Source organism: Rattus norvegicus, chromosome 19 (genome assembly GCF_021556685.1).
Source record: "Rattus norvegicus strain SHRSP/BbbUtx chromosome 19, alternate assembly SHRSP_T2T, whole genome shotgun sequence".
NCBI classification, from domain to species: Eukaryota; Metazoa; Chordata; class Mammalia; order Rodentia; family Muridae; genus Rattus; species Rattus norvegicus.
Window position 1 is genome coordinate 60,275,001 of NC_141552.1, and position 111,990 is coordinate 60,386,990.

The 111,990-nt window shown below is 48.6% G+C and overlaps 2 protein-coding genes and 1 pseudogene across 5 annotated transcripts in view; all 3 read left to right on the forward strand.

The window, feature by feature from the left end:
- Positions 1-24,031, forward strand: part of Bco1 (beta-carotene oxygenase 1) — a 42,703-nt gene extending 18,672 nt beyond the window's left edge. The window contains exons 1-8 of one of the 3 annotated variants that reach the window (XM_087593765.1): positions 1-193; positions 287-434; positions 3,377-3,600; positions 6,674-6,931; positions 17,965-18,070; positions 19,753-19,847; positions 21,145-21,256; positions 23,387-24,031. The exon at positions 1-193 is cut by the window's left edge and continues 265 nt beyond it. In XM_087593765.1, the coding sequence (XP_087449891.1) occupies positions 107-193; positions 287-434; positions 3,377-3,600; positions 6,674-6,931; positions 17,965-18,070; positions 19,753-19,847; positions 21,145-21,256; positions 23,387-23,673 (1,317 nt within the window). In that variant the 5' untranslated portion in view covers positions 1-106 and the 3' untranslated portion in view covers positions 23,674-24,031. 3 annotated transcript variants of the gene reach the window in all.
- Positions 15,446-15,951, forward strand: LOC147999482 (small ribosomal subunit protein eS24 pseudogene; annotated as a pseudogene).
- Positions 24,032-45,659: 21,628 nt separating the features above from the next.
- Gan (gigaxonin) lies at positions 45,660-103,001 on the forward strand. 2 transcript variants are annotated; one of them, XM_087594681.1, is made up of 12 exons: positions 45,660-45,747; positions 45,850-45,983; positions 70,727-70,841; positions 73,966-74,316; positions 77,249-77,466; positions 77,677-77,798; positions 80,365-80,477; positions 81,282-81,431; positions 82,892-83,028; positions 83,675-83,803; positions 90,848-90,957; positions 91,040-96,243. In XM_087594681.1, the coding sequence occupies exons 3-12, from the start codon at positions 70,806-70,808 to the stop codon at positions 91,219-91,221; spliced, it is 1,548 nt and encodes a 515-aa protein (XP_087450807.1). In that variant the 5' UTR covers positions 45,660-45,747; positions 45,850-45,983; positions 70,727-70,805; the 3' UTR covers positions 91,222-96,243.
- The last annotated feature ends 8,989 nt before the right edge of the window (positions 103,002-111,990 follow it).

The following is a 111,990-nucleotide window of genomic DNA, read 5'->3' on the forward strand; positions in this document are numbered from 1 at the left end:
GCTGAGACTGGCCGGAAGGTGGCGATCTACATACCCCCACCATTGCTTAACATCCTTCTTCCATGGGGCATCCTGTCTCTATGCAGAGGATCCTGACAAGCCCAGGATGCAGGATGGGAACCACAGGCACAAAAACAAAATGAAACAAAACATGTGGCTCATTAGCTCCCCACAACGGACTTCTGCCACCAAAGTAATACAGACTCATATCTGGTCACGAGAGTAGACATCTCTTTAAAGGTAAATTAGGATCTTTACGAAACGGAGTGGCTGTTGTATTTTACAGGTTGATTACCGGAAGTATGTGGCTGTAAACCTGGCTACCTCACACCCTCATTACGACGAGGCTGGAAATGTCCTTAACATGGGTACCTCCATCGCGGACAAAGGAAGGACAAAATACGTGATGTTTAAGATCCCCGCCACAGCACCAGGTAAGTCACGCTAACAAAGCAAGGACGGCTGGGTGACCCTGACTGAAGTCAGATTTGTGTTCGTGACACACTTCATGGATTATTCAGGTTATTATTCACGGTTTTTGTCATTTAGTCAAAGGCAAAGGTTCTTTGGGGGAAGAACTCAGTTTTCTCCTTTAAACATAAAAGGGACGTTTCTGAGATTATTTTGGATAAAAGAAATCCTGTCTCTATTTTAACGTCCTGACTTTTAGGCTCCAATTCATGAATTCATTTTTTAATCTATCCACCCACCCATCCATTCACCTATTGATCCCTCAGTCTACACATTCAACTACTCACTTTCCCGCTTCAATCACCCATCCATCCAACTATCCATTTACCCATCCGTCTATTCATCCACCCATCCATCTACGCATTGATCTACTTGCCTATCACTCAACTGTCTACTCATCCATTCACCTACCCCTATCCATCCATCCATCCACAAACACAACCATCTATTTACCTATACACCGATCCATACCACCATCCATCCATCCACTCACCTACATAGTCAATCATCCATCCATCCATCCATCCATCCATCCATCCATCCATCCATCCATCTATCCATCCATCCATCTGTCTGTCCATCCATCCAGTTAGCCTATCCTAACCTTTTCCCTTCGCTACTAGTTTAGTCATTTTTAAAAGTCTCCCGACAAACTTTTTATATGCCAAGATTGTGCCACCCCCTCTATCCCGCAGCCGGGCTCCCAGGGCTGTTGGGGTGCTCAGCCCTGCTGGGATCCACTCCAAATTCCACACCCTGTTCCCAGAGGCTTCTGGACCTCCTCCTCTTAGGGCCGGGTCCTGGAGCAAAGCCCAGGCCAGTGATTGCGTGTTCCCGAGGGGGAAGAGGGTGAGGTTCCCAACCTGTGTTTGTCTGGGACCCTTCTGGTTGCCACACCCAGCAGATGAAGCCTTCAAGGGTGTATGACCTGACCTTCTGGCCTAAGAAACAGGTTTCTGTGACCCCAATAGCACCTGCCTGCTCCCCACCCTGACCAGCTGTAGAAAACCACCCAGCTGTGACAGAAGCTGGGAGTGCAGCGCCCCCAGGTCAAAAGGTGCCATGAATATTATTAAGTGAAACTCAATTTACCCGAGCTGATGAAAGATGTGTGGTCCAGTCCAGCACCTTAGAGCTCAGACTGGGGTCTTGCAGGCATTTTTTTTTTTATTTGCCACCTCATATCACAGGGGACTGTGAGGTGACCTGGTGTTGGTCACATGGCTTACAGGAGCCCTGACATCATGCAAGAGTCGGGGGCAGGACATTCTTGCCCTGCCTGCCAGACCTGGCTCTGTGTTTCTCTTCGTTTGCGGAGAAAACTAGCCCACAGCCCCACAGCGTCCCCTCCCACCCGCCAGCTGTTTACAGTGTGCACAGGTGGCCACAGAGAGGTGGGGACATTGACAGGGAACTCATTATAAACCAGCCCCAGGACTGGGTGGGGAGGCCTTTTGCCCAGGGCTGATTCATGCTTACAAAGGACTCAGAAAACAGACACACACACACACACGCACACACACACACACACACACACACACACACACATACAAGCTATGACCTTCAGTGCCAGCAGTTCAGTGCCAGCAGGGGCCCGTGAACTGTGGTTAGAACAGAGGGTGGGTACGGACCTCCCGCCCCTCCCCCACACCCTATTGCTTGCTTTTCTGGGTATTCCCCGCCCCCACCCCCACCCACAATGACACAGGAAGAAGTCAGTTATGACTTGGATCATTGTGATAGACCGTTCACCTCATTTGCCCAACTGCAAAACGGGCATCCTACAGCGTCATAGGACATGTCAGGGCCCCTCATCGTTGGGTGGAAGCATGGCCCTGTCAGTAGAGGGCTAGACTTCTTTTTTTTTTTTTTTTTTCTTTTTTTTCAGAGCTGGGGACCGAACCCAGGGCCTTGCGCTTGCTAGGCAAGCGTTTTACCACTGAGCTAAATCCCCAACCCCGAGGGCTAGACTTCTAAGCGTGAGGATTTGAGTTGGATGCCAGAGCCCGTGTAGAAATCCAGATGTGGTAGTGCATAGCTGTAATCCTGGTCCTGCAGAGACAGAAACTTGTGAAGTGAATTCCTGGGGCTCGCTTTTTTTATGGGCTCCAGGTCCTACCGAGAACCCCTGTCCAAAAAGGCAATGGCAGCTCAGGTTGTCCTCTGTGCCTCTGTTGGTGTTTGTGCACAGTTACCTCACCCCTGAGACACAGGGCGGTCTGTCTGTCATCACAAAGGACAGTCTTCTGCTGGGCATTCTACAATAGGTAGTCTTTAGAACAATGGGTCGAAACCTTGTGGAAAATATTGTATATGCTGGCTCCCTGCGAAACACAAGGGCTGTGGGAAGGGTTCCCCTGGGAACCTTGGTAGAAATGCAATCTGGGGCCCTGTTCCAGGAACATATTAACCTCTGCACTTGATCACTGTCCCCTCGTGATTCATGAGGATGTACATCCATGGCTCTGTAGCAGGGATCAGCAACTCTTTTTTTTCTGTTGAAAGACAATGCCGGTAACTAAACTATCTAAGGCCCTGTGGACCAACTCTCTGGTGTCTGTCACAGAGGCTCACCTGGGCTACTGTCCCTGGAAACAGTAATAGTCTAGACCTCATAGAAAGCAGTGGATGTGTCCAACTCTACACAGATTGTATTTGTGAAGGCAGCTGGAGGCTCAGTGTAGTCCCCTAGCTAGAGTGGAAACCATTGGCCCCTCAATGCCTCCCTGGATGAGCCTGGCTTTTCAGGCCAGAAATCCAGAATTCACCACAGCCAGTGGACTCTAGTGGGGAGTCTCTCAGTCTCTGGGCCTGTGGGTTCTTCATTGATGGTTCTCTTGAGAACACTGTGTGGGTGTGGGTGATGGTGCCATTCTGCTAGATTCCCAGGCTTGCCCCTCTGCAGGCAGCAAGAAGAAAGGGAAGAACCCCTTGAAGCACTCGGAAGTTTTCTGCTCCATCCCGTCCCGCTCGCTGCTCTCCCCCAGTTACTACCACAGCTTTGGAGTCACGGAGAACTATGTGGTGTTTCTGGAGCAGCCTTTTAAGCTGGATATCCTCAAGATGGCCACCGCATACATGAGGGGTGTGAGCTGGGCTTCCTGTATGACATTCTGCAAGGAGGACAAGGTGAGAACTTCCTCTCTGTCTACCCCACCCCAGGGAGCACTGAAAGAGAGGCTACCCTGAGGGATGCTCATGGGACATTAACTGCATTTAGTCCCTTTGCAGGCAGCTGCCCCCCGTCCATAGAGTTCCGATGCTGGGATGGGTCTTTAGACTGGTCCTGAGACCACTAATTCCAAATGCAGATTGTCCAGGGAAAAGCATGAGATCTTGGGCAGACAGAATCCCCCTAAACTATCCACAGGTGCACAGCCACTATGGGATCAAGACCTCGTCCAGAGCTGGGACCTACATAGCCTCTACCATCCATCGGGAAGATTCCTATAGCATCTCAACTCCCATTGTACAGTCTCGGGGGGCTAAGTGAACCCTGGATACCAGTGAGCTTACATATCAGGATGACACTGGTTCCACAGATGTGGAGTGACAACATCTCCTTCAGTCAGAGGCACATGCGCGTTCTAAGCACACGCAGATGAGCATGCACATGTATGTACAGGCATGGGTGGATGTTCAACACATGTGTATGTACTTGTGTGTGTTTTATTTGCTGTTGCTGCTTCTGACAAACCTCCAGCGATTCTCAGCGTTACCTATTCAGAGAACACACCAGTATAGAGAGCCACACATAGAATCAATCTCTCTCTCTCTCTCTCTCTCTCTCTCTCTCTCTCTCTCTCTCTCTCTCTCTCTTTTTAATAAATTGGGTGCGGTGGTGCCAGCCATGAGCCTGTAGGGGAGGGGAATGGGGAGAGAAGGGACAGAGGGGGAAGAGGGTAAGAGAGTAAGAGGGTAAGAGAGTGAGGAGGGGGCAAGCAGCCCCTTTTATAGTGAGCCAGGCATACCTGGCTGTTGCTAGGTAACTGTGGGGCGGAGCTTAGACTAAATGCCAACACTATTTGCAGGAAATCCCAGGCTGGCCTTTTCCAGCTCCCAACCCTAATTCATTTTTCTTGAGAGTGCCCTTCAGACTTGATGCGTTCCAGATTTTATTTTTCTCGTGGGTTCCACCCCGCTCACATTACAGTCCTTGAAAGGAGCCACTCCATGTCACTCTGTCACTATGGTTCCCAAAGAAGTGCCCAATATCAGGAGGGAAGCCAGCTCAAGTTGAATACCCTCTGCATCTATCTTCAGAGACACTAGGGCTCTCCTAACTGCCAGGAGCTTAGAGACCAGTAAGCCTGGAATCTGTAACTGTGGGGCAGCCCTGGGCCAGAGGGTCCCAGGCTCCAGAAGTCAACTGGGAGTAAACTCATAAAAATCCAAAAAAGTGTCCAGCCTGGGGCTGGGGTCACTGCAAAGAAGCTGTCTAAATCAATCACTCCTGCGCTTACCTGTCCCTGCTGACATGCCCCACCCCCATGACATCACAGCTCTCCTCAGTGGCCTCTGGGGGAGGGGAGAAAGCAACCAGACCAAAGAAGCCACCTCCTCCTTCAGGAAGGTAGTTAAGTCAGAACTGCAAAAAAGAGATAACAGAGGAGAGGGGAGGGGGAAGGAGAGAGGGAGGGAAGGGGTGGTGGAGGGGAAGGTAGGAGAGGAGAGGGGAGGGGAGGGGAGGGGAGAGGAGAGGAGAGGAGAGGAGAGGAGAGGAGAGGAGAGGAGAGGAGAGGAGAGGAGAGAAAAGGGAGGGAGGAAGAGGAGAAAGGGAAGAGATGGGAGAGAAGAGAATGGAGAGAGAGAGAGAGAGAGAGAGAGGATCAAACACCCCACCCAGGATGGTTTTAGTCTGGTCACACACAGCCAAGCCTCTTGGGGCAGATGCAGCTCCCCAGTCAGTCCTGGGCCCACTCCCCTGCAGCCCCGAGGACAGCATGGGTGGCTGTAGCTGGCAGCACTGGGGAGAGACTCCGCACTGCAGTGCATGGGAAAGAGGACCACGGGGCTCCAACCTCAGCTGGAGCCCGGCACTACTTTCTACCGGTGTGACTGTTCCCAGGGTGCTTATCTGGAACCACAGCAATGCTCTCTGGGCGCCCTCCCCAAAGATTGCCCAGCAACCTTGGTGGCAAAGCTGCCCTCCTGTGGCCTTCTGTATGTCACGGAAATGCTCTATTCACTGAAGGCTTTGCCTGCCTACCTGTCAGTTTGACGGCATTTTGTTTTGTTTTCATTTTTTGCTCATTTGCCTGTGTATATATGCGTGTGTTTGCGTGTGTGTGTGTGTGTGTGCGTGCGCGCGCGCGTGCATGCACCCACGTGTGCACATGCATATGTGCTCAAGAACAAGCAAAGAGACCAGAGATCAACCTCCCATGTTGTAGCTTAAGACATTGCTGCACACCTTGATTTTTGGAACAGTGCCTCTACCTGGCCTGTGATTTGCTAACTCAGCTCGATTATTCAGCCAGAAAACACCGCAGGTCCTCCTGTCTCTGCCCCAGCCCTAAGCACTGGGGATTAGAGCCACCACTCCCGGCTTCTTCACGTGGATGCCAGGGATCAAGGTCAGGTTCTCAAGCCTGTACAGTAAACGGTTTATTGATCGAGCCTTCTCCACAGCCCCTTGTCTTAAACTTTTATTAGGAAATACTTATTTTTTAAAAAAGATTTTATTTATTTACTTATTTATGTGAATACACTGTAGTTGTGTTCGGCACCAGAAGAGGGCATCAGATCTCATTACAGATGGTTATAAGTCACCAACCATGTGGTTGCTGGGATTTGAACTCAGGACCTCTGGAAGAGCAGTCAGTGCTCTTAACCACTGAGCCATCTCTCCAGCCCCAGGAAATATTTATTTTAAAGGTGGCAGACTCGTGATATTTTCATCCAAACATATCATGTACTTTATGTTCATCCCCCTGCCTTCTACTTCCGTTCACATACCCACATACGCAAAATATAGGATTTTGAAGGAAATAAACTTCATCTGTTGGTGAACGCCTTGTAGTCTGGCCATTGTGAATAGCACTACCTGACAGTTTGGGGTGGGTGCAGAGCTCAGAATGGGAGAAAGGAACATCCATATGGCCAGGAGCTAGGGCAGGCCTGATGTTGCGATGTCACCATACCAGATGTGTCTGCGGGTGAGCTGACCGCTTCATGGGCTGATGTGGGCGTCTTCTTCCAGACTTACATTCATATCATCGACCAGAAGACCAGAAAGCCTGTGCCAACCAAATTCTACACAGACCCCATGGTGGTCTTCCACCATGTTAATGCCTATGAGGAGGACGGCTGTGTGCTGTTTGATGTCATCGCCTATGAGGACAACAGTCTCTATCAGCTCTTCTACCTGGCCAACCTGAACAAGGACTTCGAGGAGAAGTCCAGGCTGACCTCAGTGCCTACCCTCAGGAGGTTTGCTGTGCCCCTCCACGTGGACAAGGTATTGCGCTCAGGGGATCCTCCGTGCTCAGGGGATCATGGATCTGGGCAGAAGTCTTTCTTGATGCTTGTTGACACAGAATTCCACAATGCACGGGGTTTCCTTTTTGGTTTTGATTTTCTTTGCTTCGCTTCGCTTTGCTTTGCTAGCAAGGATGGAACCCAGGGCCTCACACTAATTTACCACTGAGCAACACTGAGTCCCGGCCCTGAACTATACTTTGATAAAAGTTTTTCATTGTTCTTCTAAAAGCAGCTACGTTCTGTAGAAACTTTCAGAAAAATAATTAAGTGAGAAAGAGAGAAACAAACAAACAAATAAATTTGTTTTGTTTTGTTTTAAACCTGGCTTGGAGTGGTAACATAGGCTGTGTTGCCGGTACTGAGGAGGTTTAGGCTAGCTTGCGCTACTTAGCCACACCTTGTCTCAATCAAGCAGATGATCCCTGTTAAACCCACCATGCAAGATGAACACTGTGTTTGCATTTACTCCAGTCTCTCTGGATATACAATACATACATACATACATACATACATACACCATACATACACACATACATACACACACACATACTTACACATACATGCATGCATACATACATACACTATACATACATATATATACACATGCATACGTACACCATACATACATGCATACACACATACATACACCATACATACTTACACATACATGCATACATACACTATATATACATATATATATACACATACATGCATAACCATACATACATACATAGACACATACATACACCATACATACTTACACATACATGCATACATACACTATATATACATATATACATACACATACATGCATAACCATACATACATACATAGACGCATACATACACCATACATACTTACACATACATGCATGCATGCATACATACATACACTATACATACATATATACATACACATACATACACCATACATACACATACATACATACATATACTGTGCATACATATATATACCTACATATACCACATATACATACATACATAAATACAAACATGCACACATGTACATGTATATTTTAATCGCAGTTTTATTGAGATATAATCCACACACTATAGACTTAATCCATTCTAAAGTGTTCAATTCATTGCACTTTGTGTAGTCAGGGTTGAGCATCCCTCCCCATCCTCGTTTTGGACATTTTTTACCAGCCTTAGAGAAATCCTGTACTCTTTACCCCTTAGCCGTCAACTCCCAGAAACTCTCCCCTTGTCCCAGGCAACCACAGATCTCCTCCAGCCTTAACAGCATTATGTCGGCGGAGTCTTGCAGCCTGGCACTCTGGCTTCTCCTCAGGAGTGTTTTCTCCATCGTGAATATTGCGGTGTGCATCATTCTCTTGCATGGCCACGGGTGTGCATACTCTCTTGCCTTCTGCCTCGTGTACCAATTACATACCCAGGCATCGCTCCGTGCTCTCATTTTAAATATTCAGCTAATGGTCCAAGGGCGGGGACCAACACCACCAGCTTGCAAGATGTCCCTGCTGTTGAATTATTGTTCTTAACACTGTGCACAACCCCTGGGGCCAGGAGTCCTCCTCAGTCAGGGCGCTGCTGTCATGGCTCTGAACAGGGGGAAGCTTCTGGCTCCAGAACTCACTGACTTCATGAGATAATTAATTTAAATGGAACCAAATTGAACTCAATTAAGATGTGGCGGGCGGCTCCGGTTTACTGAAGGAGATCTGGATGCCAGGGGCTTTTGCTGTGCATTTCTCGTCTTTGTTTATTTAATGACCGAAACAACTTCTGGGGAAAGTTGGGAGGCTCATTTTACAGTTGGAAACAAAACAAAACAAAAACAAAAACCAAGAGGAAAAGGAATGCGCCCCAGGCCACCACAAGGCTGGAACCCTGGGCCAGCCACTAAAGGTATATCTGTTAAGTGCAGGGACACAGGAATTCAGTTGTTCACCCTGCAGGCCTTACACCTGGGAAACAGACCTCTGCAGTGGGCAGAGGGGACCCCTCATTTCTAGATTCTGCAGTACAGGGGTTCAGTCTAACCCTGTCCAGGGAGCAGGAGAGTCAGGGTTTGTACCCAGGTTTGTGTGTGTCCAAGTTTGGGGATCTCTTCTCTCTGTAACATTCTCTATGCGTCTCTGCCATGGCTTTTCCCACATGGCATGTCACCTTGATCTCGCGTCCTTAACGTTGTTGTTGTTGTGAGTCATATGAAAGGGGATGTGACCCTCACCAGGGAAAGCAGCACCCCTGTTGTAACATGGAGGCGAGTGCAGTGAGACCTGAGAACTCCAGCAGACGCGTACCGCTCCAGCGAGGGCTACCTCTTCCCATGGTCTGACTTTGCAAAATGAATTTAGTGTTAGGAATTGTCCTAGTTAGGGTTATTATCCCTGTGATGAGACATCATGACCAAAAGTAACTTGGGGAGGATAGGGTCTATTCAGCATGTGTATCCACATCATAGACCATCATTGAAACCAGTCGGGACAGGAACTCAAACAGGGCAGGAACCTGGAGGCAGGAACTGGTGCAGAGGCTGTGGAGGTGATGCTTACTGGTCCCTCATCATAGCCTCCTTCCTTCCTTCCTTCCTTCCTTCCTTCCTTCCTTCCTTCCTTCCTTCCTTCCCTCCTTCCTTCCTTCCTTCCTTCCTCCCTCCCTCCCTCCCTCCCTTCCTACCTTTCTTTCTTTTTTAAGATTTATTTATTCATGAATTTATGTATATATATGTATGTAAGTGCTGTGTCTGTACATGTACCTGCTTGCCAGAAGAGGACGTCAGATCCCATTACAGATGGTTGTGAGCCACCATGTGGTTGCTGGGAACTGAACTCAGGACCTCTGGAAGATGAGCCAGTGCTCTTAACCGCTGAGCCATCTCTCCAGCCTCCTAGTCAGCTTTCTTATAGAACTCAGACCACCATCCCAGGGGTGTCACCACCCTCAATGATCTGGGCCCTCCTCCATCAACCACTAATTAAGAAAAAGCCTTACAGCCAGATCTTCTGGAGGCATGTTCTCAACGGAGGTTCCCTTCTTTCAGATGACTCTGGTTTGTATCAAGTTGCTATCAGACTACCCAGAACAGGAGTATAAGTCAGGGGTAGAAAGAAGGCTTAGTACATTGAGACTCTGGGTTTAATCCCTAATGTGACCTTGAAGAAAGAAAGGAATCAACCAGTTGGGCATGTTGGCATATGCCTACAATCCCAGCACTCAGGAATCTAAGGCAGGAGATCTGCAAGTAACGGCCAGGTCGGTAGGATGCCTGGTGAGACCTTAACTGTTGTTGTTGTTGTTGTTGTGATTGTTTGAAAAAAGGAAGGAAGAAAGAGGCTAGAAAGATAGCTCAGGTAGGAAGGAAGGAAGGAAGGAAGGAAGGAAGGAAGGAAGGAAGGAAGGAAGGGAGGGAGGGAGGGAGGGGCTGGAAAGATAGCTCAGCAGTTGAGAGCATTGGCTGCTCTTCCAAAGGACCCAAGTTCAATTCCCAGCACCCACAAGGCAGCTCACAACTGTATAGAACTCCAGTTCCAGGGGATCTGGTACCGTCACACAGACACACATGCAGGCAAAACACCAATGCACATAAAATAAAAGTAAATAAAGCTTTTTTAAAAAAAGGAAGAAATGAAGGAAGGAAAGGAAGAAGCAGGCGAGCTGGTCTCACTGTTCTGGTTTACAAGGCCAACTACCCAGGAGGCTGGAGTAGGAGACCTGAATATTTTAACGCCAACCTGGCAACTTAGTGACACCCTGCCTCAAGATAAAAATAAGATCTAAAAACCAGGACAGGACTACAGGATAGTTCAATGGTATCATGTTTGCCTAGCAAACATGAAGCCCTAGGTTCAATTGATTCAGTTTTACTAAAAATACTAGGATGTGGGGGGACTTATAGGACTTAAGGCATTAGCTTCCTGCCCTCATGAGGGCGACTAAGTGATAACCGGCACCCCATAAAATCACCCCCAGCCCTGGCCTCTGCACCCCTTATACTGGGACAGCCCCACAATTCAGCACTGAGGTTTTTCTTCTGGTCTAGGAAGAACAGGGTGTCACAGAGCACACAAGGCATGAGTCACAAGGCTGAACTCAGCCCAGGGCTGATGCAGGAAGAGGGACAGGCTCCCTCCCTACCCCCACTTAAGGTTTGACGCCCTTTGATCGCATGGGGGAAGGGTTACTTCCTCAGAAGCAAGCTTGAATGGGCTGTCTGTGTGCCTTTAAAGGCCGCCTTGTAACCACCAGGTGCTTTGAAATCAGCAAGGGCGAGCAAACCCTTGGATGGGCGGCTCTGGCCACGCTGGCTAATTGTTGTTTATTGTCCCTTAAAGATGGCTTCTTCGCTTTCAAGTCACTCAGCTGCCTGGACATACAAATGGGAAACTTGGATAGGTGGACACACACACACACACACACACACACACACACACACACACACACACACCCTGCTCCAAGAGCCCAGTTCTGTCCTAGCCGGGAAAGTCCTCCCTTCTTAAATGCCCTCTACTTGGGGGCATTTGACCATCAATGACCCCTCTACCTGCCCCTGTGACCCATCCTGGAGTCCTGCCTAATGTCCCCAGTTGCATTTGGAGTCATCTCCCGCACTCCCTGGACACAGAGCATCCCGAGGGATTGCGGTGCATGCTGACAGGCTCTCTGGGCTTAGAAAGGTCTTCATTTTCTGGTCTCTGTGTTTACCACTCCCTCCCCTGTCAGAGGTGTGTGTACACTGTGGCACCCTCTAGGGTGACACCCACCTCTGGTACAACAAGCTTATTTGGTCCCCTCTTGCGGCTGAAACACAGACTCCTCAAAGGCAGGTATTGTTATTAAAATCTCGTTGTTAATTAAATATTACCCCGTGCTGGTCCAGATGGAGCACAGCAAACCAACATGGTTCCACATGGAGAGATTTAATGGGAGAACGAGACAAGGGGAAGGGGTGAGAGAAAGAAGAGAAAGAGAAGGAGGGCAGAGGAAGTCTGCCCTTTATTTGGAATGTGACGTAACTATTCCCAGATGGAGGTGGGAACTGAACCAAAGGAATACTGGGAATGTATGGCCATTGCCATGGCAACAGTGACCAACCGTGGTTGCTGTTGGAGGAAAAGGCAATTCCTGATACCAACAGCAGGGACACTGTCTTGCAGTGAGCCATCATTGTATTTAAAAACTCTTCAATGTGGGGAATGAATGCATACACGAATGAATGAATGAATGAATGAATGAATGAATGAATGAGTGAATGAATGAGTGAATGAATGAGTGAGTGAATGAATGAGTGAGTGAATGAATGAGTGAGTGAGCGAGTGAATGAATGAGTGAATGAATGAGTGAATGAATGAATGAATGAGTGAATGAATGAATGAGTGAATGAATGAATGAATGGAAAACATGAAGCTAAGTCTCTAAGAGGTCACAACTCTCCTGTTAGCATCATACCATGTCCTGGGGAGCACTGCTTTACAGCCAGCGCAGATGGTGGGAGATTATTCTCAAAGGTCTAGGCCCTCATGATTACCTGTGTTGCTCAGACCAGCTGGGGTCAAAGGAAGGCAGCATGGAAGGGCCCCTAACACCCGTGCTGTTTATGGAGTGCTGCGGGCACCTGAGGTGGGGCTATGTAGGGGTGGAGGAGTGGCAGGGAGGAACCTAGGCATGTCCAGACAGTGGGGCAGCCGCCCTGCCCTCGTCCTGAAGGGCGCCATGGCATGTTAGAGGTAGGTTTGTGAGAATTCACTGTCATGGATCACAGACTGTCACAGGAGGAGGCATGCTAGACCGAGACGAGGTAGCTTTGGACTCTAGACCAGCAGATTTGGGGTTCGTCAACAAAGGCAAAGATGAACACATGCTGAGGGAAAGCAGTATCTATGGACGCGGGCTGAGTGCTGGGCTCCGTGTTAAATGGCTTTTCTGCTCTGAGACTTTGGCAACAGGATGCCCTTCTCCGAGACTGTCACTTTAGAGGCTTCTATTTATCCCTTCTGTCTCCAGCATGGCTCCTTCTCCCTGAGAGGAGAAATTTGAAGGGCCAAAGGGTCATGTCTGCCAAGAAAAGTATCTCTCCATCACACCTACCCATGCTTTGGAGAACTGGTCTACCTCCCTGTTTGAGAGGCTGCCTCTGTTCCACTAAGAATGAAATGCATTGCTAGTGTGTCTGTGTGGTATCTGGGGCTGGCTGGGACTTAGGGTGCTGGGTGGGGCATCTGCATAGCTCCAGGTAAAGCCTGGAGTGAGAAATGTTCACTGACCATTTCATCTGGCTGAGAACTAAGGGGTCCCAGACTTTTCAACCCATATCCCTTCCAGGACACCCTTTGAGACAGAACCTGCTGTGCTGCTGGAATGTTCTCCCAGTCCGTCCCAGTAGCTGCCAACCGAGAGTGTGGTGGTGGAGCATGGGAGATGTGGCTTCATTAGGGCCAAGGAAATTTCCATCTCACTTGATCCTTTTTTAAAGTCTCGGTGTCCACACTCGGTTCCTCTCTGCTCTCTGAAGCTCCCTTTGCTACGCAGACCGAGGGATGGAGCCAACTACAGAAACACAGTAGACTTTCTCTTCTCTCCAGAAAGAAAAGAGGAGCTGCTACCATTAAAATAGGCTGGTTTTGGCCCTAGCGATTTGACAGAGCAGTTCCAGAGGATAAAAGCCCATGCGTCTGGGTAGGAGAGTGATTTGGTCGACTTAATTAGCCTGCTGCACTTGGGCATAGGGCCCGTGGGCCTCAACTGGGGCTATTGCTCCAGGCCGTGCAACTTTTAAGAACTGTTAACTCTTTTGCCAGTTCACACTGCAACCCTCCCCTCCGAGTTACTCTTTATCCCAGAGTCTCCAGTTGAGAGGGAAAGTAGCTCGCCCAACATCAAAGACTTACCACTGGGATTAGGTCAGGATTTGAATTTGTGTCTGTGAACAATGATGCCTCTGGCCTGGGACCAGATCCTTACACAATCATAACTTTCCAAGATCAGGCAGAAACCACTGTGCTTCACCCAGCACCCCATTTACAGATAGGGAGACCCACCCAGTGGGGTCAAGGGTCTTTTCAAGCTCACATAGCAAGTTCAGAATTCTGGTTCCACGCAGAAGCTGGGTTTTCCTTGGCAGCAGATGGGCAGATATCTGAGCTCTCTTCTTAAGCCCCGGAAGTTCCCTCTGGCACCAGGACTGCAAGGCTCGCCTGTGGCATCTTTTATCCCCCCCCCCCCCCCCCCCCCGATTTCTTGCTGATTTCTTTTCAATGCTGAGCAGGGCTTGGCTGCTAAAAGCAGCCGAGTCATGTTAGGTTATTGCTGTGTGTGGAAAATTAAAAGTTTATCCCTTAACCAGTCTGACCAGTTTCAGGCTGGAGCTAAAAGAGTGTCTGTAGACCAACTCCCTGTGGATCAAGGCTGGACCTGCCTTGGGCGGGGAAGGGGCGTTACCCAGTGAGGTTCGGGCACAAGATGAGCTCCTATAGTGAGCCCAGCACAGGGCTACTTGGTTCACAGACTTGCTTCCATTGGGCTCGCCAGCCAAACTGCAAAGCAGATACATTCTTGGTCCCTGACCACTGAAACTGGAGAAAAGCTTATTAAATCATGAATTCACTTCCTGGTTGCCACATGTCTTGCACCCAGAGAAATGGTCTCTGACATCCTGGAGAAACTGACCACAAAGAAGGAAAAAGAAGCTTCCCAAATGAAATAATTACAGCCCAGGACTGCTGCCTCATGGGCTCAGCAGATTCGGACCGAGTGGTTTAGGAAGGAGATGTTTGAGCTAAAACCTACAGGATGGGAAAGGACCCCTCGCTCTGCCCTCTGTCCAAACGTTCTTGCTTCTGGGAGAATCTCAGTATGAAGCCATGGGCCCAGGTTCTGCTTCTCTTGTGTGACTTTTTTTTTTTTTTAAAGATGTATTTATTTATTATGTATGAGTACACTGTCGCTGTCTTCAGACACACCAGAAGAGGGCATCAGATCTCATTACAGATGGTTGTGAGCCACCATGTGGTTGCTGGGATTTGAACTCAGGACCTCTGGAAGAGCAGTCAGTGCTCTTAACCACTGAGCCATCTCTCCAGACCCTCTTGTGTGACTTTTGATGTGTCACTTTCCATCTCTGGAAATCAGCTTCCTCTTCTAACGATCAGAGGATCGAACTAGATGAATAATCTCTAAGAAGCCCTTCAATTCAGCTACCGTGAAGTGGTCGCTTGCCCTCTTTCTCAGCTTTCTCAGCAGACAAGATGCTCTCATTAAGATAGGTTGTTGTAGGGCGGGGGTCGTAGCAGGTTGGAGAGGTGGCTCGGTCTATAAAGTGCTGGCTATTCAGCTACAAGGACCCATCTCCAGCATCCATGTGAAATAAAAGCATGGCATCGAGTACCTGTAATCTCAGCGGCAGAGAGGTGAACCCCAAGTACAGTAAGAGACCCTGTCTCAACAAATGTAAAATAAAATAAAACAGTGGAGTCCTCTCTTTTTCCTTAACTGTTCAAGGACCCACCATCATGGATGACACAGTACCAGTCTAACTGTTCTCCCAGGAAGTTCGTGACTAACAGTTTGCTTCAGAGGAAACACACAGTCAGTGATGATCTTCACCGCCCGGGGAAAAGCAACAGTACCAAAGACAGGCATACAGGAAGAGCTAGCCACAAAGTCCAAGATGGCGCCAGATGGCATCTTTGTATTTGAATTCAGAACCCACTTGGTGGCAGGACAGCTGGCTTTGAGTCATCCTTGAGTCTTTGGCTTATGCAAGGGAAAGTGAGGCTAAACACAGACTTGCAAGACTTGGTCTTTACTAGAGGAAGACTTCCAGGAAACAATGAAAGGAATGCAGGAACTGGATGAGGAAGATGGGGGGCTGGGGAGAGCCAAGGCCAATGCAGGTGCTGGCGAAAAGCAAAACGGAGTAGAAATTCTGAGTGATTCCTTCTGCTGGGATGGTGCAGATTTCCAAGAAGACAGACTAAGAACTTGCATTAAAAAAAAAAAGGGCAGTAACTGAGGAAAACATCAAAGGCCAACCTCTGGTAAACATACACACACCAGACACATACACATGTGCCAAGAGAAGAAGCCAACTGTTTTTAATGTTAAAAATTATTTTTAGGGGTTGGGGATTTAGCTCAGTGGTAGAGCACTTGCCTAGCAAGCGCAAGGCCCTGGGTTCGATCCCCAGCTCCGAAAAAAAGAACAAAAAAAAAATTGGATGGAGGAAATGTGAAATTATATGAAATTATATGAGGAAATTATTATAATAATTAATAATATACAATTATCCCCTCTTTTGGCTTCACGTTCCACCCATGCAGTGACTTAGAATCAAGAGAGCTCCAAAAGTGTTCAGTGAAAGACTCACCTCTAAAGAAATGTGATTTTGTTTTGGGTTTTTTTTTTTGTTGTTGTTGTTGTTGTTGTTCTTGTTTTTTTGTTTTGTTTTTCTGAGACCGGGATTCTCTGTGTAGCCTTGTCTGTGCTGGAACTCCTCAGAGATCTGCCTGCCTCTGCCTCTGCCTCTGGGAGCATTGGAATTAAACATACAGCCATTGCCTAGCTAAAGAAACCAGTCTTAGGTGTAAAATTGCATGCTGTTCTGATTAGCAGTCCAAGAACTCAGACTTCCTCGGAACTGGACTTCCTCAGAACTGGACCGGTCGTTTTGTACAATGTATCCATTCTATATACGCTGCTCACCTCTTAGTCATTCTGCAGTTGGCTCAAGTATCAGATCGATGAGCTGCTGTGGCTTGCAACACTTACACAAAGTATTCAGTGTTATCTGAGTTTCAGGACATCACCAAGGGCTTGGAATGAATCCTCTGAGAGTCAGTGCTATAGCATAGACCTGCTGTGTAGCTGCAAAGATGTCATCATCAAGCAAAGTGTTTGTCAAGGTCCTCCTGCAAACCATTTGGCAGGTGATGTCATTTAATCCTTGCAATCTGCCAAAGACGTGCATACTATTATCTTCCTTATACAAAGAAGGAAACTGAACCACAGAGAAGCTAACTTCTTGCCCCAAGTCCCATGCTTAAGTATGTGGTAAATAGGGAAGTTTCCACTATCTGCTATGTTGTTCGTGTCTGTACGATTTCTCACATTCTTGTCCCCGTGTACTGTATGAGCAAATGTGGTTGAGCTCAGACCACACGTACAATTTGTTCTGAGGCTTCCTCTCACTATTACATCCTAAGCACGCGTGTTATGATAGACTCTACAAGCGTCCGTTGAATGATGAGAACAGCTGATTACAAGGGATCACCCAGCATTTAAAAGGGGACACCTTACTCTTTGAAGCATTCAGAGCCTAGATAGGTCCTGACTGTACCTCCCACCCGCTGTGTGGCCTTGGGACAATCTGTTCCTATTGCCAATCCTCATTACTGTTTAAGGGATGGCTGTGGATTTTTTTGTTTGTTTGTTTGTTTGTTTGTTTGTTTTTTTCCGGAGCTGAGGACCGAACCCAGGGCCTTGCACTTGCTAGGCAAGCGCTCTACCACTGAGCTAAATCCCCAACCCCAGCATGGCTGTGTTTTTAAATGTATTTATTGAATGTGTACATGTGCTATGTATTTTCGTCTGTTCACTTCTATGTGCAGTGCCTCTTGGAGGCCAGGAGAGGCATTAGATTCCCTGGGATTAGAATTAACAGACTTTTGTGAGCTACCTTGTGGTGCTAGGATTCGAACCCAGAACCTCTGGAAAGCTGGGCCATCTCTCCAGCCTCCGGCCTCATTATTTCCAACTGACAATAACAGCAATGAAATAGCTGCTTCCTGTGGTTACTGAGAGGCCAAGCAAAGTGATACGCTTTGAAACTCTGTTCAAATGGCTATGGTAAAGCAAGGGTTTGTGGGAATAACCTTTTCTTTTTTTTTTTTTTTTCGGAGCTGGGGACCGAACCCAGGGCCTTGCGCTTCCTAGGCAAGCGCTCTAACCACTGAGCTAAATCCCCAACCCCTGGAAATAACCTTTTCTTTTTGTTGTTGTTGTTTTTCTTTTAATTTATTCTTTTCAGGATGCAGAAGTGGGCTCGAATTTAGTCAAGGTGTCATCTACAACAGCAACTGCCCTGAAGGAGAAGGACGACCATGTCTACTGCCAGCCTGAGGTCCTCTACGAAGGTAAGGTACATCTTTTCTCACGAGTGTCATAAAGCCCATCTCAGTGATATTTCCCTTCCATGAAGGGACAGGAATAGGCAGAGAAGATTCTTGGAACCCCAGGAAAAAGAATTTGGGAAACTTTTAAAATAGCTTTCAGGGTTGGGGATTTAGCTCAGCGGTAGAGCGCTTGCCTAGCAAGCGCAAGGCCCCGGGTTCGGTCCCCAGCTCCGAAAAAAAAAATAGCTTTCAACATTTCTGGTCCTTGGATAGATGACATGCACAATTGATGTATGCGAATGGCTGTGATATATTAAACAGACATCATAGTCTCCTTTGTCTTCCTCTGCACTGTCACAATTCCTACAACGTGGACGTTCTTGGTCCACTGGCCTTAGAGATGCTGATCTATAATACAGAATGTCAAACCACAAGACAGGAGCCACACCCATGGGGCCATGTTCCTCAGCCTTGATGACACGCGGGGCAGGTCTTTGTGGTTGAGCAGTGCTGTAACTGGAGAATGCTCAGAAACATCCCTGGATTCCAAATAGCCCTCACCCTACACCAGAGCCAGCCAAAAGCTCTCCGGGAGGTGCTCCTGTCCCACAAGGCTGAGTTTCTGTGCCCAGTGGACCATAGGGTGTGACACAAAGCCCTTTGTAGACAAATCTGTATTTCATACTCCTATGCGTACAGTGAAGCTAGGTGTAGTGGGGCATGCCTGTCATGCCAGCATCAGGGGGCTGAGGCAGGAGGATTGCTGTGAGTACTAGGTTAGCCTGAGTCACATAGTGTCTCAAACAAACAAGCAAACAAACAAAAGTTGTATGCCTGTAATCTCAACTCTTGGGAGATGAGGGTGGGGAAGGGAACCTAAGGTTATTCTTTAACTACAAAGTAGCCAGCAAAGGCTTTAAGGGATCTTATCTTGAAACAAACAAACAAACAAACAAACAAAAAAACAAGAACACTGACTAGGCAAAGGGTAATAGAAGTAATGAATGCTGCAGGATGGAGGGTCAGAGGGCAGGCAGTGCTGACCCCACCCAGCATTGCTTCTAAACTTTCTCTTTGGGACACAATGGACACACTCTGTGACCGTCCTATTTGCACTTACCTTACCATATGGACACTTCCCATGATATGAAAATCCTTTTTATAAAGACTATAGTAGGATTCCCTGAATTTATTTTATTCACTTAAAGAAGAGTCTCATTCTGTAGCCCAGGCTGGCTTTGAACTTCCGGCGATACTGTTGCCTCAGTGTCCCCTAGTGCCTGCTCCATCCCAAGCATCACATTTATTTTATATTGTGCGTTAACACTCATCCCCGTGGCTTATGGAGCCTTTTTTCATACCCAGGTGTGCTCACATACACTCAAACACCACGTTTTAGCCTCTTAAAAACTGCAGTAGCCTCTGATTTAAATCTGTAATTCTCTGATTTCTATCGTAGATAATTACAGGCACTTAAGCATTTAAAGCCCTCTGGTCTACGGCACTCACTCCTGAACCTTCCGGCAGGGACAGCATCATTATCAGAGGTCCCTCCCTACCTGTGACCACCTTTGATGTCATCTGGGTCTGAATCAAGGCTAGGGTGGTACTTGGGAACCGTTCCTATGGAATGAGGCCATTTGGCACGAAAAGGGAAGCTCCCCGAACCAATGATGGGATTTCACTAGTGTTCTCCTCTTCAGGCCTAGAGCTCCCTCGGATAAATTATGCTCACAACGGGAAGCCATATCGCTACATCTTTGCTGCTGAAGTACAATGGAGTCCAGTCCCAACCAAGGTACAGATTCCTGTATCCTGGGTATCTCTATGCAGGCAGACTGGCCTTCTCCAGACCCAACTTAATGTCTGCAAAGCAGACTCCTCAGGGCTTAACACTGGGGTAGGGGATACAGGAGAGAAGTCTGGGGGGATAGTCCTGAAGTAAGAGTTCTGCTCCCATTTGTACGTAGGGAGCCCTGACAATGTGACACTGTGCTGGGCTCTGAGGAAGAAGCGATCAGCGGGGAATGCTGTCCCAAGCAGCTGCCTCACCTTCTCCAGCAAGCAGATGTCACAGGAACTTGCAGAATTAGTTTTGTTTTCTAAATAGCTAACTGTCCATATTAACATAGTCCAGTGCTGTCCAAAGCGCTGGCCAGACACTGTTTTTCTTTGAGACCAACATTTGTATTGACATTTGAAAATGTGGAGCTGACGAGATGACTCAGGCGGTGAGGGATGTGCTGTCAAGCTTGGCTACCTGAGTTTGATACCGGGAACCCACACGGTAGAGGGAGAAAACCAATTCCTGCCCTCTGGCTGCCACATGCATGCTGTGGTATGGCGCAGTGTTGCAATGATGCATGCCCCACCCACCCCACCCCCCTCTAAAGATGCAGAGAGGAAAAAAATAAGACAATAAATTTCAAATTATTTAAATTTCTAAATGGAAAAGATTGAAAGCAAAAAAATTAAGGTGAACACACACACACACACACACACACACACAGAAAGAGAGAGAGACAGAGACGGAGATAGACACAGAGAGAAGCCCCAAGCCACGCCCATGAATTCTATACTTTACAGGAACAAGCCCATGAGAGCCCATGGGAATTTCCCTCTTTTATTTGTTGTTTTGCTTTGTTTTTTTGTTTGGGAAGCTGGGACTCAAATCACAACCTCCGGTGTTCTGGGCTCTGGGTTCTGGGTGTTCTACCATCCAGCTCTAGTCTTAGTCCAGAGCTTTTAATTTTAAAGTAACAAAAGAGTTGTATCATGTTTTAATTAGTGGCATTAAACACCTTAATTATATAATGTAAAACATTGTGAGATAGTGCCAAATACCAGAAAGTTTCAGGACTCTGGCGTCCTAGCCTTCGGTAAGCCAGGAGATCTGTGTTGATTTTGGGGGAGGAAGTTTGACTCTTCCCTTCTTGGGGCTCTGCTGCCTGGGTCAGATGTCACTTGGGGGTGACGTCACAAGTGTAGGTGTGAGGGCTGACTCTCCCCTCAGAGGCCTCCATGCCCTTCTTCTTCTAGGGAGTCATGGTGCTTGCAGACACAGGATCTCATCTTTCTCTTCTCTGTGTATATAGATACTAAAATATGACGTTCTCACCAAGTCCTCCTTAAAGTGGTCCGAGGAGAGCTGCTGGCCTGCAGAGCCTCTGTTTGTCCCCACACCGGGTGCGAAGGATGAGGATGATGGTAAGAGAGGGAGAAGGGAGCCCATGTGACCACACTTACGATTACCCATCGAACAGAGGCGCCACCCAGGGGCATCCCACAGTGGGTTGCCTGATGAGAAGTCTAGGTATGTCTGTGGCAAAACCACCACATTAAAAGCTTCCCGAGACCACACTCACTTCTGATGTTGAGTGCAAGGTCAAGGGCTCCTACCACCAGGTTCTGTAATCCACTAGGACCTCCCCCAGAGCTCCCCACCATCCTTTCCCAGTGTATTTGCCTGTAGAGTTAACTTCTGACAACCAAGCATTTCCAGACATGAAAGTTCACCTGAGCCTCTGTACCCAGAGATTTTATCGTGGCTCGCTCACATGACATTATAGCTACCCTAAGCAGATGACCTTTAAAGTTCAGCCCCTTGCAGGCCAAGCAGAGACCTTGTAGTCTAAGGTCCCATCATAAATCAAACCGTCAGCTGAGCATGGCATGGATGCCTGAGATCTCAACATTTGGGAGGCAGACAGAAGACAAGCAGGGGTCTATGATCATTCTCAGACAACACAGAGAATTTGAACTACTAAGACCTGGTCTCAAAAGGACAACAGGAACAAGATAGGTGTAGGTTTCCACTTAGTCAAATTGTCTTAACCCCCTTTGCTTCAAAAATACCCTGCCCACAGCCCTGAGGATACCAGGGAAGGTAATAAGCTATGGGTAAGGACACCGCCCAGCCAAGCCAGGGATGGGTCTGCCCACACCTGCAGGGGAGGGCAGGCTGTCCCACTGAGACTGCCAGTTTCTTCCCTCAGGTGGGAGGGGGTGGTTTTCCACCTGGCCTTGACTTCCTTCTGATTGTGGCCTGGCACACAGGCAGGGGGATCCCATGTCACTGTCATCTCTAAGGCAAGGGACTGTTCGCATCCACTCCTACTGAGGCCAGCCCCTGGCTTGGCGGGGCAGCTGCTTCTCACGCCTTCTCCCCATGGGTGTGGAGTGACATTGTCCTCATTTCATCCAGGGGAGGCTCAGGGTGAGACGAGTTGACCAAAGTCACGAGCTCCCTATGCAGAGGTTGGCTTTGAATCCAGGCCAATCTGACATCACTTGTGCTCAAACTACAACAACCCAGGTCCTTTGGGCAGAATCTTGGGCACTTATGAAAAGTTTCCTTACCCTGCTGTACTTGAAAGTGAGCACAGGGGGCTGGGGATTTAGCTCAGTGGTAGAGCGCTTGCCTAGGAAGCGCAAGGCCCTGGGTTCGGTTCCCAGCTCCGAAAAAAAGAACCAAAAAAAAAAAAAAAAAAAAAAAAAAAAAAAAAAAAAAAAAAAGAAAATGAGCACAGAGAACGGAGAATGTCCCCATTTACAGGCAAAAATTAGGGGTCACCAACATAACCAGGAGATAGATTGGATTCATTCCATGTCACTGCAAGCCAGACATGCATGGCAACACATGGCTTCGAATCCTAGCATCTGGGAGTTGGAGGTAGGTAGATATGAGTAGCCTGGGCTACGTTGCAAGACCTGTCTCAAAACAAAACAAATATGTCAATGCTTTTGCAATTCAGGAAGTCCCTGCTTCACGGAGTCACACGACTTAGCCCATGTGTCCTCCCTGAAGTGGCTGGGTCTCTCCATCCTCGGAGGTTTCGGGCAGTAGGAAAAGGAACCTTTCTTCAAAACACTTGAAAATGAGCCACGCGCTCCCAGAATCCACCCTGCAGATCATTCCAGGACCCATGAGGTTGGGGGTTGGTGGGAATTATCTTCACTGCAGATATGAAGAGAGAAGGTTCATGGAGGCAAAGCGACTCTCCCAGGAGTAGGTTTTCTGATTCGAGGTCTGGATTTCTCTTCTGCCAACACAGAATGGCAGGTGTCGTCTTCCCTCCTGTTTGCATCAAGGATGAGTTAAAAGATGACAGGGAGAAATGTCCTCTCCAGGTAGAAGCTATGCTTTGAACAGTGTTAGGCATCTCTTAGGACTGAGAACAGAGCTCACGGGGAAAGCAGCCATCTAGCGCACATGAAGGCCCTGGATTACACTCTCAGCATTGCAAATGGGAATAAACTGGTTTTTCTGTTGTTGTTTTGTTTTTGTTTTTGTCTTTGTTTTTTTTTTTTTTTTTTTTTTTTTTTGTCTTCTTGTAGGAGTCATCTTATCAGCCATCATCTCTACAGATCCCCAAAAGCTGCCCTTTTTACTTATTCTGGATGCGAAAAGTTTTACGGAATTGGCTCGTGCCTCTGTTGATGTGGACATGCACCTGGACCTGCATGGTTTATTTATTCCGGATGCAGGCTGGAATGCAGTGAAGCAGACTCCAGCCGAAACGCAAGAGGATGAAAATTCAGATCATCCCACAGGTCTGACAGCACCAGGATTGGGCCATGGTGAAAATGACTTCACGCCAGGTCATGGCGGCAAAAGCCTTTAATCCTAGCACTCGAGGCAGAGGCAAGCAGATCTCTGAGTTCAAGGCCAGCCTGGTCTACAACACAAGTTCCAGGACAGCCAGGGATACACAGAGAAATCCTATCTTGAAAACAAAGCAAAACAAAAACAAAAGAAAGAAAGACTTCACTGGCAGGACCTCCGGATAGTAACTGTAGTTGTTGACACTGTCAAATGTGGACCGCATTTAGGATACCTAAAGAAACAAACTTTTGGGCCTGTCTGTGAGAGAGCTTCTTTATTGTGTTAACTGGGCAAGGAAGATCCAACCTGAATGTGGTAGCACCTATCCCCTGAACAGAGGTCAGGACTGAATAAAAAGGAAAAAGCCTGAAGCAGGACTTTTGCTACTTTGTGGGTTCTTTTACTTCTACCCTTTTCCATCCCTCTTCTTCCAACCTTTCAACCCCCTAATATTAGAAAGAAGAAATGATAGAGGGGAAAGGACTGATTAGAGGCATTAAGAATATCTAATTTCTTTTTTTTTCTCTTCTTACATGACTATATGACAAACAACAACCATCAGCAGTCAACAACCAACAACCAACAACAACCACCACAATCAACAACCACCACAACCAACAACAACCACCACAATCAATAACAACAATCAACAGCCAACAACTACCACAACCAACACCAACAAACAAACAACAGCAACAACCACAACCAACAACAACAACCACAAACAACAACAACAACCAACCAACAACCACCACAACCAACAACAACCAACCAATAACAACCACCACAACCAACAACCAACAGCAACCACTATATCCAATAACCAACAACCAACAACAACCAACACAACCAACAACAACCACTATATCCAATAACCAACAACCAGCAACAACCATCACAACCAACAACAACCACAACCAACAACAAACAGCCACCAACAAACAACAAACAGCCACCACAATCAACAACAAGCAACAACTAACAATAGTAAACAACAATAAATAACAACAAACAACAATCAATTACACCCAACAACAACCACTACATCCAACAACCACTACAACCAACAACAACCACCACAACCAAAAACAACAATCAACAACAACAATCAACAAATGTAAACAACAATAAAAAACAACAACAAACAATGAACAATAACTCACCTCTGGGACCCTACATCCTCTGCAAAGTCCCCAGAATTCCAAACATTACACACGCACAGAAATGATCTGCAGCTGGCAAAACCAAGCCCCTGCTAGAGCATGAGGCAAACCATAGTCACCTACTTTAAGGCAGCCCCATAGCTCCACACCTTGGATTAAAAATAAAACATATTCCCATAATATTTCTGTATTAAAAAAAAACAACAAAATTCTCACTGCAAAAGCCACTTGAGCACCAGGACTCATTACTCTCAGCTTCAGACTGTGCATGAATCAGCTGTCTCATGTTCCTGACGCCGTGCCTTCCCACCGTGATAGACTGTACCCTGGTCCTGTGAGTCAACATAAGCCCATCCTCCCTTAAGTAGCTTTTGTTAGTTATCATGTCCCAGGAATGGGAAGTGTAAGTAAGCGGGCACCTTTCTGTTGTTGGAGATGGTTATCCTCCTGTTACTCTTTGTGTAAAGCTGCAATAAACCACAGAGACAGCTCCAGCTCCATTTTATTAGAATCCTTGTTGGAAGAGCAAGTATTTACCAGTCACTTCTACTCTATTTAAGAAAGCCCTTTCTTTTCTTAGAAAGGCCCTGAGGAACCGGGAAGATGCATCGGTGGGTGAGAGAACCTGAGTTCAGGCACTTGCCTCCCCCGTCCCCCATAGCTACCCACGTAAAAGCTGGGCATGGCATTGTATGTCTAGATCCTAGGTTCTCAGGAGACAGAGGCAGGAGCTTGAGGGCCAAAGAGTCAAACCAAATAGGCATTCTCAGCAGTGAGGGACCGTGTCTCAGGAAATAAGGGGGAGCATGATGAAGGGAAATACCCAGTGTCCTCTTCTAGTCTACACATACATATGCACATGTGCTCAAGTGCGCACACAGACAGGTAAATACATTGAAAAAGACCTTGACTATAAAACAAGAATTATATTAATCACACTATCACTGTTCTTGGAACAAGCAGCCACGAACGTGAGGAAAGGTGGTGGGATCATCCTGGCTTTTCCATCCACTCCCTTCTTTCTAATGGACCGAATCATGGGCGTGGCCTTCTGGCTTTCCCAGGCATGCCCGTTCATAAGTCATGTGACCAGAAGGGCACGGTGCTCTGTGGTCATTCCATGCAAGAGAGAACAGAATATAAAAGAGAAAAAAAAAAACTTGAAAGTCTGTTGAGAGCTTATTTGATTTTCATGTGGCTGCCTCTACCAGTTCTTCGGAGCCTGTAAAGTATGGCTGCAGTCTCACCCTCCTGGGCCGGTAAGAAGTCCAATCGTATGATCAGTGGCTGCAGGGTTTCTAATGGAACCCCTCTCTGCAGGAGGGGGTCACTGAACTGGCATTGGCTTGATGAGCCACGGCAGAAGGGTCAGCGTTCAGGGTGGAAGACCAAGCCCAGGCTGGCCTGAAAACCAACCTGAGCCACATCAGTGTCTGAAGGGAAAGGGGTGGGGGGTGTCCTGAGCTATTTGCACTTCAAGGTGGAGCAGATATGTGGAGTGTAGCAGAAGGAGAGCCCCAAGCAAGACAATGGCTAATATGTAGGAGCTTGGAAACAAGCCACATGGCTTCCCACCTGATTGCTGCCAGCCCCGTGGTCATCGGAGCCTCGCCGTTAGAGTCTAGTGGGTACCCGAAGCACAGGTCAAATCCCCACAGGTAAAACTCATACATGTGTATGTGTGTGCATGAGTGTATGAGTAGTTCTGGTGTTATCACCTGCATAAAACCGGTACTTTCCTTTGTTCCCCATCATAGTCAAGTACTGTGTGGTCCATCACAAGGATCCTCACGAGACTGTCCCTCCAACCTCCTGTCCCTACGCCCCGGCAACCGCCACCTGTAGGATTTTGTCATTTCAGAAACGTTATCTAAAAACCAGTATCATGGCCCACACCTGTAGTCCTAGCATTTGGGAAGCTGAGGCAGGAGAATTGCCATGAGTTTGAGGCCATCCTAGGCTAAAGAAGGAGACTTTATTTGAAAGAGTGACAGGTGGGAGAAGAGGAAGAAGAGGAAGAAGAGGAGGAGGCAGAGGGGGAAGAGGCAGAGGGGGAAGAGGAAGAGGGGGAGGAGGAAGAGGGGGAGGAGGAAGAGGGGGAGGAAGAAGAGGGGGAGGAGGAAGAAGGGGAGGAGGAAGAGGGGGAGGAGGAAGAGGGGGAGAAGGAAGAGGGGGAAGAAAGGGGGAGGGGGAAGGAGAGGGGAAGGGAAGGTCCTATAAATGAATTCTGCTGTGTTAACTCTTTTGAGGTTGGCCCTGTGGAGACTCCTCAGGCTGCAGCATTAAGTTTGCTGCTCTGTTCCTAACACCTCAAAACCACCTGGTGTGATGTAGATACTCAACAAGTGTTTGTTAAATGAATGCATGAGCAGTGAGTCAATAATTCCTCTAGCAAACATTCAACTCCACAGCACCCTAAGAGACAAGACATTTCCCTAAAGAGAGGCTGGGAGCTGGGAAGACAGACCACACACACACACACACACACACACACACACACACACACACACACAGAACCTGGGTCAACACACAGTTATCCACTGACTTCCCTTTCCTGAAAGTCCCTGATCTATGCTGCTACTCACGGCCACCGTACACATCCTGGTCTCACCAGCCCCTTCTGTTTTCCTCACCCTGTCCATCTCACCCTTAGTTTATAGTTGTCATGGATGGGACAGGGGGTGGCATGAAGACCACTGGAGCCCTTCCCTACCATCTATGTCCCTTGGGAATCTCAGCCCTTCAGGCTGGATGGTTGGAAATGTCAGCTTACAGCAGCCTAAAGAAGATGCGATCAGAGCCTGAGTTTGGGTGGCAGGAGGGCAAGGGAGGTGACAGATGTGACAGTGCTCACCCACTCTTGCTCCTGCTTTAAATGTTTGAGGGTAGAGTGGAATGTAAGGCAGTTGCATCCCCACCCCCATGCTCTCAGATTGCCAAACAGAGGCCAGACCTAATCTCAGAAAAGGGCCCAGTTCTGCAGGGAGGAAACAACCAATGTTGGTTTGTTGACCTTATTTAAGATGACAGCTGGAATACCATACTGGTGAGGGAGGCTGGCACACCAGGTCCTGTTCTCTCCATTTCAAACAAAACTCCAAAGCTTGATGACAGGATATCTGATTTGTCTGGGTCCAGGGTTCTATAATCCTGTTACATTTCGTACATGCACAGGCCAGGCCACTTAGCCGAGAGCTCCCTCCCTGAGTCTTCTTTCTCCAAAGGACCACAAAATGACCCCTTTTCTCCTCCGGGACTTCCTGGTTATGAAGTGTGTGGGTGGGCAAGATGAACAAACAGGAAGTTTGGGGAGAGAAGTATCTCTGAGTTTGTTTACTGCTTTCATCCAGAGCTACCTTCTGGAGCGTTCTAAGTCCTGAGTGTCAGGTGCAGGAAAGGCTCACGGGTGTTTGTTGTGTCTACCACATGTCTTGAGAAGCATCCTTCAAAGGCTGAGTCCCAAGCCAAGATGCAGGGTATTCTCTTGGCCAGAGGATCTAAGTGAGGTGTGCGGCACGGAATCCAGGCAGGCTAGACATGTGCAAGGTTCCCTCTTCCTGGTGATTGGATGAAGCATCCAGGATGGGTGGGACTTCCGGAGACGGCGGCTCCTGCAGGTGGAGACTGCGGCTTGGGACTAGGATAGAAGTTAAAGTGGAAGAGCTTGAAGGGGCTCAAGACCCCATATGAACAACAATACCAACCAACCAGAGCTTCCAGGGACTAAGCCACTCCCCAAAGACTATACATGGACTGACCCTGGGCTGCAAACTCAAAGGTAGCAATGAATAGCCTAGTAAGAGCACCAGTGGAAGGGGAAGCCCTTGGTCCTGCCAAGACTGAACCCCCAGTGAACGTGATTGTTGGGGGGAGGGTGGTATGGGGGGAGGATGGGGAGGAGAAGCCCATATAGAAGGGGAAGGGGAGGGGTTAGGGGGATGTTGGCCCCGAAAACCGGGAAGGGGAATAACAATCAAAATGTAAATAAGAAACACACAAGTTGGAGGGAGAGGGGGAGGGGAGGGGGAGGGGAGGGGAGGAAGAGGAGGAGGAGGAGGTTGTTAAAGTGGATGCCTGAATGAATCAGGTAAAGAACAAAGTTCCCAAGAAAGAGCCATAGGAAGGGGAGGAGGTAGATAAAGGAGTGTGTGTGTGAGTTCTCTGATTATAAATTCCTGTGTGTTCACTGTAGAAATCCTAGCTAGATTAAAATAAGATGAGAGAGACAACCAGAATCCCAAGACCCAACGAAAACCAGTGAAAGCATTCTGGTGTGTTTTCTATAGCTTTTGTTTGGGTGCAGGCTAGCGATCTATTTATTAGCAACACGTCAGCTTGAAAACCTTCCATTGTTTTGCACTTAACAGGTTGCTACCTTCTTTTCATGGGTTCATGTTACTCTTCTCTGGGACGTGGCAGCTTGGGTAGCATGTCCCATCCTATGCTTTAAGTCATTTCAAATTTCTCCCTGTTGTAACTGATGGGTCAGTTTGCTTGAAATTCTAGAGTTCTTCCCTTGCCTGATATGCAAATGATTGACATTGTTTCCCTTTTTTAAAAAAATTGTCTGCACAAGATTAATCCGGTCAGCTTTACCGTTTGGATCATGAGGGGGATCCTGAGTCCCCACCCCTAGCTGAGGAGCTATTGACAGGTGATGGCTGCTATAGGAGGGAGAGTGGTTTTCTTTCAGGGTGTGGCCCTTGGTCCGTGACTATGCTCCTCCCATGGATGGCCCTACACCCAGAAGTATATGAGCAGCACAGATTGGATTCTGTGCCTTATAAAAGGAGGGAGTTGGGTGTGGATGGGAGAAAGAGGGTGGGTCTGGAAGCAGCTAAAGGTAAAGTTTCATACACATGGACTGGTATGTTGATTTTTTTTTTTTAATTGACACAGAGTTTCGTTTAGCTCAGGCTGGTCTTGAACTCATAGCCTGGGATGACCTTGAACTCCTTTTTTTTTTTTTTTTTGGTTCTTTTTTTTCGGAGCTGGGGACCGAACCCAGGGCCTTGCGCTTCCTAGGCAAGCGCTCTACCACTGAGCTAAATCCCCAACCCCGACCTTGAACTCTTGATCCTCCTGCTTCCACGCTCCAAGTGCTGAAGTTACAGGTACATGACACCACAATGTATGTGGTACTGGCAATAGAATCCATGAATTCTAGCAATCACCTTCCCAACTGAGCTACGTCTCCCTGCCCGGTATGTTGATTTTTTTTTTAAATATGTATGTATGTATGTATGTATGTATGTATGTATGTATGTATGTATGTATTTAATGAGCGTACACTGTCGCCATCTTCAGACACACCAGAAGAGGTCATCGGATACCATTACAGATGGTTGTGAGCCACCATGTGGTTGCTGGGAATTGAACCCAGAACTTCAAGAAGAGCAACTGGTGCTCTTCCTGTTGGGCCATCTCTCTAGTCCTGATTTGTTGATTTTTAAAAATTGTATTATATTCATTTTGTGTGTGTGTGTGTGTGTGTGTGTGTGTGTGTGTGTGTGTGTGTGTGTTGATCAGAGGATGGCTTGTGAGAGTTCTCTCCTTCCACCACATGTGGGCCTTGGGGATTTGAACTCACGTTGTCAGGCTTGCTGTCAAGCACCTTTGTTGCTGAGCCATCTCTGCAGACCTACTTTTATTTCTGTGGCTGGCTTCTCAGTTTTTAAGGTTTGTCTATGTTTTTGCATGAGTCACCATCCCGGGGCTGTTGTGACAGAATATTACTTACTGTATGACTGTATCACCCTTCGCTTCTCTGTGTATCTGTTGGTAAACATTTGGGTGGTTTCCTCATTAAGCGAGCATGAACAAGTCTACATTGTGGACATTCATGCAGAAGTGTTGTTGACAACTGTGTATCTTAGTTGATGTTCTACTACTGTGAAGAGACAACAGGATCAACAACTCTTAACTGGGGCTGGCTTACAGTTTCAGAGGTTTAGTCCATTATCGTCATGGCAGCCCATGGTGCTTGGGAGGTAGCTGAGAATTCTACATCTGCGTCAGCAGGCAGCAAGAAAAGAGAGACACTGGGCTGGGCTTGAGCATTTGAAACCCCAAAGCCCACCCCCCAGTGACACACTTCCTCCAGCAAGGCCACACCTTCCAATCCCCGTCAATGAGTGTCACTCGCAATGACCAACAACTCAGATCTATGGGCTTATGGGGGCCGTTCCTATTCAAACCACCACATTATTTACTTTCTTTATTTTAATGTCCAGGGTTTGCAACACAAGGGCTGGAGCTCCCTCCTGGACTGTTTTAGAGGAGAGACCAATCCAGGTACTTATCGTCTACCCTGGATTCTGGGGAGATTCATCCAAGTTGGCTATGGTCATCTAATCAGGAGGAATCATGTTCTTCCTTTGCTTGAGCTTTACTAAGACACATAGTACAAAGAAAAGAGAAAGAAAAGAGAGAGGAAAGAGAAAAAACAGTCTAGCAGCGCTTCAAAATGTTAACATGTGGAGTTTCCATGTGACCCACTAACTCCACAGTTGGTACATACTCAAGTCGGTTTAGACTCAAACTCAGCACAGTTCTTTGCTTTGTACTTTCCCTTGTTCACCAGGGCTGTGCATTTATCCTTGGGAACCAGAATCTTAGTGGTTTATACTTCTTTTTAAGATCATCCAGCAAGCCAGCCTGGACCACATTGGCCTTGTAGTAAGCCCAGTCAATCGCTGGGGATTTCCCAGACAGAGTAACCAACCTGATGTGGAAGGGCTAGCCTCAGGACTTTAGGGGGGTTACAATTGTCTTTTTGAGGGTTGGGGATTTAGCTCAGTGGTAGAGCGCTTGCCTAGCAAGCCCAAGGCCCTGGGTTCGGTACTCAGCTCCGGAAAACAAAACAAAAAACAACAAACAAACAAACAATTGTCTTTTTGGTTTAGGGCATGGTCAGCCAATTGTTTATAGAGCAAATTTATGCCGAGCCATTGTGGGATCCTCTGCTAACCCCCCAGTGAAGCTACTAGACTATTTCCAAAGTCCCTGAGCCTGTGGCACTCCCACAGTTGCGGCATGAGAGTTTCAACATGTCCACATGGTCCTTGGCTGCCATTTTAATTTCAGCCACCTTCATAGGTATGTCGCAGCATCTTGGTGTGCTTGTGAGCATGAAGTCTAAGAAATTCTTTTTTTTTTTCGCTTTTTTTTTTTTTTGGAGCTGGGGACCGAACCCAGGGCCTTGCGCTTCCTAGGTAAGCGCTCTACCACTGAGCTAAATCCCCAGCCCCAGAAATTCTTGAGGAGGGCGGTGGAGAGGTGGTCCAGTGGTTAAGGTTCTCCTGCCCTTGCAGTTCACAGCATCCACACGGGGTGGGTCACAATTTCAGATGAACTCCAGTTCTAGGAATCGATGTGGGAGTGCCAGCACTGTCCACATTGCTGGCACATCCTCTCAGCTAGGGGTGAGGATGACAATTTCTTACCGCAACGAGAGTGTGTGCAAACTGACAAACCAGCTTGTGTCTGGCGAGGTGCTTCACAGGAAGGAGCAAGAGTCTTCCGTTGTGGATAAAACAAATTCCACTAGCCTAGGCATGGCCCAAAGCAATGGACATTGATTTTCTCGCTGTTCTGGAGGTCAGATGTCCAAAACAATGAGTCTTATAGTGGGACACCTTCCTTCTGGAGGCTCTGGGGGAAACTCTCCTTAACTCACCTCATGCCCTGACTAGTGTCCCAACATCACAGTTTCTGTCCCTGCTCCCATAGGCACATTGCTTGCCTGTTTCAGGTCGAATCCTTCTCTGTCTCCCCCTTATTAATGCAGGGTGTATTTCTGTCTCTAGGTCTTTATTTTGGACACATGTGCAAAGCCCCTTTTCTATAGCAGGTCTTATATTCACAGGCTTCAGCAGTTAGCATGGGGAGGTCTTTGGGGGGAAGGAATCGAGTGGCCACAAGCAGCTACCTCTGTTCTCCTCTGTCTTGATCCACCTCATTCTCTTGAGGCAGGGCCTCTCACTGAACCTATAGCTCTCCAGTTTTCAACTAAGCTGCCAGCCACCAAGCCCCAGAGATCCTCCTGTCCCTGCCTCCCACCACAGTGTTGGGGACTACAAACATATGGCTATGTATGTATGTATGTATGTACGTACACACACACACACACACACACACACACACACACTGCAGCGCATAGCATACAGTGATTTTGAATCTGAGCCGAGGTGTTTGAGGCAGGATTCACAGGTGGCACATGAGGGGATGAGCTGAGCAAAGTGAGCCCGGTGTGTGTTCCACACCGAGGCTGCACAGGAAATTGTGCCATGCTATACCAGGGAGAAGCCAGAAATGCCTCAGGTTTCTAACACTCCAGATCTCGAACTGGTTTTCAGTTACTGAGTTTTCCAAAATCATATATCATTGCCAAAATTTTCAGGGCTCCTGCATTCTAAATGGGATCACAACCTGCAGTTTAAGAGGCTAGAGTCTAGGCCAGGGCCTGGCATATAAAAAGGCCTCAGTACAGGTGGGTTGAGTGAACATATAAAGTCAGTGGCATTAATCTTCTACCCACTATGGCCATTCCTGGCATTCAAGACCCTGAAGTATTACCTGTGCGGTACCAGGCAGTTCTAAGTAATCTGTGGAGTTTTCCGTTCACTGGTCTCCACCTTGCCCAGTTAACGCACTAGCACCCCGGATCTCTAAAGCAGATGACCTCAGTTGTTATCTCCACCAAGACTTGAGAGGCATCTTAAGGGAGAAGCGGACGTTTCAGCTTGAATGGCCATGTGAGTTTTCCAAAGGGGAATGACTGAGGAGTTGCAGTAGCCACAGCTGGAGACTCTTGAACGTGCTAAATTCCCTGAGTATACCCCTACTGCTGACCCCTGACCCCCGACCCCTGACCCCAACTCCTGACTCCCGACCCCCTGACCCCCAACCCACTCCCAGGCCCCTACCCCACTGTTCTTCCTCGAAGTTCTGTGTTTGTGTTTCTGTGTTCGGTTAGACTCAGGATGTCCCCTGTAGAGGAATCTTGGGCACTTGAAAAGGCCACAGGATGGCTGCAGGATTCTTATAGACTTTCTGAAATAGCGTGGGACTTGTCGGATGCGTAAGTGTCCCCAAGAAGAGCAGGATCCATGGCAGAGTCTCCACAGAAGCACTTCTGCCCTTGCCCGGCACTGACTTGTAACATGTGGCTAGAATTAGCTCAGGAAGGAAAGGCAGTGTCTTCAATGGGTGGCCTTCTCCCTGTAGCTTCCCCAGGCTCCTGTGCTGAAGGCGCTGAGCCAGTGCCAGTTCAGTGATGGAGCTGACCGGTCCCCATGTGCATGAGACACTATTGCTTGAGGCTGCACTTGTCTTCATGGGTAAAACGGATCGTTCTAGTGTCTTTGGTTTTGCTGTGATGTGAAAGGACTTTTGGCGTACAAATAATATAGAACTGTGCAGTGTTGATGGTAAAGAGAAAATGTAAATTGTTTGTGATGTAGTGACACACTGTCTTGTCCTCTAGTCCATCTCTTATCCAACTGTCTATCATTCATCACATTCATTACCTACCTGTCTATCATCTATCTACCCATCCATCATCTATCCATCTGCCCATCATCTATCCATCTGTCCATCATCTATCCATCTGCCCATCATCTATCCACCAATCTATCATCTATCCACCTGTCCATCATCTATCCACCTGTCCATCATCCATCCATTTGTCCATCCACCCATCCATCATCTATCCACCTGTCCATCATCTATCCACCTGTCCATCATCCATCCATTTGTCCATCCATCCATTCATCTTCCATCCATCCATCCATCATCCATCCATCTAACATCATCTATCCATCCATTCACCATCCAGCCATCATCCATATACTTGCCAGAATCGTTCATTTTCTCACCATGAGTATTAAAAACTCCCATAGTTGTGACCAGAGTTCCTCCGAATACACACACGCATATACATATGAAAATTGTCAGTAAGCTGGGGTCCAGAATACTCAGCTTCTTGATCACACATGTATGCATCATGGTGGAGAGTGCTTGAATTGGGAACTCAATGCTATCCCACGCAGGTGGCAATCTTTGCCTGTGTCTGCCAGAAAATATCCACTAGCAGGAAGTGGGGGAGAAGAAAGGTGCAGTATAGGGGTCTACCATTGCAGGCATGAAAACGCCTGTGTCTGCCATGGCATTCAATGCTTGTGTTAGTATCAAAGGTCCCCTCCAGCTTTAAGAACAAGTGATGCTCCGGGAAGGGGGTGCACCTCAGTGAAACTCCCTGCCACACTCCCTCCCATGCACCCCATTTAGCCAAACCAGTTGCTCATCACTTATGTTTGTCTTATCCCAGGACAAGGAGGTTTAGAAGTTTCTAGAGACCAGATTTGAATCTGATCCATTCCCCGCCCCCCCATCCCCCGACCCCCACCCCGACCCCGGCCACAGCCTAGCCTAGCCTAGCATTCAGCATAAAACACCACCAAAGCAGACCATGACTTGGTAATGACTTCTTTTTTTTTTTTTTTTTTTTTTTTTTTTTTTTTTTTTTTGGTTCTTTTTTTCGGAGCTGGGGATCGAACCCAGGGCCTTGCGCTTCCTAGGTAAGCACTCTACCACTGAGCTAAATCCCCAGCCCCGGTAATGACTTCTTGAAACCCTCCCTTCCCAAACCAGGTGCCACAGGAGATTCAGACAATTGCGGGTGGTCCCTGTTCTTCAGACACTTAGAACGGAGCTGGAGCTGGGGAGGCCAAGCTTTCGTCTTCCCACAGAGGAAACCCCCGAGGCTCTTGGCACACCATTTTAAAAGCTTAAGATTGTGGGGCTGGGGATTTAGCTCAGTGGCAGAGCGCTTACCTAGGAAGCGCAAGGCCCTGGGTTCGGTCCCCAGCTCCGAAAAAAAAAAGAACCAAAAAAAAAAAAAAAAAAAAAAAGCTTAAGATTGTAACAAAGAAAGCAGTTCGTTACACACCCAACAGAAAAAGTTCACTAAATCGGATACATTTCGTTTAAAAGTAGCAACCTGTTCCCCTGGAAGGACCGCACTGTCTTGATTAAAGAGCACACCTGGGAGCCACAACGTGCAAATTATCGATGTCGAAACCACCTTTCCCAAGAGGGAGACACTGAAAACAGTCACCAGCCCAGATGCTATCTGGAAAGTTGATTGACAGGACCTGGAGGGAAGTGTTCAGAAGCTCGGTGGCCCAGTTAAACGCATGCCCCTTTCTGCGTGCCTGTATAGGCTCGGAGTCTCTTGGGTTTGATTGGCTGTTTACCAGGCCCTTTGCGGAGATCCTGGGAGTGCACGGACGGACAAGCAGTGACACAGAGTGTGGGAGTTAACAAGCTTTTCCAAAACATCATTCAAAATCCTGGCTTCTCTATATGTTAGCTGAGGGTCCGTGGTTCTCTGGGACACAGTCTTTTAGGCCGTGACATGGAGGGCCTGATCTGTGACTTCAGATGGCAGAAAGAAAGGACTGCTCAGTGTGATGGGTACTGAGCTCCCTGCATAAGGAAGCACCAATGCTCCATGCATGGGCACCAGAGGAAGTGATCATTATAGAGAAACTGGGTTGATGCCCCTTTATTTAGGAAACCCCCAGGGAAGGGAAAAGAGAGATGTTCTCAAACTGTTGCTGCTAATACCATAGGCATGACGGCCAGTTTTTATGTTTCATTTTGCTTTGTATGTGTATACAGTGTGCATGTTTGCACGTGTGGCTGCTGGTGCACATATGTTTGAGTGCATGTGGAAACCAGAGGCCGATGTTGGAGTTATCTGAACTCTTTTCCTTGTCCATGAAGGCAGGGTCTTAACGTCAAACCCAGGGTTTGCTGACCTAGCGAGTCTTGGTAGCCCCCTTGCTCTGGGCCCCTTTGCCTCTCCCTTCCCGGATTTAAATTTTAAGCTTGCCAACCTGCTCACCTAGCACTCACGTCACATGTGTTCTCGGGATCCAAACTCTGTTCCTCATGCTTGCTTAGCAAGCACTTTTGACCAGTGAGCCCCCCCACTACATCTGTGACTCTGTGTTTGCAGGGTTTTTTGTTTAAATTATTTTAAATTGCATGTGTATGTGCTCACATATATGCATGAGTGTGTGCATGTGCATGCATGTGTGTTTTGTGTGTCTGTGTGCATGTGTGCATGTCTGTGTGCGTATGTATGTGTGTTCCTGCATTATATGTGTAGTACCTGAGAATGCCAGTAGGGGGTGTCTGATCCTCTGGAACTATGGTTCCATGTGGTTATGAGCAGTCAGACATGGAGGCTTGGAACTGAACTGGGATCCTCTGCAAGAGCAGTATATGCTACTAATCACTGAGCCACTCTTTCCGGCCCTGTGACTGTGCTATTTAAAGTCACTATTTACTAATCACTCACTATAGTGACACAAGTGTGTTTGTCAGAGAGGCAGGACATGGCTATGTGTCAGGCAAGTTTCACAGAGGAACATAGATGTGTTCCAGATGTGAACTACATGACCAGCGGTGAGTCAGGTGGGGTCCAGCTGAGACAGCTGTCCCAGGCTGAGGCAGGAGCATGCCCCCAGTAGAAAGCTGTAATGTGATGGCCCGACAGCTAGATTCCAGAGGAAGAGTTCACAGTGCAGCAAGACCTAAAGGAGCTGAGTGGAAGGGCTCTGTGAGGCGATGCTGGAGCAGTACTAGGCCCTGGGAACAGGTACCAGGAAGGGGGACAAATCAGGTACATGAGGCCAAATCACTGGAGACTCCACTGGTTCCACTCAAAGGTACAGGAAACGTAGTCCTTAGGGTTGACCATGATCGATGGTAGATATGTAAAAGGAGAAAGGGCTGGCAAGATGGCTCAGCGGCTAAAGATGCTTGCTGCCAAGCATGATGGCCTAGTTCTGTCTCCAGGAGGAGGAGAGAACCGACTCCTGCGAGTTGTCCTGGGCTTGTACCCAGGGACCGACAGACATGTTAGAGATGGGATGATTGATGGTGGGGTGGCCCCTGTCTGCTGGGTTCCCAGAGGCGCACACGAGTCTGAATAAGCAAGCCACATCATCTTTGCCAACTAAATTATTACTTTCTCAACATTCCTTCCCCTAGTAGCCAATTAGTTCCTTAGACTTAGTGCTGACCCTAATTGCCTATGGTCTCCCACAAGGGCAAGCACTTAGAACTTCGGTCTCAAGGTGTGAATGGATTTCATATTTAGGTCTCAGCAGGGTTGAGGTAGAGAATAGAAAACGCACACATCTAAGGTTGATCACACACCTTCTAAAAGAAAGCGCAGGAAGACATCATGAGAGCAAGGCTTCCTCAAGGAGAACGTGGGGAAGCACTGCGGATATGGTGCGTTTCGGAAAATAGTTGAAATTACTTAAATGTTTAAAAGTAAATCAGAGCCAGGCAGTGGTGACACACGCCTTTAATTTCAGCACTTGGGAGGCAGAGGCAGGAGGATCTCTGTGAGTTTGAGGCCAGTTTGGTCTACAGAGTGAGTTCTAGGACAGCTAAGGCTACACACACATCAAGAAAGAAAAACCCTGTCTCAAAAAATTTTTTAAAAAAGAAAGAAAGGTAAAGCAGAAGGTGGGGGGGTAGAAAGATTGCTCAGTGGTTAAGAACACTGGCAACTCTTGCTGAGGACACAAGTTTGGTTCCCAGCATCCATATTGTATGACTCACAACTACCCATAATTCCAGGTCCAGGATATTCAATGCCTCTGGTCTCTGTGGGTATCTGTGTTCAACATGCACACGCTGGGTTGGGGATTTAGCTCAGTGGTAGAGCGCTTGCCTAGCAACCGCAAGGCCCTGGGTTCAGTCCCCAGCTCCGAAAAAAAGAAAAAAGAAAAAAAAAAACATGCACACGCATAACCACAGAGAAACATTTAACAAGTGGGGTGTGGTGGCACATGCCTTTGATCTCAATACTCAGGAGGCTGAAGCAGGTAGATCTTTATGATTTCAAGTCCAGCCCGGGATACATGAGATTCTGTCAATCCATAGATGAAGGCACGGGGCACGCTATAGAAGAGACGGAATAGGATATTTGAAGGTCTCATGTGGAAGGCAAAAGTAAGCGCTAGAGTGGGAAACAGATGAAGTTCACCCAACCCCCAGGATTGAGAGTCAGAGAATGATGAAAGGGAGAGGGATACCAATTTGGCCATGGAGACAGGGTTGGCTTTGGGGTTGGAGAAACTAGAATTTGCTTAAAAGTCAACTATGGGTTAATAATTCCCAAGCTTGGCGAGATCCTGCCAAAAACGAAGGCAAGGATGGTACGGGAAATAATAGTGATGGTGATGATGATGATGATGATGATGATGATGATGATGATGATGATGATGACGATAATAATAATTAGAACAATATGGTGTGTGTTGAGGGCCTACTGTGTGCTAGACCCTGTTGCCAGCCTTCACTGGCACCAACTCACGGCTCCTTCACTATTGCAGGTGAGGAGATGCTCTGGTTACGCCAGGTTGGTAGAAACAGTGATGTGTTATAGACCATTCTGAGAATCACAGACTTAATCATCTTAATCAGAGCAGCCATGAGTACCCAGAAGGAAGTCAGAAGGTCGTCCAATAGCTAGCCATTCAGAGGACTCAAATGAGTTCACAAACCATCAGACATAGCCAAGGCACAGGTGAACTATTTATACCATGGGAGCACTGATGAATGTACCAGCTCACCATACACCCAACAACAACGTAGACAGAACTCTCGCTAAGGAGCAAAGTCTGAGTACCTTTTCTATATTGTTCACATAACTATAAACTAAAGCAAATGTCTTGGGTAAAAACTGCCACGTGAGACGGGAGGTGGCCCCCGCCTTTAACTGCAGCTGAGTTCGAGGCCAGCCTGATCTACAGAGTGAGCTCTAAGACAGCCAGGGCTACACAGGGAAACCCTGTCTCAGAAACAAACAAATAACACTGCAAAGTGGTACATGCCTTAACAGGACCACACCGAGGTTCTAGCATGGGATCTAGTTTGAAAGACAGCACTAAGGTAATCTATGCCTGGAGCTGTTGCCATCTAAGATTTGCAAGGCTCACTTCCTGTTCTTTAAATCACTCTCAATAGCCCAGCATCCTCGGAGTACAGAGGTAGGTAAGGGAACAGGAGAGGGAGAGGGATGTCTGCCAGTAACTGATCACTTAGGGCATATACTTTCATGTTGGCTTTGTTTTAGGGCCTAGTGACACAGAGATAAATTAACCCCGTGCAGCCTCCCGAGAGCCTCTATAAGAAATAAGCAGCAAGGACACAATGCACAAATACACGCACATAACTTGGGCAGGGGTTAAATGTACAGAAGAGAAACGAGGTGGGGTGAGGAAGCCACTATCTCGGAGCCATAAGAAGAATGAAGAAGAATGAAACTGTCGGCGGACTCCCTGTCTGAGAGAGAGAGAGGATGATACAAAGGTCCTGGGGTGGAGGATGACTTAAGGCTGTTCCAGGAAGAGCAAGACAGCCAGTGTGGCTAGTGCGCTCTGAGAGGGAGTGTTCGAGGATGTGGTCACACGGGATATAGGCTATAGATCACTCCCAGCTCTGCACAGCGTAAGAAGGGCTTTCATTGTTGTTGTTGTTGTTGTTGTTGTTGTTGTTTTCTTCCTGAGTCTGATGGAAAGCCATCGGAGGATACAGAAATCAGAAGTAGCTTTGTCTGATTAACTTGTTGGGGAGGAAGGATCCCCAAGAAGGGCAGAGGGAGGGCAGAAGGGCTAGGTGGTGAGGGGTCAAATGGTATCGATGAGGCCGAACAGTCTGCCTGAGAGTTTGTGGGGTTTACTGGGGAGTGGGGTGAAGGACCCCAGACACAGCTAGGGGAACAGGTCAATAGATAGGGATCTAGATCAAGTATATATGGCCTGTGTGCACAAGATTCTGGGTTCCATCCCCAGCACCACCACCCCTTAAAAAGTCCCGTTTCCTGCCACCGTGTAAACAGATACCATCAATGGACTACCACATACTTGGGAGGAATTAGAATTAGGTTTAAGGGGTCAAGGTTTTTGTAACTTTGAAACATTTTATTTTTACTTTTGAGTGTTTTCTGTCTGTATATCTGTGCACTACCTGCATACACTTCCAGAGACCTGAAAAGAGCCATCTCATCCATTAGAGCTGGAGTCACACAGGTGGTCGTGAGCAACCACGTGGGTACTGGGAACGGAACCCTAGTCCTCTGGAAGAGCAGCCAGTGCTCTTACCCACTGCGCTGAGCCATCTCTTCAACCCTCATGAGTTCATTCAGTCACCTGCATAAGAGGCAGACGGCCATTGGCTATCACCAGTGGAGATGTCAGGCAGGTTACTGAATAAACCAGTTTGGAGGTCAGTGGAGAATTGTGGGCAACGGCCCCTGAAGTTATCTGGTAGGGATGGGGAAATATCTATCATTCCTATTAATATTTATCCGTTCAGCAAATCTGTACAGAGCATCCAGTGTATGTCAGGCACTGTGATGGATCCTGGGTGGGAGGCAAGGACAGCTCTACCTTGGTGGAGTTTCGATACAATGTAATTAGCTCGCTGGTTTCCCAGCCACCTCTCCGAGCCCTGTGAAATATATAGAACCAACTCCTGAACCTCATACACAGACCTGGCCCCTGAGTCAGCAATGTGGGAAGCACTTAGGCTCTCCAGAAAGAGCTATCTATGGATTTGGACAAATGACAGATTCACCCAATAAAATGTCTGAAGACAGCCTTAAAATGAATCAGAAGAGACTGTCTCGACCAAACGAGTCTTTGTAAAGAGCCAGCTTTTGAGACTGGAAAAGCTTACAGGGTTGGAAGGGAGGAATCTGACCTTGGTCCTCTCTACCCTCACTCGGTCTCATGACTGACCTTGATGGAGCCTTTGACTCATCTGAATTTCAATCTTCTCTTCAATAAAAATGAGCCCATCCAACCCCAGATTTTTCAACCTCCCGATTATTTGTGTTACAGTATTTATTGTCTTGTGCTAACAGTCACTTTAAAATAAAAGCCCAAACTCCCAAGGGGATACTTCTCTTGAGAGCTCAGTTTTCAACAGAAGAAAGCTTTTAATTTTTTTTTTTTTTTTTGCAATAGAAATTGTTCTTTTCTCAACTGTAAACATGATACAAGGTCAGTGAAGAAATAAAGTACAGGGAAGTGCACAGACTAAAGACCTACTTAGTAACCCATGTCTGTCCTCGGCACTCCACCTGGTATGAGTTTGTGGAGGGGGAATGGACAAGTAGCCAAAGCCTTAAAAAGTGTATAAAGTCACTGTTACTAGTATCTTGTAAATGGTCTTTGGGGAAGGGCGGGGAGGGAAGGAAGAAGAGGGAAGGAGAGAGAGACAGAGAGACAGAGAAAGGAAGGCTGTGAGTTGTGTTGTCAACAGAGACTGAAACCGGCCAGGCAGTATGGGATCTCTCTCAGATCGAGTGTTTCACAATAACTGCTATCTGATACCTATGGAATGCTGGGAAACAAAAACACCGTATACACAACTTCAATGATCATAATTAATATCAAGGACAGATCAGTTTGAGCAACATCAAGAATGGCTGCAAAGCATTCCAAGACACAGCCAGGACTGACTGCTCTTCTACAGAGACAGGGAGTTGTTCCTCTGAACCCCAGAACTCCTCCTACCCCATTAGCAACAGGCTGAATACTTTGGGGACACCTGAACTCAATCGGACACATTTTACCGTGAGCCTAGCATCCGTAGGACCAACTCCTTCCAAAGGGAGCCGATGGTTTTCTGATGATCTCTGAGATGGGATTAAAGTCAGATCTTGGCTGCAGAGCCATGAAATTTTTTTCCCCTTCCGTGGAATGAGTTGCTACCACTTAATGACATATGGCAATCAGCTGGCCTGGAGGGGATGTGTTCTTCAGCTCAGCATCCTACATCACTCTACCTGATTTGCTAAGTAATGCATGCAGTGGGAGCATCTGCTAGGCGCCAGGCATCCCAGGAAACACAGGTGCATCCAACACCTACCCTTCCTTACCCTTGCTGACAAACCCAGAGGAGGAAGAAAGTGCAGCACTAAAGCTCACACACCAGGAGCTCAGAACAGCTGGGATGGGGAGTTGACTCAATGTTGCAACTGTCCAACATACACAAAGCCCTGAGCTGGATCCCAGCACCATAGTAAATTAATAAAATACAGTGAGATGAATACAGCACTTGCCTACCTTGTCCTCAAAGGCAGGACAAGGAGGAGGCTTATAGTCACGTTGGAGCTGAGTTTCAAGAATGACTCAGAATTCAGAAAGCAGAGTGAGTGATGGGGACGACTGGAAACAGTGGAGGTGCTGTTGTGTCCTGTTGTGCAGGTGCACCTTTCCAGTCGGTAACCACCTTCCTCCCGACTGATTAACGACTGGTTGGGAGCCTCTGCCCAACTCATGCCATCCCTTTCCAAGGGAAACACTGCAAGTTCATCTCTACCAGGAAGAGTCTGCCTGATCTATACTCACTCCTAGTTGCTTCTGTGGAGATAACCCTCCCTGCTCCCATCCTCAGATAACTGACCAGCATCCTGTTATCAGAGCTGTTTATTTTGGAACCTCTGCCATTTGAAGAGTAGACCACCATTACGATCAACTAATATGCTCGTGTCAAATACCTGCATTGGGTAGAGCTCTCCTAGTCATATACAGCATGGGAGGGCTAGGGAGGAGGGGTAACTGTGCAAGCATCTGAGGATGCCAGAGGTTGACACCGGGTGTCTCCTCAGTCACTTTTCTATATTCCTTTTGAAACAGGATCCTTAGGATTCTGATTCTGGCTAAACTGGCTGGCCACCAAGTTGTTCTTGCCCATCACCCAGTCCCTTCTCCAACCCCAGCTAGGATCACAAGTGCACCCTGCTGCGCCTGGCTTTTTTCCATGGGTGCTAGATAGAGTTCAGGTCCTCACGGTTGCACGGCAAGCACTCTAAAGACCGAATCATTCCCCCTACTCACATACTCCACTTTTGACAACAGCACAATTGAGAGAAAAATACACGAGAACAAAAAAATACAACCCAGGAAACATTTATTTAATATTCACACTTAGAGATAAAGTAAAAAACCATCCACCATCCATCCAACCCTAAGTGAGTAGCACTGTGTACCAAGTACTTGGCATCTGGAAATCAGGCCAGCCTACAATATACATGGAAGTTAGCTAGTCGTATGGATAAAAAAGTGTCTTAAAGAGCAATGTTCAAAAGACAGCAACTGCTTACACGAAAGAGTGCTGACTGAACCCATAAGCACTATGCCAGGTTTAAGGAGAAGACATCTGCATTATCTTATTATATTTTCTCAATAGGCACAAACACAGAAGCTAATATGCCAACAACGCAGCTCACTACAGGCCTTACTAATTAGTAACTCACAGTCCCTTGTTAGCTCTACTCCACTCTGCTTTCCTAGACCTTAGTTTTGACACAGAGTATACACTTGACGGGGGTGGGGGGTAGGGGGAATTTCTGGCTGAGAACTCAGAGTTCTGCCTGCCTCTGCCTCCTGAGTGCAGGGATTAAAGGCATGTGCCACTTCCTTGCCTAAAACCTGTTTGCTAAACCTCCTGGCTTAGATTCTAGATATTTTTATCACTGCACCCATAGATACTGAGCTGTATGTGAAACGGAACTAGAAACGTGTCAATCTTCTACTAGTAACTTCCTGGTCTCTTGTCCTGAGAATACAGTTTATACTCTGATCTCTACCAGTGACTCCAAGGTCTTGCTGTTGCTAGGGTGAAAAGTCAAGACTTCCTTGGGACCTTTGGACTAAAAGAGGCTGTGCTGATGTACTGAAAACTCCATCCTGCCTTACCTTGAATGCTGTCCTAATCCTTGGTCTTCATGAAACCTAATTTTCTATAGGTTTGAGCACCTAATGTTTGCATAAAATGGTAGCTACTTCCTCCATTTCCAAGCACTTTCAGCAACTTCCGAGGACACTTCGAACAATAAGAGGCTTCCCCCTGCAGAGTGAGCACACCCAGAGTTGCTTACTATCCCAGCCTTGATCTGCCTCTGTGGGAAGCCTTGCCCCCGCCATTAGAACATCTGGCTTTTGGGGTTGGGGATTTAGCTCAGTGGTAGAACGCTTGCCTAGGAAGCGCAAGGCCCTGGGTTCGGTCCCCAGCTCCGAAAAAAAGAACCAAAAAAAAAAAAAAAAAAAAAAAAAAAAAAGGACATCTGGCTTTTATACTCCAGCCTTTCAGACTTTATCTTTCCTAAATGGTAGGGATGACAACCATGCAATTAACTGGACCCCCTCTCTTCCCCTACTGTAGTCCTGTGCGGGGGCGGGTGAGGGTCATCTACCACAGAGCCCTTTCATCCAGGCCACCATCTAATCTGAGCACCGATCTGCTTTAAACACCCCGATGTTAGTAATGTCCGCAACACCTTACCCCTACAGCGGTATTTAAAACCCTGGCTCCCAATCGCAGACCCTGCAAGAGGAAAACAACTTCCTTGCCACAGCCTTGCAAAACTGAACTGCCTAGTCTCTCGCTTCACCCACGACATCTTCAGCGAATGCTTCTGGCGGACTCCACGCTCTGCCCGGGAATAATGGACGTGAACGTAGCGAGGCGTAACTCCCGCGAAAGGAATAAGTCTTCGGCTTCACTCTGCGTCTCATCCCCGTCCACACTCAGTACTCGATCACCGAAACTAGGAATTCGATCCCGCCGAACCGCTAAAAACCTTCTTCCCGCACCAAGTCTAGAACGCTGGGCGCGCCCGGAGCTCACAGCCCAACCCTTCTGATTGGCTGCTGCGAAGTAGGGCGGGGCGCGGGGGCGTCGCGGGAAGATGACGCAACGCCACAATTCCTTAAAGGCGCCGGCCGCACGCGCTGCCGATGGCGCAGGCGCGTTGTTGAACTTCCAGCTCTGACTCCAGAGCTTCACTCAGTCCGGGCGGGAGGACGCGCGGAGTGGCCGGCGGGGACGCGCGCGGGATTCGGGCAAGCGGGCGGGCGGGCGGGCGGGTCGGTGGCGGCGGAGGAGCGGGAGGCGCGATGGCCGAGGGCAGCGCTGTGTCCGACCCTCAGCACGCCGCGCGCCTGCTGCGGGCGCTCAGCTCGTTCCGGGAGGAGGCGCGTTTCTGCGACGCGCACCTGGTCCTCGACGGCGAGGAGATCCCGGTGCAGAAGAACATCCTGGCGGCGGCCAGCCCGTACATCAGGTGAGCGGGCACCGCCGCCCATCGCCTCCGCATCCCTCCCTCTCTGGCCTGGCCGCTTGCGGCTCCCGTGGCTCTGCCTCCGCGCCCCTCCGGCGCCCAAGGGCCTCTCCCGGAGATCCCCTTCCCCACCGAGATCTCCCGGACCCCGGACCCCCGGGATGTGCCCAAAAGCTCCAAAACACGGTGTACAGGCCGTCCTGGACCCGCACCCGGGAGCAGGGCGGGGCTGCTTTGGGAAGAGCCGCCCCTTCGCCCCGACAGGCCCCGCCCGGCCCGCGGAGCCCCGCAGAAGTTTACCTCCGACTCACCGCACAGTGAGCCCGCCCGGTTTTGCGCCGGGAAGCCAAAACAAACACCGGCGGCATAGGCAGGAAACCCTGTAAGATGTCGGTGGGAAGCCCCCACCCACAAAGCCCAACTGTCACTTCCCCACTCCCTTGTTATAAACAGGTTAAACTGTTGCGAATTTGTGAAGACCCACTGTCATTCTTTGGATACACTTATGGTCGAGGACCCAGAGATTGTAACCACCAAGGGGGCACTATAAAACTTCAGCGACACAAATCTTAGCCCAGTTTACTAGGTTAATGAAAAGGTTGAGACCTAGCTTATAGCATCTTATCAGAATTTGCGAGGAGGGCTCCTGTCTTTTCTTTAGCAACTTTCCTTCAGGCAAACTGGGTTGCTCTTTTAATATCGGGGGGGGGGGGGGAGGGGGACTAAAAGCTGGAGAAAGTGCCCAGTAAGCTGGTTAAATATAGACTAATGGTAGACAATGTCACTAGAATTGGCAAGCCAGAAAATGGAAAACTCTGTCTATGCCGTTCTTAGAGCTCTGTCCCTGCAGAACTCGACACATAAGCTGTACTTAATCTTTGCTTTTGGAGACCTTCGAAGTCAGAAGCAATCCAAGTGCCCTTGAAACTTCTGGCTTCTATCCTAGTCTTACCTTATAACATTGGGCTCTTTGTGGACTTGGGGGTCAGGTGTCTTTGTTAATAGGAAATTTAGATCACCAACAGGACAGCTCATAGCTGGCAGTTCAGAGGTTAGGACAATCAATCAAATTGAATTTCCAGGCCAGACCTTTCCAGTATCCAGAGTAATCGCTGTTTGGGAAATGCTTGGGAATACTACAATGAATGCTGTATTGTTACAAATGCTTAAATGGCACTTGGCTCGAAAGTTGCACATCCTGAAACACTTGCTGTCTCCATCTGCAGTAAACCTTGTATCTCTGTGAGCCACAGTGTAAAGTCAGTGGGCCAAAGAGTTTTGTTTCTTGCTGGGACCTTCACAGAGAACTGGTGCCTGGTGCCAGAGTAAATGTGTTGAATGAATGATCACCTTCCTTTCCAGTGGACCTCAGAGGTTTGGCCCTGTTGTATTTCCATGTTAACTGATTGAGAAGAGCTGGGTGTTTGGAGATCTGCTTATGTTTCAGCTCTTACCTGTCTAGCTGTGGGTTGTTGGGGATGACTTAGTCTGGCCTCCTGCTCATCAAATATGACAAATGAGGGGCACAGTGTTGTTTTGTGTCATTTAATCTCCGAGACATCTACAAAGAAATGTGTAATGAGTTTCAGACACTCTACAGCTTTCCATGCAAGTCTGTCCACTAGTTAGCATGATCTCCTTTGATCCATGTCTGTCAGTTTCCAAGTAGAAACATCTCAGAGGATGTTACCAACTTAGATGTTGAGACTCCTGGTGCCAGTGGCTGAACTAGCAGTGGACTCCCAAGTTTATTACTCATAGTGTCCTGCTCCCACTGTCCTAGATGACAATTGGTTGAATTTGGCTGTACTTGGGATAAAACCAACACTTGATGGCTTATAGTATTTTATTATTTAAATCAGTAGTCTCATTTGTGGGTCAAATGACCCTTTACCAGGGGTTGCCTAAGACCATAAAAAATACCAAATTTACATTGAGATTCATAATGGCGGCAAAATTAGAGTTGTAAATAGCAATGAAAACAATTTTTGTGGTTGGGGGATTCATCACACCATGAGGAACTGAATTAAAGAATTGCAGCTTGGAAACCACTGACTTAAATGCTTGTCAACATGGCCATGGACTGAGCCATTTTGGTTTTGATTTTTAACCAGTTTTTACAATTGGTAGGGAAGATAATGTTAGTATTTTATCAATAAGCTGAATTTTCTTTATTGATAGATTCAGCGTGACTATTGAAATTCTAGAACATTTCTGTGATATTTTTAGATTATCAATTTCAAGGGTATTCCAAAGTAATCTGAATTACTACTTAAAAGCAAAGGTTAATTTTTTCGTTTTTATTTATTTTTAGAATATTTTTATTTTTGGATAATTTCATACACGCAATGTATCTTGATAAAATTTTGGATTTATTTATTTTTGTTTTATGTGTATGGCTGTTTAGCCTGCATGTGTGTCTTTGCACCACGTGTGTGAAGTACCTGCAGAGGCCAGAGAGGCTGTTGAATCCTCTAGAGTTACAGGTGATCTTAAGCTGCCATGTGGGTGCTGGGAACTGAACTTGTGTTCCCTGGAAGAGCAGCCAGTGCTCATAACTACTGAGCCATCTCTCCAGTCCCCAGTTTAATAACTTTTGACAGCAGTGCTATTGGACTTTTAAAATGTAGATTTGTTGAAATGGCATTGAAACAAAATGAATTAGGTCTGTGATGTTCTTAATTTATAAATCTAAAAGTATGCGTTTGTTCCATGCTCTTAGCCTGGGTAGAGCCAGTGTCACAGGAGGTCTAACTGTAGTTTAGGAAGCCTTCCCAACTTTATCACTCTAGGGAATAGGACGACACGATCAACATCTTTTCTACTGACTATTCAAAGGTCTCGCAGTATAACTTACTGGTTTAGTCTTTTCTTGGGCTTTCTAGTGTTTGTCCTCTCAATAAATAGCCAATTTCAAGCATGCCATGTTTAAAAAAAGGATTTTCAGTAAAAAGGGGGAAAGCAGGAAAATTCAGTTTCGGCAACAAATCCTTCATAAGCAGCTGAAGGAGGTCTGATGTTGAACCCATGTGTTCTAAAGTTTGAATGCCACGGTGCTCAGGGGAGATGGGCAGATCCTCCCATGATCTGTCACTCCCTCCGCTCTGCAAATGGAAGGCTGCCTTCCCCACAGACTGCTTTCCCAGGCCCACAGCTTGTTGGGGAAACTAGACCTCAGTGCAGCTTCGAGCCTTAGAGATGGCAAGACTCTGCTGGTGGGTATGATGCTCCTCATCTTTCCTTTCTCAGCAGCTCGGACTCCCCCAGGGGATGGCTCCTTGACGTGTAAGACATTGCTTTGGAGCACTGCACAGGCTACCTCGCTTTCCGTCCAAGGCCTTTTGTATCTAACCCAGTCCTGTTAATACAATGGGAAGCGCTGCCCTCCCTCTCAGGCAGTTCTTGGGGGTGATTCAGAGATTTGAGAATCAATCTGTGCTTGTGAAGTGACATCAAAGTGGCTCTGCTCAGGTTCCTGGTCCTGTGTAGACTTTGCAGGGTTTAAACATTTCTGGGACCTGTGATGATACTGTTTGCCATTCAGTCTTGGACAGTAAAGAGTTCCCCAAGATTTTATTTTTAATCCTTTGGTGAGTCAGCCGGCAATGGAAATGGCTTTGCTGTTTGTTTTCAGGTTGGTCCAGTGAAAGTGCAGCGAGATGCTCGCCTTGCCTTGCCTTGCCCTGCAGGACTTGGTTGAGTGTTCTTTATGAGTGCAGCCGGCAGCATTGTGTCATAAGGAGCATTTGTCTCACACTGTGAACTTGGGGACATTCCAGGCCTAAGTATTGACAATCCTGTTTTACCATTTAAATCTTAGAATTGACTCATGGGTAGTGTGGAGAAAAATCCTGAAGGAGGCTAACATGAGCTCTATTGGAGAGCCAAGTTCTTAGTAGCATAGACCTTGTTAGCATCCATTTCAGGGATATCAGAAAGTTCAATGCCACTGGGATTTAAGTATTATCTAATGTTGTTCACTGCATACAGAGCATGTTGTTAGCTCCAAAGCCCTTTCTCTTGAGTCACTTACACAAGTACCGAAGTAGACTTTGGCCCCTCTTGGCTCCTGTGATACGGAAGCCGAGCCACTCCCTCAGGTAGCCACGCCCACACAGGTCCTTGCTATGAACCAGACGCTTTGCCGAGTGCTGTTCTCCGAACAGTCTTTTGCTTTCCTTGATATTTTCATCTTTTCCCTGTGCTTTGAGTTTGTAGCAGCTCCTGAATGATCCCTGTCAGGGTTCTGAGGAACCAGGGTTGTCTCCTGCAGTTTTTAGGATTCTTCCAGTATCCCAGGTTCTGAGGCTCTGTCTGAATCTGCATTACTCTGAGGCTCATGGTACCCATGTCTTGTCAGGATCTTGCAGTGATGGGAATGAAATTGAGCCTACATCCTCCAATGGATCTGGGTCGTTTGTTTGTGTCTGCCTACTATAAGACTTTCTTTCCTAGGAGCTGCTCGAAAGAGCACATCTGTCCCGAAGGTCCCAGAGTCAGGTCTTTTAAAATGCGCAGCAGCAGGTAAAGGCACTTGCTGCCAAACCTGGTGACCTGAGTCTGATCTCTAGGACCTAGGCATGGTAGGACCAAAGAGAGCCCTGACTCCTGATACACGTCCTCTGCTATGCAGACAAAAGCGTGCACACATTTTAAATGAACACATTTAACTTTTAAAAATCCAGTGGTCTTTCTTCACCTTGTTTGGTTAAACCAAATGTGTGAGTTTTTCAAAAGGAAAATTCAAAAGAAAAAAGTCGTGATCCCCTTTGGGTCCCTTTCAGATCACCAGAGTGCTCTGGTCTAGCCTTCTATGGAAAGTAAGCATTTCTCAACTGGTGCTGTCTTTTAGGTTTCACTCCCTCAGCTTAAACGTACTTGTTTGTGTACAGCGGTGAATGCCACAGTAGTCCTGAATGCCCTGATTAGAGAAGAAGGTTTCAAATGCAGAAACAAATCAATATGGTTCTTGTTAGCCTGCTGCCGGGACAGAGGGGCAGTGTTGTCCAGAGTCCCGGTATTATTTAGAGTCTGGTGGTGAAGCTCAGCGGTGATTGGCGCTGCCGTCTGATTGCTCCATCTCCTTCTCCCTCCTGACTCCTTCGGCTCTTACTTATATTTTGGGTTTTCCCATCAGTCTCCTTCATCCTTTTTACAGTAATTCTCATTTTATAGTTAGGATTCAAGTGAAGTACTTTTCCACATAGGAACTCTGAAGCCTTAGGAGTCAAAACCACATTATCTATTGTGCAGAGTGCTAATCAGTTGATCTTATGCTGTCAAAGAGGGACCTGCAAGCTCTTTACAGTCCATAAAGAAAACATAATTAAGACAAATAAGGAGGCATTTGGCTTGAGTAGCAGGCAGCAAGTCTCAGGGAGCTGCCTCATCTTTCCAGGGAGAAAGGCTATCATTTTGTGTACTGAAGCTATAATATAAGTGAATAATATGCAAGTTAGGATTCTAGGTTGAGGGCGGAGATGTGGGGGCGTGGGGTGTGACAAATGGCAGGCTCAGGTTACAGCCGTGAACTTCAGTGATTCCCATGGTTCTGTGCCTCCTAGGTGGTAGGAAGCCTGAAAGGAAAGGGTGAAAAGCTCAGGTGAACAGAGCAGGCCTAGCAGACGAGAGAGGCTGCACATCGCCCAGCACAGCTCTTGGCCCTCTTGCTTGCAGAACAGAGTTGGGTTGACTCCAAAGCCAGAGTGACCAAGCCACATGATGATGGGCTGATGTTTGCCTCACATCGCCCGTGGGAGTCAGTGACAAAAGTCCAACATTGTCACAGAGTGACTGTAGGAAAGATACTGGCTAAAAATCTGAAATCTCCCTGGCCTTATGTCATATGGGTCAGAGTTAAATGTAGACACAATTTAAAATATATATAGAACTGCAAAGTCCATGCAGTTTTGAGAGTCCTATCCCCAAGATATCTCATGTATATGAAAATGTAAATCTGGAAGATTAACTTCTGGTCTGAGGGAAGGAAATGCAGACTCATTTCTCAATCTCCATACTCCTTTGGAGAAAAAGGATTAATGCTTGCTCTGGTTAAAGATGCTAGAAAACAGAATACAGAATACATAGGTGAAGCATTTGCCCGGTCAATATATGGTATGTAAAGCCTCCATGAGAAAGAAGGAAGGACGGACGGACGGACAGATGGACGAACTGACGGCAAATGAGCAAGCAAGCTCCAAGGGCTGGAGAGGTGGTGCAGTGGGTACAAGTGTTTGCTGTGCAAGCTTGAGGACCTGGCTTTAGATTCCTTAGTATCCATGTAAAATCTGGGTATGGCAACACGTCTGTAACCCCAGTGCTGGAGTTAGTGGAGGCAGTGGATGCCCAGAGCTGACTGGCAAGCCACTCTAGCTGAAATGGTGGACTATAGGTTCACTGTAAGATGCTCTCTCTCATAAAACCCAAGGTGAAGACTAATCGAAGACATGTAAAGGAAGAAGGAGGCGCCTGAGTGGACCTCTCCTTCACAAACCCCTATGCACCACAGAGGTGCACAGGACACAAACACACTCAGTTCACAGAGCCTTGTTGGGCGGTGTGCAGCCTAAGTGGAGGATAGATAGGCTGGTTTTAACATCTCTGCTGGATTAAGAAGCACCAAGGGGAGCCATCTTTTGTTTCCCTGGAGCTGCGTGCTGATGGAGGCTGTCTCTCCACTGTGCCCTTTTTACTCTGGTTCTTCTCTACCCGGAAGCATTGCCCTGCCATTTTAGGAACAACTTGAAAGAGGAGTCAGTGCTGACAAACTCACACACCTTGAAATGTGTTTTTCAGTCGTTAGCATTTGTCGTGAGCACCTGCTCTGAAAATTGAACACTGTTCTGTGGGGCTCAAGGTATCCCCAAACTTCTGTGGTTTGATTGTTTGTTGGCCAGTCTCTGCACTTGGTCCCTCATCTTGAGGACATGAGGTTGGGTGTGCCTCTCTTCTGACCCATGGAGAATGACAGATGAGGCCAGAGGTTTAACAGTGGGGTTTCAAACAACAGTGAGAATCCCGAGAGGAGTTGCTGATACTTGTGTCTGCCCTGTCTTCTGTAGGCTGGGGTCCAGCTTCATCTTCAGAGACAGAGTCTGAGGCTGCAGGGGCCCCTGGCTTCTACTTTGTAGTAAAGGGAGCATCCCTGTACTCCAGCTTTTCCTTCCGGGGAGTTGGGTTAGGACTGTTTGATGTCGTTTTTAAAGATCCCACCTCCTCCCTCCCTCCCCAGACGCCCCCTTCTCTGTGTGTGTATGTGCATGTGCACACATCTTTCGGAGCCCGTGGAGCTGGGTTACAGGTGATTGTGAGCCACCCAACTTGGTATTAGTAACAACTTAGAACTGTCCTCTGCAAGAATAACTAGCATTCTTAACACTGAACCATTTTCCAGCCCCTACTTATCTGCCTTTAGGCAGGATCTCGGCTATAGAGCCCAGAATAGCCTCAAGTTTAGTGCTTTGGCCGACATGTCTCAGGTGTCAGGATTACAGGTGTGCACCACACCCTCCTGGTGTGGATTCTTTGTCCTCCAGCAGCATCTTCCAGACCTCTCTTTGGTGTGTGGTTCATCAAACTTACAGCACTTGCTAGTGGCAGGGAGGTGTAAAATGCTGTCTGTCCCCTCCTGCAGTGGCACCCAGGAGCAAGAAGTCAATGCTTCCTTCTGGCTCCTATAGGAGCCAGGGTTCCGGGGACAGTGTTTACCACCATTTATGGTCAGCATTGTTCACAAGTGTGTCACATGTGCCTTCGCACATGTGCTGATGGGGAGGAGTGCTGCCTGAAGTGTCTCCAGTGCCCTGTATCTGGTACAGCTAACAGGGGGCCTCGACGGGATCTGCATCAGTTGTTCAGGGGGCTGAAAATAGCGCTAGACCACCGTCAGCAGGTACATTCAGGAGTAATCCCAAGTCTTGGCAGCTACAGCGTGCTGGTCCCTGCTCTCCCAGGGCACACAGGGTCGCCCTTCCTGCCATTTGACTGGGTATTCACTGCCCTCCAGCAACAGGGTCAAAGCTACGATTGGGTACCTGGAACTCTAGGCTGGCTCTACTTTTCTACCTCTGTGGAGCTAGTGAAAGAATAAACACATCTGAGACTTTAAACTCTCTTGGGTGTTCACTTTTTTCATAGTGTGGTCCCAGCGTCTAGCAGAGGGGTTAAGGTCAGGAATGACAGAGGAAACTTCTGTTTACTGATGGACACTTCTGAAATCTCGTTGCAAACAGTGACAGTCTCTGTGAGGCCTCCGGTACAACCGAAGCACCCATCCCTATGTGGCAAGAAAGACCGACTGGTGTGCTGCCGCTGGCTTGCTAACCTTTTCTTTTGTGTTTGTATGCAGCCCTGCCCTGAGCCAGGCAGGCAGCGTTCCAGGGCCTGTGAAGTCCCCACTGGGAAGCCACAGTACACAGTCTGTAGGCAGAGGGGGAGGGAGTGTGTGCTTTGGGGATGCTTCGAGGAACTTGTTCTGTTAGAAGTACCTGTGGGGGAGGAGACATCTAAACTGAAGAGCAGGGGGCAGTGGTGCTGGGTCAGAACCAGCAGTTGGGACAGGGTATCTGCAGAGCAGTGCAGAGCAGAGCAGAGGGCCACCATGCCCGTGGTCCCAGAGGCATGCCGGTGGCACGCTGCCCCTAGATAAGGTGATGCTTCCCTGTCTTAGGAAGTGGCAGAGTAAAGGCGGGAACAAAAGAGCACATTCATGATATCATCGAGCTCATGTAGAGCTGATGGGTTGTGAATGGCACTGGCAGCTTCTTGGAAAAACAGTCTATAGTCTTGTTTATACACCTCTCTCAAGGTCACTTGAGAACAGGTTAGAGGAGTCTGGGCAGGAGCCCTTGATGAGGCTATTGTAGTTTTTCTGATGGAACGTAGGGTACCCTGGACTAGGGCTGGGCGGTAGATGGAACAAGGGGGCTGAATTGGTGATCTCTGCATTGGGGCTTGGTGGAGAAGAAAAGGAGGCACCAAAGTGGTCCCCTACCTCACTGATGATGTCTTCATTTCCACCCATGGAAAGTGCTCACATCACTGATGCTGGATGAGGTTAGGACCCTCTACAGGACTGCCGCAGAGGGTAGAACCTCCTGATGTGAAACAAAGGCTGTGTTTAACCTCCTAGCTGTAGGAGGTCGAAGGACTTCTCCTGGGATCTCAAGTGAAGAAAGCCGTGTGTGAGCAAGGTGTGGAGAGAAGGGAGATGGGTCTGTGGGGGTGTTCATGTAGAACAGGTCTGTGGCCATGCAGGACAGGAGGGTGCATAAAGAGGGAAGGGAGGCAGAGTGTTCTAGAAGACCAGGTCTCATTGGCTTAGGTTCTTATTCAGTCTTAAGCTGTTGTCAGTACAGGGTGTCTACTAGAATGTGGTGTCTTCTTGTGACCTGGCAAGGGGGAGAATGGAGTTCTCAGCCCATGGCAAGGGGGAGGCCCTAGGTATGGCTGATGTCAGGCTTGAGGAGAAATCAGCTGGCTCCTATTTCAGTGCAGGGTTGGGGGACCTAGACTTAAGACAGAATGGGGAGAGCATAGCTATCGAGGCCAGTAGATAGCCATCCATCGGAGCCTCGCCCTAGTGCATATGTGGCTCCTGACTGACCTGTGGCTGCTTGTGCCTTTCTGGACCCCCTGATACTTTCAGGAGGGTAAATTCATGTCCATTCTTCAAGACCTGCTTCAGATGGCTCAGAGAGCAAAGTGCTTGCTGTGGGAGCACTGGGAAGGTGGAGACGCATGGCTACCAGAGCTCCCTGGCCAGTCCCTGTTACTGAGCTGGCAGGCTCCAGGCTCAGTGAGGTTCCTCATCCCTCAAAACAAGGCAGAGAGTGACAAAACCCCGGCCTCTGCCCTACACATGCATGAGTGCGTGTGGGCACGCATGCGTGCATGCACACATGTGCCTGCTTCAATTACCCCTCTGTCGACAACTTTTTTTTCAGCACTGTCAAATCATTTCCTCCCTCGCACAGGCCCCTTCCATGTATGGCAGAGTGCTCCAGTTTGCCCTCCATCAGTCCTGGGTCCAGCAGAGGGAACAGACAGTGGGCTGGCTGCTTTGAAAGCCCATGATTTTGTATTTCCAGACCTGAGGTGCTAGAGGCATAAGTGGGCCATGCATGTATGAGAGGTAGGTAGGTGTGACCTATCAGTGCTGGTGCTGGCCTCAAGATGCTGTGTGTACCACCCTGGAAGATGAAACTTTCGGCCAAAACCTTTCGCTCCAAGGCTGAGTATATAGGTGTGGAAGGAAGACAGAGTAGCCATCATACCACAAAGAGTAACTGATGGGGGTGGGGAGGGCTGAGGTGCTGTTCAACAACATGGTCAGCTCTGGTGCCAAGAGGCCATGGAGAAGAGACCAAACTGTATTCAGAAGCAGTAGCAGCAGTGAGAGAGCCACTGTCCCGGCAGGGCTGGGGATTTAGTGGAGAAGCATTCATTCCCTTGACAACACTTTGGAAAGCCATGCGCAGCCTCAAGTTGTTTGGAGACAGTTATAGCAGCGGGTTATAAATTAAGGAGCTGCCAGAGCAAAGAGGTGGCTCGGAGCTGGAGCACAGTGCTGCCAAGTGGAAGCTGGTCCTGGAGCCCCCTCCAAGTGTGTGAGGGACTAACTTCTGTTGCTCCTACTCAGGCAACGCAGACAGCCCTTAAAGCTCACATAGCGCTCTGGTTTGAACTTCTCTGAAAGGATGAACTCATGGAACTTCTGCTGTCCCCTGTGTTTATTCAGGAGGCTTGCTGTGTTTGAAAGGCCATAAATCCCCGCTCCTTCTCTTTCGCCTCTCCTGCTCCCCGCCCCCTTCTCCTCTTCCTCTTCCTCCTCCTCACTGCTCCATTTGGAAGGAGAAAATGGAGAGCAAGAGAAATTCGAACCTGCTGCTAGGATGTGGAGTGTCTGTGATATTTAGTGCCATTTATATACTGGAGCAAAGAAGAACCCAGGGAGCTCTTTGTGAGGGAGGGAGGGAACAGTTAGCCCACATCCCTCCCTCCCAACCCCCATTCCATTTCTCTGTCTGCTATACAAACACAAGTAAGAAAGACTTCGTAGATGAGCCAGGAGCAGCCTGAGACCCTGGTACCTGTCTTCAGCCTCTTGGCCTTCAGAACTACAAAAAAGAAATGTAATATACACAGTAGCCAAGGCAAAGAGCTATACTTCTGGCATAACCTTTTGCATGAGGTCTCAAGGTCATTGAAGGAGCCACTTTTCAATGACATCTTGAGAAATAATTCTCAAGGAGAAAAATCTGGAAGTGTTAGCATGTCTCGTCATGACTGCGTCTCTCGCCTGTGTTTTCAGAAGACTGGGGTGTAACCAAAGCCAGCCTCTGGCTTGCTTCATTCTAGAAGAATTCGCTTCAGAAGTTGCTGGCTCACCATTGGCCTTTGAGCTCATCTTGAAATCTAGCATGCATTTTCCAGACTTGTCTTTGAAAATGTAAATGTTACTGACTGACTAGGAAATTACAAAAACTGTACTTAAATTTAGAAAATGTATTTCCCATGTGTAAAAAGAAGATGTTATGAGAGTTGAGCTCAGTTTATTTCTGGTCGTGAGTGGTGAGCTGGTGTGATCCTGTAGTCATGTCTGTGTGCACACTATTTGTGTTCACGCTTTCCCTGGAACTTACTTCATATCAACTCTTCCTGTCTCAATAAAAATGCCCATAGCCGGGGCTGGGGATTTAGCTCAGTGGTAGAGCGCTTACCTAGGAAGCGCAAGGCCCTGGGTTCGATCCCCAGCTCCGAAAAAAAAGAACCAAAAAAAAAAAAATGCCCATAGCCACGTGGGGGACAGTGTGTGTGTGTGTGTGTGTGTGTGTGTGTGTTTGTTTGTTTGTTTGAGAGACGGGGTCTCCTACCGTAGCCCATAACGCCCTCTAACTCACAGCAGTCCACCCACTTCATTCTCCTTGCAGGCATGAGCTACCACAGCAAGTTCACATAATTATCGCTTTCCGGGCTGTGTATTGCTGCATCATACAGCATTCTCTCGGTCGATGCTCCCGTTTCCGCTTTCTCCCCCTGAATAGTGACCCTGTGATCCCATCAGAAAACCCCGAGCTTCCCTCTGCTCTGTGTCTTGTGGGTATCAGGAACTGACCTTGAGGCCTGTGTTCTCTCTCGGTGGATGGTTGAGCCAAACTCGTTCTTGCTGTCTGATGCCTGACGAGGGAGACTGTGCCGTCTTCTAAGGACAAGGGTGACACAGGGCTCATTTCTAAGAAGACCTGTCATGATTATTTAGCACTTTTGGAAGTGGGTTTGCAAAACCATTATTTTGCCTCTCTAGAAATTTTAAAATCATGACCCCTTTAAGGGTCAGACATGTTAGCTTGGAAGTGTCCTGTAATTTTTCTGTTGTGTATCCTTGCTGTTTGTCCTAACACATTTTGAAGACAAAAAATTCTTCCTTCAAAGGTCTTAAAGAAACAGGCAGCAAGGTAGAATTTGCCACCCTTTCTGTTACAGGGTTAGAGCCTTAAGTTTTGGGGCAGAAACATAAACATGGTGCTCTGTTTATCTGTGTTATGCATGTTCCCATGTGTAGTGCCTCTGCACATGTGTCACATGTATGTAGAGGTCAGAGGTCAGCATTCAGTGTCTTCCTCCATTGTTCTCTCTCTCCCTCCCTTCCTTCCTTCCTTCCTTTCTTCCTTTACTTATTTATCTAAGGCTCGCGTGTGTGCGTGTGTGTGTGCAAGCGATGACCCACGCTGAGACCAGAGGTTGACTTTGGGTATCTGTTGCTCTCCACCTTATCTTTTGGAACAAGGTCTCTGACTGAACTGGAGCCCCTCAATTCAGCTAGACTGGCTTCCAGTGAACCCCAGGGATCCTCCTGTCTCCACCCTTCTAGAGCTAGGATAGCAGCTACTCACCACCCGGAACTCAGCTTTTTACATGGGTTCTGTGGATCCAAACTCCAGTCCTTCTGCTTGTGTGGGAAGCGCATCGCTTCACTGTCACTGGCCTGAGGCTCTCTGTTGACTGTTTTGTGTGAGCCTTACCGTCTTCTACACTCAGTGTGGATGCCGCCAACCCTTCACTTACACGGAACCTGTTCCTTCAAGCTTCTGTTCTGTGTTCTGTCTCCTTTCCTTGTCATGCTAATCTCTGCTGAATCCCTTCCCTACTAGAAAGCATACCTGCCTTCACATTGCCTGACCTCACATGTGCCCCAGCGAGAAGCACAGTGACTGTCCCTCCTGACGGTGTCTGGCCTCCACTTCTTAGCTAAGACTTGAGGAGCCAGCTCTCTTAGTGTAAGTCCCCTGTTGCCTTCACTCTGCAATTAAACGTGCCTTTCATGGCTCCACTGAACCTGTCTGTTCCTTGAAGAGCTGTGGAACGTAATCTCCAGACGCAGTGGAAGCTAATACATTTCTCTTCCTTGGCCTGTTCATCGCTGCCCATCACGTTCTTGACATTTCGCCTCTACGCTCCAGTGACGGCTTTTGTCTTGTTTCCCCCACAGTCGACTTTCTGGCTCTCCTCCTTCCTGTCCCTGTATGTGGTAAGGCATAGAGTTCTGACCTTACTCTGTCCCCTTCCCCTACAGCGGCACTAGCTGTGCCAAGACACCTGCTGCCCTCTCCTCTGCCCCAAGCCAAAGGTCACTTAGCTATACATGGCCACCTTCACCCTGGTAGCCACACTGCTCCTTCCATGTAAACTGTGTGTCAGGCGTCTTCATCTGTTGTTGCCTACGTACTTTTCTTTTTTTCGGAGCTGGGGACCAAACCCAGGGCCTTGCTCTTGCTAGGCAAGTGCTCTACCACTGAGTTAAATCCCCAACCCCGCCTACGTACTTTTTAAGGCAAGATCTCTGCCCTCAAACCCTGGGCTTTCAGGCACACAGAGCCATGTCCGTGTGAGTGGCTCGGGATTTGAACCAGGTCTTCCTACCATAAGAACAAACACTCTTACCCACTGAGCCATCTCCTCAGACCCTTATTTCCCTTCAATTTTTTTACGAATTTATATATACATATAATATTTAGGTATGTATATGACGGAGTGGTACACATGCCACGGCAAGGGAGTGCAGGTCAGGGGACAATTTTGTGGAGATGATTCTCTCCTTCCCCTTCGTATGGGTTCCAGGGTTGGAATCAGGCCATCGGGCTCACAGGACTCTACCCACTGAGCCATCTTGCTGACCCCTTCCATCACCTTTAATATATACCAGGCTCCCCAGGAGAGATCTGAGAGCTGCTGGCAAAGAGGCCCTCTCCCTGCTTTCCTTCAGCATCTAAGTGACGCCAACACAGCCCTTCTGCCCTCTGGTTTCTGGACTCTGTCTCCTCCCCTCCTCCCGGCCGTAACTGCCCACTCAGCCTCCAGCTTCTATTGACCCCAAGCTGTGTCGGGCTCCCACTGGCCTGCCTCCCTCCCCTCACAGTCGCCATCTGTCTTCCACCCTGCTGCTGCCAGAGGGAGGTTTCCAGAGTAGAATCAGATAACATTTAAAACTCTAATGTCTTCAGAGACCTAGTTGGCTTGGTGCCAAGGCAGGAAAAATACTCCATAAGCCTGGAGTGCCAGAACATGGGGAAGGGCCAAAAAGAGCCAGCCTCAGAAACTGTAGTGGCCGAGCTACAGGATTGGAGCAGCAGAAGACCGTGCTGACTTACAGCTGGGACAAACTGAACAGCCAGCGTGTGTCTGCGAGTGAATGAATGAATGAGCAAATGTATTTACAAATGGGACAGGAGATGCAGTGTGCCGCACAAAACCATCTCAGCTAACGTCCGTAAAGGGAACTGAAATAGAAAGTTCTTGAGGCTAAGCACTCAGGAGGCTGAAACAAGAGCATCATGAGTTCAAAGCCGGGCTAGGCAACCTAAAAGAGACCCCAGTGTGTATGTTGTGGGGGAGACGGGAAGGTAGACAGATGTAGATGGGAGTGACACCATCCTTGACAATGGTAGTAATTGTTGCAGGCAGACCCCAGGTACTGGGTCACTGGGCAAGAGTCTGAGGAAAAAATCAATGGATTTTTATATTTTCCCAAATGATCTTCAACGTGTTAATTACCTTTGAAAGGAAAGCGAGTGGTTGCAGTGGCAAACCCTGTCAGAGCCATTTACCCAACTGACCAGTAGGAGGCAGGTTCTCCCCCATGGATCAGGGGACCTCTGTTTCTGGAGCATCCCCGCCACGCTTCAGCCACAACATAATCATATAAATTAGTCAACTCTGACTTAAAAGATGCTGTCCAAGGTACCTGGGCAGCTCAGCAGTCAGAATCAAGAAGGACAAGGAAAGGGGGCTGGAGAGACAGACCCCTTATTCTCAAGAGCACTTACTGCAGGAGACCCAAGTTCAGTTCCCAGCATTCAGTGGCCAGTAGCTCTGGATCCAGAGGATCTAACACCCTCTTCTAGCCTCTGTGAGTGCCTGCACTGAGGTGGTACACAGAAACCCATGCATGCATACACACACACATACATTCCTGCATACATACATACATACATACATGCACACACACGTGCACACACACATACATATATACATGCAAACACCATGAAAAGATGGTAAGCATCACAGACGAGGGTCCTGTGGTGTTTCCTCAGCATTTCCTATGTGTCATGACTTTGATGCTGGGTGAGAACTAGTTGCTTCCTATGGTGCCCCTCGGCTTGGGCTGAGCGTAGTCTCTGGGTGTGTCAGACCTAAAACTGCATGCCATCAGGGGTGTCCCAACCCTAGCAGACTCAGGTCACAGAGACATCTCCTGGACTACGCAGCTTTCTCTCGGTAACCAGGAAGTAGATCTGGGAGTTGATAGTTACCCACTGTCTTGCTGGTTTCAGCATCCGCCTACAGTCTGTAACACCTTCCCCTGGTATTTATTGGTTTGTCTTTGTGCAGAGCTGGACAGGGATAGTAGTTTACTAAGAGGACCATCCAGAGGAGCAACAGACTCTGAGCAGGCTGCCAAGGAGGGAGCCTGTGGACTGTACCAGTTGACACAAGGGAGTTAAAACACAGACTCCCAGCGTCAACACCACATTTGATCTTGTTGACACTTTGTTTAGAAGTGCTGTTGCCATAGCTGCTAGAGTGGGAAGTAGTGGCTGGCTCGCTGACGTTGTCAGGACCTCACAGGGACAAGGAAGGAGTAGTTGCAGAAGACTGAGCTGAGCAGCCTGTGCTGCTGGGGTCATGGCTGCCTCTCTCTCAGTGGAGTGGCTTGGAGTCATCATCACTGTGAGCGCTCATTACTATGCTTCCTGGGATGCCATGTGTGCTGCCTGCTCCCTCCCTGTCCCAAACAGTCTAGATGTTCCCATAGCATCCTGCGTGTGTGTGTTACACATGTAGTTCACGTATGTGTGTGTGTGTGTGCACGTGCTAGAGGCCAGAGGCAATGCCAGGAATGATCCACTATGGCCCCCACCCTACCTTTTCAGACAGGATCTCTCCATCTGTATTGCCTCTCACAAGGCTCAGGGAATATTGCAGAAGGCCAGAAAGAGCCCAAGAGCTGGACGATTTGGAGGAGTACTGTGGAATGTTCTTGTGGACACTTGTGACCTCACAGCAGCTCTGTACCTGTACAGGACCAGGCTGTCAGCAAGGCCAGAGTAGATGAGAGGGCTTCGCCTAAGCTGAGGAGCTCTTACAGTTGATGTTCCCTGGGGAAAGGGGTGCTGTGCCTTTCAGGGATGCGACCCCTGGTAGCTTGCCTAGGAGCAGACAGCTCCTAGAAAGGTCATGATGGTAGGAGGAGCATGTATTGTGGGGTCTAGAGGGCTTGGAGGGCGGGTTTGGTCAAGATACATTGTAAAGGAACTGGAGAGAGAGCTCAGCTGATGAGAGCATGAACCACCCTTTCAGAGTACCCAGGGTCAGTTCCCAGTACCCATTCGGCAGCTCACAGCCATCTCTAGTTCTAGGGGATCCTTCACCCTCTTTTGGTCTCTGGGAAATGGTAGGCGAAACACCAATACACTTACATATATTTTCCTTAAGTATTTAATATTTTTAAGACAAAGTCTCTCAGCCCCACCAGTTGGCTGTTACTACCCTCAACCCCCATCACTGGGCACAGAGGCATGACCACACATGGCTTTTGTGTAGGTTCTGGGCCCCAGACCCAGAGTCTCATTCATGCTTCTCTGGTAGATGCTTCACCACAGCTCTTTCCCCAACCCTCTACTAAGTAGTAATGCATGCTGAGTTCCCACAGTCTCTCTTTAGAAAATGTGGCCTCCTTAAGGTAAATTCCATGTTCCTTCAAGTCACTAACTCTCAAAGATAAACATTGATCGTCTCGTGTAGCATCAGAGCAAAGCCAGTGCTATGTTTCCTTCTTGGCAGTGGAGACCAGGCTCCCTGAGGAGAGGGAAAGGTGTCCTGTGCCTGTGCCAGTGTCACAGCCTGGAGAGGATGTTGGGAGAGGTGGGGCCACAGCTGTGGCAGGAGCTGCTTCTGAACCTCTGTGGGACCTGGTGGGCCTCTTAGTTGTCAGGACAGCACCTGAACTAAGGTCAGAGCTCTAGAAACCTTTCGGAGTCTGTATTGCATTATAAGCCTAGGTTTCCCAGCAGGCCCCTGGTGACGGTGACCGGGGACATGGAAGCACAGAAAGATGAGGTATGGCTAGCTGACCCTCAGATGAAAGCTTCTTTCCCAGCCAGCCCTACAGGGCAGCTCCCATGTGAGTGCATCAGCCCAGGGGGTAGCGGAGTGCTTGCACATTGGACTGCAGTGCGCCTGGGCTGCTGTGGAGGACATTGCCTCTGGGCATGCCACACGTGATGGTGAATGCTCTCAGCTGCTCTGCTGGCCACTTGTGCCCTGCCCCAGCAGCTGTGGTCACTTCATTTCAGCCACTGATTCCTCGGGGTCAGAATCTATCGGTTCCCACCCTTGTCACGTGCTGAGGCCAAGTTTTTATGTCTCAAATACCAGGAATGTTGGTGTGGGGCAGTGCATTAGTTCTTGTTCTTGCTGCTGTAATGTAAGTCCCTTGCTTAAGGAAAGAAAGGTTTACTCAGGCCCTCTGTTTGCAGATACTGTCAGTTGTGGCGTTGAAGGCCTGGAGCCTGAGGCAGCTGGTCTTGTGGCATCCACAGTCAGGAAACAAAGCATGCCAGTGCTCAGCTCGCCGCCTTTTATTCAGTGCAGGACCCCAGACCATGGATGGTGCCACCCAGAGGTAGGGTCTTCCACCTCAGTTAACCTAATGTAGATGATTCCTCACAGGCTAGGGGACTGACATCCAATTTTAGATCCCGTGGGGTTGGCTGTGTCATCATCACAGGCAAGGTGCGAACAGTCCATTTTCATGGCAGTTAGGGAAAGCAGGTGCAGTTCATTAGGAGATGAACAATCCTGTGAAGGAAAATAAAAGCAGGGAAGAGACGGTGCGGGTGGGCGTGCAGGCTGCCATCGTGGGTGTTGGGCACACCTAGCATGCAGCTGTGGGGGAGAGGCCCCAGAAGCACTCTGGGCAGCAGGAGTGGGCCAGAGCCATGGTATAGCTTACACTTACTGTGCAATCTAAGGCTGACCTAGTTGGTCTAGGATAAGACCCAGATATCTGATTCTCCATAGTAGCTCTCCAGCAGGTTCTGTGAGGTCAGTCCAGGGACCTACTCATAAAGTCCTTCAGTTGTGACTCACAGGATCTGTGAGAGAAATTGTGGGAAGGAAATAAACACTATGCTTCTTGGGGAAAAACAGTCCGATGGAGGAGTGAAGGGGACAGCACACAGACTGTTGGGACGCCATCCTTTGAAACGCCATTGGTGAACTGCACAGACAGTTCAGTGGTTAAGTATACTTGCTGCCCTTTCACAGGACCTGAATTCATCCTCAACACCCATCCTAGTGACTCACAGCCACCTGCAACTCAGGGGTAGGGGACCCAACACCCTCTTCTGTACCCCACAGACACCCATATATTCATGCACTTAGCCACACACATGCACACACATTCACACATAAGTTTTTTATAAACGTGGCATTCAGAGTCCCACAGCACTTTCTTTCCCTCCTCCCCTTTAACACCACACAGGCAGCTCCTTGGACAGGCCCTGTTGTTCATGGTCAGTCTCCTACTGTGGCTTAAGATTTCCTGTTTCACCTAGAAGTTGTGGAACTGTGTGCGAAGCTGGCCTGGGTCTCTAGTTCCCAGTGCACAGCCCCTCTTGCTTAAGCGTCCTGCTGAGAGCTCTGTCACTCTGTGGTTCTCAAGGTGAATGCTCTTCCCCCATGACTGTGGGAGGAGCTGTGAGGCTAGCTGTTGTGTTCCTACTAGAGACAGTGCCATCTAAAGACTGTGTCAGAGGGTACTGGTATCATCTGTTGATTGAAATGTTAGCAACAAATGATACTACCTCAAGTGGGAACCAAAAAAGATCTTCAGAGGGGGAAAAAGCACAAAACAGATGTTAGGGACTGGAGAGGTAACTCAGTGGTTAAGAGTGTCTGGTTATGGGGTTGGGGATTTAGCTCAGTGGTAGAGCGCTTGCCTAGCAAGCGCAAGGCCCTGGGTTCGATCCCCAGCTCTGAAAAAAAGAAGAAAAAAAAAAAAAAAAAAAGAGTGTCTGGTTATATTCCAGAGAATCTGAGTTAGGTTCCCAACTCCCAAGTCAGGCAACTTGCAACCTGTAACTCCAGTTCCAGGGACTCTAGGGCCCTCTTCTGGCCTCATGTAAATGTGCACAAAATACAACTTTAAAAAATTCAGACATAACTTTAGAAAAACATTTTCTTAGCCAGATCATGTCTTAGGGTAATTGTAAGCTCACAGCAGAATGTGGGGCATGTGTTTCATCTAACAAACCTGTGTTGGCATTGCATAGTAACCCAGACCGTGGCTCACGTTGGGCTCCCTCTGGTGGGTGTGTAATTTGTACACTTACACAAATGTGTGAATACATGTGTTTGCTAGTACTGTGTCACACACAGACTCTCACTGCCTTAAACCCTTCCCCTACCTGTGTATGTGTGTGAGTGTGTGTGTGTGTGTGTGAGTGAGTGTGTGTGTGAGTGTGTGTTTTCTGAACTCTCACAAAAACAGAAAAAGGAATGTGGGGGAGAGAGGGTCATCTGTAAAACAAATTCTCCAAAAGAATAAATGACTAGTTTGCTAATTCGGGGTAAAGAGTGCTGGCACAGGCTGTCCCCGAGCGCCTCATAGCTGCAGAGTCCCAGGTGACGTGAATCATAGTAGCTGTGGGAATCATACCATGAATCACCCCAGACTGCAGCACCTCAACTCCGCAGACATCACCTTTCCCTGTGTTCTGCCTGAGTGTATTTCCTTTATTAGAAATGAGTGTTTGCATCAGCAAAGAAGAAAAGCCCCTTCGTTCCTGCTTGTCACTGTCCTGTCAAACCGTCTTCCATGGCTTTTATATGTGAGTGTTTTGCTTGCATGTGTGTATGTGCACCATGTGTGTACAGAGGTCAGAAGAGGGCATCAGATCAAGTTATTAGAAAGTCCTGCCTATTCGGTCCCCAGCTCCGAAAAAAAGAATCAAAAAAAAAAAAAAAAAGAAAAAAAAAAAGAAAGTCCTGCCTAGGTAGCTGATTCTCTCAGCTCTGTTGCACCTGAAGTCATCTGGTGGCCTTTTTTCCTGGCATCCCTTCAATGGTAACTAACAGCTCAGAGTGCTTTACAAATAATAGTTGACCATGGTGTTAGTTACATTTCAATTGCTGGGATTAAACACCCCAAAAAATCAACTTAGAAGAAGGAAAAGTATGCTCATTTCTTCAGTCCATGGTTGCTTATATCTGCTGAGGCTGAACGTCCTAGAAGAACACTTGTCAGAGAAAGCTGAAGAAAGGCTCCTTCACCAACCCATAAAGCTGTGAGTCCACAAATGGGTTGGCTCACCCATGAGGTCAGAGGCCTCGGGATCCAGTCTTCTCCCAAAGGCCCTAGACACTGTTGCAATAGGGACTGTCACTTCATCACTTGAGTCTCGGGAGCATCATTTTTTCCGTCCAAACCTGCTGAGTTTCCTGGTAGGCTCACAGTGGTTGGAAGAATTCTTGCCTTGGGCCTGGGAGCTTAGTAGAGGAGCTTGGATGTGGCTCAGTTGGCAGTGTCAGCCTGATGTGTAGGAAGCCCTGGGAGGCAGCACTACACCTGTGGGTCCAGCACCCCGCAAGTGGAGGCAGGGGGATCACAAGACTATGTTTCTCTTTGAGCGAGTCTGAGGCCAGCTAGAAATCCATGAGCCCTGTCAAGGGAAGCTAGGACACGGACTCACACATGCATAGGCACATGAGCACACGCATGCGTATACACACATAAGAATTTGAACCTGTGGCTGTGTGTCTGTTGTGGAGAAGGGGAAGTGTAGCTGTCTTGGTGAGAGCAGTGTTCCGGTCCCTGAAGGAGTCTGCAGACGCTCGGCCGTGGAGCAGCCTGGGATGAGTCTCTCAGGAGGTTGCAGGAAATTGTGCTCAGACAATGCTGCGGGGGAGCAGGGTTAGGATAGAAGGACAGGTGCGTTTAAAACACGGTTCATCATCGCTTTAAATAAACCATAGTTCTCTCAGCCGTCTGCAACACACACCGCACACCCAGACCTTTGAGCAGCGCACTAAGGTGAGAGAGCTCCCCCCAGCTAAGCACACCTTTAACAGCCTTGTGCTTCTCCATCTAGGTCAGAGCAACCACACGGTAATTTGGACATGAAAGTTTAGAGCGTTTTTTTGTTTTAAAGGTTTATTTACTTTAAGGTTTGTTTATGAATACCTTGCCTTCCTGTGTGTATGTATGAATGTGCACTATATATGTAGCTGTGCCCAAGCAGACCAGAACAGGGAAGATATTGACTCCTCTAAAACAGGAGTTAGGAGATAGTTCTGAGCAGCCACATGGGCTCTGATACCTGAACCCAAGTCCTCTGTCAGAGCAGTTAATGCTTCTAACTGTAATTCATATTCATTCTCTCTCTCTCTCTCTCTCTCTCTCTCCCTCTCTCCCTCTCTCCCTCTCTCCCTCTCCCTCTCCCTCTCCCTCTCCCTCTCCCTCTCCCTCTCCCTCCCTCTCCCTCTCCCTCTCCCTCTCCCTCTCCCTCTCCCTCTCCCTCTCCCTCTCTCTCTCTCTCTCTCTCTCTCTCTCTCTCTCTCTCATGCTATGGTGTTTTGTTTTCAGACAGGGTTTCTCTGTGTAGCCCTGGCTGTCCTGGCACTAGCTCTGTAGACCAAGCTGGCCTCAGACTCAGAGATCTGTCAGCTTCTGCCTCCTGAGTGTTGGGATTAAAGGTGTGTGCTGTGGCTACCACTATCCGGTTTTGACTCTCTGAACTTTATTAATTTTTTTATCTCACTTATTCAGGAATGAGTGAGTGAGTGGGTGTGCCCCGGTCGGTGTGCCCCAGCACATGTGGAGATTAGAGTACAATTTGCAGAAGTCGTTTCTGTCTGTCCATCAGATTTCCAGGCTTCTTTACCTGCTGAGCTGTCTTCCCTGACCCTGAACAAAGTATGAAAGACATTCATTATAACAGGAGCCTGGGGTAGCAGTAGTTTGGGGAGTCAAAAAGGAACCTTTAAAATGAAGGAGTGACGGATCCAAGCAGCAGCCACAGCCTCCAAGCTGACCTTGCCCAGGACATGCCTGTGGCTCACCGGTGGAACTTGCTGGAAATTGATTTTCTAAGGTGCTTGGAAAAGAGGGAAGGTGACTGAAGGTGGCCTTAGGAGCCTGAGACACGAGATCTGCACTGTGGGAGCCTCCCAGACCATAACTCAGAACCAGGAAGCATGGCCGTCTTGTCTTGCAGTTTCCTTCCTTTTGTTTTGTTTTCACTGCCCTCTCCTGATGTGCTGAATGTCACCTCGCTTGAGGGGAAAATGCTTTAAAAGACCTGGCCCACTTTGACAGAGGAGGCAGAGGGTGAGTTGGGAGCTGAATGGCTGAGCCATCCACACAGTGACTCTGACACACGTCAGGGAAAGGTGGCTGGGAGACAGGCTTACTTGCACAGGTCCATTTGGGATGCTTTGGTATTGCTCAACTCGTCTCTTGACCGAAGGTGGTCTGACACTTCCTTTTCTTTTTTTTTAAACATTTATTTATTATATGTAAGTCCACTATAGCTGTCTTCAGACACACCAGAAGAGGGCATCAAATCTCATCACAGATGGTTGTGAGCCACCATGTGGTTACTGAGATTTGAACTCAGGACCTCTGGAAGAGCAGCCAGTGCTCTTAACCACTGAGCCATCTCTCCAGCCCTGACACTTCTTTTTTATTATAAGGCATATGGATAGACCCGAGTGGAGGGAGGCCCAGTAAACACTAGCTCAGAAAGACAGGTCAGTAAGTAGTCAAGAGATTTAAATATCAAGGGAACAACATTGTCTGAATACCTGCTTTACAGAGCCTTCAGAGCCATTAGCAGGGCCTCCCTCCATCAGCAGGGCCTCCTGTGCTGCCACCTGGCCGCTGACCCAGGGGTTGCTCCTCACCCTTGACCTTTGCTTCCTCTGCTCTTGCAGGCTGAGTGACAGTGTCTTCTCTGTGTGCACGCCTTCTTTTTGGGTTTACCTTGGTGGGCTGGGACACACTTCCCAACCACATTCAACGAAAGGCTGGCGGGTTGTCTAGTGTCCGTGTATAACTGAAAATGTCTCTATTCTAGCCTGGATTTAAAAAACAAACAACTCTCTTGGGCTATGTGTTTGTTGTGTTACATTTGGGTAGGTTTTTTTTCTCTTTTGTTTGTTTTAAGACAAGGTCTCACCATCCTACCCTCCCCAGCCTGGAACTTACAAAGGAATGCTTGCCTCTGCCTGTCACATACTGGGCTTTAAAGTTCATGCTGTTATACCCGTTCGCCCGCACTTTCTTCCTCCCAGCCTTCTCTTTCTCCCAGGCATTCTGCCTTTCCATGTAGAAAGCAGGCAGCTGCTCTGACCTCCATCCCTTCCTGTGGCCTGTTTCCTTCCGGAGGGCTCATGAGAATCCATCCCCACTCTAGCATCCTCAGGCAACCTAATGATCCACCTTGGACTGAGTCTCTCTCCACTCACAAGTACTTGTTAGGGGCTTTTGTCTGTGACCAGGAGACAGTCCTACCTTAAATCCAACCTCCTGGGTTCATCTTCCAATTTTCTTATGGTATCTCACATATTTTCTAACTTTTTTGAGTTTCTATTTATTTTTCTTTTATGCATATTAATTGTTTGCCTGAGCGTGCCTGTGCACCACTTGCATGCAGTGCCCACAGAGACCAGAAGGGGGCGTCTGATCTGGGGATGGAGTTACAGGCGCTTATGCTGGGCCTTGTAGACAGTGCGGATCAAACCTAGGTCCTCTGAAAGAGCTGCACATGCTCTTTCCAATGAGCCATCTCCCAGCGCCATTTTTTTTTTTTTTTTTTTTTTTTACAGACGGTGTCTCATTGTGTTGTACCCTTGGCTTTCTTCTGACAGCCATGTCAGTTGGTTCATAACTCTTATAACTCCAGCTCCTGGGGGAATCTGATGTCTCTGGCCTCCATGAGCACCTGCACACATCAGGGCACACATGCGTATAATTAAGAACAAATCTTTGACAAAGATGGCGTAGCGTTTGTGTACTGGGACCAATGGTTTTTTAGCTAAAGCTGCGTGTATTGATCTGAAACTAAGTTCTCTGAGTGGAGTATGTTTGCTACCCAATATGTGTTGTGTTATAGATAGCATTCAGTGCATATATTTTACTTGCTTCTGTTGGTTCATAGACATTTTACATTTTTTCCCTTTCTTAGGACAAAGTTAAACTATAATCCTCCAAAAGATGACGGCTCTACTTATAAGATTGAACTTGAAGGGATATCGGTAACGATTATGAGAGAGATCCTGGATTACATCTTCAGTGGGCAGGTATGGCGAGGCCCAGGCAAGACCTGGCAGAGACCTAGCAGCCTTCAGAGTGGCACTGCCATGTCATCATCTGCCGTCGGTGGCATCTCTTGGCATCTCCTCGGTGATGGCCACACATACACTCTCTCCCAGACCCCGTCTCTAAAGCAGCGACACGGTTCGTGCTCTTCTGAGCTCCACCGTCCAGGTTGAGGTTAGAAGAGTGAGGTACACCCTTCAGCGCCGCCTCTTGCCCCATCTTGAATCTGGTGTTGCACAATTTCCACTCTGTCTGTCTTCATGGAAGTAGAAGCGTCTCTGTCACTGAGACTTGTAAAGAAACAGTTTTCTTGTAGGACATTGCAACGAAAGGCTCCTCCCATTGAAAGCCACCCTTAGATAGTGGTCATGTGCTTCACCCCACCCCTGCTGTGTCCTCCTGTGTTCCCTTGACTCACCATGCCACATTGTTTCTGGAGATTGATAATATGCAGACAGGAAATGGTAAGCCACCGAACCTCTCTTTTCCTCGCCCCCCAGCCCTGTGCTCTTTATGCACGGAGGTTTTAGCATAGGACTCTTAAGACTTAGCAAGGATATGGAGGTGGTTCAGTGGCTGAGAGAGCTGGCTGCTCCTCTGGTCCCCAGCACCCACAGTGACAGGTGGCTCACAATCACCTGTGATTCCAGCTCCAGGGGATCTTCTGGCCTCCATGGGTGCACATGCATGTGTACACACACTTGCAAGTGGGCACATACATAACACACAAATAGGAATAAATCTTTAAAAAACAAACAGAAAAGACAAATCAGGAAGGCATATTGGCCAGAGAGCAGAGTGGGGTGTTGTATGTTTAGGTGTGTGAAACTGTGTTCTGCCTCATTTTCTCCAAGATCTTGCCCTTTGCCCTACCCATTGGCGCCTTCGCCACTGCTGTTTCCTGCCTCCCCTTTCTAAAAGACCTGTTTTCCCCATGAGTTGTCCAGTGTTTGGAGTGTATCGCCCATCTTCTCTAAATGCATCCATTCTGTCTACACACTTGGGGATTCTGGTCCTGTTGAAGTGTGTGGTGTGATTTCACAGCATTGGGAAAACACAGTTTAGGGAAACTCTTCCCTAAGTGTAAGGCAGCGGTATGCACATGTGTGATTGTTAAAAATGAATGGAGTTAGAGCCCTTAAACCCTAGGAACCCTGCGCGGCAGGAGGAACCAGGCAGCCTGCTCTCACTGGCAGGGTAAAGTCAGTCAGTTGTAAGCACAGCCAGTGACAGCCTGGGATTGTCTGCAGATTGACTGCTGGGATTTGTCCCAGCTTAAACTTTAGAACACAGGTGGCAACATAGGGATGGCAAAGTCCCGAATTAGCATTAGGTGTCATGGGGATGTGGTTTAGTGTGTTTTCACGGATTTTATTAGATACTCTGCAGTTGCTTCCTCTCTGCTGGCTAAATTGTATATTCCTGGGTCTGGGGATGTGGCTGAGTGCTAGAGTCATCCCAGCACGCATGAGGCCCCACCCATAAGGTATTGAGACCTCCTGCATCAAACATTAATTTAAAAAATGCCCTTTAGTCTTGCCTGCAGCCTGATCTTATGAAGGCTTTTTAACAGTACATACATAAAAAGAAGAAAAAGTGGGCTGGAGAGATGGCTCAGTGTTTAAGAAAGAGGACCAGGTTCAATTCTCAGTACCCACGTGGCAGCTCACAACTGTCTGTACTCCAGTTCCAGGGAATCTGACACCTTTACACAGACATACATATAGGCAAAACTAAAATGCACATAAAATAAAAAAATAAATCAAAAAAGAAGACAGTTATTTATGTTTATTTTCCATGGTTCTGTGCTGTTTCTGAGGCAATTGGTAAGCCCACGTTTTTAAGTTTGTGGTATGAAAGTGCATAGAATCTGGTAAAATGGTTTTTGCTAGGCCTTGAACTCCCTTGTTTCTGAAGTAGTGAGGCCTGGGGAGCTCAGTTGTGTGTGGTGTCCTTTACAGCTGCACAGAGACGTGTGAAGCAGGGAGAGAAGGAGGGATCAGTCAGGAAACTGGAGAAAGTTTATCAGAAGTAAAGAGTCGTAAGGGGAGGAACGTTTACATTAGGGGTTTGATCCAGTGGTGGTTTGAGGCTCCAGCATTGAGCAGGGCTACTGAGGAGATCCAAAGCTTGTACCCGCTGGGCAGTCCCCTTGGCAGACAGGAAGAGATAATGCCAATTTCCACTGGAGGCAGAATTCCCATGAGTAGTCAGGTTTTCGTGTGAGTTGCAGATGTGAGCACGTGGGTAGGTTCCCTCAACAGTAGATCATGCTAACACGGGGGCAAAGCCTGGACAGACGCCATAAAAGTCAGACGTATCAGGCAGGTGGTGGTGGCACATGCCTTTAATTTCAGCGCTCAAGAGGCAGAGATAGGATCTCTGAGTTTGAGGCCAGCCTGCTGTACAGAGCAAGTTCCAGGACAGCCCAGGATACCCAGAGAAACCTTGTCTCAACACAGACAAAAAAAAAAACAAACAGATCAGACATATGTGCTGGAAGATAAGGCCCCTTGCTGGAGAGATGGCTCAGTGGTTAAGAGCGCTGTCTGCTCTTTCAGAGGTCCTGAGTTCAATTCCCAGCAACCATATGGTGGCTCACAGCCATCTGTAATGAGATCTGGCGCCCTCTTCTGGCCTGCAGGCTACATGCAGGCAGAAAGCTGTATACATAATAAATAAAGCTTAAAAAAAGAAAAGACAAGTTTAAGGCCCAATGATACCTCAGTCTATTGAAAGATGTGCAGTGTATGGTCAACAATACTTAATCATCTTTGACCTATGTCCCTGGGGAGTGGAGACCTGGAGAGATGGCTCAGTGGTTGAGTGCTTTCCTAATCTTGCAGAGGACCTGAGTTTAGTTCTTGGCACCCATGTTGGCATCTCACAACTGCCTGTAACTCCAGCTCGGGGGATCCAATGCCTCTGACCTCTGCAGGCTCCTGCATTCACGTGCTCATACACATAGTAGTTAAAACTAAATCTTTAGAAGGAAAAGAAGTACTTGGGGACTTCCCGTGAGCCAGACTGCTAGGTTAGTGGTTTGGGGTTTTGTTTTGTCTTGTCTGGATGGCTCCAGCTGTAAAGTGTTGGTGGTCATTACAGATCAGGTTGAACGAAGACACCATCCAAGATGTCGTGCAGGCAGCCGACCTGCTGCTGCTGACGGACCTCAAAACCCTGTGCTGTGAGTTCTTGGAGGGCTGCATCGCGGCGGAGAACTGCATCGGCATCCGGGACTTTGCACTGCATTACTGCCTGCACCACGTGCACTACCTGGCCACCGAGTACCTGGAGACCCACTTCCGAGACGTCAGCAGCACAGAGGAGTTCCTGGAGCTCAGTCCACAGAAACTCAAAGAAGTGATCTCTCTTGAGAAGCTGAATGTTGGCAACGAAAGATACGTGTTTGAGGCCGTGATTCGGTGGATAGCACATGATGTAGAGATGAGAAAGGTACCTTCCCTCAGGACATGGCCTCGGGTCTCCATCTTCCCCTCAGGACATGGTCTCGGGTCTCCATCTTCCCCTCAGGACATGGCCTTGGGTCTCCATCTTCCCCTCAGGACATGGCCTCGGGTCTCCATCTCCCCCTCAGGACATGGCCTCAGGTCTCTATCTTCCCCTCAGGACATGGCCTCGGGTCTCCTTCTGTTAGTGTGTGGGTTTACTTCGTGGGATGGGTAGGGATGTGGTCTGTTGCTAAAGCTATCAGTCTCAGGCTGTTAGCAGGGGCCCTTCTGGTCTACCGAGATGGCAAGGAGGAACACTCCCAGTGCTGGCAGTCCCAGGTCCTCAAGTGTCCAAGGTCCAGGTCCTGAACAGACCCAAAGGCCCCGAGAGCCAGGAGCCTGTCCAGGCTACTCAGTGAGACTTGTCGCTGTACATGCTCAGGATGAAGGTATCTCGCTGGGGCTTTGGTGACCAGCAGCCCTGGCAAGTGACAGCTGTTACGATCCTGGGTTTCTAGCAGCAATGGGCAGCAGGACTCCTATCCAGCACCTATAGCTCCTGAGTTGAGACCCGCGGCTCCTACAGGGTTTCATGGATGTCTCTCAGGCCTAGGATATCAGAGATGCTTGGATGTTACATCTCATTGGCTCTCTGGAACTCCTCTAGAAACAGGACAGGCCCACAGTTTCTCTTTCTCCACTCTTTACAACCTTCCTTGTCTCCTGCGTCCCAGTCAGTTCTGGTCACTTGACGGATGTCTTCAAGTGTCTTACTGCTGTTCGCACTGCACGGCCACCACCAGTTCACTTTCCTCCATTCTCTTCTCTGTGTCACAGTTCATTGTGAGCTGTTAAGATCAAAACTTGGAATGAAGGGCCTCTGAAGGAGAACCTTCTGTGGGACACGGGAGAGCAACTCCCAAGAGCTATGAAAAGGTTTCTTCTCCAGCCAGGAAGGAGGTATAGCATTAGCGTTTGGTATAATGATAGCCGTCCTTCAGGACTGTTAGTAAGGTACAGTCCCTCATGTTTGTGTCAGAGAGGAGATGGCTATAATTGTGCCAGTCACAGGGGACCATCATACCAATGGAGGACTGTTTGCACTAACCTCAGGCTGGCCACCGGGGACATGCTTCCACTCTGGCCTGAGTGGAATGGCCCCTGGAGGTTTGACGGATGTCTTCACGTGTGAGGCTTGTGAAGGACAAAGTCCCAGTGCTGGCTGTCTGGACTGTTGGTGGCAGAGCCAAGCTTGCTTCAGCGGCAGCAGCTATGTTGCCTCCCAGAGGCAGCTACAAGACTGTTTAAAGTAGGTGCTTAGCCGACAGCCAAGGAGCCAGGGCACCTGATAAGGCCCAACAGTTGTCAGGCGGTCCCAGTCCCCAGCGTCTTAGCTGATTTGGACAAAAAATTAAAAGAAACAATTAGCCAGGTGGAGGCAGAAGCCTTGATCCCAGAAGCAGGTGAATCTTTGCGGTGAGGAGAGCCAGAGTTATATGAGATTCTGTCTGAAAATGAATAAACGAATAACAAAACCGGGTGGTGGAGGTCTAGGAGTGACAGCCGGTGAAGGGCCTCAGAGAGTCATCAGAACCCAACAGGAAATGGAGCTCGTTCGCAATTCTTCTCCCCAATCACCTGTTTCAAATAAGAAGTGCACTGCGTTGGTTTTGGGGAATGGATTTGGAGTGCGGAATTACACTGCTCAGTGTTCTTGTCAGTGCAGACTCGGTTCTTAGCGATTACCTTGTAGTTTTCAGATCCCGTAAGCCCGTGAGGGTGTACAGTCGGGAACCACGCTGTGGTCTCAGCGCGGTTAGACCACCTCACTGATCCACGTTAGGTCACTTAGTAAGGGTGACACTCACAGGGGCTGCTTGAAGACCGTGCTCCTCCTTGGCCTGTGGTACCACCCATCTCTTGCCTCTGGGATTCGACATGGCCTGCTTACTAGGGAAGGTGGCAATTCTCTGTCCCTTGGCTAGTCTGACTTCTCAGAGCATGGAAACATATGTTTTAAGTTACTCAAGGGTTCCTCTTACCCACAGAGGCCATACTTGATGGTTAGTTGATCAAACCTGTGGCCAAATCACCCAGAGCATGAGCAACTGCCAGAGATGGCCACCCAGACCACAGATACCCAAAACTGTGAGGTAGTTTTGAACTGTGATCATTGCAGGAATTATTACACAGTTCTGGGGACTTTTTGTTTTTTATCTTTGACTTTGCTGATTTTCTTACAATATTAATGTTGCCCTGTTGCCCGGGTTTAGCACACTGGACTTCTGTCACCATCCTAGGGCTTCCGCAAATGTGGCTTAGTTACACTTCATCCAGGTACTCAGACAACGCAGCGTCGCTCACTTAACCCACTGGGGCGGGACCTGCAGTGTGAGAAAAGCTCTTGAAACATTGAAACCTTTCTTCCCAGAGACTGGAGAACCAGAAAGTAGAGAAGGAGCGCAGAGCAGAGTGGCACACGCCTGTCATCCCAGGACTTGGAGGCTTGAGACAGGAGGAAGGTGGGCTTGAAGGCAGCCTAGATTACAGCAAGACCGTGTCTCAAGAAGGGGGCTAGAGAAATGGCTACGCAGTTAGGAACATCTGCTGTTTTTGCAGAGGACCCAACCTGAGTTCCTAGCACCCACACCAAGCAGCTCACAACAGCTTGGAAAATCAGACACCCTCTTCTGACCTCTAGGTACCTGCACACACACGTGTACACACACACACACACACACACACACACACACACACACACACACAATCCTTTTTTAAATAAGAAAAGGCAAGGAGGGGGCTGGTGCGCATGTTCAGACAGGACTGACAGACACGATAGTATCGGCTGATAGACTAACAGATACCATCTGCTGGGAACCACACAGTGTTTCAGAAGACATGTGTCATCCCTGTCCTGTCCCTCCTCCTGTCTGCAGGTCCACATGAAGGATGTCATGTCGGCACTGTGGGTTTCAGGGCTGGATTCCAGCTACCTGCGGGAGCAGATGCTAAATGAACCCTTGGTACGAGAAATTGTCAAGGAGTGCAGCAACATCCCCCTCAGCCAGCCGCAGCAGGGGGAGGCCATGCTGGCCAGCTTCAAGCCCAGGGGCTACTCAGAGTGCATAGTGACCATTGGAGGAGAGGAAAGAGTGTGAGTGTGTTGGAGGAGGGGTTGGAAGGGGAGGGGGAGGGGCTCCTGGGAAGGGGGAGGGGAGTGACAACAAAAATTGCGGGATAATTTTCTGTGTCTAAAGTATAACATTAGTTAGCTGATATAAATGTTTAACCATCTGTAGAGTACAGAAATTGACAGTGGTTATCATGAGAGGAACTGTAAAACATCATTTATGTATTTCCTTAGTTCACGGAAACCCACGGCGGCCATGCGGTGTATGTGCCCTCTCTACGACCCCAATCGGCAGCTGTGGATTGAACTGGCTCCTCTGAGCATGCCAAGAATTAACCATGGAGTGCTTTCAGCAGGTACCCTTTGTTCAATCTTAGAGCCCTGTCCGAGTAATACATTCCTTCAGGGTTGTACAGATACGCAGGTATGGTTTTTGCCTGATCTTGGTACTCAGGAGGCAGAGGGTCTCTGAGTCTGAGACCAGCCTGGTCTATAGAGTGAGTTCAGGCCAGCTATGGATATGTTGTCGCATACTGTCTCAAAGAAGAGTGTAATGCTAGGGGGATAGCTCAGATGGTTGAGTGGCCTGGGTGTGAGTTCTAATACCACCCAGGACAGTGATGACATATGGGCTCTAGGGATCAAACTCAGGTTGTCAGCCTTTGCAGCAAGCTCTCTTCCCTGCAGAGCTGTATTGCCTGCCCTTTTGTCTTCCTCATCCGCTTATTTTCCCATGTTCCTCAGCTCTTGGATGTCTCCTCGAGCATGTCAGTCCTTTCTCCACATTCTCTGTTTGTCTTTGTCAGCTCTGTCCTTTTTCCTGGGTGTGAGGGGTTCTCCATGCAGTCCTGACTGTCCTAGGGTTCTCTATGCAGTCTTGGCAGTCCTGGAGCTCACTCTATGAACCAGGCTGGCCTTGAACTCAAAGAGATCCTCCTGCTTCTGCCTCCCAAGTGCTGGACTTAAAGGCGTGTATCATTACTGCCCAGCAGCTTCTGTCTTTTTGTCTCTGTCATGGGGTTGATGGTTGATTTTGATCTGTCTCGGTGAGCCTGTTAGTTAGGCCCCACCTTGGGGTTTATTTCTGTGTCTCTCTCTCTGGGCATGGTTCCGTGTGTGTCATTTATTAGCTGTGTGTTCCTCTGTGAGTGGTTCAGTGTGTGTCACTCAGTGGCTGTGTGTTTCTTGGGGTTGTGGTGACATTTGCTGCTCTGTCTTCCTGGTCACCCAGTACTTTAAGCCTTTGCAGCTCTGGTGTTTGCTTCTGCCCTTCTTCCACAGGACCAGAGCTCTTGGTGTGCCTGAGAGCCTTTGCTGGGTGCTTTTACTTGTTCCTAGACAAGTTTAAATCTGTGAGCTGGCCAAGGCAGGAAAAGGCACTTGCCACCATGCCTGATAACCTGAGTTTAATCCCTGGGACTCAGAAAGTGGAAGGAGAGAAACAACTCCTGCAAGTTGTCCTCTGACTGTCATACATGATCCATGGCATGTGCATATATGTACACACATGCACACACTCTACATTTTTTATTTTAATCTTTCGAGAATGCCATACATGAGAACATTATATTACCCTGTTATCTCCAACTCTTCCCATGTCCCATGACCTCCTCTTCTGTGATTTATTTATATGTATATATGTATATATATACATGTATACCTATATAAGTATATATATTTAAATGTATTATAAATATATACCTGTATAATATAAATTATGTTCCTATGTAAACATAGGTATATATGTATGTATATGTATTTAGATGATAAATAGGTAGATGATAGATAGATGTGTATATAAAATCCCCTGAGTCAGTGTTGACTGTATGTACATGTGTCTAGGGTTGACCATTTAGGATTGGGAAACCTATCAGGGACTCATCCCTGAAGAAAACAGATTCTCCTCAGTATCCATTGACTGTCTCTGGTGTCACCTAGAAGCATATGGGGCCGTATGTGATTTTCCCATCCGTGCTGCTATGACGACTAACTGTGCGCTCAGCTGCTGAGAGTTGAGAGTCCATGGGTGCAGCTTCCCTGGGGCGTCTAAAAGACACTGTCTTGCAGCAGACATCCGCCTTTCAACTCATACAGGCTTTCCTCTCCTCTCTTCCATGATGTCCCCTGAGCCTTAGGTGTAGGACTTGTGTTGTTGATGTCCCAGTGAGAGTCAGACACCCCGGGGTTATTTGTTTCCTGCATCTTGTCCAGTTGTTCTCTGCACGTGTTCTATCTGCCGCAGACAGAAGCTTCTTTGATGAGGCTGAGAGCTGCACTTACTGAGAGAGTGTGTACATCGTCAAATGTGATTTTAAAGAAGGAAGCTGAGTGCTGGTTCGAGCTGGCCCCTTACTTACTCCTTTCTTCATTTGTACAGTGTTGGGGATAAATCTCGGGACCTTGTCTGTGCTCATCTGTGCCCTTACTGACCTCTTGGTGGCATTGCTGCCCCAACAGCAGGCTCGAAGTTACTCTTGCACTCTGTCTGCATGTCCAGTGCCCTGGTCTGAGAGTCCCTGTGCCCTTGAGAATAGGTGTGGACTGTAGGTCAGATGCTGTTGAGACTCAGAGCTAAGGGACAAAGTGAGGAGCTGAGATAGCCGATGGGACACCTTTCCTCCTCTTCCTCTAGGGGAACCAACTCAGAGCCTGTGTTGAATAAAGCCGAATGGCCAGAGTGACTAACAAGTTTGTTAGGGAGGTTAGGGGTGAGGGAGGGGAGCTCTAAATGCCAGGCCACTGCACCATGGCATCTGCTGGAGTGTCCTATCTGTCCCCTGTGCTTCTTTTTTTTTTTTTTTTTTTTTTTTTTTTTGGTTCTTTTTTTCGGAGCTGGGGACCGAACCCAGGGCCTTGTGCTTCCTAGGCAAGTGCTCTACCACTGAGCTAAATCCCCAACCCCGTCCCTTGTGCTTCTTACAGAAGGATTTCTGTTTGTGTTGGGGGGCCAAGATGAAAACAAGCAGACACTGAGCTCAGGAGAGAAGTATGACCCAGATGCCAACACGTGGACTGCACTCCCACCCATGAACGAGGTATGGTGCCCTTTGTCTCCAGGGTGTTCCTTTTCTCTCTGGCAGTTTTACTGGGTGTGGGTTAGCACGTAGGGAAAGAAGAGGTAGCCTGGCCTCGCCCTACCAGGAACCCTGGTCTCTGAAAGCTCCTTCTCCTCCCCATCCCTGCCTCCTCCTGGCCTCCTGCCTAGCACCACCTCCCTGCAAAGACCCTGTTCCTCACCTCCCTTTCTGCTTTCCTGCCTCAGGATGCCTTCCCACCACCTTTCCCTTTCTCTCTCTCTCTCTCTCTCTCTCTCTCTCTCTCTCTCTCTCTCTCTCTGCTGTGCCCCACCTCTGCACACACTGGCTTTACGTGTTCCTAAGAGACTCTACAGCTAGGAATTTTCTGTGTTCTGTTTGGGCTGTGAGTAAATTCCAGCACCTCAGGCTCTGGAATTCTGAGACCCGGGCATGCCCTGTCTTCCCTGTGCCTCTCCTGGCCACAGGTGCTCCACATGACATGGCTTAGCCACCTTTCACAGTCACCTCAGAAACCTGCTTGCCCATAACTGTACAGAAGCAACACCATGGAGCCAGCTGTCCTTGTAGGCGCTCTTCTCAATTCTGTAGGTTAAGCACAGCATCTCTGCTGATGAGCCTGCATCTTTTGTCTCTGGACCTGAGGAGTGACTAGGTTTGTCTGTTGTGCTGAGGAAGACACACACAGTGAGGAGACATTCCCAGGAGAAGCAGTGTGAACAAGTCTCCTCTTTGCCCGGACACTGGAATAAAATCATGTGGAACATGCACTTTGGCCCACCAAGGTCTGCAATGTCTTTCCAGGCCAGGCACAACTTTGGGATTGTGGAGATTGATGGAATGCTCTACATTCTCGGAGGGGAGGACGGTGACCGCGAGCTGATTTCCATGGAGTGTTACGATATTTATTCAAAAACCTGGACGAAGCAACCTGACCTGACCATGGTTAGGAAGGTGAGTGAGTGAGAGCCTCAGGCTGCTGCTGCTGGCTTCTTTACACACTGGCTTCAGAGCCAGGGTCTCTCTCCTGGGATGGTCGTCGCAGTGGGAAGGCTCCCCCCAGGGCCTCACACAGTACTCTAGTCCTCGGCACACCTCCTCATTTCTTAGTGTGCCTGTGGCACAGCAGGAAATGCTCAGCGGATGCAGGCCCTAGAATTCTGCCTCTGCTGGCAGCTTGCCTTCATGTCTGCAGTCACACATCACAGCAGGAGAGAGCCTGTGCGAGCTTTAGTCTGGCTCAGTGCAGTGGTGCTGTGTTGCACGGTCTGGAGTAGATGCTTTGTGAGTAGCTGGGTTCCCCCCTCCTCCATTCCCAACTTTCTCTGCAAATGAAAGGCTGCAATGGCTTCCTCCTGTGAGCCTCTGTCATCAGCCTCTGTCTGATGGCGGACTGTTCATCCATAGGGCTCTGGTCCAGGCCATGGATATCCTGTCTTCTCTTACCATGTACATTTCTGTCTTAGGGTTTCATTGCTGTGAAGAGACACCATGACCATGGCAACTCTCATATGGGAAATATTTAACTGGGGCTGGCTTATAATTTTGAGGGTTTAGTCCATTATCATCAAGGCAGGAGGCATGGCATGGTCCAGGCAGACATGATTCTGGAGAAGGAGCTAAGAGGTTTCATCTTGATTCACAGGCTGCATAGGAAAGACTGTCACAGTAGGCACAGCTTGAGCCTATGAGACATCAAAGCCCACCCCTCAGTGACACTCTTCCTCCAACAAGGCCACATCTCCTAATAGCACCACTCCCTGTGGGCCTGTGAGGCCATTTTATTCAAACCACCACACCATGCAGCTAAACAATCATGATAGCAACGGAGCAACTTCCTGTTCCAGTATCCTACCTCCTGGGAGTGTAGACTCTGGAGGAAGGAGAGGGATGCTTCCATTCCCCATGTCGCCCTATGTGGTGGACCTCACGGCTCGTGCGCACCAGGCAAGTGCCGTGCTACTGCCTACAATGCCAGCAAAAAGTGAGCTCATGGGAACATTGAGACGGCCCCGTGGGTAGAGGTGCTTTGCGTCAGCTTTATGATATATCTCACCTGATATGTCAGAGTCCACATGGTGGAAGAAGAGAGCTAGGTTTAAAAAAAAAACAAACATTTTATAAGATGGTGGCCTGAAATCCAGTGTAGTGGCAGACCCCTGGCCTGGCCCAGCACGGCCCCCCAAGTAGTAAGGGAAATTGGAGTTGCTGGCTTCTGCTGAGACTTCCAGTGCATGTCACCAGGTGTTTCTTTCCATCCCCGGGGTCCTGTGGGTCATGTTAGAAGGCATCATGGTTTTGCTGTTAGGAATCAGAGCTTGTCCTATGTATGTGACCATGTTCTGGGCCAGTCCTGTCTGTCCATCCGTTCTGATGACAAATGGTCCCCTCCTACCACTGTCTTTTCCTTTCAGATTGGCTGCTATGCAGCTATGAAAAAGAAAATCTATGCCATGGGCGGAGGCTCCTATGGGAAGCTGTTCGAGTCTGTGGAGTGCTACGATCCACGGACCCAGCAGTGGACTGCCATATGCCCACTGAAAGAGAGGAGGTGAGGCGGGGCGTGAGCTCATCAGTACGCTGCTGTTGATGAGGCCTCAGACCTAGCAGCCCTAAAACAGGAGGCCCATATGCACATGTAACATAGAGCATTGCAGGTACAACAAGCAGTAAATGCTGGGGAGATGGCTCAGTGTTAAAGTGTGTGCTGTGCTGCACAAACATGGGGGCCAGCGCTCAGATCCCCAGCATCCAAGTCAGTGTCAGGCAGGTGGTCCCAGGACTGGAAAGACAAAGACAAGGGGCCCCTAAGAAAGCTGGCTAGCTGGACTGTGCTATCAGCACACTCTGGGTTTGATTGAGAGACCCTGCCTTAATGAATAAGGAATCACTAGTGACATCAACCTTGGGACACACACACACACACACACACACACACACACACACACACACGTGCCTATACACATCAAGACATAAAGGAATTGGGTTGGGCATGGTGGCATATGCCTCTATCACAGCACTTGGAGACTGCTGAGGCAGGAGGATTGCTGTGAGTTCAAGGACAGTCTGATGTACATCATGAGGTCCAACCTACCCTGAAGTCTCAAAAAAGACCAGCAAACAAAAGAACAGTAGTAGAGGAATTAGGGCTGAGGTCCTGAGTTCTAAGCCAGCACCTGTGTTCTGTGACCCTGCAGGTTTGGAGCAGTGGCCTGTGGTGTTGCCATGGAGCTGTATGTATTTGGAGGCGTCCGAAGTCGAGAGGACATCCAGGGCAGCGAGATGGTCACCTGCAAGTCTGAGTTCTATCATGACGAGTTTAAGAGGTAACCAGTCTGGAGGCTTCCACACCTACTCATGCGCTCGCTCGCGCTCGCTCTCTCTCTCTCTCTCTCTCTCTCTCTCTCCCCCCAGTCTCCAGGCTCTCCCTTCTGTCCCCTCACTCCATGCTTCAGAGATGTGTCTTGGCTTTGATTTCCAGTGACATCACTGAGTTCTCTGTTGAGGGCTTGTGTCCACTACGTGCTGGATATTTTTTCAGTGACTTCAGAATTGGTGTCTTAGTTACATCTCTATTGCTGTGGTAAGATGTAAGACTAAGACAGCTTATAGAAGAACGCATATCATTGGGCTTACAGTTTCAGAGGGTTAGAGTCCAGGGAGGTAGAGCAAAGGCATGGTGGTAGAAACAACTGAACAACTGAGAGGTTACATCTTTGTCCAAGAGTTGGAGGCAGAGAGAGAGAGAGAGAGAGAGAGAGAGAGAGAGAGAGAGAGAGAGAGAGAGAGAGAACACTGACGAGTCTCTTGAAACCACAGAACCCATCACACCTCCTCCAAGTCTATACTTCCTAACCCTTCCCAAAAAGTCCCACCAACTAGGGACCAAGGATTCAAATATATGGGTTTATGGAATTTATTCTCATTCAAACCACCATAGTGACTTAAAGAAACAGCGTGGAATCTGGAACTTAGCATATATTTGACATTGTCCTGTTAGTACATATGACTTTGCTTTGTTTGGTTTTGGACACAGGGTCTCTCTATGTATTCAGGCTGTCTGGGAACTCGCTACTTAGACCAGGCTGGCATTGAAACTCAGAGACCCACCTGTTTCTGCCTCCCAGGTGCTGGGGTTGAAGGCGTGCAGCACCACAGCTGGCAGATACGGCCTTTTATGACAGGGCCTTCATCTGCTTTTTCTGCTGCCCAGAAGCTCCACACTGAGCCCTCAGCTAGCTCAGCTCCAGAGAGAGCCTTTGCTGTCTTCTCCCAGCCTCACGCACTACTCAGTCCCTGATCCCTTATCCTCTGCCCATGTGTCTGGCTGCGTGACTGCTAACTGAATGTATACAAGGCAAGGTCCCATGTGGTCCTCCAGCATCAAACCTGACAAGCATCAGATGCTCCGTCAGTTAAGCTGCTGTCTGAGATATTAAAACACTGACGGGATTCAATTGTCAGGACCCCAAAAGAGAGTGAAAGCTGAGTCCTACAGCCTGTCCTCTGACTTCCACACAGCTTGTCAGTGTGTGCGCACAGACACGCACGCACACACAGACATACCCACACAGGGAGACAAAAGCACACAGACACAAACACACAGAGACACACAGGGAGTTATATACAGAGAGAGACACACGCTTATCCACACCAAGACATAGACAGACACATACAGGCACACACACACACAGGCACAAATACCAGAGAGACAAAAACATACACAGACACACACACAGAGACACAGACAGACATAAACACAACACACAGAGATATAAGCACACAACACAGACACAAACACACAGAGACACACACGGAGATATATACAGAGAGAGACACAAGCTTATCCACACCAAGACATAGACAGACACATACAGGGGCGTGCGCGCACATGCACACACACACACACACACACACACACACACACACACACACACACACACACACACACACACGTAGGGAGCCTGCTGCAGTGTGAGACTCTGTGCTTTGCTCCTGTTACCAGATGGGGGTGCTGTGAGATAACGCCTTGTCTCCTGCCTTTGAGACAAGGAGAATAATGAACAGACCCAGCGTGTTAGCCGAGCATATGAATGTTGCTGGGTCTGTCACGTGTTTTCCATCTCGAATATGTTCAGACATGTCTTTACTTCTGTCATTAGAGGTAGACTGCCAGGGGAATTCACTAGACAGAAAATGAGGAGGCAGCTTCGAAGGCGTTCGCTGCGTGGGGGTGGGCGAGGGATGTCAGGCTTGTTAAGTTCTTTGATAAGCCACAGTGGGGGAGTGCTGTCTGTCTCCGTAGGAAACAGTGTATCAATCTCCCGCCCAGATGAGCCTGAGACAGTCTGTCCCTCTGGATTAACAAGCAGTAGCAGTGTGTTTGGCTTTTGATAAAATACGGACACAAACCTTTTTTTGTGATGACTGACTCCGTGTGTAGTCAGTGTGAGCTGCAACGTGTCAGAAGTCATTGGCTTACGTTTCTGTTCTTTTTGTCTGTTGCCTTGAGTGGGATCAATCTGACTATAGTGCTTCCCCGGCGTCCCAGGGCAGCCGTATTGTTAGAACCTTGGTCTTCCAGTCAGCCGCTCGGAGTCTGCTCTGAGCCAGAGACTACAGCGCTGTGAATGGGAAGGAGTGTGTGCTTCTTCCTGTCTCTCTGTCTGCCTTAGTTCTTTCTTTCTCTTGTTCTGTTTTGAGGTCTCACTTTGTAGCCCTGACTGGCCTGGAACTCTGTAGTCTGGCCATGCCCCACGGAGATCTGCCTGCCTTTAAATTTATGTCTTATTACTCATTTGTGTATGTGTATATGTGTGCCATGTGTGTGGGTGCTCAAGGGGGTCAAAAGAGGGTGTGAGACCCCTAGCAGCTGTGAGCACCAGACGTGGGTGCTAGGAACCGAACTCAGGTCTTCTTGAAAAGCAGCCAGCACTCTTGACCTCTACCCATGTCTCCAGCCCCATTCTTGTATTTAAAGGTAGTGGGGGCGGGGGCAGTAGATAAAGTATTTGCTGCTCAAGCCTGCAGGTTTTCATTGTCCCTAGCACCCTCAAGGAAGCCAGGCATGACATCGGCCTAGACCCATGTGCAAGCACACAATCACACCTGAGTACATACACAAACACATATGAATACATACACCATCACCCAAAAAATAAATAGAGCTCATGATCTTAAAAACTGTTTTTCCTACTAAAATCCATACATCTCCAGCCTTTGGGTTCCCAGGCTCCCGTTTAGCCTGTAAACAGAGCAGCTGCCAGGACCTCTTGTCAGTGACACACAGGACATTTGCACATTTGTAAAACACTGAGCATGAGCAGAACCAGATGTTCCCCTGCAGCCTGCGAGGCTCAGGCACTGCCAGCCGGTCTTACAGCGAGCACAGAGCACAGGTGCTGAGCGGTCAGCAGACCCCAAACCCACCTGCAGGGTCCCCTCTGCACCCACCTGCTGGCCTGACTGTGTTCCCATAAATACTGGCTGAAAAGTCCCAGGCAGCAGCGAGGCAGCGTCCCCTCCTGGGTGTGCACTCTGCACACTGAGGAAGCTGCTGCAGACACATGAAGTGTCTGCCTTAGATGCAAGACCATTCAGATTGTGGTGATCTTTCTTTCCTGTCTTTGTTCCTTATTTTTAGATTAAAACTTTCCTGGAAAAATGCCATATCTTAATATTTTCTATGGTTTCTGGATTTTTTTTTAAGGCTGTTAAAAAAGAAAAAGAGGAAAGACCACAAAGTACTCCCAAGTCATGGTAAAGACACATGGAGACAGGGGCTTCCCTCCCTCCTCTGGAATTCCCTGAGCCCCTGTGGTGTTCTCAGCTGTCCACACAGCCTCTCCCAGGACTGCCACACTTCTCCTTTCACCCTCAGTAGGGGTCTCTCGGGCTCCTCTCCTGCTGCTGTGTTCTCCCTGTCCTAGAGCTGTTGCATGCGCTGTCCCTTCCTCTCTTCTGCAGAGTAGAGCAGACACTGAGGTCCTCCCTGCACCCTGCTCAGGGCCCTGAGCTGTGCTTAGTGTCTGCTGAATGTCCTCCCTGTCCTGAGGCTGAAGCAGCTCCTGTGACATCTTCCCTTCCTGGGTCCAGTCCTCGTGCTCTGGTTCCTGCTCTGTTAGCACACAGTCCTGTGTTAACTTTGACGTTGTGACCTTTCTGTCGTTGAGAGTACAAGTGCACAGGCATGCCTGGATGAATGCTGGAGACCCAGGAAGGACTAAGTAAAATCCCTGAGCACTCCTGCCCTCCAAAGATAGGAAGCCACCAAATCCGAGGGAAGTGACAGCAGACAAACACGGGAGGCCCATCTCATGGGCACGTCACTTAGAGACTAGAAATGGCTGGACGTGGGGGGCTGTACCTATAATCTGAGTACTTAGAAGACTGAAACGGGAGAATTGCTAGTTCAGACCAACATCCATTAGACTGAGAACTCAGAGGAGAGAATTGAGGAGGACATGTCAGGTCAGTCTTGAAAAGCAGTATGCAGTGTCCTCAGTTCTGGGGTGACTAGGCTGATCGCCATTACTGCCCAGATGGGGTGTATCTGGGACAGACTGCGTCTTCTATCCCAGGCCTTGTTCTGCAGCTGTGGATCTGGCTGATGGTTTTCTCTTCACTCTCCTATCTGCACGGATGTACAGTGGAGGTTTCTACGTCTGAGTCTTATGGGCAGGGCCAGCGGTTAACCTGCGCAGTGTGCGCTTGGGGCCGAGCTAACCGTGTGTGAAAGTCGCTCATCCTGGTGCTCTGAAGAGACACCACACTGTCTGGCTTTGCGAACGTCACACCATTTGGGTCTGATGCTTAGAAGGGAGTTCTTCTCTTGCCTTAGAAAGACTGTGAGTCCCAGGGAGCAGACTCTGCTCACCTTGAATCACAGTCCATCCTGGAGGAGAAACCACCCAGTAACCTGAACAGAGAATGCAGTGATGTACAGAATTACTGAGTAGCCATGACAAGGGATGGAGATAACCCTGACTAGGTAGAATACATGTGTGTACATGTGTGAGCCCTGGTAAGCCACCTGATCGTAGGCTAGACATGTGGCTCAGGAGAGAGCGTGATAGAGCCCCAGGGCCCATCCTCTGTACCCCATAACCTGGGCATGTTATCCAGCACTCATGCAGTGGAAGCAGAAGAACAGAGGTTAAAGGTCACCTTTGGCAGCTTAGCCTGGGCCCTGTCTCAGAAAGTGAAAGGAGGAGGGAGGGAGAGATGTTGAAGGAAAGAGGGGAGAAATACAGTGGCTTAGCTTCGTTTTTTTAATCTTGGGTAAATTATCTTGTTTCTTTGTTTCTCGGAACTTAAAATAAGGAAGCTGTGTGTTTGTCTGTGAAGTTTGTTGAAGTGAGTGTGTTCTGTGTGAGGTGTTTCTTTGTTGGTAGTGGACATCAGAGGCCACAAACCTACAGTGCTGGTTCTGTTAGCTGCTGTGCGGCAGAGTGGAGAGGCCAAAGTGTCCACAGAACGTCATGCCCCGCCCTGGACAGCGGAGCCCCAAGGCTGCTTAGGCAGTGGCTGTGATCTGGCATAGCTGTACGCCGTTAGTGGGAAATGGGTCAGTTTCCTGAGTGAACATTACTACATGGCAAAGCCTAGAATTTATTTATCTCACATGAAGGTCGGAGACCACCTTTGCAGGAGTTGAGTCTACGACACAGAGCCTAAAGAGCAAGCTTGGGCAACAGGCTGAACACCAAACGCCCACGTCTGAGCCATGTCTATTTGCAGTAATGTTTTTATATTTATTTATGTTTATGAGTGTTTTGCTTGTATTATATGTGTACCATGTGAAGGTTAGAAGAGAGCATCAGGGGGTTGGGGATTTAGCTCAGTGGTAGAGTGCTTGCCTAGGAAGTGCAAGGCCCTGGGTTCGGTCCCCAGCTCCAGAAAAAAAAAAGAAAAGAAAAGAAAAAAAGAAAAGAACCGAAGAGAGCATCAGATCCCCTAGAACTACGAGCTACCGTGTGGGTTCTAGGAATTGAACCTGTGTCTTCTGAAAAAGCAGTAAGTGCTCTAACCGCTGAGCCTCCTCGCCAGCCCCTGCAGTAAACTTAGACTTGTAGCAACGCCTCAGAAGCCAAGGTGTCCCCGTAAGCCATTCACTTAGCTCCTGACGTTAGCGACCCCCTTGATCAGAACACACATGTGAGCTCTGCAGTCCTAGTCATGTTAGTCCTGCAATGTCACTAGCGTGTCCCTTGCCTCACTTCAGCCTGGATTCTAGTTGCCAAGAGGTGTTATGGTTCCTTGCTGTCCATTAGCCTGTGATAGCCTGTTTCCTGATCTTGACACTTGAAGATTGGTCAGGTATCTTCTAGAATGCTTTTTTTTTTTTTAAGGATTTATCTTATTTTTATTTGTGTGTGGGTTTTCTGAAATGAGCGAGTTTTCTAATAGATATTTTGCAAAAGAAGGTACACAGAGTGGCCAGCAAGCCCTTGCCAAAATACCAACATAGTTGGACTTTAAGGAAGTAAGTCTTCAAAGGGCTGAGGGCGCCGTGACCTGGTGAGCATAAGCGACTGGCATTCCCATGCCTTACTGACTAGAAAACAGAGCAGCACTGTGCTTTGGGAAGAGGACATTTTCTCATCACAGAAGTGGCACCCAGCCACTCCCACTAAGTCCAGCGGTTCCATAAGTCCACCAAAAATGAGGACCAAACAAGGCTCCTCACCTCAGGTCCCTGACTGTTGTGGTCACAGCAGCCCGAGCCAGAAGGCATCCAGATGAATCCTAGCCAGTGTGATGGGGCCCAGTCCTGGGCTGCAGAGAGCTCGGCTGTGTAGAGCATTTGCTGCACTTACGAAGGCCAGGTTCAGTTCCCAGCACCCACACCAGTGGGCTCACAGTTAGCTGTAACTCTAGTTCCAGGGGTTTTGACCTTATCTGCTGACCTCCATGGGCACTGCACTCACACATATACTACACACAGTCATACACATACAATTAAAAAGTCAAATAATCGGGGTTGGGGATTTAGCTCAATGGTAGAGCGCTTGCCTAGCAAGTGCAAGGCCCTGAGTTCGGTCCCCAGCTCCGAAAAAAAGGAAAAAAAAAGTCAAATAATCAACCAAGCAAGCAAGCTGCAGAGTGTGAGTGACGGAAGCCGAGCGTGACTGAGTGCCAGGAGCTGTGGTGTGCAGCGGAGACAGCCCCGGTCTGTGAGAGGCACTGACTGAGCCTCTGCTGTCTGTCTTGTCAGTAACTACAGTCAAGGTTCCTGTGAGCAGAGTCGGGGTCAAGAGAGGCAGGGTGCGGTGTGCTGATGGCTTGCCGAGCTGCCTTGTCCGTTTGTCTTCCTAACGGTGTCAGCTTTACATCTGATTTCCTGAGTTGTCTGTCGGCCTTGCTTCCAGGTGGATCTACCTTAACGATCAGAACCTGTGCATTCCAGCCAGTTCCTCCTTTGTCTATGGAGCAGTCCCCATAGGAGCCAGTATTTATGTTATCGGAGACCTTGACACAGGTAAGAGAGCTGCGAAGCTTTACTGGGGGCTGCTTCCTGTGGCTCAGGGGCGTCGCTCAGCTCTGCTCCCTCTGTGATTTAGGTACCAACTATGACTACGTGCGGGAGTTTAAGAGAAGCACAGGCACCTGGCACCACACGAAGCCACTCCTGCCATCTGACCTCCGTCGCACAGGCTGTGCAGCCCTGCGCATAGCCAACTGCAAGCTCTTCCGCCTGCAGCTGCAGCAAGGCTTGTTCCGCATCCGGGTCCATTCCCCTTGAGGAGGAAGAGGAGCCAAAAGTGAGATCCTGCCCCAAGCGCATCACGTGGCTGGACGGCAGCAAGCGCAGAGAAGCAGCCCCATCTTGCTGTGTGCTGGGCTTCAGTATGGTTACTCTTTGGTGGTTTTTTAATGCTCAGGCTTCTGCCCTTGTCTGGAGACCGTGTACTGTTGAAAAACTACCTGGGAGGAATCAGTTCCTCCAGCCTGATGCGTCCGTAACCAAGGCAAGCGAATGTCCTAAGAGGAGGGTGTGGGGTTGGTGTCGTGTGAAATATGAAAGTTAAAACCCTGAGGTGCATTTTCCCAGAGGGAACTCTTACCTGACTGACTGCCGAGTTCCAGTGTGTGTGGCTGTGGTAAACAAAACAGCGGAATCTGAATATGCAAGCCAACATACGAGGCATATAAGGTGGTTCTTGCATTGCGTGTGGAGGGGAGGATGCCTAGCTCCACCCAGAAATTGAGGTTTGTGCAGTTACTTTCCACTCATTACTAGTGCTCTGTCTTCAGCCTCTTAAAAACTATATTCTGATGAATTGAAACTGAGACTAAACTATCTGGCAACAGTCTACCTTAGTCAAGATCCAGTCACCCAAGGAGCTCAAGTTGGAAGGCTCCGTGTGAGCTTAAAGGAGCTGCTCACTGTAAAAGATCCTGGGCCAGGCCGAGAGAGTTCTGGGTGGTGCTGTGAGAGCGGAGGGAGTTCAGTCATACTGTTCTTCCTTTCCACCTGGAAAAGCAGAACCATTTCTACGCCCCGGGCTGTCAGTGCAGAGGGGACTTTAGACAGAGTCAGGCAAATGTGCGTTCTGCTGTGACTAAAATCAATGAAGCATTACCAAGCAAAGCTGTCGAGATAACGTGTATAGGGATCAAAAGGTCTTCATCCCACCTGTCCGAAAGCACACTCAGACCTGGTCACTGCTGCTCAGAGCCTTGCCTTTGAGTGCGGGTGTGCACAGAGTTGTCTTTGTGACAGGCCCTCCCAGAGCTAGGAGTTTAGATGACTTGTGTTCCCAGTAATGTTTGGCTGGTAGAATAAACTACCTCAACTTAGTTTTATTCTGTTCCCATTAGTACCCTTCCCCTCCCCTTCCTCATCACCCTCCGGCTCACTTCCCATTAGTAAAAACAATTCTTTAGTTAGTGGAATTTATCTAGTAAGATATTTTGTTTTCCATTGAGATTATGGCACCTTGGTGTGAAATGAGGGACTCTGTTATTTCATAGTGTGCAATATCAAGTTTCCAGTCAACCTGATAGAGAGTTCCTCATTTCTAACTGTTTTCTTCAATTGCTTTCACCTACGACTGTAAGAGGCAACATTGTGTCTTAGTGATCGCTAAGTGTCTAAGTGCATCCTTTGGTTAAATTAGAGAACAGGAATTTCTTTCAGAAACTTCCTACCTGAGCTGTTTATATGCAATTAAAGTGCATAGAAGACATCAATCCTATTTTCCTAAAAGGGTGGTCCTCTGCAGGATTCTCGGACACCTGCTGGGAGCCATCAGCACTAAGAGATTGCTAAGGAGAGCTAAGGGTGGTGGGAGGGGAGAGGGTGGTGGAAAAGGGGCTGGGACCCCCGCTTCCTAACTGCTATGGCCAGAAGCAACTTGGCAAGAGAAAGTCTAAGGTTTTTTCCTTTGCTGTAGGCCAGACGTGCCACACATTTATGCTATCCAGGGAATTGGGTGTCAGTCAAAGCCAGCCTCGGACTAGGATGGCATGTTTCCATCAAAGAAGCTGCCGCAGAGAAGCGCTCGCTCTCTGCTGTTGCCGAGATGGAGAGAAATTGCCAAAAAGGGCAAGTTGACTTTGGTGAAACCTCTGCTCAGGACAGAGTCATGGCCAGACAGACAGAGAGCGACTGACATCCAGACAGCTGTGGTAACTGCTCTGTTTTGGTTGATGTTTGTTTGTTTGTTTGTTTGTTTGTTTGTTTGTTTGTTTTTAACTTCTGAAATTTAAAATTCTCCTCAGTCTGCTTCAGGCCTCTCCAAGGAGACAGTTCCTTGTCTAGCGTGGCAGATGACAGCAGTGTCGCCAGTGCCTAGTGACTTGGTCAGTTCACTTTAAAAAAAACAAACAAACAAAAAAACCACAAACAAACAAAAAACAAAACAGGTTTTTAGTTCAGTTAATTGACACGGTAGCTGCAGAAATTAATGTTTTATAAAGTAAATTTGCAACTTAATATGGGATGCAATATCAACAAAAGCTGCTAAGTGCCAAACTATTATTCTATTATTTTGTGTGTGTGTGTGTGTGCGTGTGTGTGCGTGTGTGTGTGTGCGTGTATAAGATGATCTTGTTGAAGAGTAGGGCTATATTTAATTTGATTTCGATGTTTCAAAGGCAGTCACACCTCTTCATAGCTCTTCTCTCAGCGTTGTGAAGTAGCTTGTAGCTCCTTCCGTGCAGGCTTGCGTTACTACCCAACTTGTGTCTCAGCATCGGGGTGGTCCTTCCCTCCTCTCTAAGGCACTTTGACTGATGTATGCTCTTGCATTTGGCAACTGAGGCTAGATCTGAAATTCTGAGACACAAACGTCTTTGGGGGAAGTGCAGTTTATTTACTGGAAGGCCGTCTCTTAGACCACAGTAGGCAAAGCAAGGTACTCTCCTGAGCTGGGGTGTGAAGTAGGCCTGTTGCTTGCTTGTTTGCTTTTTTGTTTTTCTAACATATCAAAACACAGATTTTTTTTCAAAGATTTAAGTGCTTAATTTGAAATGAAGTGGTTTGGTTTTTTGGTTTGGTTTTTTTTTTCTTATCTCGGAGTGCTTGTGTTGTATGAGGAGAGAAAGTATGACGGGAGAGTGAATGTGTGTATGCATGCTGTGCCGTGTGACTTGAAAGTCCGTCTGTGTATGTTTACCTTTGAATCGTAGTCACAAGCTACATGCACTACTGTCTCCTGGTGCTTCAGATAAGCCCTTGACTCTGCCGGCCTTCAGTCGCGCAGCCGTGTCAAACACACGCGGCGTGTACATGTCAGTTTTGCGAGGCTGCATCTCTCTTCCTTAGGAGGATTTTTAAAATGTATTTACCAGCTAGCCGTTGGTTCTGGAAAGGGCTGGTCTAGGGCTGAGCATGACTGCTCAGAGGAGTTACGGCTCCGGCTGGACTCTTCACAGGATCCAGCAAGTAGAAGACCTGGGGTTGTGTCTGACCCCTGACCCCTGTTTATGCTGCAGCAGATGTTTTGTTCCGTCGCTCTGAGCATTGCTGGCGAGGCTACTGTGATGGCTCTGGGCTCAAAGGTGTCATTATATTCTTTATAAGTGGGCAGAGGCCACCCCTAACACATTCTTTCTATGGAGGTGGAAGTAGAGCTGTTCTTGCTGTGGTGCCTCAGGGTCTGAAGGGCCACCTGTCAGGTGTCTGGGGAAGCAGCTAGCACCTCTTGAGGGCTCTGCTTAGCCCAGGACACTACACCCGGGGTCCCAGAAGCCCTCCAGCTTTCCCGATTGCACAGCCCTCCTGTGGCCAGTTGGATGCTCCGGGAAGGAGTGAGGTGGCTTTCACTGTATGAACCTAGAGGCCCAGAACTGCCTGGGAAATGCCTGCTGAAGGGAGAATCAAGGCGTCTTTGTTACACGTGACTCCCCTTTAGCTGAGAGCACTGAGGAAGCCAGTGATTGGTGAGGCATGACAGTGCCTGTCCCGGAGCACGCAGCAAATACTGAGCAGCTCCCAAGAATGGCGCCCGCTCGTGTTTCTGGGAACCTTACCGGAAGCAGGTGGGACTCAGCCCTCCCTGTCTGGCTTATGAAGTCACTGGAGCTTGAGTGAGGACTCTGTCTGTGGGAGTTGATCGGGGTTTGCAAGCAGGTACTGAGTCGTGGTACCTCAGCCTTCATCTCGATACTTTGCATTAGGCAGAGAATGTCCTCACCAGTCCTGCTGGGTTCTAAATGACACGTTGTGTGTGTTGGTGGGCTGGCCCATGGAGCAGGCAATGAGGACAGAATCAAAAATGCCAAGTGCCTGGTGTACCCAGCACATACCTGTGGCTCCAGGTGCTTCTGTAGGACAGTGAAGACCCGTGCGTGCACCCTCATAATGACCATCATGCTAATGTTAGGTTGACTGCTGCATCGAATGAGCTCAGAATCTTTTCCAGAACTTTCTGCTTTGATCCTCTCACGTTTGAGGAAGGTGCGGATGCTCTTTCCTCTTCCTACAAGGAACACTCAGATGTGAGCCAAATGCAGAAGCCAGGCCTTTGGGCTTCCCAGGGGTAGTCTGGCCGATTCAACAGACTTGATTTTTTTTCTTGGCACGCAGGTGTTTTTATTTCTAAAAAGGATGCATCACTTGTATGGTTTCAGCTTCCAGGCCAAGCCCTGGCAGCTGAAGAAACTGGACGGCCTTTGCTTCTCACGGCAGTTAGTCGGAAGTCTCAGGCTCTACTGTCTTCTAGAAGCCAGGCAGGGTTTGCTCATAAAGACTAAAGCTAACACTTCACTGAATTTGCCCCATGTGGTCAGAGAGGGAGGAAAACTGCCTTGGCACACCAAGGGGTCTTTCTGCCTGTTGAATAGTCCCCAAGACCTCCATGCAGCTCCATGAGCTATAATGCATACACTTACGGGGTAGGCACCAGCGCAAGCCCGTTGGCCCAGAGTGGACAGGAGGCTCCGCCCAGGAAGCTGTCTCACTCCTGCTGCAGTAAAGTCAGGCGGAGCTGAACCGTAGGCTCAACTACAGTTTTTGCAGCCGTGAGTAGCTCTGCCTTCTGCCTGGTGAATTCTGTTCTTTCCTTTACTTTAAGCATTGTAGCACTGACGGTAGATTTGGAGGCCCTGTCCCATGGCTCTTCCTCATCAGATACGGAGACACTGGTGCTAGACGTCTCCTGGCAGCACCAGAGAAGTCTCCATTGCCTGCTTTATGGTATTTCCTGGTTAATCGGAGGGGTAATGCTTACATTCGTTCCCGCTCTTAGTATCTGTGGTCAGCTACCTCATGATGTAGCGTTGTACTTGGTTCCCTGTCAAAAAAAAAAAAAAAAAGAAATCAGTGTTCTGCCCTATAACACAAGCCTGGAAGCAGGCAGTGAGCAGCCTGAGGTCGGATCCCCTAGGCATGTTTTCCCTCCCCCCACCCCACCCCTGCCCCCTTTTTACTAGGCACTTTAAACCTGGAGGAGCAGTAATTCTTCTGGGGCTACTGCAAGGTGATTACTTGAAAGAGTCACTTAAAAGGCTGTGTTTTCCTGTAGCAGTGAAGTACATATGCACACAGCCCTGCCGTGCAGAACAGAGGGCTTAGTCTCCGTCCTCGTTAGGATCAGAGAAGAGAGGGCCTGTCTGATTTGACACAGTTTGCGACTGAGACGCCTGAGGCTGCTGTTATGCTTCTCAAAGGTACTGTTGTTTCTTAGGAGTTTTCCTTTTTACTGGCTCCTTACTACATTCTCTCCCCTTCAGTTCTGATAGACCAGATGTCAGAATGAAGCAAATGTGTTCCAGGTTCAAGACCGAGGTTGACCCAACTACCTCGAATCACATTCTGCTTAAAATCATGACTGGAGTGATTTGTCATACACGACAGGGGACTGTCCTTCTCTTCCCCCTGTGTATCTGTTCTCCACACCATCAGTAACATCCCCAGTGCCCCCACCTCTGGTTTCCCCTGGTCCCCAAGTCAGGTTGAAGTTGCTAAGGGAGCTCTGCCATTGGATACCCTCTCCCAGGAGTTAGCTCTCAGAGTAACAGCCATTTCTCATGTCATAGTTGGAGCTGGCCTACTTAAATGGAAGACTTGGGTAGTCAATAGTAGTCAAAAGAACCCTGTGCTCTTTGCAGAGCCTGACCCTCTCCTCAGCCTTGTGCTCCCCTCAGAGCACTCACCCTCAGATCCAAGCCTCTCCTTAAGAGACCCAGCCTTCCCTTCAGAGCCCCGTGCTCCACTCAGAGCCCTACGATCCCCCCACAGGCCTGAGCTCCCCTTGGAGGCCTGCATGCTTAGACTAACTAGAGAACAAATTGTACTAGACATTAAATTTGTATGCTGATGCCTTTCACAGTTGGCCCAGAGACTTGAACATGGCAGAGCTTCTCCTCAGGTGGCAATGTATGGCAGCATTTGAACCCTGCTGAGCCCATGATTTCGGTGAGCAGCACCCAAGAGAACAAGTCCTCCCTTCCTGCGTTGGCCCCAGACCCATGGTTTCAGTTGTTCCTAGGAAATTACCTGGGACTTGAACAGATCCAAAGGTCAGGAGCATGGGCTCTGGATTGGGGAACCCGGGGTTGCAGACTTGTGTTCCTGTCTTCTGGTCTCAAGGCTCAGTTCAGTTTGTCTTTGGAGGGAGGGCGGGCAGTATGGGTTTTAGCTTCTGTGTGGGTTTTAGCCTCTCTGTGCTCTAAAGAAAGGGTGGACTGCGGAGCCTGGCTGTGTTGTTACCCATCAGTAGTGCAGTTGCCTTGTTGGTCATGTCTGCTGTCCACGCAGACAGTGGGCATGTGAGGCACTGGGCCAGCAGGGCACTGGTTGGGAACTGAGGATCCCAGGCTCCTGTCACTGCCCGCCCTAGTGTCCGCCACCATCTTAGAAAGCAGCCGACATCTGTTGTGCTTAGAAAATCTTTTTCCTTTTGGACACACACCACACATCCCACCTCTCATCTCTGATGTTAGAGTATCAGAAATACCCCCAAGACTTGTGTTTAGGGTGTTCGAGGGTTACAGTCAGGCCAAGCATGGTGGCGCACACCTTTAGACCCAGCGATGGGAGACGGGGACGGGCAGGTGGAGCTCTGTGGGTTTGAGGCCAGCCTGGTCTACATAGCAAGCGCCAGGACAACTAGGACTACATAGAGAAACCCTGTCTCAAAAAATCAAAAGCAAACACAAAGAATGTGGTCATGTCCTCTTTTAAGAGCTTGCCTGACAAAGTCCTCTAAGGATCTTTAAAGTACTTTACCAAGGTGGAACCTTCCCTTTTCACCAGAATATCAAATTTGTCATATACGTTGACCAAGTAAACTGTGTATTTTCTGTATTGCTGATCGAGACCTTAGACTTAAGCTACTACAGCTGCTGCTGCTCTTTCTTTCCTCCTCCTCCTCCTCCTCCTCTTCCTCCTCCTCCTCTTCCTCCTCTTCCTCTTCCTCCTCTTCCTCCTCCTCTTCCTCCTCCTCTTCTTCCTCCTCCTCCTCCTCTTCCTCTTCCTCCTCCTCCTCTTCCTCCTCCTCCTCCTCCTGCTTCTGTTTGGATCTTGTGTATGGAAACTGCTACCCTCTGTGTCCATGTGGTGAAGCACGCTTCCAGTCTGAGGTTCTGGGCAGGTATGCATTGTGAGGCTTGAGCACCCTGGAGCCATCTGGTCTCTGAGCAGGTGAGCAGGCCCTTATAAAGGTCTTTCGGTGAGCATATGAAGGAGCATTTCAGACCAGTAGGCAGAACTACAGAATTTCATTGTCTTGTTTATTTATGTTGTGCATTTTTTTTCTTGAGTTTTTTGAGACAAGGTCTTAAGCCTTCTGCCTCTGTTCCCATCAGGTGGAGTGATGTTAGGGTAACAGGGTGCCTTCCGCAGTCCTGACTGATTGTGTCTGCCAACACTACCAGGGGACCCGCTGTGCTCAGGGCAGCCCATGTGCTGCTCTGCCCACATCCAGAGCTCTCGCAAGCTAGGGGCCCTGGGGACTGTTTATTTAGTAAAGAGGAGTCGTTCCATGACTCTTGTGAGGTAATCCTATGTCCCGTCTAGACTTTGCCTTCTGCCCTCCACTGTTATCATCACTTTGGTCCCTTGACTGTGGCCCCTGGCCACCAGCCATCACAGCAGTCCCTTCCCCAGGTGCTCGTGTCCGACTTTCCCTAACAGTCTTTTATTTCCAGAGATTTCTTTAAGCCATAATGCCCACCAGGAGCATCATGTTTGGCAGACACACATTTTGTTTTAAGCTTGTTGCTGCCTATTCTGCCTTAAGCTGGGAAGTGACACTCATGTCCCGAGCTGGGCTGCCTGCCCAGGAAGGTGCTTGGCAAGCTCAGCCAACTTCCCCTGGGAGCCAGCATGGTTCTTTGTTACCTCTTGTGAAACATTTCTAGGGAACCCATTTTGTTCCTATTCTATCCCTTCTGGGGAAAGCATGCCACAGAGCCCCTCAGCACTGGGGTAGGAAGTGAGCTGTTCACTTCATCCCTGCCTAGAAATGGGAAGGAACTGGGTGCTCATGAGAGAGCAGCCCGGCTGGTGAGAACAGCTCCCCTCCCCATCCTCAGGCTGTTCTCCTGGCCCCTGCCTGATCCTGGGAGGAGACTGAGAACAAGGTCCTTCCCACAGCCCTCTGGAGGGAGGGATCTGGATCCATTCATCAGAGCATCCTCTTATAGTCTACTGGCTTTCAAGCCCCCACCCTTCTCCCGACCTGGCTTTCTAGTTGCTTGAACTGTGTCAAAGAATCAAGGAGGGTGGGGGGAGGGCAAGATGGCTTAACAGTTAAAGCTTGGTAACCCGAGCTTAATTCCCAGAATCCATGTGGTAGAAAGAGAAAACTGATTCCCACAAGTTGTCCTCTGGCCTACACACACACACTCACATACACCATTATTACTAAGTAAATGTAAAAGGAAAATTAAGCCAAGTGGTGGTGGCGCATGCCTTTAATCCCAGTACTCTGGAGGCAGAGACAGGCAGATCTCTGAGTTCGAGGCCAGCCTAATCTACAAAGTGAGCTCCAGGACAGGCAGGGCCACACAGGGAAACTTTGTCTCAAAAACACAAAGAGAGAAAACTGGAAAAAGGAAGGAGAGAGCTGTAACTCTGCTCCCTGGACCAGGCACGGGAGCAGCAGCCTACCCAGAACGTGCCTTCTCAGCCCCTGACCATCCCTGCGCTGGCAGCTCCCACCAAGCCAGCCCTGGCAGCAAGACAAACACCTGCCTCCCAGCAGCTTCTGGGTCAGCACCCAGCATAGCCAAACCCATCTCCAGCCTGGAGCAACTGGGGACTAGGAGGAGCCTTCCACCTCCCCTGAGGCCACCATAGACTCCCAGAGTCAGGGGCCAGCACCAGGCCACATGTACTACCTCAGCATCTAGCATCTGTCTCAGCACTGTGTGGTCCAGATTGTCCATCAAGATGTGCTAGAGTGGGGTCAGACGCCTCACACAGGCGGGTTGACACCCTCCCTCTCCGCACTGGCCCCGCAGCTCGCTGTGGGATTCCTTCCTGCATCCCATGGCGTGCTCCAGTGAGCAAGCCAGGCTTCTGTCTCCTCCTGCCTTGTTTAGCTCTGACTTCAAATACACCATGAACCCCCAAACTGTGAGTAGAGTCAGAAGTGGGAATAGCTTGTTTGCAGTGAGAAAGGGACCACTTTTTTATATTTTCATCGCAAGGGTTTTTGCTTCAAGAGAAACTCTAGAAACTGTATGTGATGCTGATGACCAGGGCCATGAGGACTGTGGGGATACCTAGAATAACTCACAGAACTTGACTGCAGGCTGTGTAAAGACAACAGTAACCGAGTGTAGGGCTGGAGAGGCAGCTCAGCTCAAGCTGCCTAGAACTCCAGCTCCAGGGGATCCGATACCCTCCTTCTGACCTCCTCAAGCGTGCATACACACAAATAAAAACAGGTAAATAATAATTTGGAAACTGGTACCCAGGGCAAAAGTATCCTCAAACTTAAAAAAAACACAACTAAGCCTTCACTCTGTCATGTAACAACTTCTTCTAGATGGCACCTTAGGGTTCAGCTTCATCACTTAGAGGTCATCTAAATCCTACGGGCACGAAGAACTGTATGTTAGGAGCTACACCAAGTGGCCTTCCGTGGAGAAAGAAGTCAGGCATGGTGGTGAATAAACACCTTTAATCCCAGCACTCCGAAGGCAGAGCCAGGCAGATCTCTTGAGTCCAGGCTAGCCTGGTCTACAGAGCAAGTTCCAGGACAGACAGGGCCACACGGAAACCCTGTCTTTCAAAAAAAAAGAAAAGAAAAGAAAGCACGAGCTGCCTGTCGCTTAATTCAGCAGCCAGTGACTTCTGCCCGTGGGGTCCTTCCGTCTGGAACCCACTTGACAGCCAGTTTCCATTTAGATCATCCTCCCGAAAACTTCCACGTCAGCAGTGGCACATGGTAACGCTTCCTTTGACCGTGGTGTCCCGTTTGTAAATTATGACAGCCATAAACAAAGATGGTGGCTTCAGTGGGAGTGCCGACCACACTTCACAGTGAGTCCACAGTTCATGCCCAGCCCCTCACCCCCGACCCCCAGCCTAGATCGCCCCACCCTTGCCATTCGTCAGTATCCAAGCTGCAGACGCAGCCCAGGCAGAACTCTGCAGCAGTCAGAATGAGATCCACCCACGGTGCACAATGAACACAGTGATTTGCTGGTCTCCTGTCCCTAGTGTCTGCTGCTAGGAGAGGAAACCAACAAACCCATTGAAAAGAGAATGTAAACTGAGTTAAATAAGATTGCCCATCCCTGGGGCTGGGGATTTAGCTCAGTGGTAGAGCGCTTGCCTAGCAAACGCAAGGCCCTGGGTTCAGTCCCCAGCTCCGAAAAAAAGAAAAAGGAAAAAAAAAAAAAAGATTGCCCATCCCTGGGCTGGGGACCACCCTTCCCAGGGCCCTGCTTCTGTAGAGAGGCCCGAGAGTACTCCTACTGTGTGTACTGTGCTGATAGTAATCATCCTTGCAAAGAGCTGGCTCCTAGCACATTGCTGGCTTACCCTGTGATGCTTCTACCATAAGGACAACTCCATAAAAACCGTATAAATACCGGGCTTCAGAAATACCGTACCAAGCTGGGCAGTGGGCAGTGGTGGCGCACACCTTTGATCCTAGCACCCAGGAGGCAGAGACAGGCAGATCTCTGTGAGTTCAAGGCCAGCCTGGTCTACAGAGCTAGTCCTAGGACAGCCAGGACCTCACAAACACTGTCTGGAGGAAAAAAGTAGGTAAATAAGTAGAATCTGTCAAAACAAATCTGTCTCATTAACATATCTGTATTCCATGGCATGGTACCCGTGGAACAGCTCTTCACTTAAACCCTGCAGCTCTCACTATTCAGTGTTGTTCCCAGACAGAAGACAGCTGTGCTCAGGTGAGGCTGAGTGTGGAAAAGCTGAGCGCCCTTTGCACAGTGCTCTTGCTGGAAAACTGGCGTTCGCAACGGGCGCACATAAACAGAATGAAAACCATTGTCTAAATAGTGTAAAATATTTGAGGGACCAGAAGGTCACAAAGTACAAAACTGTCCAGAGAATTTCCTCCCACTGTCCCTGTCTCCTGCCTTGTGGGCCAAACGTATCCGTTGGGTGGAGTGACCGATTTTCTATTCCTTTGCTGGTGTCTACTATAGCAAAGTCAGAAATCATTTTTTTAACTTGTAATGTTTCTTACAAAGTTATTTTATGGTTTACAAGCAACACCGATGCAGAAGGGTGTGTTGATTTCCGTAAGTGGCTGCATTTTGTTTACAGGACTTGGGTATTGTGGCTGACTGGGGTCCGGTCCTCAGCTCTAGCACTAGACCTGGGTCCTGGGGAAATGTGGTCATTGTGCTGTTCCCTCGTACCCAGGATCAGTGAAAGTGTTTTCTCTTTTTACGTAGTTTGTATGGACTGGGTTTTATAATGGTAAGAAAACAGAGTGTTGTATTTTGAGCTGAAATTTGTGTACGGTCAAGTAATTCTGTTTTATGTATTGGAAGTGCGTTTACAACTTGAACTATTTTCTAGAAGAGTGTTGGACAAAGTGAATTGTCTTCAAGCTGTTTCATTAACTAATAAAATCATTTGATGGGGAAGACATTTGAATTCCTTTGTTGTGTGTGTGTGTGTGTGTGTGTGTGTGTGTGTGTGTGTGTGTGCAGGTGCATGCATACATGTATGTAGAGGCCAGAGGTCATCAGTGTCTTTTCTTCCTAAACACCTTCTGCTCAGCCCCCCACCCTGGCCAGTGAACCCCAGAATCTTCACCTCTCCCATGGCAGGATTATGAATTTATGCCACCACGCCTAGTGCTTTTGTTTGTCTTAATGTGCGACTTGAGGACGAAATGTGGGTTCTCCTCCATGCAAGGCAAGTACTGTACCAGCTAAGCCAGTGCCACAGCCCCTTGTTTTATTTATTTACCTCTTTTTTTTTTTTTGATGGATTTTGCTGAGTCAGCATTGATGGACCAGTCTTAAAAACATACATACACCACACATGCACTCACGAGCACATACATGAGTGCACACACAGGTGCACTCACAATACAGATCTACACTGATGTCACAGGACAAAGAACTTAGAGAATCTCTCAGAAAGCCAAGTCAAGTAGATTGAGTTTGTATACACAGACTGCAGGTTGGCCCCAATCATGGATGGTAGAGTCATTTGATTTTGGGTCATGTAGGTCTGGACACTTGGCCTTTGGTGCTGTGGGCACATCCTTTTATCCTGGGGAGGGTTGCTGTTGAACAGTCTTTGAATAAAGCCCTTAAAACCAGGGCTGGAATCCGGCCATGATGGGTCACACCTTTGATCCCAGCACTCAAGAGGCAGAGGCAGGTGGATCTCTTGAGTTTGAGCCCAACCCCATCTACAGAGTGAGTTCCAAGATAGCCAGGGCTACACAGAATGGAGTTGGGAGCTCCATGAAGCTTCACCTTCAATGCCCAAGTCTCAAATGTTCAGCATCATAGAGAGATCCCTTCAATGTGTTTGAAACATGGACCATACCCCTGTGTCTTCATCCTGGCTGTGCCCACTGACTGAACAGGACATTTTCACAGTCTTCTGTGAGCCTTTCAACTCAGACCCTGTCCTCTTCCGGAGTTGTATGCTATGCTGGAAAATGGCATCTGAACTTGACATAAGCCTCAGCACCTGAGAGGCGGGAACCTCAAGAATATGCTTCTGTGTGACAGGGCTGTAGGCAAGCCTATGAAGTGTCTTGGTGATTGACCGGGAAGGACCCAGCTCATTGTGGGCTGGCCCAGGTTCTACAGGACAGGAGGCTGAGCAAGCCATGGGGAGTGATCCAGTAAGCAGCATCCCTCCATGGCCTCTACATCAGCTCTTGCCTCCAGGTTCCTACCCTGCTTGAGTTCCTGTCCTGGCTCCTTCAATGATGAACCGTGCTATAGACGTGTGAGCCGAATGAACCCTTTCCTCCCTAACTTGCTTTGGTCCTGGTGTCTCATCTCATTGATAGAAACCCTGACTAGGACACATATCGTCATGTGAACCAGAGCAGTGGCAGAAGCTGTGAGAAACTCCTGGGCCAACTGATAGGCCAGGTCCTGCTATTACACATATATGATCTGCCCCAAAAAGGAAGCCAGGCTTTGATGGGTTCCATGTCACCTTTCATAAACAAAGAGTTCACATTGCTAGTATCAGTCCAGTAAATGTGCAGAGTTTGTTGAGCCAAAAGTCACTGTCTTCAGTGCTATGACTGCTTCTAACAGGATCTTACACCATGACAGAGACCTGAGCACCCCACCGTATCCTCACAGCACCAAAAAAATTACTTTGTCCAACCCAACGCAGAGCTGGGATGTAAGTTTACTTTCGACATCCACAGCCACAACCGTGTCATGGCACTGCGTGTCTCTCTGAAGAGGGACAGACCTTTCTGGGGACTTGGTGACCAGGGATGGGGCAACGCACAGGATTGTGGAGCACAAGAGACAAGAAAACTTTCCCAGACAGGAGCTGGGTAAGCTCAGCCATTCTCCGCTGAAACAACTGAAAACACCAAAATGATTTATCAACTATTGACCAAGTTTCAGTCAGTCAGTCAGTCAGTCAGTCAGACAGTCAGTCAGTCAGACAGATAGTCAGTCAGACAGGCAGACAGACAGGCAGACAGGCAGACAGACAGTCAAACAGGCAGACAGTCAGTCAAACAGTCAAACAGACAATCTGTCCTGACCTCTTATTTCAACCTCCCAAGACAAGGCTCTCCTCTTGTGTACTAATGACATGTATGTTTCTCCAGGAGCTGCCCCACAGAGGAGGCCAGGCAGGAACCACCATGCCTGCCGAGTAAGGGTTTTGATTTTGTTTTGAGACAGGACCTCATGTAACCCAGGCTAGCCTCAAACTAACTGTGTAGCTCAGGATGACCTTAAACATCTGACCCTCACGATTCCACCTCCTGAGTAATTAGCTTGCCCCTGTGTACCACCACACCCCACTCTAATTATGTTTTTTAACTGAGCCCAGGGCCCTGTCCCTGCCGGGCAAGCACTCATCCACTGAGGTACCTACAGTCTCAAGACAAGGATTTGGGTTTCCTCTTCTTTTCTTTCTTTTTTTTTTCTAAGATTTATTTATTTTATGTGTATGATACACTGTAGCTGTCTTCAAACACACCAGAAGAGGACATCAGATCCCATTACAGATGGTTGTGAGCCACCATGTGGTTGCTGGGAATGGAATTCAGGACCTCTGGAAGAGCAGTCACTACTTTTCTTTTTTCTTTTCTATTTTTTTAAAAAGGTTTTTGAATTTTAAGAAGCCCGTGTCTCTTCAAACGTAGCAGCACATGCCTTTACTCCCACCACTTGAGAGATGAGGACGGGCAGATCTCTGAATTTGAGGGACAGTAAATCCCGGGCCAGCCAGGGCTGTGTAGTGAGAGCCTGGCTCGAAAACAAAACAAACAAATTATAAACCAACAATAAAAGAAGCCGGCTTCGCTGAAAAACATAAAAGCTTATAAGTGTGAACTCGGGCCACCCTGTGTCAGGAAAGCCCCTGGAACTGGGCCTCTTACTGTCTCCCTCACCACTGGGCCATAGATCAAAAACAAGACTGGACCTTTGAGTGCAAGACCATCCACCTCTACCCAAGGATACCATTCTACTTGGACACAGAATCCAGGGAACTAGTTAAGTCACAGGACCTGATAGACATGGGCCATGTGGCCTGACAGCACTATTTTTTTTTTAAGATTTATTCATTTATTTATTTTATATATTTGATCTATTTTCATGTATTTTATTTTATGCTCTATCTGTATCTACACCTGCATGCCAGAAGAGGGCATCAGATCCCATAACAGAGGGTCGTGAGCCACCATGTGGTTTCTGCAAATTGAACTCAGGACCTCTGGAAGACCAGACAGTGCATTTAACTGCTAGGCCATCCCTCCAACCCGACAGTGCTACTTTTAAAAGTGAGGGATGGATACTTTACTCTCTCTACCATGGCTGCAATTTAAAACTTCTCATTAGGAGCCAGAGAGATGGCTCAGTGTGTGAGGTCCGAACTGAACCTCTTCCAGGACCTCTTGAATGAGACTCACAGAGACAGTGATCGATGCAACAGCAAGAGGAGTTTAATTCTGACAGGGTGGGGTCCTCCCACTTCAAGGGGAGACCACCCTGAGCAGACTCTGACAGGGAGTTACATACCTTGCAAACAATTGGGGCAGAATTCAAACAATTGGTAACTAGGCAGGGTATTATTGATGGAACAAAGTGACCTCCAGGTTAACTCATGATCAGTGGACTGTTCTGGACTTTCCAGGGGGCACGGTTGGGAGTCAAGGGGAGGTTGGTTGGGGTAACAGGTAGCTTTGTTTGACAGTTTGGCTTGAAGTTGCTCTGGGAGCTAACTACTCCCTGGAAGAGAGGTTCTTTGTGCTTGGAGGTTTTCGATGGAACTTTCCCCTGGCCTTAGATTGACCCCAACTCTGACTCTTTCAAGTGGTTAGGAGCACTTGTTGCACAAACCGTGAGGACCACATCTCAGATTCCAGCACCCACGTACCAAACCAGGCATCCTGTAGCCCAGTTCTGCAGGAGGATGGCTGGAGCTTCCTCAGATCCAGCCTAGCAGAGAAAACATGAGCACCCTTGCCTCAAAGAGTAGGTGGGGAGAGAGAGGACGACACAGACCTCTCTTCTAGCTGCCAGGCACTGACGCCTGCACACACTCGTACACACATCATCATCATGCAAAGACATCATTTAGCTGTTGGTGGGTTTTGGTTTCTCAAGACAGGGTCTCTCTGTGTGGCCCCAGCTGCCCTGGAACTCACTCTGTAGACCAGGCTGGCCTCGAACTCCCAGAGATCTACCTGCCTCTGCCTCCTGAGTGCTGGGATCAAAGGCGTTGCATCACTACAGCCCCGCACAGGCTATAAAAACGCATCTATAGGGGCTGGGGATTTAGCTCAGTGGTAGAGCGCTTACCTAGGAAGCGCAAGGCCCTGGGTTCAGTCCCCAGCTCCGAAAAAAAGAACCAAAAAAAAACAAAAAAACAAAAACAAAAACAAAAACAAAAAAAACCGCATCTATAAAAGCTAAAAAGGAGACTTCTCACTCTGAGTAGAAGAAGGACTGCGGATGTGGCTGAGCTTGTAGAGTGCTTGCTGAGGGTACATAAAGTCTTTAAACCCTAACCCCACAAGGACTGGGTGTGACAGCATAGACACAAGTAACCCTAACACTTGTGGAGGCCGGGAGGTCAGGAGTTCAAAGTCATTGTCAGATGTATAGCGGGTTCAAGGCCAGCCTGGGGGATACATGAGACCCTTTCTCAGTTTTCACATACCCTAATCAACACGTGTCCCCATGCACCACCCAGCTTTGCAAACTGGTGAGCCCAGTCTAGTCTTTCCCAGCCTAGGGTGAAGGTGGGGACCTTTTCATCCTCTCTGCTGCCCACACCTGAACGGTGGAGGAGAAGAGCCCAGAATCCCAGCTTCCGCTCTCACAGTAAGGGTGGATATCTTTCTATTGCACAGGATGCACTTCTCATCTGTGGCCAGGAAAGAGATGGTAGGGACAGTGTAGTGTCCTGGGAGCAGTGGCCACGCCTCCTGTTGCCCAGTGGAGGTGGTGCCCTGACCAGTGGCAGCTGTCCCTGCAGCATCTGCTGTTTCAACATCTGCAGAAATATTCTTTTATTTTATTTGCTTGAGCTTTTTTTTTTTTTGTTTTGTTTTGTTTTGGTTTTTTTTTTTTTTTTTTGGTTCTTTTTTTCGGAGCTGGGGACCGAACCCAGGGCCTTGCGCTTCCTAGGTAAGCGCTCTACCACTGAGCTAAATCCCCAGCCCCTTGCTTGAGCTTTTGATATATAGTCCAGGCGGTCCTGGCCATTGCTACGTAGCCTGGAATAGTTTTAAACTTATGATATGGGAGATAGACGCAGGAGGATTCAGAGTTCAAGGAATCTTTAATCATATTGCCAGCTTGAGTTCGTCCTTGTCTATGTAAGGTCCTGTGTTGTTTTAATAAAGAAGGAAAGAACAAAAGAAAGAAAGAAAAGAAGAAACAAATAAAGAAAAGAATGAAGGAAGGAAGAGAGAGACAGAGAGACAGAGAGACAGAGAGAGACAGAGAATCTAACACTGTTGAAACTAAGCAAACCTCTAGAGGTCCGATTTCTGACTCTGGCTCTCTCCCATTATGTGGTTCATGGGAGTTACTGTTCCCAATTCTAGGTTGGTCCTTCCATTCCATAGGATAAGGCAGTGACATCATGCTGGTTCCCTGTCCTGGGCCTGAATTGGTCTTGCATCTTTTCCTTGGCTTCCTGAAACTCTCAGGCTACCCCGGTGAGGAAACCGGCAAGCTAGACCACAAGAACCTAAAGGTTAGATCGTCTGGGTCCCAAGAGCCTACATAGAGAGTCCCACTGTCAGCCACATCAGCTATGGTGAACAAGGCCCATAGCAACCCCCAGCCAGGGATGTCAGCAAGCTACACCTGAGGCCACGAGGGACCTCAAGCCAGAGCGACAACAGCAGAAGCCCTCAGCTGAGGCCAGCCCACATGCCACCCTGGAAAGAAACAAGTGAGGATTCCGGAAACACAGCGGGGGTGACCCACACTTAACCCTCAGTCTCTGTTTACTCGCTTGCTCTATCTCTTCCCCATCTACCCACCACCAACGCCCACTAGTTCTCTGGAATATCAGTACCAGCAGCCACAGACCGTGTCCAGTTGCCAGTGCTTCACATGACACCCAGCAGGTACTTGATAAAGGTTTGAGGAAAAGAGCGTCACGTTGCCAGGCAGTGGTGAGCCGCTCCTTTCATCCCAGCATTTGGGAGGAAGGGGCAGAAGGATCTCTGTGAGTTCTAGACCAGCTTGGTCTCCATAGTGAGTGTCAGGTCAGCCAGAGCGATAGAGTGAGACGCTGTCTCAAAATACAAAAAAAACAAAACAAAAACAACAAAAAGACAAAACACAAAGCCAACAGTGGTGGCGCACGTCCCTAATCCCCGCACTAGGAAGGCAGAGGCAGGCAGTTCTCTAGGTTCAAGGCTAATTTAGTGGAAGACCCAGCTCCAGGATGGCCAGGGCTACACAGAGAAACCCTTGTCTTGAAAAACCGGGAAACAAACAGCAATAAAAGTTGACCAACATTTGCAGCGCCAGTTCTGTCACAAGACGCCAAGCTATAGGTTGGGGACATACAGAGCACACGTGAATGCCATACTGGGGGTTCTGGAGCACATCCGGGTCAGAGGTCATACCCAGAAGCCCATGGAATCACCGTCATGCGTTTACCTGTGTGTACCTACTTCCATTTACCTACTTCCAATACAGGGATCCAAGAACTGTGAGTCCTTGTGTAGGTGTGGGCAAGAAATGCTTGTTGCTAAGGAGACATGGTGGTGTCTGCCTTAACGTCCATTGGTCCCCACAGATCTGGGGCCTGAAGAGATGGCGTGAGAATGCTCAGGCTCTGGACCTACAAACAGAATCCAAGTGGGTCCCTTCTGAAGGAGGTGGGATCATTTGCCTGACCACCCCACCACCACCACCACCACCACCACCCCCGCCTCTTGCTGTCAGTGATCCAATCATAAATGCTTTAGAAAAGAAGTCTGACTCAAGACGGACAGAGGCCAGGTGATGTCACCCGTGTAGATGTCCAGGTTAGCCATTCTAGAACCCTCTAGGGCAGTCCTGGCCACAGCCACCATGTTCACAAAGCAGCCAAGAAGATCTCAGCAAACAAGGCTTCTGCATTCCTGGAGCCTGGATAGCCTTCAAGGAGAGATCCGAGGCTCTCTGGCCCTTCCTGGAAAACTAGCAACTGAGGTGTGACTAGAAGAATCTGGGCGGGTCCCTTCCGACCACAGTCCTGAGCAGAACTTCCCCCAGAGCCCCAGGCAGAGAGCGGGAGGGCCGTGATGACTTCACATGGATTAGGGACTCTTGGCAGGGACAAAGCAGACCTTTATACCAGCCTGCTGACCTTGCCCTGAGTGGGTGATGCCTACTCTTCCTGCTGAGGAGAGGCAGGAGTCACTCACCAAGGGCTCTGAGTCAGGCGTATAAAGAACACAAAGGATGCTGCAGCCAACTAACTCTTCCCGACACCTGCTGGGTGCCACCCTGCTGGCTGCTGTCCCCTCCCCTTAAGAGACCCAGGACACCAGCCAAGCTGTGACTCTGGACTTCCTACCTTCCAATACCCAGAATCACCTGGGCACACTCCACCTGAGATCAATTAAATCAAACCTCCAGGCAGCCACCCAAATCTCAGCCTTTTCTAAAGCGAGAGTCTGAGGCCCAGCATCCTCCACTCACCACTGCCAAACACCATCAGGTTTTTGAGATTGATCTGTGTCAGGCTCTGCAAACGCCGTACCTATAAATATCAGTTCCTTGACTCCTTCACGTGATCCTTCTACGGTTAGCATCATTATCATGATCTCTGGTTTACAGCTGAGAAGGACCGAGGCACAAGGCCATGAAGGCCGTCGGCCAGTACTAAGAAGTAGCAGCTGAGAACTGAATCCTTGTGTCTGAGCAGGGCTGTGCAAGCACAGAAGGAGGAAAAGATCTGGAAAACAGAGTGGACCGCAAATCAAGTACTATTTTAATAGGAAGGGCACTAGCTTGTTAGAGTTGCCGTCCCAGGGATGTAACTCAGGTGGTCAGGCTTGTGGGGCAAGCGCTTTACCCCTGAGCCATCTTCCCAGCCCAGAGGGTCTTGCTTTTAAAAGATGTACAGAAGGGGCTGTGTGTCATCCCAGCCAAGAACTAGCCCTCTCTGGTGGGGCTCGACCACTGAGCTACATCCCAAGCCCCTAGCGGGCCTTAATTTTCTTAGTGATGTATTTACTTTTATGTAGATAGGGGTGTTTTGCCTGCATGATGTCTGTGTACTGTGTGTATGCGTGGGACCCAAAAGAGGCCAGAAGACAGCATTGTATCCCTGGAACTGAAGTTACAGGTGGTTGTAAGTCGCCATGTGGGTGCTGGAAACGGAATCTGGATCCTATGCAAGAGCAGCCAGTGCTCTTAACCCTGGAGCCACCTCTCCAGGCCCTTGGCTCTTTTGTGTTTGAGGGTGTAGCAAGGTATGGGAACACCCTCAGAGAGTGCCATCTACATGGTTGTTGCCGTTGGTGGTGGTGGTGTTATTGATACTGTGTTTCTCTCTGACCCAGAACCTGCCAAGCAGCTTAGGGTAGCTGACTACTTGAGTCTGTCTTCACCTCTCCAGTGCTAGGATCCCTAGCGTTGGCCACCGTGCTAGCGCTGGTAACGTGGGTTCTGAAGATTGGGCCCAGGTCCTCCTGTTTTCAAGGCAAACGCATTAGTAATGGAGCCATCTCCAGGCCCCACTGGGCCTCTCCGAGCACACGGGCAGACTCTCTCAGGCCTCTTCCGTCCCATGCATCACCTGGTTCATTCCAGGAAACAAGGAGGACCTCATCTACGCATCTGCATCCCACGGCGATGTCAGCCTTTCGGGAACTTGGAGTGCGGGTGTATTAGACCCTCTCTGCCTTGTGCACCAGCCCTTTGTTGGCGCCTGTCACATAAAGCA

Excerpts from the sequence above, each read along its gene's own strand:
- Gan (XM_087594681.1), top strand. The coding sequence starts at position 70,806 with ATGAGAGAGATCCTGGATTACATCTTCAGTGGGCAG. Across the intron at positions 70,842-73,965 it reads ATTACATCTTCAGTGGGCAG|ATCAGGTTGAACGAAGACAC; the intron begins GTATGGCGAGGC and ends TGGTCATTACAG. Across the intron at positions 77,467-77,676 it reads ATTGGAGGAGAGGAAAGAGT|TTCACGGAAACCCACGGCGG; the intron begins GTGAGTGTGTTG and ends GTATTTCCTTAG.